We start from the raw sequence: 111,347 nt of genomic DNA, 5'->3' as shown, positions 1-111,347 counted from the left end.
TTGATTTTTAACTAAATTTATTTTTTGGTTAAAAAAAATACATAAACTTTTAAGTTTTTTAAATTTAATTTAACTCCAAAAGTTTGTTGACCAATAACTTGATTGACTGAATTCCGATGAATAATCTATAGGTGCTGCTGAAAAGTTCTTGACGTTATCTTTCTAATGATACTTATATTGTTGAATTTGGTCACAAAAGTGGTAAGAAAAATATAGAATTTCATGACATTAACATTCATGTCATTTTTTTACCATTTCCGATGATCAAAACTCAACAACATAAATATCATTAGAAACATAATATCAAAAGTTTTTTCAACGGTACCTTCAGATTGTCCATCAAAATTCAAACAAACAAGTTATTTACCATCAAACTTTAGACTCAGCTCAAATTTCAAAAAAAAATAAAAATTTATGTATTTTTTGACAAAAAAAGAATTTGGTTGAAAACCAAAATTTAGTTATAATTTGTGTATTTATAGGCGATTAACCCCTTTTTTTTATAGGGACAAAGTGATATACATATATGTATCAAAATTAAAATGTACCACAATAGATTTATTTCAGAAGCAATGAATCAAAAACACATCAAAAGCTAACATAAAAGGAAGTCAAGCAAATAATCCTCCACAAAAATCCCATTACTTCTCCAATAATCAAGATACAATAATAGCAACATCCCTACATATTATTCAGAAATCCTGCAAGTTTTTTTTTAATTTAAAAGCTACATTATCATGTTGGCAAATAGATTCAGTTGAGATACTTAGCAAACCAATCCAACATGTCTTGATGAGCCTCTTGAGCACACTTGACCTCACTTTCATCTTCATCTTTGTACCTCACAGACCATCCATGTGAAACCCCAGGAAATATCTTCACAAAGCAATCAATCTGCATCATCAAACATAACACAATGAGAGAGTGAGTGAGAGAGAGAGAGAGAGAGAGCCTATGTATGTTGTCAATGCTGGCTCCAAGTCTCATTTCATAATAAGTGGAATCCGTTACCTCGGGCTTTGCGTTTAAGGCGGCTTCAAACTGTTTGACGAGCTCCGGTGGCGACATTTTGTCAATCTCAGCTCCAAGTATAGACAAAGGAACCTTAACTCCTGAGAAATTGAGGGACTATCAGTGAAGAAACAAACCAATCTACTCATGCTTGATTTACATCAATGAAAAACAGAGTATTCAAAATGTGTTATACCTTGTATATCTTCTAAGGTCACAAATGAAGGATGTAGCATCACACCGGCATGGATATAAGCATACTTGGCCAGTTCCACAACAACCTTTGCTGAAACAGATTTTGAATTCAACTTTACTAATATGGAACTAAATGTAAGTGTTCAAAACTCGAAAAAGGGGGGGAAAAAGATTGAAGTTTTAAACCTCCCCAACAGAATCCTGCAGCTCCAATCTTGGTTATGCCTTTGCTCTTGAGAGCTTCAATAACTGGCTTTGCGTTTTCAAAAGCTTGATCCTACAAAATGGTAGTAAGTGATTTGTTTTGTTGTTGATATAATAGGTATACGAAAACGTGCACAAGAGCTTACGGGGCCATGATCTTTGATCCAATCGGTTATAGGCTTCTGCTCAGGTATGTATGGATCTCCATGGAGGAAATCTGGCACCACAGCATAGAAGCCTGCAGCTGCGACCTTGTCAGCGAGCTTCCTGTGTTGTTCGAGGAAGGGATGAATACAACGACAGAAGCAACTAAATTGGCAATATCTAATACTAATCCAAGCACAAGATAACAGACCTAAGTTGATTTTATCATCAAGATTTTTGATATGATTTCACTACATATTGGTCTAAATGTAACAACAGTGAACCAGTTGAAGCAGCAAGACTTGAAAGCCACACTTGCATACAGATCTTATATGTCAATTAGGGGCTAATAAAATCAAACTAATGTAAAACAAGACTGAATACTGAGGTAATCAATTAGCTAATTGTGTTGATTGTTACCTCAGATTTGGAGCATCAAAACCTGCATAAATCACACCAAATAAATCATTTAGAATGTGAAAATGCCAATATCTATAGAAATGCCATACTTGAAGAACTTAATCCATATATAGAATCAAATAGGTGAAATCAAAAGCATTACAACTCTACCCAAAATCGAAAATCAAATCAACTCTGAAAAGGAGAAAGAAAAGAATAAAAGTTTGTTTTCTTATTATGCAAGAAAATGCAAAACTGCATAGTGGAAAAGAAAAACAACAAGCTTGTACCTTTACCAGCTAAACAAGAATAGTAAGCACCTAAAATACACATATCACTAATCTTTTCAAACAAACTGCCATAACTCAAAACACCCATCATAAAAAAAGATTAGAACTTTGAAAAAAAAAAATTTTAAAAATCCAAGATCATCAAAATTTGGACATACCAAAAACATCAGAGATCAAAATGACAGCAGCCTTTGAATCAGAAGGGCCAGAGATATAGGAGGTAAGGCCTCCAAATTGTTGAAGCTGCCCACTTCCACAGCTTGGGTCTAGAGTTGGTGGATTCTCACAGCACTGAGGTCCAGACATTTTTGCCCTTTTCTTGATTCTTGGAAATTATGTTTCACACAGTGTGTGTGTGTGTGTGTGAGTAGGATAGTGAGCTTTAACCGACTGGGACAATGCTATTTGCAACCCACAAATTGCTAGATATACACCTCCAAAATCTTGCTAAGATCATAAGATGCTCCATTGTGGGGTGTGTGATTAGGATATCAAGGGACCTTTGACTTTAGTGTGTGTGTGTGTGTGTGGATTGAGCAAGAATGCGATGAAGATTCTAGAACATACGTGTTTCCATAGTGAACCAGAAATGATCAGAGTTGGAAAAAGTTAAAACACATTAAATACGTCTCCGGCTTTGGCGTTGAAGTTTTGGACTGCTACATTAATAATTGGATAACGGTTTCCCAGATTCTACTGCGAAGTTGGAGTATTTACTTTTTGCTTTTTGGGATTAAAAATCAATCAAATATGAGTTGACTAACTGTTGATACCTGGAAATTTCGTTCCGTTTCACTCGATACAGTTGCGTAGTTTTCTGCGAATTTTGAGCAATTTTTTTTACATAGTAATTTTTAAAAATTAATATTATTTTATGTATTAAATGTGATAGATGAAAAAAATAAAAAATTTATCATATAAAAAAATGTTCAAACTTCCCAAAACAATGTGAAAATAAATAATAAAAAATAAAGGATTTTAATAAATACTCCCTCCGTCCATGAAAGAACTTCCTAGGAGGGAGTGGCACGGGTTTTAATAAAATATTGTATAGTGTATTGAGAGTGGAGAAAAAGTTGTAAAGTGTATTGGGAATTGTGAAAAAGTATTAATAATTTATTGTGTTGTTTTAATTAATGTTATTTGAGTGGTGGGAATTGTCTTAAAATGAGAGTATTTTTTAAGTGGTGGGGTATTGTCCCAAAATAGGAAAAAGTAGGAAGTTCTTTCGTGGACGTCCCGAAATAGAAAAATAGGAAGTTCTTTCGTGGACGGAGGGAGTATATACTTCCTCCGTCCCACTGCAAATGACCCAATATTTATTTTGGATTGTCCCATTTTAAATGACCAAATTCAAATTTAGAAATAAAATCATGCATTTAACACTAATTTTTGAATTGTCTCACCATCATTTTACACCTTTATCACACATTTCTTAATCTTCGTGTCTATTTTTTTTTTGATAAATTAACAGTATTAATTAAATAAAAAAATTTAAAAGTCGTGCCACATGGAACTTGAACCCAAAACCTTTGGCCTTAGGCATTAACCCCTTTACCGCTTGACCAACACACACGCACAATTTTTTTTGGTTCATTTGAAGGGGGACGGAAAGAGTATGGTCAAATAACTTTTTATTAAAAATACTATTATATAATAAATTACTAGATATTAATTCTTAAAAACTAGATATTCAACTATAAAATAATAAACTATTAGCTTAAAATTTTAAAAAATACACCGTTCGTCCCGCTAAAAATGACTAAGTTCTTTTAGGCACGGATATAAATGTGTAAATTAAAAGTGATAGCATATAGTATAACTTTTCAAAAGTTAATTATTGTCTATTTTACGGGATGGATCAAAATGAAAAACGAGCCACTTTTTTAACGCTAAGAAGGAAAAAAAAAAAAAAAAGAATGAACACAAATAGACCACCAAAAGATGAGGTAGAAGATTTCAAGTACTTAAACATGATTAGTAAATTAAAGTCATATTACACTCGACCATCAACTTAAATTTTGTAATACATGGTTTGCATAGCATTACACAACATTAGCCATTCACAAAAACTCACATTATTTTATTTTCTCCCACAACATCAAGAATCTATTATTCCAGAAACAGTAGAGGGTGCTGCAGAGAGAGAAGCAATAAAACGGTGATGCAAATTCATTTGAGATGCTTAACAAACCACTCTAGCATGTCCTTGTGAGCCTCCTCAGCACTCTTCACCGCCTCTTCGTCTTCCTCGTCGTACCTCAAAGCCCACCCGTGTGAACACCCCGCGAATATCTTCACAAAGCTATCCACCTGCACAATCAAGATCACCATTGGAGATACAGAGAGAGAGTAGTTTATGACATTTATAATACATGAACACACATTAGCTGAAACCAGTTTGCTGATCAAGCCAGGTTAGTCTAGAGCAAACCTCAATGTTTATTTATGTCTTAAGGAGTTTGCAAGAAATAGAGAAGAGCAGTAGAAACACGAACGCAACCTCAGGCATCGCGTTTAAGGCAGCTTCAAATTGCTTGACAAGCTCAGGTGGACAACCATCATCGATCTCAGCTGCAAGTATCGATAATGGGACCTTAACTCCTGAGACAACGTAGAATTACTCGTGTTTATTTTTTCTTCATCCATTAAATCAGAGGAAAAGATTATGGATCATCATGTAAGGGATGCTACAAAATATACCAATATATAACATTTTAAGCAAATAATTTTACCCTGAATGTCTTCTACCGTGACGAAAGAAGGATGTATCAGCACCCCGGCTTGGACATAAGGATACTTGCACAGCTCCACAGCCACCTTGGCTGCAACAAAATTCCATTTAGATGGCAAGAAAGAGAATGAAATATGAAACAAACGTAACGAACCTCCCCAGCAGAAGCCGGCAGCTCCAATCTTGGTTATCCCTTTGCTTTTCAGAGCTTCAATAACTGGCTTGGCATCTTCAAATCCTTGATCCTATAAAAGTGGAAGCAATGTTATCTACATAAACTTCAATCCTACAAGAACGAAAGCTGATTGATCGATATTCTAAAGAGAAGAGGCTAACTCACAGTTCCATGATCTGTGAGCCAATCAGCCATATTCTGACCAAGTACATAGGGATCTCCGCGGAAGAAATCTGGCACCACGGCACAGAATCCAGCAGCCCCGACTTTGTCTGCAAGCTTCCTATATCATTGAAATGCCATATTAATATCATGTTAATTGATATTGTGTCTCGGCATTTCAAGTAAAAATAATGCTTATTACGCAATAGAAGCCCGAGAGAACACCGGTCCTATGCACATTACTTTCTACAAGGCGATAACCGTGTTATCGGATAAGAAGCACGAGTGCGTTAAACGTTGAAGAAATTTGCTTAGGGCAAAATCTAGAGAAGTAATTAGTGGTTCATGAGAGTACCTCAAAAGTGGAGCTTCATATCCTGCACATAACAAACCAAATGAGTAACTCAAAACACAAAAATATCAATGCTAAGTTTCCAAATGACCTTTTGAGAGAGAGAGAGAGAGCATATATATCAAGTCCAAGTATATATTGTATAGTATGAAACATCATGAATTTGTTGTGAAAACTGATGAATTCAAAAAATGAAATTTTCGAATGCTGAAAATGATTCCTATTTATGTATATCCAATAACATTTAGATGTATTCTAGGCTAAAAAAGTTCAATCTGTGCAATGATATGTATAAGCCATTATAACTAAAACATTTTCTAAATTCCTCTCACAATTTGACAAAACACCAACAACTATTCAAGAACCTGACCAATATTTAGAACCAAAGGTCAAAAATCCCATTGAACAAGGACTAATTAAAACTCAAAATGAGCCCTAAAACTAGCAAAAATAAACATGCAAACTCACCTCCAATCATAAATAACAGTAGCAGTAAATCAACACATACCCAAAAACAGAATTATAAAGAACATCTTGTTTGTTTGCAAGAAAACACGAAACTGCAGAATGGAATAGCAAAGCTCAATACATTATACAAACATGATTGAAAAAGAAGAAAAGATAGAAACTTTGCAAAATCCCAGATCAAAAATTTGAAGAAAAACAGCGGTATATTACCAAACATATCAGATATCAAAATAACAACAGCTTTGGAATGAGCAGGGTCAGACACATAGCTGCTGAGGCCTCCAATTTCTTCAACTTTCCCACTTCCACTGCCTGAGCTCAGTGTCGGTGGATTCTCACAACACTGTGATCCCGACATTTGATTTCTTCTTAATTCTTTGAATTTTCTGTTTCAGTGTGTGATCGTATCAGGACACACATTTCACTTTTAAACTACTCCATCCGTACCAGCGAGGGTGAGACGTTTCCTTTTAGCACATAATTTAATTTTAAGGAGCTAGTGTTAAATGAAAAGTGAAATAAAAACGTAAATGAAAAGGTAAATGAAAGAGAAAGTGAATGAAAAAGTAATTTTAATTTATTTCAAAAAGAGAAACGACTTAATTTCCTTAGGACGGAGGGAGTATTAGTATATTTTTTCTTATCACTACAAAAAAAATTCCCATTAGTGACATAAGGCTTGGTAGCTAATATTCGTGTCATAAAAATTAGTGGTGTTTGAAAGTGTAACTATTAGTGATTAGCCATATCATCAAATGTCACTAATTTTTATGACACACAAAATAGCTACCAAACCTCATGTCACTAATGGAACTTTTTTTTGTAGTGTATATTTAACTATAAATTATACTTTTATTTTATTTATTGATTAATTATATATCTTTATTTTAATTTTTTGTTCTAACACTATTCTTATAATTATTTCATCCGTCCAGAAAAAGAGTTCCACTTATTTATTTTTTTCACAAAAAAAAATTTCATTTAACTTTTTGAACTATCATATCATAGTATCTTTTAACATTACTTCAATAAATTGTATCTTTATTCTACTTACAATGTCTTTTACAATTTTATTAAAACTTGTGTTCATCCTTAAATAGGATTCTATTCGTGGACGAAGAGAGTATATTTTTATTCTATTTATAATATCGTTAATGATTTTATTAAAACTTATGTCTTATGTATGAAAATCATTTTCATCAATGGAGTAAGTATGATACTTCTAATATCAGAGTAAGTGGAGTATAATACTTCTCATAAAATCAAGTAGAAAAGTATACAAGAATTAGCAACGGTATGGACAAATAAGATGTGAGCAAGTCCAAATCAGAGAATAAATATAGGTTTTCTTTAAGTTGCTATCATAAATATTTTCTCTGTTCACGATAAATTTGCCATCATTTTTTTCGATTCGTTCACAAAAGGTATATCATTTTTATTTATAATAATAAATTTCATACAATTTACTCATATTTAAAGTGAAATTTTTATTTCACTTATATTTTACTAAAACTCATACTGTACGTTTATGGATGAAATTCTTATAATGGTGAACATTTCTTTTTTGTTAAATGTTGAAAAATAAATAAGATATTTAAAGTCATAAATTTTTATTATTCATTTTTTTTATGGATAAATTTATCTATCAAAGTAAATGCACCTTAGGCGGCAAATTTTTTGTGGATAAAATGGATACAAGTTTATGGACAATAATTATCGTACGTACGTTTGTTGTTTGCTGTCGACTCCATATTAATATTAATATTTTAATTGGAAAAATAGTAAAGGATGGAAGTTTCCAGATTATATATGCGTATCATCGATTGTGACTTGTGATGGATATACTTTTTACACGAAGAGGCTACATATCACAATATAATATACTCCTTATTTACTTATTTTATTATTCCATTCGTCCCACCAAAAGTGGTGCGTATTTTTTTTGGTTTGTCCCATTGAAAACGGTGCATTTTTTTTATAATAATTTTACACTATAAACAATGTGGCCCCCACACACATTTACACCGCAATCTTATTCTCCTTAAATCCCGTGTCTAAAAGAAATGCACCACTTTTGATGAGACGAAAAGAGTACATAGTACACTCTTTCTTTACCTCGAAATGTACTTAATTTTCATTATTATCAATATTATGCTGAGGTGATTTTTTTTTCATCTCATAATATATTTAATTATTTTATTAAAATTAGTGTTACTCTTTCCAATAATTATTTTCCAAAGATGAAGGGAGTATTATTTTCCTTTGCCAATAAATTATTTTAATATTGATATAAAAATATAAATTCTTTTAAATTTTGATATTATTATTATTATTATTATTATTAATTTTAAATTTAAGAAATAGTAAAATAGTTTAATATATATAGAGCGTGGTTCTAGTGAGTATAAAATAACTATATACCATTTCACAAAATTAAACTAAAACACCAAAAATTAAAATTGATACTCCATCGGTCCATGAAAAGTATGATACTTTTGCTATTTTCTGTGTCCACCAAAAAAACGTTTGGTTTGGCGGATGAGATATATGAGATTAATAAGATTTTGGGTTATTAAATAATCCACTTAATTTTGGAATGATAAATAATCACTCATTTTGATCATTTAAATGCGGGCCGAATTATCAATCACAGGTTCAATCATACAAACCAAACACTTAATTAAAATTAATTATTTTTTATAAATTATGTTTTATCACTCAAACCAAACGCCTGTCAAAAGCATGACACTTGCTTTTCTAGAACATGATCTCACATTTTTTCTTTTATCTTTTATTTTTACAAATACCTTTTATTCACTAAAAAATCAGCACCAGAAAATGAGGGAGAAGATCTGAAGTTGATTAGTAAATTAAAGTCATAAGACTCTACCATAACAACTCAAAATTTTGTAATAGATGGTTTGCATAGCATTACACAAAAATCAACATTAGCCATTCACAAATACTCACATTATTTAATTTTCCCCCACAAACATCAAGATTCTAGTGTCTACACACATATTGGTATTATTCCAGAAGCTACAACAGAAGAGAGTGCAGCAGAGAGATAGAGAGAAGCAATAAAATGGTGATGCAACATTCACTTGAGATGCTTAATAAACCAGTCGAGCATGTCCTTGTGAGCCTCCCCAGCGCTCTTCACCGCCCCTTCGTCTTCGTCTTTGTACCTCACGGACCACCCGTGCGAACACCCCGCGAATATCTTCACAAAGCTATCCACCTGCTCAATCAAGATCACCATTGGAGATACAGAGAGAGAGTAGTTTATGACATATATAATATATGAACACACATAAGCTGAAACCAGTTTGCTGATCAAGTCAGCTTAGTCTAGAGCAACCTCAATGTTTGCAAGAAAATAGATAAGAGCAGTAGAAACACGAACGAAAAGGAAGTGCAAAAGGGGTTGAGCTTTTGACCTCAGGCTTCGCGTTTAAGGCAGCTTCAAATTGTTTGACAAGCTCCGGTGGAGATATATGGTCGGTCTCAGCTCCAAGTATCGATATTGGGACCTTAACTCCTGCGACAACGTAGAATTATTGTCGGATAACAGGATTGCTCGTGTTTTTTTTTCTTCATCCATTAAATCAGAGGAAGATTATGGATCATCGTTTGAGTAATTAGTAACTCAAATGTTTAACATTTACCCTGAATATCCTCTACCGAGACGAGAGAAGGATGTATCAGCACCCCGGCTTGGACATAAGGATACTTGGACAGCTCCACAACCACCTTGGCTGAAACAAAATTCGATTCAGATGGTCATAAATTCAAGAAAGAGAGTAAAATATGAAACAAAAATAACGAACCTCCCCAGCAGAAGCCGGCAGCTCCAATCTTGGTTATCCCTTTGCTTTTCAGAGCTTCAATAATTGGCTTAGCATCTTCAAATCCTTGATCCTATAAAAGTGGAAGGAATGTTATCTATATAAACTTCAATCCTACAAGAACGAAAGTTAAATGATCGACTCTAAAGAGAAAAGGCCAACTCACAGGTCCATGATCTTTAAGCCAATCAGTGATCGGCTTCTGATCAGGTACATAGGGGTCTCCGCGGAAGAAATCTGGCACCACGGCAGAGAATCCAGCAGCCCCGACTTTGTCTGCAAGCTTCCTATATCATTGAAATGCCATATTAATATCATATTAATTGATATTGTGTCTCGGCATTTCAAGTAAAAATAATGCTTATTACGAATAGAGCAAAATCTAGAGAAGTAAATTAGTGGTTCATGAGAGTACCTCAAATTTGGAGCTTCATATCCTGCACATAACAAACCAAATGAGTAACTTAAAACACAAAAATACCAATGCTAAGCTTCCTATACATAATATCTGTCAGATAACATCAATTTCACTGCTCCAAATGACCTTTTGTGTGTGTGTGAGAGAGAGAGAGAGAGAGAGAGAGAGAGTGAGAGCATATATATCTAGGGAGTGGTTCAAACAAGTCCAAGTATAGATTGTATAATATGAATTCACTACGAAACATTATGAACTCAGTGAAAAATGATGAATTAATAAAATGAAATTTTCGCCAACTATGGGATTCGTAGGCTAAAAATGATTCATATTTTATGTATATCCAATAACATATAGGGTGTGTTTACTTTGATTGTAAAATTTTCATTGGAAAATAATGGATAAGAAAATATTGGGAAAATATTAACCTTTCTTCCTTTCTTTATCATATGTTTACTAGAGATGAAAAGATGAAAAAATGTTATAAAACATTTTCACACCCCTATCTTAGGATAATATTATCCAACATTTGAGAGAAAATGAGTGAAAAGGGGCTGCCCGAAGAAATATTCCACCGTGTCCGCAGAAAATTTTCCATCATAGTAAACATATGAAAATGGTGGAAAATGGATGAAAATATACTTTTTTCTCTCATTTTCCATCAAAGTAACGCACCCTTATATGTATTCTAGGCTAAAAAAGTTCGATCTCTTCAATGATATGTATAAACCATTATGTTGAAAAATTGAAACTAAACACTTCTTAAAATTCCTCTCACAATTTGACAAAACACCACCAACTATTCAAGAACCAAACCAATATTTAGAACCAAAGGTCAAAAATCCCATTGAACAAGGATTAATTAAAACTCAAAATCATCTCTATGATTCAATCCAATATTGAAAAATAAGCCCTAAAACACACAGTAGCTAACAGCCACAGTAAATCAACACAAAACATCTTGTTTGTATGCAAGAAAACACACAACTGCACAGTGGAATAGCAAAGCTCAATACAGACATGATTGAAAAAGAAAATTAAAAAAGATAGAAACTTTGCAAAACCCCAAATCAAATATCTGAAGAAAAGCAGCGGTATATTACCATAAACATCAGATATCAAAATAACTGCAGCTTTGGAATCAGCAGGGCCAGACACGTAGCTGCTGAGGCCTCCGATTTCTTCAACTTTCCCACTTCCACTGCCTGAGCTCAGAGTCGGTGGATTCTCGCAACACTGAGCTCCCGACATTTGATTTCTTGTTGATTCTTTGAATTTTCCGTTTCAGTGTGTGGTCTGTGTGTGATCCTATCAGGAACTTCAGAAAATAAGATTTCTTTAAAGAGTAATTATTCCTATGTATCGGTCGAAGAAATGGAAAATTGTGGCAAATATGACTATACGGGTATGAATGATTATAAATATTACTAACACTTCTAGAAAAATTAAGTAGATAAGAATACAAGAATTACCAAATGTGTGGACAAATAAGATGTGAGCAACAGAGCAAGTCCAAATCAAAGGAATAGATATAGGTTTTCTTTAAGTTGCTATTATAATGGACAGCAATTCTCTTACGTTTGTTGTTTGCTGTCGACTCCATATTAATATTATTAATATTTTATTTGGAAAAACAGTAAAGGATGGATGTTTCCAGATTATATTGTCGTGATCCGTCCCACGTTGATCAAGTATGAGCTGATTAATGTGGTTTATGGAGTAACATTTTAGGCAGTCTCTCTTTGATAGCCTGATTTTTGAAGATGAGTTCTACTTAGAATATTGTGACAAATGGTATCAGAACCAACTCTATGCTCTGGTCTACCCGAAACGTTATGGGTCGGAAAACCATGATTTGTTATAATCTGTCAACTTCATGCTCTGATCCACGGGGGACGTTATGGGCCTGAAAACCATGATTTGTTATGATTTATGAACCTTAAACTTTTCTTATTTAAGAGTTTGGGGAAAAATAGAAAACACTCCACAAATGAAGATTATAAGTCAATTCAAAATATATTTGTAATTTTTGTTACAATCATGTGCATGACATCGGATTATATTACAAACTTATTTTCACCGTTTATAAACTACTTAAGAGCTTATTTTAACAAAAACTTCTCGTAAACAACCGCGAAAACACCCTCCAAATTCCACATAAATCGATCATTCAAACTTGATGTATTTGGTAAGCCAGTTGATCAAATCCACATGAGATTCTTGAGCACTTTTCACAGCGAATTCATCGTTGTCGTCGTATCGCACGCTCCATCCATGCCCAACACCAGGAAATATCTTCACAAAGCTATCAACCTGCACAACCAAACTTCCCATTTCACAACCAAATTTCCCATCTCACACAGTAAAAGTAGTTGTCTGAATAAGAGCATTCTTGCCTCAGCTTTTGCTTCTAGAATTTCTCCTAGCTGCTTCAACATCTCAGGTGGTGCATAATTGTCAATCTCTGCTCCCAGCATTGCAATTGGACATTTCACCTCTAAAATTTCCAACCATAGGTCAAAAGCACTCTACAAGAAATTTGTTACTAGACAACCAAATATAAACAACACGTTTATCGTTGTCTATACGCTGATAGACAACGTTGCATTAGCGCCGCCGTTGTCTATGATCGAGAATTTCGACAACAACCCTCAAAAACCGTTGTCTAATCAAAAATATTGAATAGGTAAATAAAAATCAAATCTTCACCATTTATTTGTTCTTGTGTAATAGGGCCAGGATGCAGCAAAACTGCAGCATCTATGCAATCAAATTTTGCTAGCCTCACCACAACCATTCCTACAACAAAAACACCAAAAATAAGCCACCGGCTAGCTTTGTACGAGACAATGAACTCGAAGATTGTTTGCACCTCCCCAACAGAAACCGGCAGCGCCTACTTTCGCCACACCTCTGCTTCTCAGAGAAGCAACCACATTCTTGGCATCCTCACACCCTTTGTCCTAAAATGTCGACAGAATCAAGTAGATATATAGCTCGATTATTATCAAACGGGCTAAAGGGTCATGTTTCCACTTCATAGCTGGCCTAACAAGATGCTTCAACTTCGAATGTGTTGTGATATAAATGGATAAAAAAAGGAAACGAACCGGGGTATGAGCAGCCAACCAAGCTTCCCGGGGCTTCTCAAAGCTGAATGGATCGCCATTGAAGAAGTCGGGAACCACAACTAAGAAACCTAGAGCTGCAATTTTGTCAGCTAGGCTCCTACATGTTACCAAGAGGTAGAGTTGAGTTTGGACAATCTTTGTTAGGAAAATCGAAGTTAATGCAGAGGGCCATTAGCAAGCTACAATAGTACTAATTAATCTACTCCACAAAATGTGACTTATAAGGGTTCGTTTACTTTGGTTGTAAAATTTTCATTTGAAAATGATGGATAATAATAGATGAGAAAAGATTACATTTTTCTCACTTTTTATCATATGGTTACTTCAAATGAAAAGATGAGAAAATGTTGAAAAATATTTTCACACCACTACCCAAAGATAGTATTATTCAACATTGAAGAGAAAATGAAAAGGAGCTTATCGGGAAAATATTCCACCCTACCTCGAAGAAAATTTTCTATTATAGTAAACATGTGAAAATGATGGAAAAATTATGAAAATATATATTTTCTCTTCTTTTCCATCAAAGTAACCGCACCCTAAGGGGTATATGATTGGCTATCTGAACGATTTCACGATCAAACAAGCTTAAAATTATTCAATCCAACAAAATATGTGATGGATTATTATTCCAATTTATTTTTATATATCTAAGCTATCATCCAAATAAACACCCCCTAAGTCCAATGTTGTCTTCATCTTTCTGCTAAGTGCAGTTAACAAATAGAACTGAAATCAAGCAGTAGACATAACAAAAAAGCATGAGCAAATCCTTTAGGTATAAATGAAACAAAATAAAATGAGAATATTCCAAGTCAATGACCAAGAAACTTTAGAATATAAGCTATACCTCAACTTTGGAGCTTCATACCCTACACCCAAACAAAAACAGAAAAAGAAATTTACAGAAAAAGTCAAAGTCTTGATCCATGAAGAAAGTGGTTGAAAATTAATGTTGTTGTTTACCAAATGCATCAGCAGCTAGAAGAATAGCAAGCTTGGAATGTTGATCTCCTGTTACATAAGTTTGAAGGCCTCCAATTTCTTCAATATTTCCTGCTCCACTTGTTGAGCTCAGACTTGGGGGATTTTCTGTGCAGTGAGGCCCCAACATTTTGCTCTCCTTTTTTCTAATTTTAGTATGTTTTAAGATTAATAATTGGGGATTTATGAAGAATTATGCTTGAGAATGTTTCATTACATATGACTTATGTCATGGCTTACATCAGCTATTTGACCATAAATCCAACTACCCGGTTTCTGGTTTGGCCCGGCCCGGCCCGGATGTTCGAAAAAGTAACAACGGGCCGGGCCCAATCTTAGACCACATATTATTTTGGGCCTGCCTGACCAAGAAAGTAAGATCAATGGCCTACGGCTACAAACGGGCCGTGAAAGCCCGATTTTAAACTCTTTTTGCTGGCTCGGGCCTTTCTGGGCCACCGGTTGAACTCTTTTTGGGCCCATATAGACCAACTCTTTTTCTTAAATGGGCCTCCGTTGCTTGACGGGTTTGGTTGAACTTTTACTTTGAGCCCAATTCATTTATCATGACTAGTAAATTCCACTAGTTTCTTTTTTTACTTTATAGCTTATATTTATTAAAATACAAATATTAGTTTACATACTCCTTCGTTCTTGTGTGACTTGTGTCAATCACCACTTAAAATCACAACAAAAATATTTAAGGAATTTCGCTACCTTAGGACAGTTAGAGTTACTGTCGCCGTTCACCGGGGTTTCCATTCAAAGCAACTAACACTTCTCCTTCCGACCTTCCAACACCGGGCAGGTGTCAGACTCTATACATCGTATTACCACTTAGCAGAGTCCTGTGTTTTTAATAAACAGTCGCTTTCCTAATCAAAATATAGGAGAGCACCCCTTCTCCCGAAGTTACGGGGTCATTTTGCCGAGTTCCTTCGACATGGTTCTCTCAAGCGTCCTAGTATACTCTACTTGTTAAGCCCCTCATGCCCATATAGACCAACTCTTTATAATAAAACAATTTTGGGAAACAGTTATTTATTTATATATATATATAGGAGAAATAAATATTTTTCATTTTTTTTATATAGGACTAACTCACACTAGCTTATATACCATATAAGAAACTAGAAACTAATAGATATATATGTAAAACTTAAATTTCAAAAAATCCTGAGATTCTCATCTAAAAATTGCTAAAAAGTCTATGACCATTAGTGATTTCTAAAATAAAATAAAATAAAAGCCCATTAAATCCTTTCCATTTGCTCTATTTATTTCTCCTAGATTTTTGAAATAAAATAAAAAAAATTACGAAATGAGACAAAATAGATAATCACATCTGTTGATATATATTAAGCCAAACTAACGCGGAAAGAGTTAACCTTTATATAGTTATATGGAAATATTAATAATAAAAAGAAGAACAATAATTGTTGCTTGCCTTGGCATTAAGGTTAGTGTGCTTTGCTCCCATCAACCGTCACCTTTTTACATAAATTCAGATCGAAATAAAAAATTCCATTTGATCCCAGTTTGTTACAATTAATATAAGAGAGCTGTAACGCGATAGCAACACAGTCAAATCAGTTGAAACCTAAATAAAAAAAGATAAAATGTCAATTCTAAATGTTGGATTATTATACAACCCCACAAAGTCTCACCAACTTAGGCCTTTTCATGGTACAGGTTAATTAATTTGTATGTTTCTTCTAGCAGATGACCAAAATAAACATACCACCTAATTTTATTCATATTATACCTGTTTAATTACTAGTTATTACATTGGTTCTTCTTAAAAAAAAAAAATAGTTATTACATTGGTTTAAAATAAGTGATAATTGATGTGTATATATAAGTGAGCTTCAAAGCCAACACAACACTTGGACTTTGAGAGTTGAATTTTAGTTGATTTGGGCTGGGGCTTGAGTTGATTATTCGGCTATTCAGAATCAACCACGTGAATCACGTGATATAATAAGTACTTATTGTTGGAGTTATTTTTAATTCTAATAATTATTTATTCATTTTTGAATAAAATTTTAATTATATCTTCTTAATTAAATATTTTTGAGAGAATCAATATCTGTATTTATATATTTTCGGATATCTAAAAAGAAAAGATGAGGAGATTTAATTTAGACTTGGTCATGATACCTACGAATACTACAAAGAAGGAAGGAGAAGATTTAAAGCTTGCAAGACTTGGTCTTCCATGAAAGTAGGGATGTTGGTTAATTTGCTAAACCAATAAGACTACTTTGACTCCAAGTTAAACCTAGAAGACGCATCCATGTTTTTCTTGCCCATTAAGCATATACTGGATCTATAAATAGAGGCAAAGCTCACTGCGTTCGGTACATGTCCAGAAGCTAATGTTCGAAAATCGTTCATGACATCTAACTCACAGCACACCTTGAGTGGGAGACTCGTGTGTCTAACAAACCTTGGGTGGGAGACTCGTTTCTTAGGGCTAGTCGGTAGGTTTGATTCATTGATTGTTTGATATTATGGATTAGCTTCGTTCAAAGTCTAGTTGTTGCTAGCAGTAGTTGATATGATTATAAGAGATTTCTATTCTTTTCAACTTGAACTAGTTGTTGCTAGCATTAGTTGATATGATTATAAGAGATTTCTATTCTTTTCAACTCCACTCAATAAGATTGATATGATTATAAGAGATTTCATTCTTTTCAACTCCACTCAATAAGAGGGATTCTATTAAGTGGTTCATGTATCTTCATTGTCAAAAGAGATTCTTATAGTGAATTGTTGAATACTTTATTTTTCCACTGCATTTATGCTTTTCTACATATTGTTGAGTGAATTGTTCCATCATTCTATCAAATGAGTTTGCGAAAGCAACAACAACAGAACTTTCAATTATTTTTTTAGATCAACAAATAATTGTTATTTTATTCATTGTATACGTAATATCTATTTCAAAATATTATTATGATAGAATACTCTACAAATATCACCGGTCGAAAGTCGTATTGAAGCTCCATGAACTATACAATAGACAAACCTTTTGAATACTAATATGCAATGAGTTTGATATAAATGTGCATATATGTAGATGATATTACTCAATGTTAAGTTGGTCTTATGATTGCTTAGCAATATAATTGGCCAGATCTGATAAACCATCTGCCTAACTAGGCCAATAAAAAAACTTTAGTTATGTGATATAAATATTTATCATGATCTAAGAAATTTGAAATTTAAAATAATTATTTTGGCAAATGTATAATCCATGAAGTCTAGAATTTTATACAACTATATATATAAATGTACTGTTTAACAAAGCATCAAGTTTAAGTTTTATTTTAATAAGGGTAAATATCACTTTAAACTTCAAACTATTTTCGCACTATCAATTATATTCTACATCATCGAAAATATTTTTTAAACCCTGAACTATCAATTTTATATCAATTGTACCCTTCATCCATTTTTCACTCTTTGAATTTTTAATTAGTAAGACATATAATGACGTTATTTTATATGATGTAGGTTAAAAAAAGTATAATTCTAAATAAATCGTGGCATTCGACGAGTCACATCAAATTTTCGGAGCAAAAAAAAATAAATAAATGGTACTCCATCTATTCCATTGGGCATGTCCCATTTGATTTGGGCACAGTTATTAAGGAGAATTAAATTAGTGTAGTAAAAGTGTGTAAAGGTGTGGGACCCATGTTGTTTGTAGTGTAAAATTATTACCAAAAATAGAAACAGAACAAGATAAATGGGACAACCCAAAAAGGAAAACAGTTAAAGATCAATGGGACGGAGGGAGTATAATTTTGTGTGCGTGTATTGACTAAGCAGTAAGGGGTTAATGTTTAAGGCCAAAGGTATTGGGTTCGAGTCCCCTATGACACAGCTTTTTAATTTTTTTATTTAATATTGTAAATTTCTTAAATAAATAAATATATAGACAGTATAATTGATATAAAATTAATAGTTTAAAATTAAAAAAATATTTTTAATAGCTCAAAATATAATTGATAGTGTATAAATAATTTGAGGTTTAAAGTTATCTTTACTCTATTGAGTGATAAATATAACTAAGATAGGTGGATGCTCAACTTGATACTTCATAGGGTTTACTTCTATCATTCATCTTCACAACTCCCTAACCAATACAAGAAATATGATAAAATTAGGTTCTCTATTTTGTCCATAGATTTGTCATCCACGAAATTAATCCAAAAATTATACATAGAAATATTATAGTATGTGATGTGTGGACCCCATTTTTGCACTTGCTAGTAGGCATGGGCATGAACATGACCAAGTCACACTCACTTGCCCCTCACCTACCTAAATATTATCATGTGTAAGCCAAGTATAAACAATAAAAGCTGCCACACCATACAAATAATAGATAAATCCATTTGCAAAAAAAATATTTTAATATACAAAAAAGGGACCATTTTTTGTATTACTACCTAAAGCAATATCATCACGAATGCCAACTTTTGATAGGGATGTCACCCTGTCTTCATCTCCACCTACCCCTAACCACTATCAACTTTTATTCTATTTCTTGAAATCTAATAATAAACAAAGTGGTTTAATCCATGATGTGGAAGGATATTACCGGCTTCCTAGCTTCAATTTGCAATTATTTTTCTACCAAATTAGTTAATCATGACTTAGTTTAGGAATTATGTTTACTTATATAGTATGAAATAATGCTTTATTTATAGCATTATTATTATATTTTTGATAAAAATGCATAAATAAATAAATAAAGAAAATTTAAATACCGTATGACGAATGACTCGAATTCAGAACCTCAGATCTTTGACATTAACCTCATGTCACTAGACCAACACACGCACGTTTATAGCATTACTTTTGTATATGTACAAAGATGCTTATTTTATGATACTACTATATCATACAAAAATAAATAGTTCAAATTTCAAGTTGGTTATGAAGAGTAACTTATTTTGTTTTTTAGGTCTTACATATTGTTTATTATAAATTTAATTTTGAAATCTCAATTTGAATTATTAATATGAAAAATGAAGGTTGGTGGCAAAAAATTTGAGGCGAAAGGGTGGTGGCAAAAAAATTGTAGATAAGGGAGGTGGAATGAGAGATCGGTGGTTCATCAATAATTTGAGGCGAAGAGTTGGGGATGGGCTTGAGATCAGCTTCTGGGAGGATGTGTGGGTGGTAGACAAACCCCTTAGGTTTGTGTTTCCGAGATTGTATAATTTGAGCCTAAACAAGAAAAGGCTGGTTGGTGAAAGCGGGTTTTGGGAGGGAGGGTCGTGGGTATGGAGGTTGGAGTGGAGGAGGGAGTTAAGGGAGAGGGAGAAAGGGCTTGAGGAGGATCTCCGGTTGGTGATTGCTGATTCTGTTCCTTGTGTAGGTGTAACAGACGGATGGAACTGGAAGGCGACAACAGATGGATGCTTCACAATCAAGTCGGCATATGAAATTGTGGCAAAAACAAGAATGGAGCAACAAGTTTTACCTTTGGAGATGGCAAAGGTTTGGAAGGCCCCAACACCAAATAAAGCCAAGGTGACGGCATGGAGATGTCTTAGAAACAGATTGGCAACATGTGATAATTTGAGTAGAAGAAATGTCCAAATCAGCGTGGAGGAGAGATGGTGCAATGCATGTGTTTCTAGTGAGGAAACGACGGAACACCTGTTCGTCCATTGTCCGAAAGCAGCGGCGGTGTGGGACCAGATCTTTCAATGGCTCGACATCAAAACGGCAAATCCGAGAGGTATCTTTCAACACTTCATTTCTTTCATTGCGGCTGGAAAAAAGAAGAGAGAAAGAAGACTGCTTCAAGCTTTGTGGGTTGGAACAGTGTGGTTGCTCTGGGAAAGCAGGAATGGTAGTCGTTTTCAGGACAAGGCTTGGGATATTGATAGACTTGTATTACAGATTAAGGGGAGACTTTGGAGTTGGAACGAGGCCTACAAAATAGTGGAGTTAGGAATTCCTTTTACTTCTTGGTGTTCCAAAGACTTCAAACTTGTTTTATTGTTTTGATTGGCAATCCTGATGCCTTGATCCATTTTCTTTCAATAAAAGTTTTACTTTACTGATCAAAAAAAAAAATTAATATGAAAAATGAAAGTAACTTATTAACCAATGAGAAAAGGGGTTCATTATCAATTGGTGGGCCATCGGAATTGGTGCATCACAAAATGCTCAAATAAGTGGGTTTTTTCTTTTTTAAAAAATTTATATATAAAGGGAATGATTTCGCCTTTTGGCCTTCTTTAATTCTTCTTATTTAGAAACTATTCATCTATAACCTGAAAACCTTATGTTCTATTTTGTTGATTTGGTACCAATTCAATCATAGTTCATAATTCAATAGCTCTTACTATTTATAACTATTCCATGGTGCCATATTTATCTCACTAAATTTACCCTTTGTGTAATGCACGGAAAAAATATTTTATATTATATATAAAATTATATAGATGATGTACGGAAAGAATTTAAAATTATAAATTTATAAATTTCAATAGCAATTATATATATATATATATATATATATATATTAATTTGAAATCGCCCATTAAATATATTGAAAAGTTATCTATTTTTAATTTCATAAATTTTTCTTTTTATAGCATATTTAAATGGAAGTATGTAAATCGAATATTAAAAAATTAATGTCGGTTAATGAACTATTTCTTTGGACATAATTAAACGTGTTAACATTTAATTTTACAATTGTATTAATTTAAGTTTTGCAAAACTTGTGATTTTAATTTCTCTATAATATACAAAATTATCATCTAAATTAATTTGAAATCAATTTAAACTTAGGAGTTACTGTTTTAATATAGTACAAATGAGTTTCTATTAAATTAATCCAAATGTGTGGAATTATCATAGGAGTATTAATTATTACCATCATCTTAATTATTGTCATCATATTCGCTTTAAAAAAGAGTGTTGGCTCAAATTTCAACTAATCTCGTTGTCGTCATTATCATTCTAGTGAATATAAAACATACTCCCTCCGTCCGCAATATCGTTTCCACATTGTGGACGGCACGGGTTTTAAGAAAAGTGGTGGATTGTAGTGGATATGTAGTGAGTGGAGATTGGGTCCCACAATTGTTGTGAGTGGAAGTTTGTGGACCCTACTTCTATAAATGGAAGTGGAAACGATATCGCGGACGGACCGAAATGGCAAATGTGGAAACGATATTGCGGTTTATTTTATTTTATCTTCTTTTACATCTCCTAGATCAAGAGCACATAATTAAAACGAAAATACTCCAATAAACACATTGGATATTCTTTCTAATTTATTATTTATATTATACACTATTTCGAAAATCCATATACGGATTATTAATGTTTTCAAAGAAAATTGATGCAATTTATTTTATACTTAAAACATGTTTATAAACATATTTTGCAACCTTTTTTGGGGTCTAAATTTGATTTGGTTTCAATATTTTTTTCACTTTATTTTCGTAATGTGATAACGATGTGATATTACCTACACATTTGTTTCATAAAATTTATAAAAAAATGAATCATTAATACGCACACAAACACATTTCAGATACAATAACATCTAGTACATAAAATTACGTACATTGCCATTACACATAATTTACATTGGATTGTGTGTGTAGACACAATTATATTATAGAAAGTTAATAGCACATTACTTACTAGTGATAATACACCAATATATCGTGGCTTTATATATAATTACTATGTGTATGAAAATGAGTTTCCATATATAATTGGATAATCCTACTGATAAACTTGTGCAATATTTATCTAATTAAAAAAGTGGTTGGGCAAACCATATCTACTAACATTAGCCACTTGAATCCCACTTCTTTGGGTTTGACATTCACATTTGAAAAACCAACCACTTTGCACTTTGCTCCTTTCTTGAATTTCACCCTTTTCTTTAATCCCACAAACACACACTTGCTTGAATCAAAGCTGGAATCTTTTTTCTTTCTAACCAATGCCAACTTAACCTCACCAATACACCAGGCCACCACCTTTCTCTCTCCAAAATGAAGGTGATGTTGAGGTTGTGAGGAAGAAGGCAATGGAGGTGGCAACCCAGATGAGCTGCAGCATATGGGACACTATTTTGGGGCAAACTAAGGTGGCCCAAGAAAAGGGCAGTGACCCATTGCTGTGGTCAATCCAGATTTCATCCAATTTGAGCTCTGCTGGGATCACCCTACCTTGTATTGAATTAGCCAACCATTTAGTTTCACACATTTGTTGGGAAAACAATGTGCCCATTGCTTGGAAATTCTTGGAAAAGGCATTGACTCTCAAGATTGTGCCCCCCTTTCTTGTTCTTGGATTGCTATCAGAAAGGTTTCTTTGAAATCTGTGTCTACTTTTCTTCTTGAAAAATATCTTGTTTGTTCTTGGCTGGCCAGCAAAAGGTCCCTACCTTTTTTTTTTGTAATTTGTGATTTTCTGTTTATGTTCCCCACTTTTCTTTTGGTCCCATGTTGTTTGGATTTATTGTTGATTATTGTGATGTTTCATAGCATCAAATTATAGTGAATATTTGTTCTTGTTCTGATCATTAGTGATTTATGGAATAATTGTTGACTCTGTTCTTTCATTGAACTTGCTTTGTGTTGTGAAGCATAAGGTATTAATTGAGAGTACTTATGTTCTTGCAATCATATGCAGTTGCTTTCTCTTTCCCTTTCCCTTCCTCATGTTTACACATGATGATTATGATTTTTAGTATGGAATGGCAAATGAAGGGTGTGCCGATTTATGCTCTGTATCTCGTGTTCGTCTCAAGTAGTCAAGTTTACTTGCTCATTGTAAGATAGTTAAAGGGTGTTGTGCCAAAACAATATGAAGCTCATGAAGTTGCATTGCTATGCTTTATGGCAATTCCCTCATGCTGGCTTTATAAATAATTGCAGATTTTCTGTACCTCTTCTCACTTTTGCCTGCATAATGGAAATATGACATCTTTTGCTATATGTAGAGCAAAAGTGTGTCACAAAATCATCTTCTTCATTTTGCTTAGGTTCTTTATTTCTCTACCTGTTGAACAGAGTGATTCCATATCGAGGTTCTTGTCCAGCGGCGTTTAGATTATACTTGGAACTCCTCAAACGACACGCTTTCTCTCTGAAAGAGTACACAAATTTGGCAAACTATGACAAGTAAGTATCTTCATGTTCATAGGCATCATTTGCTCACTTCTATAGCATTATTCATTTGGGGCAGGTGGAAATTCTAGACAATCATTTCGTATCTTCTACTGCTGCTGAAGTTTCATGCTAGATGATTTTGTTCATAATTTAGCTGATCAATCTTGTTGCTGCAGGACCATGTTTTCACTAGATGAAATTCTTCAATTATCTAGCGTATTTGGCTTGCAAGTGAATGAAGCTAGTGCGTTGTTGGTTCTCTTCGTCTTCTGTATCGTTTGGCAGTTGGTTGACTTGGCATTGGACGATGAAGGGCTGCTTCAACTTGCAGAGATCGAGCCTCGATGGCCAGTCAAGCCTCGAGATATGGAAGTTGATGACGTTCACGACATGTTTGAAGGGAAGAGGAAAGAATATAATGAGAGATTGCGAGCTGTTAATACTGTCTTTGCCATTGAGTTATTGGGGGAGTTCTTGCAAAACAATGTAACTTCAAGGATTCTTCACTTGGCTGGCCAAAACATGTTAGAACTCAAATCCCTTTTCCTCAAAATTTTCATATGTTATTTGCTTGTTGTCTTATTCTTTGTGGGAATGAACATATTTTTGCAAAATTGATGGGAAGAGTTATGTATCACTTGCAAAATTGATGGAATGAATTGCATTGCCTTGTAGCATTATAGTACATTTTTATCACTTTGATTCTCTGTCTATACAATGAATGATGCCTCTCTCTCTCTCTCTCTCTCTCTCTCAGGTGCACACATTGGGAGAGCTTCACTCAGAGAATGCAGCTTCTTGTCGAAAACTCCTCGTCTCTGAGAAACTCGAAAGCCATTAGACCCGAAGCTCTACTGCAGTTGATATCAGATACTCAAAGAAGCAAACATCACTACTTCAAGCCAAGCTTACTGCAGGACTTCCACCCTGCATTACAATCCAGACCTCTCGTGAACTACGCTGGTCTCTGTCTTGGAATTAGCCGCTCTGCTCTCTGGCTTCCTCTCGACATGCTGCTGGAAGACGCGATGGATGGTTCACAAGTGAATGCTACAAGTGCCGTAGAAATCATCACCGGTAACAAGAATTCTGTTCGAGGCCTCAAGTTTCCATACAAATGCACCAAAGATTCTGATTCATGACTTCATATCTGCAGGTTTGGTTAAATCTCTTCAAGCAACTAATGCGGCCTCTTGGCACGAGATCTTTCTCGGACTTTGGATGGCTGCTCTTCGCCTCGTTCAGAGAGTGAGAACATAACTAAACGTAACCTTTGTTAATTAGTTATCTGCAATGGTAATGGATAAGTGAATCTGCATTGTATTTGTAGGAGAGGGATCCCATTGAGGGGCCGGTGCCTCGACTGGATACTCGTCTGAGCATGTTGCTGTCAATCACAACTCTTGTAGTTGCTGATCTTATCGTGGAAGAGGAAAGCACAGCCATGGATGAGCTCGGATATGGTTTCGGAGCCGAGCATCACGTCCCTGGGAAACGACGTATGGATTTGATATTTAGTCTTCAGGATCTACAGGATTATCAGAGCTTGCTCACACCACCACAGTCAGTCATACCTTCAGCTAATCAGGCTGCTGCTAAAGCCATGATGTTCGTTTCCGGCATCAACGTTGCTGCATACTTCGAGTGCATCAGCACGATGGATATGCCAGTTAACTGCTGTAAGTAATGCATTATCTTATTCAGTATCATTATGAAACAAAGATAGTGCAATATTACATAAGAAAACAATGAAAACCTACATTTTCTGTTGCAGCTGGAAGCCTTCATCATTTGATTGTTGAGTCGTGCATAGCCAGAAATCTCTTGGACACATCTGCCTATTTGTGGCCCGGTTATGTGAAAGGGTGCATCAACCAACTACCACGCAATGTCCCAACTCAAGTTGGGTGGTCGTCATTTATGAAAGGGGCGCCTCTCACTCCCGTGATGATCAGTGCTTTAGTCTCGACACCTGCTTCAAGGTATGCAGCGCCTTGCTTGTGCCTGTCAAGTGACAACAAGATAATCAGTTACCTGTTAAGCATACATTCTTTATTCACAAGCTGCAGAATGGCTCTTCGTCAAGTGATTTTCTTTCCTTAAGTGTTGATTCAATGATTTTTTCCGAGTGAAGTAACTGAATTTGAGCTCATGGATTTAATGGAAGCTTTGCAGAGATCGAAAAAATCTTTGAAATTGCAACCAAAGGATCAAGTGATGAAAGGATAGCTGCTGCTTCTGTTCTTTGTGGGGCCTCGTTGATTCGTGGATGGAGCATTCAGGTAACAAAGATTCGCTCATTCCTTTACTTGGATAGTTATGTATAGCTTTTCACTTTCCTAACCAAAGATAGATTCAGGGAATTCACCTGTCTCTCAAATTACAGAGTCCTCTAACTACATATTAACTCTTCCTTGTGCAGGAGCACATTCTTTATTTTATAACTAGATTACTATCTCCTCCCGTTCCTGTCGATTATTCTGGGAGTGAAAGCCACTTGATACCCTGCGCTCCCATGCTCAATGTTCTCCTTGTCGGAATCTCACCAGTAGACTGTGTTCAGATTTTCTCCATCCACGGCTTGGTATGTTATTGTAAGAACATATTTCTCTACAAATTTTTGGAAACTCAGAGCCTTGTTTTGGACCCCATTTCAAATGGACTATTAAGTTATTAACCATAAGCACTTATCTAAAATAGTAGTAATATTTTCCAAAGCACTTATCTAAAGAGGTCTTAAAATTTCCATTTCAATAACGAAATCCTATTTCAAACCAAATATGCATATGAAATAGTACAATCTGCAAATAGTATAACTAAAAAGGCATGAGTTTAGCCTTGAAATTATTGAGGAAGTGAGTGAAAGAGGATTACCTTCCTTTGACAGGTTCCAGAGCTTGCTGGTTCATTGATGACAATATGTGAGGTCTTCGGTTCATGTGTGCCGAATATCTCATGGACCCTGACCACAGGAGAAGAAATATCAGCCCACGTCGTTTTTTCAAATGCATTTGCCCTTCTTTTAAAACTATGGAGATTTAATCATCCTCCCATCGAGTATGGAGTAGGAGACGTACCTCCGGTAGGATCCCAGCTCACTCCCGAATATCTGTTACTAGTACGGAATTCTTACCTAGTTTCATCCGGTAACTTACTCAAGGATCCAAACCGGAGGAGACTTGCCCAGGTTGCAAGTTCTACATCGTCCAAACCCATCTTCGTGGACTCGTTCCCCAAACTAAAAGTGTGGTACAGACAGCATCTGTCTTGCATAGCTTCTCCTCTTACCGGCCTCATCAACGGGACTCCTGTTCATCATAACGTGGACACACTACTCAACATGATGTTCCGAAAAATAAACAGAGGAAACCAGTCCGTGACCATCGTCACGTCCGGAAGTAGCAGCTCGTCTGGACCGGGAAGCGAGGATGGTTATCTGAGACCTAAATTACCTGCTTGGGACATACTCGAAGCTGTCCCTTTCGTGGCTGATGCTGCTCTGACCGCGTGCGCTCATGGAAGATTGTCGCCTCGCGAACTCTGCACAGGTCAGAATAATACAATTCTAAGCCTAATGACAATGATACTTAAAACCTTTTCCATTTTTAAACCTTAATGCCTGGCATTCTTACAGGGCTAAAAGATTTAGCTGATTATCTTCCTGCAACTTTGGCCACCATAGTGAGTTACTTCTCAGCTGAAGTGACTCGAGGAGTATGGAAGACGGTTTTCATGAATGGAACAGATTGGCCGAGTCCTGCTGCTAATCTCTCCAATGTTGAGGAACAGATAAAGAAAATATTAGCTGCCACCGGTGTCGATATCCCCAGTCTTGCTGCAGGTTTTTTTTAAGAATTTGATTCTCATCTCATGTATTGTTCTGAGCTGAAGACTTTATAAATACGACCTCCTATTACTTCTCCTGTTCTCAATCTTCGATTCTGGCAAAACTCGTGTAGGAGGGAGTTCTCCGGCTGCACTTCCATTGCCTCTGGCGGCATTCGTGAGCCTCACCATAACCTACAAGCTCGATAAAGCCTCCCAACGTTTTCTTGATCTGGCTGGGCCAGCTCTGGAGTCCCTTGCTGCAGGCTGCCCATGGCCATGCATGCCGATAGTTGCATCTTTGTGGACCCAAAAGGCGAAGCGTTGGAGTGACTTCCTCGTCTTCTCTGCTTCTCGAACTGTCTTCCTGCACAGCAACGACGCTGTTGTTCAGCTCCTTCGAAGCTGCTTCAGTGCCATCCTTGGTTTCAACAGCAGCTGCTGCATCTCAAGCAATGGTGGGATCGGAGCTCTTCTAGGTCATGGATTCGGGTCGCATTTCAATGGCGGGATCTCTCCTGTCGCACCGGGGATTTTGTATCTGAGAGTTTATCGCTCGATCAGAGACATCATGTTCTTGAGGGAGGAGATAGTTTCGCTGCTCATGCAAACCGTACAAGACATAGTCTACGGGGGCCTCCCGAGAAGATCCAAAAACGGGAGGAACCACGCTTCTCTTGCTGCAGTTTTAACCAAGGTGAAGCTAGCAGCATCTCTCGGAGCTTCTGTCGTGTTCTTGACCGGCGGGCTGGGGCTCGTGCAGTCGCTAATCAAGGAAACTCTTCCATCTTGGTTCATGTCAATTCATCGATCCGAGAGAGAAGGGGACAGAGGTGGAATGCTCCCAATGCTCCGAGGTTACGCGCTGGCATATCTAGCAGCGCTGTCCGGGGCTTTCATATGGGGCGTCGACTCATCAACATCATCAGCAGCTTCAAAACGGCGGCCCAAGATCCTCGGTTGCCACATGGAATTCGTGGCGAGCGCCCTGGATGGGAAGATCTCACTAGGTTGTGATCCAGCTACCTGGCACGCCTACGTGTCGGGATTCCTCGGCTTGATGGTGCGATGCACGCCTACTTGGATACTGGATTTGGATGTCGAGCTGTTGAGGAGGCTGTCGAAGGGTCTGAGGCGGTGGAACGAGGCGGAGCTCTCGCTCGCCCTGCTGGGAGCCGGTGGAGTTGGTGCCATGGGCTCTGCAGCTGAACTAGTTGTAGAAAGTGAGTTATAACTTTTGTTCTCTAACTTTGGAAATTTTGTAGATCAACTAAAAGCTTTGTACAGGAGTCTTGTAGCCCACTAATTTTTTCAACAGATGCATGTGTACAAAGTAGAAATGGAAGGTTTACAATTTCATGACTACTACTAGCAACTAATGCACAGTTTTAGCAAAATAAGTGAACATCAAACTGTCAATGCAGATTCAAATCAAGAGAAAGTAAAGTATTACTCTGTTTCTGTAGGCTTATAAAATAAAAAAAATTATATTTACTAGAATTATATGTGTTCTCATAATCGGTTCCATTTTCGGTTATTCGGTATTTTTACATCTAAAGCCATAACCGAAATACCAAATCCAAATTCTGTTCATAAAAATAACCTTACCTAATCAGTAATTTCTATTTCATTTCTGCTCACTCCTCCTAGCAGCAAGCAAGGATGCTACCAAAGTAACACTATACCTCTCAATCTAGAGAGCTTTTCCCTTTGTATCGATCTGCACCCGAGAAGCATCACGCCGCCATGATCTTGATAGCTCTCTTCTTCATGTGGTTGAGCATCAAAAAAACCAGCCTACATCTGTGTAGTAAGTATTTGGATAGTAAAACTCAATGCAGTTTAGTTTCATGAACTCTCATTGTTCAAATCTGGGGATTACACGACACCACTGTAACCCGGTGATCTTGCAAGGTTATTGTTTTGCATTGCTGTCCGCACGAGGAAAGCATCGTCCCACCTGCCTGCGTCTGCATAAAGGTTAGACAGCAGCACTCTACTCGGACCGTGTGATGGTTCCACCATAGCCAGATTTCGAGCAGCTCTTTCTCCTATATCAGTATCCTCGTACATTTTACACGCTGCCAACAACGTGCCCCAAATTACAGCATCCGCCTTCATAGGCATGGTTCTCACGAGTTCTTCTGCTTCGTGCAGCCTCCCAGCTCGGCCTAACAGATCCACCATACACCCGTAATGCTTAATGTTAGGCTCCACACCATACATAGCTTTCATGCTCCTAAAATGGCCTTTCCCGGCTTCCACTAAACCAGCATGGCAACAAGCGGTCAAGACTCCGATGAATGTGATTGAATTGGGCTTTATCTTTCGACTCTGCAAGTATCCGAAGATTCTCAAGGCCGCCTCTGCATCCCCGTGCATGGCCAAGCCACAGATGATCGCATTCCAAGGAGAGACGTCTCTGGCCTTGTGTCGGATTTGATCAAACACTTCTAGAGCGGAATCAATGCGCCCACATTTGGCATACATGTCAATGATGGCTGCACCCAACTTGTCAGTGATTGGTATTGAGTTACGATGGATGAACTCGTGTGCCCATCTCCCCTCCTTCAACGAGCTCAAGCTAGAGATTGCAGAGAAAACACTGACCATCGTGATTTCATTAGGCTTAAACCCTTCGTCAACCATCTCACGAAAAACCTCAAGGGCCGAACTATGCTGCCCGTTTTGAGCATAACCAGAGATCATCGAGCTCCAAGAGAAAACATCCCGCTGTGGCATTGTCCTAAACAAACGCGCAGCATCATTCACCATGCCGTTCCTCATCAGCCCCGCAATAAGGGCATTCCAACAAGCTACATGATCCTTAGTTCCTTCCTCAAATTGCAAATAAGCAAGCTCAACTTGCTGACATGCGAAATAGAAATGAATCAACGTCGCCTGCATGAAGTCGTAGCAGTTCATCCCCATCTTCACTGCTAAAGCATGAAACTGTCGACCCTCGTGCAATCTAGCCTCCTGCCCACAAGCAGAGACAATGTCAACAGCCATAACTTCATTAGGCCTCAAGCCGGTGTGCCTCATTTCACAATAGAGCGCCAACGCCTCTCTCCACCTCCCGGCTTGTATATATCCATCAACCATCGTGCCCCAAGAGACGACGTCCTTCCCGGGAATCCATTCAAACATACCTCTAGCCAAATCAAGCAGCCCTCCTTTCACATAACCATTCAACATCACATTCCAAGACACCACAGTCCTATCCACCATGCTATCAAAGATGATTCTTGCATCATCAAGAGACGAACCAACGCTATAGAGAAGAACCAAATTCGTCGAAACAATAACACGCGTGTCAAGGCCGAGCTTCGCCACCAACCCGTGCAGAAGCATTGCATTCGTCCTAGTTCCATCGGCACGCGCGTAAGATGATAGCACACTCGACATCGTCACTTCTCCAGGCACCACTCCCAACAGTCTCATCTCCCTGAAAAGCGCAATGGCGTCGCCGTAGCACTCATTCTTAGCAAACCCCATAATCATAGTCGTATAGGAGACGCAATTTCTCAGCGGCATTTTCGCAAACAGTTTGTGGGCATCGCCCAAACGGCTGTGTTTCACATACCCGGCAAGCATTATGTTAAACGAGACGTAGTCCAGCTTCGGGGAGCTTTCGAAAATCGATCTCGCGCACGAGAACATCCCGGTTTTGGAGTACATGCTGATCAAGCTGTTTTGTATGAAGACATTGAAATTGAGCCCTGATTTTAGCACGAGGCAATGCAGTTGCTGGCCGTAGGAGATTAATGAAGGGGAAGATGAGATGGATTTGAGCGCCGAAACTAGCGAGAATTCTAAAGAAGCTGCGCGGTTCTTGAGAAGGGTTTGGATGGAATGAAGGGAAACTGTGGAGAGAGCCATTAGAAGTTTTGAAGGAAAGGTGGGATTTTGGGTGTAACGGCAAAGATCATTTTTTGATGGAATCAGCACCCACGAAGAATTTGAAGATTTGTGTGAAAAACAGCACTTTTTGTGGAGTTTCTAAATATTTAATCGAATAATTATAGTAATAGTTCCTGTATTTTTTTTAACAAACAATGACAGTAGTAGTATACTTTTTTTGATTTTGATTTTTCAAGTATAATTTATCTTCGCGTGATTTATATGTTATTGTAAAAGAACAAAAAAAGAATTATTCGGTTCACTCTAAAAATCACGAATTCCCATAAGAGTGCGTTTATTTTGATGAAAAATAAGGAAAAATATTTATTTTCATCATTTTCATATGTTTATTGTGAATCTATAATAGAACATAGAGTAAAATATTTTATGGGACAGTTCATTTTCACTCATTTTCCTTCTAATGTTGGATAATAGGGTAGTGGTGTGCAAATATTGTTTAACATTTTTTTTCATTTTTTTTATCTATAATAAGAAAAAGGGAAAAAAAATCTCATCTTTTCTTATCGATCATTTTTCGATGAAGACCGTGAAAATACGCCTAAGCATTCTCCGTTCTTTTTTTTTTTTAAGCAAAGAGAACTTGATTGTTGAGAGTCTATTATATATATTTTCTACACTAATATAGAACTCTTATAAAAGTGTCTATGAAACATTTTCTATACTATAGAACTCTGATAAAAGTGCAATTATTTCTCATAGGATTTGATTAGCCTATAATATTTCTCAGCTTTTGAGGAAATATGTTTTATTTATCTAATTGCATGTTCCTTTGCGAACATTTAAGTGATGGACCTCTCATTGTTTTCTTTGAATTAATTTGATAATAATGGTTGAATTAAGTTGATATTAGGCAATTGAACATCGAGCATTGGGCTTTTGATTTTGGGCCTTGGGCTTTGGCAGGAGTCCAATGTGTATTCTGATCCATGGTCAAAACGGGCCGATTTATATTCGCAAAACAATTCAATAAAATTTCGTTCGAGCTCATTTGTTGAAGCTTGTTAACATAAACAAATTAAACTTACACTTTGCATTACTTAATTTTTTAATTCATGAATATGCTCGTTAGAAAAGCTATGTAGAAAGATCATCTTGATGCAGCTCATATAGTTACATTTGTGTGCTTCAATAGGTGATAACATGTATATCATATTCATATTTCTGATGATATAAATATAAAATGAAAACGATAAGTATTTAAATTTAAATCTAGATTTAGAAAGTTCGAATGAAAACGATAAGTATTTAAATTTAAATCTAGATTTAGAAAGTTCGCGAAGACTCGTAAAGTTGTCTGAGATAAATATTTATATCTCAAACTCATAAACTTCACTCTTCCTGTAAAGTTATCTACTTAGATCAAACCATATTTTTCAAACCGTAAATCAAACCAAACTGCATAAATGCGATTTGGTCCGATGCTTTACGCTTTAAACAAAATTGTGAACCCCCTATTTCTCACAAAGTATTTCAAGAAATAAAGATGCATACCATGGAATGAACTGAAATTTTTTGCAGATCTTTGAACATGGCAAACCAGTAATGCAGATATAAATCTGGCAAATTATATTAACTTATTTGTCTATTTATTTTCACTTAATTTGGTATATAGAGAAAGAGAGATACTTCCCCAATAATTTGAACTAGTAACATTGAAAGGAGATGGTTCATTCTGATACAGTTCTAGAACACGAAACCAATGGCAAAAGACGAGAATGGAAGAGTTCGAGCAAGACACTCACCGTCACCTTTGATCTCCCCCAGCAGTAAGAGACAGACTCCTATCGGATCAAAGCAGAAGAACGTAAATTTTCTACTCATTGAAGGAAATGAAGAAGATTAAACGCACATATAATGGGGCCGATGTTATGTAACATGAAGATTGTTACACACAATGCAAAGGAATGAGGAGCAGAGCAATGTATAACCATATATAGAAATTGGAACTAGCTGCACAAGTAGAGCACATTCTGTCGTAAAAATAGGAGAAGCATATATACCCGAAGTTTTGGGTTGCTTCATTGATATATTCAAGGTAGAAGATGCCAATCAAATTAGCAATTGTGATAAAGAATCTCACGTACCAGTGATATGCTAAATTTTAAATGAGCAAACTCCGCCTCGTCCCAACTAGTCAATCTTGAACTACGAAAACCTTAGACACCATTCTATCTAAAACAATCAAGACGCTGCGTACGAATGATGATCTGCATCTCCTAAATACAAAACACTACCTTGGTTCGATAACTAGACTATGAGGAAAAATTAGATTTAGATGCATTAAGCACATGAAACGAGACGTTGCCAGTAAGTCTCAAGCTCCATTGTAAGACATTTGACAGTCAAGATATCTTCCATAAATCTCTTACTACCAATAAGACGTTCTCCAGATATGCAAAATCCTGATATCCTTATGAGTTATGACATTAAATCACCCTAAATTGACTACAGAATTATCACACATTTCAAAAACTTCACTAAAGCTTATCGACTGAAAACATTAGTTAGGGTTAACTAGGATTCAAATCCAAACACTGAGGAGAACAGAAAGGTACATTTCAGCAAATCAATTGCCAGAAAGCAAATTTATCGACAAACTAAAGACTACACCTCAAACAACTACTGATCACATCATATATAGAATTGGCCAATCTAGCCTTTCGATTATGTATTATCTAATCCACTTATCAACATCAATAACCAAAAGTAAGTCTCAAAAAGCCCTTAACACAGCTTGCTATCCAACCAAAGATAACTAGACATAACTTCAAAGAGAAACATATCAACTTCAACACTTTCACATTTTCCTATTGTCAAAACTCTAAACCAGAGTACAAGGTAAGGAAGAATAGTAACAATCGACGATCAACAATCAACAATCAGAAACTATTTATCAACAAACTAAAAAACTAAATCCACCTAAAACAACTATGGACATATCAATATCACACAATTCATAGAACATATAAAACTTGTTGCATTCAACTCTACATTATCTAATCAACTTATCAATATCAATAAACCAAAGATAATGCCATAAAAAATCTATCTACATAGCTTGCAATCCAAGCACAGATATACATACATATCTTCAAATAAGAAACAAATACACTTGGCGTTTCACATAGTCAATACAAGCAAAGAATCAACCATGGCAATACCAATTCAATCATATCAACTTCATCTCACAAAATGAATGAAAAATCCCTAAACCATGCTAAAATGCGCCTACCTAGCAATTACCAAATCAGCACTGAAAAAAAAGAAACTCACTTCTTGTGGCGCCGGCCGCGTTTCGGCCCCCAGCCTTCGAGCTTGGCAACGGGGCATCCACATTTGTCGCGAAACAGCAGCACGGCGCGGCCATTAGGCGGCGCCATCTTCCTCAGCTCCGCCCGCAGGCACTCGTAATCAGGGTTATCCTCGCCGCCCCCTTTCCACGGCAGCTCATTCACATCTCTCACCGCCTTATTCGCGTCGCCGGAGCGCAGCAGCTCCTCGCCCTGCAGCTGCAAATCGAACTCCATCGCCTTCTTCAGCCCCCTACACCCTTTCCTCTCGCACCTCCTCGATCTGTGCCCGCAGCAGATCTCGAAGAAGATTACAAAGCCGACGAAGGAGACCGCGAACAGCGTGAAGAAGATCAGCTGCGACTGCGGATTGGAGGCGAAATGGCGGTGGAAATGCGCGGCCACGGTGGAGAAGGGGGGCAGGATGAGAGAGAGCGACTGGAAGAGATACGAGAAGCAGGAGACGATGAGGAAGGCGCCGGAGAAGAGGACGAGGATGAAGATGAGGAGGTCCAGAGTGGCGGAGGGCGAGTGGCGGCAGAGGGAGGGGCAGTTCGGGGAATTCGGGTGGTTGGGGGCGGGGGTTTTTGGAATTGGGGTTTTTCTGAGGGAGGAGGAAGGGGCCATGGCGGTGATGGAGTGGTGGAGATGGCGCATGTTAGTGATAAAAAGGGGGGCGGCGGAAGGTATTTTTCAGGTGGAAAAGGTGGGGCGAGAGGGGGCGGTGCGCATGTTAGCGCCCGGGCCGGGAGTGCGTACGTTACTGGAGTAGTTCAAGAAGCTGCGCAGGAATTAATAATTGGCTATTTAATTTTGTTGCTTGCACTTCCCTTCTTCTCAAACTGAATATTCTTGCAGATTTTAATGCTTTTTATGTCTTCAAACTTTAATTTTTCAATATTCTTTTTTGTCAAACGTTGTTAATAATACTGCTACATAATTACATTATTTAAATTTAAATCAAACTCTCACACAATTAAAAGTATTATGTATCACAATTACAACTACTATAATTAGCTAGAGATAAAATGCAACATATAGCAATCAAAAATTGTGAAATAAAACTTGAAATTCGAGTTCTAGTGGAATTAGTCAATTGCAGTGGAAGAGAATTCGATATATATTGATCACGACGCTGCACAAAATCTTCCAAAAAAAGGGAAGGCGAAATCATGCAACCGATCAATGCGGTGGCGCTGCTGACCATTGTGTATAGAAAAGCCGCCGGCGCCGCCGCCCTACCGACGGCGGATATAGATTTCGGCACGTTTACGTGGTTCACTTACGCCGGAATATCATGCTTCCTGGTGATCTTCGCCGGAATATGCTCCGGCCTCACGCTGGCCCTCATGCCGTTGAGCCAAGTCGAGCTCGAGGTCCTCCGCCGCAGCGGCTCCCCGTCGGAGAAAAAACAGGCTGGTCGGCCGTCGTCGCCTCTCTTTTTTATTTGATTGATTTGTAGCTGGAATTAAAATTGGGGATTGAATTATTTGTCATTCTCTACTCATCATCAATTAGTAATCTTATGTTAAGGATGACACGAGGATTTGCATAAATCTTTCATTAATTCTAAATATCATAAGATTTTTTTTGGTTTAATTTCTCCATTTTCACTTTGATTTGATGTTAATTTTGTTGGCTGCAGCTGCAATAATTCCGGTTGTTCAGAAGCAGCACCAGCTTCTCGTGACATTGCTTTTATGCAATGCTGTTGCAATGGAGGTGAATTCATCTCTTTGAAAATCAATTTAACCAAATATGCTTATGAATTCATCATTTGAAAACTCTCCTTTATCTCCTCTGTTTTCTGCTCAAGTTTCTACTTTCCTGTGCAATTTTCCGGCTCGTTGCAGGCGCTGCCGTTGTACCTGGATAAGATGTTCAATCCATTTGTTGCCATTATAATGTCTGTGACTTTTGTTCTAATTTTTGGAGAGGTATTTTCTTGCATAGCTTTCGCGAAGTATTGGGCATTTTCGTGTTCGTGTTTAGTGATGTTTCGCTCCTCTTGCATCGTCTTCTCAGGTTATTCCTCAAGCCATATGTGCTAGATATGGACTTGCTGTTGGTGCCAACTTCATTTGCGTCGTTCAAGTAATGCTGGTTATATGCTACCCTATTTGTTACCCAATTGGGAAGGTAACTGTTTCATCATATCAGAAATTCATCAAGTTTCCACATATGATGGTTTTTTTGTATGACATTTGAGCTTCCTTGATGTGTTTTTAGCTGCTGGACTGGACGCTCGGGCACAGCGAGCCACTCTTCAGACGAGACCAGTTGAAGGCCTTCGTGTCTATTCACGGAGAGGAGGTATTACTAATTTTACTATAGTTGTTGATCTGATCTAGTCTTGAATGAGTTTTCATCTCTAGGCAGGGAAAGGTGGTGAACTCACACATGATGAGACCACTATTATCAGTGGAGCACTAGATTTAACAAAGAAGGTATATGCTTAGAAGCTTGATTCCCTTTTTCCTTCATCTGTTTATTTCTTCCTCTCCTTCACTTCTGCAACTGCATATAGATTGCTGAGGAGGCCATGACGCCGATTGAGTCTACATTTTCGTTGGACGTGAACTCAAACTTAGACTGGTAAGAATCACGCGTGGTGGATGCTATTTGGTCGCGGATTCTACTTGGTTTGTGGTTGTTGATTCAAGGTCTCGTTGCAGGGAAGCTGTAGGCAAGATCATAACGAGTGGCCATAGTCGAATACCTGTCTATCACGGGAGCCCAAGGAACATCATCGGAGTTCTACTGGTAATAATTTTCTTCAAAATTGTATGTCTTCTGCTGCTAAATAATTTGTTACAAACCTAAGTTTTGAAGCTATTTTTTCCATATTAGGTTAAGAGTCTGCTTACAGTTAGACCAGAAACAGCAACGCCAGTGAGCGATGTTTCCATACGCAGAATCCCTTGGTAGGCATTACTTATAGATCATATTTTCATATGTATGTACGAAGACTAAGATATATTTTCAATTATATTCAGTGTTCCAGCAGATATGCCTCTGTACGACATACTCAACGAGTTTCAGAAAGGCAGCAGTCACATGGCTGCTGTGATGAGGGCGAAGGGGAGTAGAACGAGGCCTTCGTTTTGTGAAGCTAGGGGCGAGAACTCAAGCACGGAGTCGAGCCTGACCACTCCGTTGCTGTCAAATAGAGCAGAGAAGCCGGAGAGCATAGCTATTGATATCTACCCGGACCCAATGCCGCCTCTCAAAAGTAAGACGAGTGAATTAGAAGACGGAGAAGTTGTTGGAATCATCACTTTGGAAGACGTATTTGAAGAACTTCTGCAGGAGGAAATTGTGGATGAGACCGATGAATTTGTTGATGTGCACAGAAGGTAACTAACTAACTAACTAACTGACTAAATAGCGAACTCGTGTGTGGATTGCAAAACTGAGTAACGCGACATGAAATTTTTGTGGTGCAGAATACGCGTGATGGCAGCTGCAGCAGCTTCTTCATTGGTGCAATCTCCATCATTTAGGAGGCTAGCTATGCAGAAAGGAGTTGTAAGTAACCTTTTTCTGCTAATGTTTGGATCTTTAAACCAAGTTGCATTGGTAGAGGCAATGCATTTGAGTCTACTTTTGTGAAAAAATCGCGACTTATGGATGCAATTTCGCCTCGTTGCTGCAGTATAAGCCGGGATCAACTCCCAGAAAATCGGCTGAGCTCGGCTCCCCTGCAGCGTCGTTTCTAAGAAGCTTCGGAGACACACTTTCTGCAAATATGAGATGAAGGGAGAGAGAAAGAGAGAGAAGGGCTGCTTCTGCTTGAGTTCATTTTGTTGGTTGAGACAGTAGCTGTATATTCTAATGTTTGGTACATAACAAGTACTCATGTTTGGTCTTGATTTGTAATTGAATTAATTGGAGTTTGACAAATGGTTGAATATTCTTGATTTATATCATCATACAGTAGAGAAACAGCTAGCTTATCCAATTCCAGCAAGAAACGATTGACATCATTGTGTTTTTGGTGATGATTGTATTCGATTAAAATCATTCTATTTGCAGAAAACAAGAGTGATTTTGACACATAAACGATAATATTATGCAATCTTATTCAATGTACAAAATTTTGGGTGCTATTCATTTCCTACTAGACTAATCCCATTTCACCTTTACATGATCAACATATTCTATGCATCACATCCTCAAAAACAAACAATTTTCCATCTTCTTCTTCTTCATCTTAGTCCTCGAAGCTCACGCCTTCGAGCTTCAACCGTATGAGGATGACGGAGCACCTCCACATGATGTGGAGGCGCGTCCTCTGCTCTTGGAAGTAGCGCGAGCACTTGTGCCACGTCCGGAGCTTCTCCCGAGCTAAGCCCATCGTAGTAATAATGGAACTCAGATGATGACGACGACGACGATGGTGGTGGTGGTGGTGGTGATGAATGTTGGGAATCTTGAATTCAAGAAGTTGATGAATGTGAGAGAATAATGGTGTGGAGGGGTGAGAGGAGGAAAATATATAGAGGTGAAGGCAATGTTGGTGGATAGATTTTGTGGTGGATGACAGGTGTCGGGGGGCCATTGGCCGGGAGGCGACGCCAGCTCGCCGTGGGGCCCGACGACGCAGAGTCATCAGTTTGTCCCCCCCTCCCCTCCTGCTGCCAAACTCCCATTGAAAGGGACTCATCAAATTTCATTCTTATATGTTTGTCTCAACGTGCAGTGGGGAAATGGACGTATCGGAAGCCCTCAAATTCAGGGTGGGGAGATTTGGATTTTGCTACTGCGTGTGTGTGTGTGTTTGGATGAATGGAATTTATGATGTAGGGAGTTGTTGGTGAGGCTTGAGATGGTGTTTTCCTGCATTTTGCATTCAATGATTTTTTGTCTACTCTCTCCCTCAAGAATCTTTTTAAGGGTCTACAAGTTGTTGGAGGCGTGTGTGATTAATATATATGATCGGATGTACTTATGTTGACAAGAATATTAAAACGTTCGTTTCGAGACAGTGAAACTTCCAACCGCAGTCGCACTCTTTCTGTTTTTTTTTTAATGAATTATATAAGTAAATAAAGAAATTAAAAGAAATTATACAAGTCTTCGATGTGAACTAGGTAAACACATGTCGCACGTGACAGGTTTTACAATTGAAAAATTAGACGTGAAAAAATCAGACTTGTAGAAATTTTCAACTTATAGTCTATAGCTAGAAGCTAATCTAAGTAATCTAAGTAATTATAAGAAAAATGTTGAGATAAAAGACAAGGGCTAATGATCTTGAATTGAAACTCACATAATTAAGATGCAAGAGATCAAGAATACTTGTCCCAACATAGAAGCATAGTAACACAAACCCTAATAATATATAATTTCCCTCTCATCTCTCTCACCACTCTTCTCCACTTCCTAAATCTCTTCCCCATTTTGTTGATTTGATCATAACCACTTCTTCACCACCAATCACCCAATTTATTGACATGTTTGAACAACTGTTTGAAAAGAAATACAAATGCATCTCAAATTGTAGGGACACTTTGTACCCTCACAGTACACAAACATCACGTGCACTAACCCTATCTTAAATCACATTTAAACCACTTTTCCACTCTTCTAATTTTATTTTTCTATGAGACTTTTGAATTTAATCATTTGTGATCCTTCAAAGCTGAAGCCCCACCTCATTATCTTCTCTTGGACATAGTCATTTTCACTTTGTTTCAAGATTAGATTTGTGTTGGCCCTCTTTTAATCGGACAATTAGGTTAGAGCATCTCCAGCGGGTGTGTCGAAGGAGGCGTCGATCCGGGTCGCCAGGGTGGTGGCCGCGCTGGAGATGCGGCGTGGTTCGAAGCAGCGGCGAAGCGAAGACACGAGGCGAAGGCTGAAAAATTATTTTGCGTGGAAGCCACGCGCGTGAAATAAAAAAAAAAATTGAAGAGCGATGCAGAAATTTGCAGAGCGGCTGGGTGGGAAGTTGGGGAAGAAGGAAGGGAAAAAAGGCTGGGTGGGGTGGGCTGGGGTGGGGTGGGGTCGGTCAATTTTTTTTTGCTTTTAAAATCCTATTTATTTTAGTTAATGTAATATTGAATATTTCAATTTTTAAAATCCTATATTTTCTTTATGTATTTTTTTATTATTTAAATTATGTAATATTTTTTTATTGTAATGTTTGAATTTTATTTTTAATAAAAATTTGAAATTTTAAAATTAAAGTGTAGAATTGGGGATTTTATTTTAAAATTGGACTTGAAGGAGCACATTTGGTCTCGTTTTAGTCCGATTGAGCCCTAGAAAATTATGGTAATTTTTTTTTATTATTATTGTATTTAAATTATGTCTTTAAATTATTGTAATGTAGAATTTTAATTTTAATAAAATATGAATTTTAAAAATAAAAGTGTAGAAATATGAATTTTGTGGAAATGAGGATCTAAGCACCCACCTAAGACACAATGCATTGGAGAGGGGTGTGTCTTAGGTGGGGGCCACTCCTAAGACACCACCATTGTGGATGCTCTTAGGTTCGCTTTTTTCAAACAAAATTACAAAATTCAGTTTGATTTGGTTTTAATTCAATAAAAAATTCTATTAATCGCAGTATATTAGGGTTGTTTTTAGTGCTTAATTAAGGTGATTTTATACATGATCATACCACTTTTCCATCAGTTAAATCTGCAAGCAATTGGTCTTGTATTTTTTTTTAATAAAAAATTTGTTATTAATCATTTGTGATCATTCAAAGCTGAAGCCCCACCTCATTATCTTTTATTAGACATGGTCATTTTCACTTTTTTTCAAGATTAGATGTGTGTTGGCACTCAACTTTCTTGAGGCCCTACTAGTTTGTTTTTGCCTTATTATGAGGAGCTTAACTCAGTTAGTGATGCCACCGGTTCAGGAACCGCCGGTTCCGGGCCCGAACCGCCGGTTCTGGGTCGGAAAAATGTGGAATTGGAACCGGTCTGCCAGTTCTGTTGAAGGGCCGGTTTTCGGGCCCTGAACCGCCGGTTCCGGACTGGGCCAAAAATTGGTGGTTTCCGACCGAAAACCGGCGGTTCCGGGCTTTTCATTTTTTTAAAAAAATATTTTTTTATATTCTTTTTTATGAAATTAAACGATTGGTGTTGAAATTTCAAAATTTTTTACTTTACAAGTGTTGAAAAATTTTAAAATTACTCAACTTAATAACTTATAGTCTTATAATTTTTAAATATATGTTGTGTTTTTTAAATTTTGTAATTACTCAAGTTAAATAATTTTGAAATAATTCAACTTAAAAATCTTAAATAATATAATAATTTACTCATCAAAATAATTCTTATTCTTTATGTGTGGAAATTTATAATAATTAAGTTATAAACTTGTAATATTTTTTATGTCATATTTTTAAAATTAAATGACTTGTGTTGAAAATTAAATTATTGAAATACAATAAAGGAAAAATAATTCTAACACATTGACAATCAAAATAATGCATAAAAATTGATATCTTTATTGAATTTATTCTATGTACAAAAAAATATTACAAGGATATAAATTACAATCTTCAAAATTGAATAAGTAAACTAACTAAATAACTAATTCACTATACTAATTCCAAAATAAAGTTGTCTAAAAGGGGGGAAAAAAACTAATTAAGGGTCGAACCACCGGTTCAAGGGCCGAGAATTGCTGAACCGTAACCGGCCCTTTGCTTTAGACGGTCCGGTTCCAGAACCGATCCATGGTCAACGGTCCGGGCCCTAACCGTTGACTTTTGGGCCGAACCACCGGGCCCGGTTAGCCCATGGCATCACTAAACTCACTTTTGAAATTTGTTGTTAATCTTTGTGTAATCGTGATGGATCATTGTTGATGGAGTTCGATCGAGTTTAATCTTAAGGATCAAGATGGATTCAAGTGCTCGAGTTAGACGTGTAAGCCTATTATTGGATCTCTGTGTGACCGACGAGGCATGAGACAATTATAAATACGTAATATGACACTCGTATAGAAAAAACAAACTGAAGTAATCATAATATATATATATATATATATATATATATATATATATATATAGGGTTAGGTTCCATAGAGAACTACAAATAAGTAGAGAATGGAGAACAACAAATAAATCTATAAATTTAAGGGAAAATTGCACCTAAATACACAAACTTTGCCGAAAATCCATATTTGACGCGAAGTTAGGAATTTACATTTTAATACACCAATTTAAGAAGTTGTTCAATTTTGACACATTTTTCAATTCCGGCGACCGGCATTCTGACGTGGACGCCGGAATGCCACATCATCACCACGTCACACACACACACACACTCCACTCTCTCTCTCTCTCACCCCACTCTCTCTCTCTCTATACACGTCACCTTCCCCCTTCTCTCTCATCACTCTCGCCGCCCTCCACCCTCTTTCTCCCTACCTCTCTTCCCTCTTCTCTCCTGCCGGCGCCGCCCCATCACACGTCACCTTCCCCCCGTCGGACCCTCCCCCTCCCCAGAACCGCATCGCTGCTCTCGGCGGTGCGCCCCATCACAGCCACCTTCCCATCGATGCGCCAGCCGCGCCATGACGCTGCCCGAGCACAGCAGCTCGCCGCCGCCCGAACAGAAGCCGGCGAGAGTCGGGCGAAATCGTGCAGATCCAGAGCCTCCGCGGCACGCACCACCTAGATCTGTTGCTCAGTCAAACCGCGCGACTCACCGCAGCACCCACTCACAGTTTCAGATTCGAAAACTCAGGAGCTCCCACCTCCTTCTCCGGTCACCATCCGGACTTGACGGATAAGAGTGGTCTGAAAACCGCCGCGATAGAGCCCGCCGCCGCCTCTAGCCAGCCTATCAGGCTTCGCCGTCGGATCCAGGAGAGCCTACCACCTCCTCTCTTCGATTCTCGGCGGACGTCGAGATCTGAGCCATCGCCGCCTTCATCAAGGGCCTCCCATTCCCGCTCAAAGGCTCAACTTTAGCCATCTTCTTTCAACCAAAGGCTGAACCCTAGCTGGTCAAGGGCCGCCGCCGCTCACGGCCAAGCACAGACCCTAGATCTGCAAATCTGTGGAGGTGAGGGAAAACGGTGGTGGTGGGAAATCCGGTTGGTTTGGTTGGTGGAGGTGGCGGGTGCGCCGCGGTTCTGGGGAGGGGGAAGTGGCTGACGGCGGGAGGGAGGGCTCGGCGGCGGTGGTGCGACGCGGTTCTGGGGAGGGGGAGGGGAGGGTCCGACGGGGGAGGGAGGAGGTGACGTGTAGAGAGTGAGAGAGAGTGGGTGTGTGACGTGGCTGCGACATTGGCATTCCGGCGTCCACGTCAGAATGCCGGTCGCCGGAATTGAAAAATGTGTCAAAATTGAACAACTTCTTAAATTGGTGTATTAAAATATAAATTCCTAACTTCGCGTCAAATATGGATTTTCGGCAAAGTTTGTGTATTTAGGTGCAATTTTCCCTAAATTTAACGAACATATCAACATAACTAATGAATATGTGTATTCAGTAAAAATAGTGAAAATCTTGCCCCTATCAGAATTCGAATTCAGGCCAAAATCTTATCACAAATACTCTTGTGCAATCGGTTACACTGTGCAACTGGTTTTCAGAATGACACTACTTCAACATACAAATGACACTTGAAGATCCTCAAGTGTCATTTATATGTTGAAGTAGTATCATTTAGAAACCAACCAGGGGGCTTAGCCCACTGGCCACCAGGTCCTCACTTAAGTGAAGTGACCCGGGTTCGATCCCTCTTGGGAGCGAATTGGAGATTGGAGATATAAGGTGAATTTGGTGAATGGAGAGATAAGGTGGTTCTTGGAGTGGATGGAGAACTAACTACTAACATCTAACATGACTTTGCCCGATCAAAAAAAAAAAGTATCATTTAGAAACCAGTTGCACGGGAGAGTGCCTCAAATCTTATTCATCGAAATTATAGACTTATTCGTTACTTTTTCATGAGTTCTCCGTTCTCTACTTATTTGCAGTTCTCTACGGATCTTCTCCCTATATATATATATATATATATATATATATATATATATATATATGAAAGAAAATTTGAATCCAAGTCTATATATCTAATAAATATAAAAACATGTATTTTTGGTCCCTCTAATATTTTGGGATTCGGGCCATCGGCCCCAAACTTGCCCCTTCAGGGTTGGCCCTGACGAGGCATTGCCTGCAATAATAAAATAACCTTCATGTTATTAGGGTTGTTTTTAGAGTTTAAGCTGATTAAGATTCTAGGTAAGATAGTACATTTGTGGTAATGGAAGTTGCATTAATTAGTTAACATGTCACTCATGTAGGTAAGATAGTACATTTGTGGTAATGGAAGTTGCATTAATTAGTTAACATGTCACTCATGATTGGTGTTCAAACATCAAATGAACTTAGCTAATGATCCTCAATTATGTAGATCTAATTTGGGTGTATCCTATTCATAGTCAATATCAAATTTCAGTGTCACTTGCCAAAAAAATGTGTCCCAATTTGCCTTGGAAAAAGAGAGGCACAGTAAGAAGATTAGCTTATCTCAAGTTAAAGCAAAAGAATCAAGGATAAGATCTTCAACTACTATAGGACATGATCACAGTGGACCTTATGATAAAATTAAACTTCCCATCACATTTGATCACATACATATGTCCAGCTAATATAAGCTCAAATATTGCATAGCTGAAATAATTTCAAATTTATTATATATGGACACACAAACAGGGACTAAAATGTATGGTTACTGTCCAAAAACAACAACACCTGTATTGACAACATTGGGACATTTTCCCTACACTAAATTTTGTGACCCCTCCCTCTTTTGAACTCAAGAAAAAAGATTTGGCAAAATCCAATAGTAGTGGGGGGTTGGGTGGGGTGGGGGTGGGGCTAGGGGGGGCTAGTTATCTGTTGTAATTTTCCCTACAGATCAGCTGTGGAGAAGTACAATAATGATTTAAAAAATAAGAAAAAAAAGTAGTTTAGTTTATCTGAAAAAGTATCAAGATGTGACTAACTGAAACACCTCCATCACAATATTCCCCTTCAAGTAGCACATTGTTTGAAAGGCAGACACAAAACTTTGGGGAACTGGGGGTGGGGTGGGGGGGTGGGGGTGGGGGTGGGGTGGGGTGGGGGTGGGGTTTCATTCTGTTGAAGATATTGTTTGCTGTTGCATATGATAAGAGCACAGAAGTTGCTAGGAAGCTGTATATATATATTGCATGGTAGCATTTTAGGAGAATTTTTAAAAAATTGAATAAAAATCTTTAGGTGGAAAAGAGGAAAAGTATTTGATTGAAACCTTTTTGTTTTAATCAGGTAAAAGCGCAGTCGCTATCCCAGGGTGAGATCCGAGTAAAATAAGTTTAAGAAATTGTAAAGGAAATAAATTTGGTATTTTCATTTTAGTATACATACTATATTGAAAAAAAAATCTCATTTCAACCCAACAAATCAATTTTGGTTCTCCACTTTATACACATTTCTCGACTATTTATTAAACTTGTGATGAACGAAGAGAGTATTCGTTATCTGTATTTTTTCGAATTATTGAACATATACTTATTAAATAATGTGTATAATGGGGTAGAAATATATTAATAATAAGTATATAGATAATATGAGTATTAATTATATTAATAAATATTAGAGATAGTATATTAATACTTTATAAAAATATAATAATGCTATTTTCTAAAAATGGTGAGTATATTTGAAGGATGAAAGCCATATTATATAATTAAAAAAACATTGGTATTTCTTTTTGGACTATTGAACTTCTTCCTAGTATATGGCCCTTCTTAGCCGGTCTTGGGCTTTTATGTTTGTCATATTGTTAATTGTTAGTGATCAGCCCAAACTCAATTTATACATTTAAATTAGTTGTAGGTTTAACTTAAGTTCACAAATAAATAAAAAAATGGCTTGTCCCATGAGGACTAGGGATGGCAACGGGCCGGATCTGGATCGGGTCTGGCCAATACCAGATCCAGATCCGTTTTCATATACCAGATCCAGATCCGTGGATTTGAAAATTTTGGATCCAGATTCAGATCCGCGGGTCCACGGGTCCAGATCCATGGATCTACTATTTTTAAATTAAATTAAAAAAAAATTCACAAAATCAACAACATCTAATTTTCATCATGAAAAATATAACACAAAATACTTTTATCTAATTACTTTTAGTTTTTATTCTTTTGAATATAATTTATTTATTATTTTTAATTTAGTTAATATTATTAGTAAACTAAATATAAAATATAAAAAATATATATAAAATAAAACGGATCCACGGGGTCGGATCTGGGCCGGATTCGGATCTAAAATTTTAAGATCCAGATCCAGATCCGTTTTCAAAACTGAGATCCAGATCCATCGGGTCCAAAAAATTGAGATCCAGATCCGTAACCACAGATCTGGACCGGGTCCAAGATCCACTGCCATCCCTAATGAGGACAGTTTACTTTTAATATAAAATTTACAATTGAATTTTTTATTTTTATTACTATATTTTCCTCAATCTCATTCTTTCGATAAGATATATAAATTAAATAGAATTAGCTTAAACAATATAGTAACTTATTAATCTTGGATATTTTAAAGTTTCAATTCATTTAATTAAATAATATATTAGCTCATATTATTTTTTTTAAAAAAATCTATTTACACTAATCCTAAAATAGAAACACCCTTAAAAGAATTATTTGGTTCGATCTCTAATTAAAGTTCTATAGTTAAATTTAAGTTTGGCACTACTAAAAGTATTTTTATTGTTAGGGATTCGAGCTCAATTTATATATAATTTTTTTTTAATTATAAAAAATATCTGAATATAATTAATTATATAATTCGTATGTAGGTGAGACCTCACCACCGTCCAAACGATGAGAAAACATCACCATACGCAAAAGAGAAACGTCCTTTTATGTGGAACCTCAACACCAAACAATAGAACATCGCAAGCAGTAGAAATACAATACCAGCTAAAGTAGAAAAATATCACTGAATGCAGACGGAATTGCACCCAAGAAAATGAATCGAAACTAAAATAATAATAAAATAATTCGAATTTTGGGGAAAACGATCAACACAAGAAAGCCCAGCTTTCAACTTGGGAGAATTGGGAGCTCGATAATTCACCTTCATCGTCATTTGATTTGAATTTTGATAAATCAATCATCAAATTCCCACTTCATCTGAATCGCATCCCCGATTCCTCGTGAGGGAAAGAGATGTCGTGTCTGGCATCGTGCTGCGCGTCTATGACGTGCGGGCTGTGCACATCGGTGGCCTCGGGCATCACTAAGCGCTCCGCCAGAATTGCTTACTGCGGCTTGTTTGGTGTTTCCTTAGTTATTTCTTGGATTCTCAGAGAAGTCGGTGCACCTCTCCTCAAACAATTCTCTTGTAAGTCAAGCACAAAATAAGGATCTTTTTTTATCAGATTTATCTATTCCTGATTTTCTGTAACGATTCGAGGGCTTGATGATGTGTGATTGGTGCTTCTAGGGTGTTTGTGGAATTTGGGGAAGTGGGTTTGTTTAATTTTTAATTTTTGGTTTGATTGGAAAATTTCCCCTTTAATTTCGGTTTTCATGTTAATTTGGTATTTTGCTGGATAGATTGATGAGATAAATGAGCTCACAGGTAAGGAAAATGGCTCTCTTGATGAGTAATTTTGTTGGAGATTGAATTCTTATTGTTTAGTTTTCATTGAAATTATAAGAGTCTCATGCTTGGGTAGAGAGAATTAAAGCTTGTCCTCGTAAAAGATAGGCATGTTTTGCAGAGTAGACGATTTCTTGTTCATTTAGCTGCTGAATTCATTGATATATTTCATTAGCTAGAGTTTGTGTGAACTGAAATCTGTGTCTTGCTTTGTTGCTAAGCTTATGGATTGAATTGTTAAGATAGATGGTTGTCTCCACTTCCTCTGGTCAAGCATAGCCGTAGCTGAGAATTCTGTTGCGTCGTTTGGTTTGCAGGGATAAATACTTCGGATGACCTTTCGGACCAATGGTTCCAAATACAGGCGGTTCTTCGTGTCAGCATGGGGAATTTCTTGTTTTTTGGAGTATTAGCTCTCATTATGATTGGGGTGAAGGATCAAAATGACAGGCGTGATTCCTGGCATCACGGTGGATGGATTGCTAAGATGGTTATTTGGGCTTTGCTCACCATCCTCATGTTCTTCGTTCCAAATGCTGTCATAGACGTATATGGTTAGTCTCGTGCATACTTTTAGAAATTTTCGATAACTTATTAATTGAACGGAACGGAGATTCTATATCTAGGTCGTCACCTTGTTGTTCGTTCTGGCAGAGGCGTTTCAGAAAGCATGTCTTGGTAGTTGTGAGTAGCTATGTCCGGGAAAGACAAAAACCCTTTCTCGGCCATTTCCTGGGTGCTTTCGATATCTGAGATATCAAGTTGTGTAAACTGTCTAGTGATTTGCAAAGTTTTACTCTACGGAAACTAAGAAAGACTCCTTTGTTTTTGCTTGGATTGTAAAGAATTTCAATCGTAATCATTCCTTCAATCAGATACGCTGTGTGCATAATGGGACGGCACTCCCTACTACGAAAATCTATATTGGCATTTTTCTGCTATCATGTCTATTCCAAAGAGTATAGTGTCAGCAAGACCTTGAATTCCCTACCGGCCTTTTTCTGTGTGTTGTATATCTGCGTGAAATATAACAAACTTATTTGCATATGCAGGAGTGATTTCAAAATTTGGGGCCGGGTGCTTCTTATTGGTCCAGGTTTTGATATTGCTAGACGCCACACATTCTTGGAATGATTCGTGGGTTGCTAAAGATGAGCAGAAGTGGTAAGCTTACAACTTACGAATTAATATTTCTCCCTTACTCTTCGTGTCAGTCGAGTTCTTGATCACATTGTGCATGCCATATTCAGGTACCTTGCCTTGCTTGCCGTGTCAGTGGCGTGCTATCTTGGAGCATTTACTTTTACGGGTGTTTTGTTCATCTGGTTCAATCCATCAGGGAACGACTGTGGCCTCAACGTCTTTTTCCTTGTGACGAACTTCATTCTCGCTTTTGCGTTTGCTATCATCGCGTTACATCCCAAGGTAAAAAATAATTTAAGTGATCGTTTGAAGTAGCAAATGTATCGAGTAGTTAATTTGTGCGCGTGTGTTGGCCTAGTGGTTTAGTGGTTAATGCTTGAGGCAAAGGTCTCAGGATCGAGTCCACCATCACGCCGTCTTTAAATTATTTATTTCTCCATAAAAACAAAAATAAATGTATCGATATTCCGGTGATTTGGACAGGTTAATGGCAGCCTCTTGCCCGCTTCCGTGATATCCGTCTACTGTGCTTACGTGTGCTATACCGGTCTTGCTAGTGAGCCTCGGGATTACGCCTGCAACGGTCTTCACAAGTCGGCAGCCGTGTCCATGAGCACCCTCATACTGGGGATGCTCACTACGGTGCTGTCCGTCCTATATTCTGCACTCCGTGCCGGATCATCGACCACTTTCTTGTCCCCTCCATCTTCACCTCGAGCAGGTATGTTAGCCGATGCAATACTCTAGATCCCGAGCTTTTTCCTTCGGGGTAATTTCCGACATCCCCGATTTTGACAAGGTGGTGTTGCAGGTGAGAAGAAGCCTCTCCTCGAGTCGGAAGACGTGGAGTCGGGCAAGGGGAAAGAAGCGCGGCCGGTTAGTTACTCGTACTTTTTCTTCCATCTTATATTTGCTCTGGCTAGCATGTACTCGGCCATGCTTCTGTCGGGATGGACCAGCGACTCCGAGAGCCCCGACCTCATCGATGTGGGCTGGTCCTCAGTTTGGGTCCGAATCTGCACAGAGTGGATCACCGCCGGCTTGTACGTTTGGTCCCTCGTCGCTCCTGTACTCTTTCCCGATCGTGAATTCTATTAGGCCTTCACCGACGGGCGAGCACGTGACGTGTATTGATGATGTAATTATACTACTTCGAAAGTCCGATGTGCCCTTGTGTTATAGCTACGTTTGGCTTGGGATTGATATATATTATGTTAGTATATAGAATGTTACAGATTTCGAATTTGATATAGCATAATGTGTAGTTTCTTCCCACGTTTTGAGACAAAATTGTTGCAATTTTTTTAAGTCCGATTATTGCTCGTTGTGGGACGATTCAGATTGGATTTGGGCAAAATTACCGTATTCCACCCTATTACTCAGTTTGGAGTTTGACGAAATTATTCGTTGTGGAATGATTCAGAATAATTTTAAATTCATGTAAGCTAACAATATAAATTAAAAAATTGGCAAACTTTAGATACTTTTCGTTGATATACCCCTAACCGTTACACGGTTTTGAGATTCCAATCGTGTAATCGTATAACAATATTATTAACACTGTTACACGACGACACGTTGAAACCTTCTTGTAATCGCGTAACACGAGTTCGAGCAAATCGCAGAATCGTGTAACAGTTCATTTCGAAACAGACATAGATTATCTTATAAAGTGCAAAAAAATGACAGTGCTATCTATGTACACCATAATCTATATACAAACAGCAGCAATTACTGTAGTTGCATAGCACACTCTTCTATCTCACCTTATTTGGTTGAGGTAGAATTAGCATGCCACCTAGAATTTGTAAGCGCTGGGCTTCGGACGAGTTTTGCAGGAACCGGGCTTCGCGAGGGCCACGTGTATGAATCTGCCCTCGAAGAACTAAACAGCAGACCAAAGTAGCCAATTCAGCAAGAGAGTTTCTTGACTATGAGAACTCCCTGAATCAAGGCAGACGAGGTTTACCTGGCCGTTCATATCTTCAATGGCTGTTCGTGCATGCTCCTCTCTCACGAACCAGACATAAGCAAATCCGAGGGGTTGCTTAGTTTTCTTGTCGAGTACGAGTTTCACTGCATCAATACGTGCAATCGACTGTCTGATTAGTTTTCAAGGGCATACAGATGAGATTTTCATATTGCTACAATAAGTCGCACCTCGACTGACTTCTCCAAATCGCGAAAATGCTGCCTTGAGCCCTCCCTCCCCCGTTGATAGGGCTAACCCTGTGCAACGCGATATGTATGCTCAGACAATCCAATCCATCAAAAAATGGGATAGAACAGAGAAGAATAACGATGATCGCACAAGCAATGCTCATATCCAAAAACCATATATAGCTCTTTTCGTAAGCGAATCATAAACTAAAAACATTATCTCACACATTCACATAGCAATCTAAGCCATACATTCACCTTTCACCTAGACAAAATCAATAAACTAGGCTATTTTCTTGTTTGCATATTCCACAATATGCAGCTAGAAATGGCAAATGGGATGGCTCGAAAATTAAAGGCATAAACACTTTTTTGGAGTAAGCATGGGGTAGAAACTAGATCATTATCATACATTATCATACAAACAATCGATGTATACATGTGTATTAATTATTACTACTTCAAAAATACATCGTAAAAATGAATAAATGGTTAATCTTTTTTCATAAATGGGAATAAGAAACACAGACACACACACATTGTGAATACCATTCTCTATGCCAATATAACAGCATTTCTTGTACAAAACCAGATATATATATACACACACACACACACACACTACATTTCTCTACAGTTCTAATAGGGAAAAAAAAATCTAAAACACTTTTAAGAAACTACATTTCATAAGCAGATGTTATAACAGATATTACAAACAAAATCTCAATAAAAGAAATCAAAGAAATCATGTAGAGGAAAGTACTTCAAAACTATGAGCTCGGTAGAAAGTTGCACCTTTTACGAAGATTACGACACTGGAGGGAGGATCTTCTTCCAATTCAGCGGAAGAGCTTAAATTTGAGCTACATTTAGCTTTATTGTTGAAAATTTTAGTTGGAGCAGATATTGAGATTTTGAAATAGGGGGTTTCGAGAATTGGGGTGTTGGATTTCAAGGGCCTTTGAATCGCATAATAATTTCTTGGAAATTTAGGGCACAGAATTGGTGGTTTACAGGGTGAGCAAAAGAGGGCCATTTGGAACCCTAGATTTTTTTTTATCTAATTGCAACTTTCACACATTCGTACAGTTTCTCTATTCGAATTTCGACGTATTAGAACTTTGGGCTGGTAGTCAAATGGGCTTATTTTTCATGATTAAAACCAAAATTTTAAATATGGATCTGAGATCTTAATCATTGAAGCCCACAAGCCCATGGGCATATTTTATCTTTTATTTACAATACATCTCTTTATTTACATTGTTAAAATTATATTCTATTTCCACGAATCTTGATGCATATTCCTTTTTGGGCCGTCCCACGAATTTTGATATATTTTTAAATATAGTAACAATTAGCTAAAAAATTAGGATTCTTAATTATACTTAATTATCACTTTTCTACTTTATTACCTACACACTTCTACTTTATTACCTACATACTTAAAATATTAATTTACAATTCATTAATTTTCGTGCCGAAAACAAATGCATCAAGATTCGTGGGACGGAGGGAATTTTGAATGCGTATAAATAGGTTAATTAAAATTTAAAGGTACAATAGCAGGAAAAAAAAAGTTTGTGAATTTGTTGTGTATTACCCAATTTTATTAAAATTGACAATTTAGTCGTACTATTATCACAGAGATCATGATTATAAAAAAACACAACTACATGTTCTAGACCTGAGATCTTAAGTTCGAGTCCTCCATCGCGTAATCTTTAAATTTATTTATTTAAATATGTTAAAAAAAACACAAGTAAAATTTAATTTGAGAGATCATGAGGCATCAGGAAACTCTCCTTTACGATAGGTCTTGAATTCAACCTCGCTTGTATGCAGTGTATTACTCCCTCCGTCCCGCTAATAAAGGCACGTATTCCATTTCGGGTTGTCCCACCGATAATGGCACATTTCTACTTTAAGAAATAATAAGGGATAGCTAATTGTAGTTAATTCACTAATTAAAAGCCTAATCAAAATTAAAATTAACTAATGATGCGGGGTGGAGAAGTCGAGAGGTCCGGATGTGAAATGTGAGGGAGTGAATTCTTTTCCCTTTCTCATTCTCACGTCTGCCGCTCTCACTCAAACCCTAAATCTATCTCTCCATCTCTCTTCTCCTGAAACCTCTATCTCTCTCTTCGCCGTCCGACCGTCGTTGCCTTGTTTGGGCGTAAGCTGCCGCCCCCTCTGCATTTGTCTCTCACTAATTTGGCCTCCACCATTGTCCCCGATAGAAAATTCCCTGTGATGTAAACCCTACCTGAAATCAGATCTCTCTCTCTCTTCGTCTTCCGCCTTTCATCGTCTTTCTCTGTGAGTTTGCTACTGAAATCTGAGGGATTTAATCGAAAGAATGTCGAGATACTACGACGATTCTTACGATTGGGAATGGATGGGTGCGTTACTTTCTTGTTGATGATGATTTACGACTCAAAGAACTAATAACCTCACCACGATCCTTTTGCCTTTTTGTAGCTGCCCAAAATCGACTGATGGTTCTTCGCGAGCTCTTCCACTTTTGCACCGCTGCAGTCAGCCTACCTCTGCCTGGTTTGCCATTTTTGCTACCTTCAAGCAAGAATTGGATGATGGCTGCTCTCTCAAAGGAAGAAAGATCCTTTCTTCTAGCCATATTGCTGCTGCTTTTTTGTGTTTAGGTGTTAGATTTTTTAGGTTTTGCAACTGAATGTATGCCCTATTTATAAAGGGTTTAACTTTGAAAATTTGTGGGAAATTTGAAAACTCCCAAAAATTTAATGAATTGAGCAGTTCTGCCCTTTAATTCCAAAATGTGGCGCCATTTTTTTCATTTCAGCTCTGCCCTTTCATTTCAGTTATGCCGAAATTGAGTTGTTCAAAAAATCGATTCAGTTTTTTTTTAGCTTTTAATTTTGTAAAAACAGGTTATTAAAAAATATTAATTAAAATAAAATAAAAACAGAAAATTAATAAACATAAAAATAAAGTTTATTTCATATTGATAAAAAATCACAATAACTATTAATCCCTTAATCACAAACTTAAATATGTGGACCACACTCTTATTTCTACTTACTTTCTTCTCCTTAATCTCCGTGCCGAAAAGAAACGTGCCATTATTAGCGGGACGGAGGGAATATATTTTTTACCTTTATATAATGTAGAGGTTCCGACTGTATACAATGTAGTGGCTTATTTAATGATATATACATATATACTTCATGTAATTAAAGAAAATAAGAAAAAATTGATATGCCTCAGTTTTTGTTTTTGTTTTTTTTTTTTTGGGGGGGGGGGATATTTGCCGTAAAATACATGAACTTTCAGCAAATTCTGATTTTTCCAATAATCTTTAAAATTTGAAAAAAAATACACCACCTTTCGATTTTTTCTGATTTTTCCCATCAGTATGAAATAACTCCATATAGAAGTTGATTTTAGAACTTTTGGCTTAGATTTGTTGATACCTAAGCCGATGCATCGACTTTATTATGCCACATTTATTATCCGTCATACTTAGGTATCAAAAAATCTAAGTTAAAAGTCCTAAAATCAACTTTTATTTGGGGTATTTCATATTCGTGGGAAAAATCAGAAAAAATTGAAAGATGGTGTATTTTTTTCAAATTTTAAAGGTTATGAAAAAAATCAGAATTTGCTGAAAGTTCGGATATTTTACGGCAAATATCTTTTGTTTTTTTTACATGTGCACATTTATTGAGTGAGTGGCGGTTAGTCATTAGTCAAATCAAATACATGTATGTCTTCTTTGCATGTTACTTAATTTTGACCAAACTTATAATTTAGTTTTGGTTCACTGAATTAGAAGAACATTTAAAGAATAATGATAATGATGTTCGATGCATCAAATCAAATCAAATGTTTTTTTTAGAGAAATCAAATGTACTTATTTATTATTCACTAGTTCGATGAACGACCCTGCATATAAATATAGAGAAGAGTTTTAGATTAACAAAATTGTCACAATATTCAATTAAATTATTTTGGCAATATCGACTTTATCTTTTTCTCCATTAACCACTTGTTTTTTTGTTTGTTTGTTTGTTTTTTTTTTTTTTTTTTTTGCCATTAACCACTTGTTTGTTTCATGGAGAAGACAGACAAGGAAAAGGAAATTCATTTACAACTTTTACTTTTTTTTCGCCGTTTCTCAATCAATTCGAAACATCGTAATTATGTCGCATATTAATATTTTTCTAAATACAAAATACATATTATTCTCTCCGTTCCATTACAAATATTCAATTACTTTTGAGCACGAGAATTAAAAAATGTGTAATTAATAAACAAAGTGAAATTGTGAAAATTATTTAAATATTAGGTATATAGAGAGAATATATATTACCAAAAAATGAATGAGACATTTGTAATAGGACGAAGAGAGTATATTATAAAATTAAATATATCCAATTACTTTTGAGCACGAGAATTATTAAATGTGCAATTAGTAAATAAACTGGGTTTGTGAAAATTATTTAAATATTAAGTATAAAGAGAGAATATATTACCAAAAAATGAATGAGACATTTGTAATAGGACGAAGAGAGTATATTATAAAATTAAATATATATTATAGTGAATTAAACTACTCACAAATCAACAATTACTTTTGAGCACGAGAATTAAGAAATGTGTAATTACTAATTAGTAAATAAAGTGGATTTGTGAAAATTATTTAAATATTATGTATAAAGAGAGAATATATTACCAGAAAATGAATGAGACATTTATAATAGGACGAAGAGAGTATATTATAAAATTAAATATATATTACAGTGAATTAAACTACTCACAAATCAACAACTAACATGTCAATTTTGATTAATGAATGAACATGATGGCACAATGATCCAGCTCTCTTGAATCTTGATACATACCCAATTTTGGTTGTTAAAAGAATAAACACAATATAACATTCAATAGGTGTTTCAAATATATTCCTTATTAAATGAATGTTACAAATCTGCGTTCAACTCAACTTCTTAGTCAAAAACTATAATAATTGGACATTACTTTTTCTTCACTTTTTTTAGGGAATAATAATTGGCCATTACTTGATTGTACTAACTTTGGACTATTTCTATCAATCAATATTTTTGTCATAATTTTGAAATGGTTGGGACCGGAACAAAATGCATTTGTATAATACAAAATTGAAAAGGAAAAAAAAAAGTTTCATATAAGCTGACAATATTTCGTTGCATCAATTAGTTGGGTTTCACTTCATACATGTACAAAAATATTTGACCACTAATTAAATAATATTTTTGTCGTACATTAAACATAAGCAAGGACCATATACAAGGATGAAATAAGTGGATTTAATTATGAATTTTGAAAAAAATAACTTCTTTCAATTATTAATGATAAGGACATTTTGTAGTTTAAGCTAGCAACACAACAAGTGAACTAAACATGTGTATGGAGAGGCTAACCAGGCGGCCCATAGGTTGCAGGATATTCTTGAAGTTGCTCGACATAATTTTTTGATTAGTGTTAATCATGTGTATAGAGAGATTAACCAGGCGGCTCATAGGTTAGCTCAATATACGAGAATTTGTGATACGCCTGCTTGTTGGACGAGAGAGTTCCCTACCTAGCTTAGGGCAATTGGTTTTGATGATCTTTCTTAATATAAGTGCTTAGAGCTTCCGTTTCAAAAAAAAAATAAACAAGTGATACTAAACATTAATGACAAATAATTTTTTTAAAATAATTCATGACAAATAATTCTATCACTAATTCACTTCAAATAATTTTAGGATTTTTTTTTCATTTATTTATGAAACCGGTAGTTTTTAGTTCGAACCGGTTACGTTTTTCATTCAATTTTGTCAGGTTTCAAGTTTTCATCAAAAATGGTGAATTTGGAATTTTTGTGTATGAAGAAAACACTAATGAATAATTAGTTATTCAACTTAAGATTGATTAGTAGGTTGGGCAATTTTTTTTAATATTTGTTTTATGTCGTTAGTGAGCTCTAAGAGCCATTTCAACTATTAAACAAGTATTTAAACAGCAGTAATATTCGATTTCGGTAGATTCTATTTCCCCTATATGTCCATCTAAATTTTATATCTACATTTGGTAGATAGAAATGGAATTTAGAGTAGGTACAATTTGACACAAAAAATTTGGTATTGTACGTTACGATACCATAGTGACTAGACCACTATTAGTGCCCACTGCAATATGTCCATTTTGGAAGGTAAAAATGTCGAAATAATATGCCTTATATGCTCTTACCCAATTTTAATTTTAATACTATGGAGGGTATATATGTTTTCCACTAATCAATAGTTTTTTGAGACACTCTTTCGTGCAACCGGTTGCTTCGTGCAACTGGTTTCTGAATGACACTATTTCAACATACAAATGATACTTGAAGATTGTCAACTGTCATTTGTAGAGTTCGAGGATTTTTTAGGACAGTAACTTAGATTGATTTGGAAATTAGGACAATAACTTTCGAACTTGTAAAAATAGGGCACTAATTTTTTTTAGAGTAAAATAGGACACTAATTAATAAGTATTGCATCCGCAGGACATTTTTGGGCCAATTATCGGCCGAGAAATGTCATATTTTTACGACACTTATTAATTAGTGTCATGTTTTACTCTAAAAAAAATTAGTATCCTATTTTTACAAGTCCGAGAGTTTTTGTTCTAATTTCTAAATCAACATAAGTTATTGTCCTAAAAAATCCGTTGACTCTCATTTGTATGTTGAAGTAGTGTCATTTGGAAATGTTCAAGTGTCATTTTTCGAATGAAGTAGTGTCATTTTGAAAATCAGTTGCACATGAGTATTTGTGTAGTTTTTTTTCGTTGATGAATAGTTTGTGTTTAATTCTTTAGTTTCTCGGTACGGTGCTATAATTTTTTTTTCCAAATATTAGGATGATATCATTAATATACAAACGGGGAGATGTTTTCACTCGTATCCCTAATTAAAATATAAAAAATAATTATGAAAAATTATTGATTTATTCATAACGATGAATAGGGAATTTTTCATTCAACCTAATCATGCATGTATGAATATATTAAGTTGACGGATAATGTAAAATGAAATTATATACACGTAATTGATGTGATGAATCACAGTCACACACACACATCATATACGACACAGCAACGTGCATTTTTTTGAATATATAAATATATATTCAAAAATATATAAATGACTGAATAGCATAGCATTTTTTTTGTTTGGGCCGTTTAAACATGCCACACGTGTACAATCAATTTTAGTACTAATTTGCAGTATTTTATTTTTTTTGGGAAAAATCGTAGTCTATATTTTTTACTCACTTCTGTCATATTCAATAAATATAAATATAATTCGAATATTTTATTTTTAGCCTAGTCAACTTATTATAGGGTTCTCCTTTTTTTGTTCTTTACGAAAGAAGACATTCTTGTTTGAACCGACTCAATAAATTTTTATCAAACAATATAAATAGAGATATAGTTGCCAACATTAAAATCATGCCTTTCGACATCTTTCTTTCTTCTTTTGTAAATTCACTTTGATCTGTATTTTGTCTTTTTGGCTCGAGTAATTTTGTTTCGTTCAATAATTTGATTCGTGATATGTCAAGATCAGTAGCCTTTGGAGAATGGGATGAAGACAAATTTAAATTAAATGATTGCAACATATGTATCCTTGTGGTTCCTCCATGCGCACTAGATTTTTCAATTTAATATCATATGATTCACTTTCATATTTTAGGGTAATTGATGTATTTATAAATATATGAACTTTTACTTGTTTTTTTAATATTTAATATGAATTTTAAATTTTAATTATAAATACATGAATTCACTCACTTTCTGGTATTTAATATGAACGAACTTTAAAACATATGAACTTTAAATTTATTCACTTTTTTGACTCATTTTTTATTTTTTTTTTTAAAATTAAATCTGACTTGGAATGTCTGAATCTTGACGTGGACAGTTTAGAGCTGAGTTATGACGACGTCATTTTTAATTAGAGAAAACTAATATAAAAGTGAACGATAAAAATTTATCTACAAATTTCACAAATTCAGAAAGCCAATTTCGTTTCGTCTTTAAGATTTGGGACTTAAGAAAGTTAATTTCGTCATTCAGAAAGCCAAATTCAGAATTTCGTTAATTAAGATTTGGAAATTTTACGGCCAACATCGATGGATTCATGATCGAGCGCTTCTGCAAGCTCGTTAAATGTCAATTGTCCGCGTCAAGATTTAGTCATTCCAAGTCAGCTTTAATTTGGATTAAAAAATGAGTCAAAATTGAATAAGTTAAAATTGTTCATGTATTATAAATATGTTTTAAAGTTCATGTTAAATTCTCCATCCATTTTCTTAATGGGATGTCCCAATACAAATGTTTATTCCTTTTTTTTTGGCAATATATTCTCTCTCTATATCTAATATTAAAAAAAAAATTCACCAACCCCTTTTTTATCTACTTTTCACACATTTCTTAATCTTCGTGTCCAAAAGTTATGGGAGATTTATATTGGGACGGAGGGAGTACCAAAAAATGAGTAAGTTCATGTATTTATAATTAAAATTTAAAGTTCATGTTAAATACCAAAAAATGAGTAAAGTTCATGTATTTATGTACAGCAATTACCCTATATTTTATGTTTTTAAAATACATTGTACAAGACAACACAAAAATATATTTGATGCTATCATACATTGTTTTTATGATTAATTTTAGCTCTATTGACATTTTTAGCGAGTGTTCTTTGATTCAATTTAATTATTTAAATATTGTCTAGTTTGCATTATAGTTGGATTATTGCGTGAATTATTTATTCTATCTATGATATGATAAGTATCTTATTCTCTATAAAAAAATATATATATATTTTCCTTCCCGAAATCAAATTCGTCTGAATCTTGATTTTACCTCTCTATTGATCTTGAAGGCAATCTAATAGTGAAAAATGATGGAATATATATATATATAGAAAGGTTCTATGGACAGTGAATAATTTTTTTCAAATAGGATGAAAAAAATATTATGAATAGTTCATGATAATATTATCCTGTGGTATTTATGTGATATAATTTTCCACTTTAGAGAATATAAGACAAAAACAATGCAAACCACTAAAATTAAGTGTAGAAGAGGGTCCGCCAAAATTAAGTGGATAAACGGACCCACCAAAATTTATGTGTTGTATGTTTAATTGAAATATTGAGTGTGAATGAATTTTAAAATATAAAAAAGTGAATTTCCAAAAAAGGAAAGCATACAATCTTTATGGACGGACAAATATAGTACTCCCTCCGTCTCATTATAAATGGCTCAAAACTTTTCGACACGTGAATTAAGGAGAAAGTGTAAATGTGTTAAACTTTGCCATATGGAAATAAACCACGTACTTATAGTGGGACGGCCCAAAATGGAATACATGCCACTTTTAATGAGACGGAGGGAGTAATAAATTAATATGCAATCTTTGTGGATGGATCAGAGAGTAATATTTTTCAATCTTTTCTTAACCTTATTTTTTTGTAATAAATTTATAATAAATTTACAATCCAAGATAATGTACTATAAAAAATTTAGAAAAACATATTCTTTATGATAGAACCAATAACAAAAGCACAATTATCACATATTAACCCTATGAAAAACTTTAAAGATGACAATGGAATGAGAATCCATGATTCCCACGAAAGGCTTAGAAATCATTGTCTCCTTTTTCAATAAGGGATTATTGCAAATGGAGTGCAATGAGATTAAGCCACTTTTAACAAAAGTTGATTTTGACCACTAATTAATTTTGTGAACTTCTTCGCCATATGTAAAAAAGCTAAGTATTAGTATAAGAACAAATTATGTCTTTTTATCTTATGCACCCTTTTGAGTGAGTGGGTATAATAAATAAATAAATACATATATTAATCAAAATCAAATCAAACTATTTAGTATTCAGTTTAATCTCAGTTCGAAACGTGACCGCTATTAACACGCGCGCGCTACAATTAGTTTTGATTAATTAATTAATAAATTGGACAATGAAACTTTAAGAAATCTCGTACGTCTAATACTATATATTGAAATTTGAAAGTTAAATTTATCTCAATGGAAAGCCAATATTGCAGATGCAGTAATATAATTTGAGGGGGAAAAAAAAATCAAAATTATAAGGTTAAAATATTGGGAAGGGACTAACATAGTATAAATATCAATATGTCTTTCCACTCGACTTAATTTCATATGTTATCACATATGCATGTCTTTCAATTCCACTAACTCCCTCTGTCACATTTGGCTTAGCCGTATTTTTTTTGGGTCGTTTTATTTGATTTGACAGGTTTTTTTTTTTGGAATAATTATTTTATACTATATTATATAAATAGAGGCTCACTGACTTTACACTGCAATCTTATCTTTATAAATAATCGTGCTGAAAAGAAATAGGTCAAATCGAATGAGACGAAAAAGAGAGTATATGTGTTTGTATACATATATATTGTTAGAATCATTTGGGCATTTCTTTTGTGGATGGGACATTTCAATTACAACTGTTTTGTGCCTTCCTTTGATTCCCTTGTTAATTTCACTTGAATGGACACAAAATTAATTGTTGCTAGGTACCTCACAAAATATTCCAATTTTTTCATCATTTATATCAAAGGTCCATCTATGCCCACCTTCGTCCGTACTTGTACCTTGGAGTCCTTTCATGGGGTTAAGATTATGACTCATAGAATTCCTCGAATATAGTACTTCCTTCGTCCCACTCCAAATGTCTCCTTTTTTTGGGCATTGAGATTAAAAAATGTGTATAAAGTAGATAAAGTGGGTATAAAGTGGATTGATGCAAATTGTTTAAATATTAAGTATAGAGAGAGAGTGTATTGCTAAAAAAGGAAATGAGACATTTGGAGTGGGACAACCCAAAATAAAAAATGGGACATTTGGAGTGGGAAAGAGGGAGTATATGATTTGTAGAATTATTAGGAGGGCTAAATTTGTCTTTTTATTAAATAAATACGTGGCTCCAATAAATAGTATTCATAAATGAAAAGAAGGGATATGAAATTTCGACAGTGAATAAATTTATGTTTTTTTTTTTTTTGGTAAATAGGCACATGATATCAAAATACACAGGGCCAGTTGCCTATAAGTACATGAACAATACTCAAATTTTCGTTTTTAACTCGATCTATCGTTTTGGTAAAAAAAAAATACCTAAACTTTTGATTATTTGGAATTTGACCTGAGATTAAAAGTTCGTTGTCCAATAACTTGATTGTCTGGAGTCTAATGGACAATCTGAAGATACTGTTGAAAATCTCTTAACGTTATCTTTCTAATGATGCTTATATATATAGTTGGCCTTTTGTCACTGAAAGGAATCGGAAAAAAGAAAAAATGTAAAATTTTATGACATCAACTTCAAGTCATTTTTTGACCATTTTCTGTTATCAAAACTCAACAATATAAGTATTAGAAAGATAACGTCAAGAGCTTTCTAATCGTATCTTCAAATTTTTCATCGGACTCCAGAAAATCAAGTTATTAGCCAACGAACTTTGGAATCAGGTCAAATTCTAAAAAAAAATTATGTATGTTTTAACAAAAAAAATGGTTAAAAACGAAATTTTGGGTATAATTCGTGTATTTATAGGCAATTAAGCCAAATGTATACAACACGAAAAGAAAAAAACTTATTGAAGAACTCCAATTCTTGATCGAATGTCCTAGCTAGTGAAAGGTGTTAAGAGTTTTACTCCCTCCATCCCACCAATCTTGAGTCACTTTCCTTTTTTCGGCCGTCCCACCAATCTTGAGTCATTTCCTTTTTTGGTAAAAAAAATTCATCTTTATTCACCTTTTCACTTTTTCACCTAACACACTTAACACACTAAATATCATTTTCTTAATTTTCGTGCCGAAAAGAATTGACTCAAGATTTGCGGGACAGAGGGAGTACTATACATCTATTATTATGAAATTAACAAATATTTAACTAAATATTGAAAAGTTTATGGGCCATGATAACGTCGGGACTCTATCGTTTATAGCCTTATAGGTATGGTTAGAGAGTTAATTTGGCCAACCTAAATATGGTGGTGTTATGAAACAAAATAAAATAAACTAAAAAAAAAAAAGCAAAAAATAGAGGAACTTGGTAAGCTTTGTGAAGGATTTCATAATAACTACTCCTACATATTTTTAATGCGTGTGCCCTTCGCGTTTCGGGAAAAAGAATCCAAATTATTTTTTTGTAATATTTGGCTTTCGGTGAGCGGAATTTCGAAAAGTCGAATTTTTCAAATGCCTAAAGAAGAAGGGAATATATAGTTTTTGAAAAGACATTTATTTGAGTCGCTCGAAACTTGAAAGTGGTTATAAAATAGATGCATTCTTCATTTTGGATCCACAATATTCAAGTAATTAATGCCAAATTTATCAACTAGTAGTCTAGTATATATCCCACTCAAACAAAAAAAAAAGGTTTTATTTAGTCTAATAAAAAACGTAGCATCCTCAAAATTAGAGATATTATATTCTGCGTTTGCTTTTGTCGCCAGTAACGAAAGAAGTTAGTATTGTTTTTGTGTAAAACTTACATCATTATATGTAGTTTGGATTAATAGCAGTAAATAACGCAACTTTTATTTGAATTAATTTTTAAGTTATTGCAATTGCAATATCAATTTTTTATTTTTGGACATCATAGCTTTCCTAATTTTTACAAATATTTTATTTGGGATGGATTCGCATAATTTCATAAAATTAGTGTGTATTAATTTGTCAAAGACAATACCCTAATTAAAAAAAAAATTGTCAAAGACAAAAGTTCATGGTAGAATTGAAAAAAATGATGATATTAAAATATTTAACCTCAAATATATTCACGAATTAAGTCTTGGTTAACGATATATTATTATTTATAGTCCTAAAAATGCATTTTTAGATATTTTTATCTACTTTAATCTCTAAAAGGGAAAACCATAAATACAAGAGAAATAGATTCTGAATTTGATAAGAATCTTAAATATGCATTTAAAAATCTTGGTTGCAACAAAGAGAAATTGACTTTTAAATGACAAAACACACAACACACACTTTAATAGTTGCAATTCGCATGATGCAGACGCACATACACACACTCTAATTAATGTGCGTTACAAGTATTACAACACTTTTGAATGTCTTATTAAGAGCATATACTGTTTATTAGAGAATCATATAGATTCTTATCTAAAATTGATCCCCACCTGAAGAGAGCCTCTTTCTCTCGCTTCCAGAGTAAGCTGAAAGCCAAGCCTATGAAGCGCAATATGGGGGGCTCGGCCGAGCTCGATGCGCATCGACTTGCGAGCCCCCCACTACAGATGTTCTAAGGTGTGTGTGTCCATATCAGATCGAAATTTGTATAAAATACTTTTATTTTACTGTATATTTTCTTTCAAATACACCCAAGTGGCCAAGTTTAAATACAAATTGCAGGAGAAAAGATAAAAATATCAATCCAAATATCCAAGTCTAAACCACAGTCACGATTACTTTGTCTCCTAGGGTAACCAAACTGAACCAATTGAAACCAAAATCAATTTACAAATTTCCCCTAATAAGCATCGATATTCAAAGTTAATGATAAAAATATTATTTTGGAAGGCACGAATTCCATCAATTTTCTCCTCTCGAATATATAATTGCAAGATAACAAGCCTTAAGTGGGTATTCGTCTATCATTTAAATATTCACGGATATTAATTAGAAGCATGATATTGATATTGATATATATATATATATAATGATAGCTAATATATTTCCATGATTAATTCAATCCAGAACTCTACTCTACATATTCTTTATTTTATTTTATTTTATTTTATTTTATTTTATATCGTATTTAACTTAATATATTAATTATTTATCTAATGATGTGATTGAACGAAAACACAAAGACTGAAAAAGTACCATAAAGTAAAAAGGATTTTGCGCGTGATTAACTGGGGCAAAAATCTGATTCCATGAGGAATGTGATTCCCAGAAAACTCATCAAGATCAACAAAATTCTAACCTTCACGAAAATGAAATATTCACAGAACCACTGAGTGAATATATTCAACTTATAAATATATATTTATAAAAAATATATACCACCAAGTTGTCATATCCGCGAATAATACAGCTCATTATACAAGAAGCTACATTACACAAATAGACCCCAAACATAATGGAAGAGACCCCAAATTTAAAAAAGAAAAAAAAAAAAAAAGAGGAATTAAACCAAAAAATAAATAAGTCACTCCCTCTTTCTCTGTATACTGTTTGCTCCATTCTGCACTGCTTTTATTTTATTTCATATATTTAACAAACCAAAGTGCATAAGCTCTCTTCTTCTTCTTCTTTCCTTTCTTCCTCTTTTTTCCCATTTCTGGCAAACTGAGCAGCAAATTCTTCACCAAGATTTCCCAACTGTACGGCCGACCAAGGTTCAGGTGCTCAAAACTGGCAGATAGAGACAGCAACCTTTGCAAAATGGTAGGTTACGAAATTTAAGGAAAAGAAAAAAGGTTAACCTAGATTCCACCCTCGGCGGGCCCACAACACTTCCACGTGGATCTCGGAAAAAAGATTCACCTTCCCCGTTTGTTGTAAGATCGATCGATCGAATCTCACCACACTTATTGTATTTTTTCTACTAGTAGTTCTGGTACCGCCGCCGCGCCACCACCGTCGATTTGGTCTTTTTTCTTTTTTTAAGGTGGGAGTGTCCCCACTAGTGAGTAGCGGCTGCGACAGCAGCAGTGCTGGCGGAGCCCAGGATTAATGGAGCGGCGGCGGAGGTTGACCCTGCCGCCGCGATGGTCGAGACGAAATCCATGTGGTCCTCGCACAGGAATTGGGCGAGGATCCTGGTGCTCGGCCCCGCCACCAGCCTGTCCCACGCCTCCTCCGCCTCGTCGCCGCGCTTCAGGAAGACCTCGGTCGCGTCGAGGCGGTGCATCCGCCACTCGAGGTGCTCCGCCAGCCGCATAATGTTCTGCAGCTGGCGGCACGCCAGGGTGCGGGTGTTGGATTTGATCTGATCGATCCCCGCATCCAGCAGCTTCGCCCTGGCGGCGCCGCCGCCCTGGCTGCGGAAGTACTCGTGGAGCTCCGGCACGCCAATGGCGCGGCGGATGCCGCGGGAGTAGTCGCCGGCGGGGTCGAAGAACTCGCGCGCCTCCGCCACGAGCCCCGAGTCGACCATCTGGTCGACTCGCTTCGACACGAACGAGTGGAGCAGGGGCATTGCCACGTCGACCCAGAGGAAGCAGCAGTCGTACCTCGACCGGAAATGGTGGTCGTCGTTGACGAGCGCCTTGATGAAGGAGTTGGAGCCGCCGGCGATGATGGGCATCCGGCCCCTCTTGGCGATGTCGTCCGCGGCGGCGGAGGCGTGGTAGACGAAGTCGTGGGCCCAGAAGTCGGCTTCTGGGTCCACGAACCCGAGCAGGTGATGCGGCACGCCGCCGCATTCCTCCTCGTTGACCTTGTTGGTGACGATGTCGAGCCCCTTGTAGACTTGCATTTTGTCGGAGTTGATCACCTCCGCGCCGAAGCGCGTGGCGAGCTCGATCGACAGCCGCGATTTCCCCGTCCCCGTCGCGCCCATTACCACCACCACCTTCTCCTTGCGCCGCTGCCGCGGAATGAGGTTCAGCAGGCCGCCGGGGAAGTTCACCATCGGCGGCGGCTGCGTTTGCTTGCAGGCGGCGGAGAATGAAATATTCATGCTTATATATGTCGTCAATCAATTAATCACACCTGTTTCATTACCAAAATTAATCAGCTTTTACTCTTTACAAATACACAAAAACATTAAAATTTAAGGAAATGAATAAATCTTGGACCTTTTTATATGTACGCGGCGAACCTGCAATGACGTGTGTTGATGGAGTGAAAGAGAAGCGGGGAAAGGAAGGGAGTGAAGATGAGAAGAGAGAAGTGTAGTTATGTTTTGTTGTTTGAAGCTTAGATTAAATGTGCAGAATAGGTTTGAGTGGAGATGTATTTATAGTAAGGAGAGGGGAAAGTGTTGAAGCCATGCATAGAAACGAGTCAATGCATTACACGTGTCACCGCATCTTCTTCTATTCTCTCTGTCCCATCTAGCTTCTTACATATACTTTCAAGTCGTTTGAATCCTCTTTCATTATATTTTACTTTGTCATTTCTATATATGTAGAGATTAGTGTATGGAAATTTTCTATTTCGAGTATATAGTGTTTTTATGAGGAGTTACTTGGGCATGCCACTTGTACACTCATGGACAAACTTAGGATTTAACAATAAACAGACGGAAATTATATTTTTGTTTTTAAAAATAAATTTATTTTCTCCGTCTCGTAAAAGCTAAAATATTTTTTCATTTTGGACCGTCTCACAGAAACATGAACATTTTTATTTTGGTACACTACCCCACCACTATTCATTTACTTTTCTTTTTTACTTTTTATAAAATGGGACCCTTTCTACACTCACAATATACTCTTTTATCTAAAGTAAAATTCTATTAAAAATATCTTGAAGTATATATGATCGTTAACTCAGCTTTTTAAATCTTCAAAATTAGTACTTCATATCTCAAGTGACAAAGTTGAGACAGATATAAAGACTCTTCTTTGTGATCTTGAATTCAAATCGTACGGTGTAGAGGTCCCGTCTATGTACGGTATAGTAGCTTATTTGATTATATAGTATATAGATTATCTACTTTTTGTAATATTATATAGATGTATGACCCGCTTCCAAACTAAGAAGTTCCACTCTCTCTGTATATATAAGAAAGAGTTAGCATATAAATCCCTCACTACAAAAAATATGACGGATACCGAGGGAATATTTGATTTTACCGACGGAATTTCTCTTTACCGATGGAATATTTAATTTTACCGATGGGATTTCTCTTTACCGATGGAATATTTAATTTCTTGTAGTGCCTTTTAAGTATACAAACTAAGAACTCCTAAAACCTATGTGGAATATATAAAAATTTATTATGAAAATGTATGAATTTAAAATTTAAATTTTTTTCATTTGAGATTCGAATTCGGGATCATTAATTTATCTAATAAAGTGATGAATTCACTGTAGATCTTCATAATTTAAGAGTTGAAAAAAAGTTAATATTTTATACTTTAAAATGGATTTTTAATTTAGTTAATCTATATATTATATTTATATATTGTTTTTAAATTTTCAGAATATGTATATGTTTATATTCATTAATTACTTAGCTACCATATGTGTACATCGCATATACAAGAAATTCTTTATGCGTGTGTCTATTTGAAGGAGATTGTATATTATTTTCTACATAAAATATAGGAAATGATAGAAAGGAGGAAATTAGGAAAAGAATAAAAAGAAATCCATAAATATGCGTATATATATGCAGGGATGAAACTCATGAATCGATCAAGCGAGAGCTTATTATTGCACTAATAATGAACCAATTAAAAGGTACGTAGCCGGTCGAAAAAGTAGCCTCCTCTTTCGGCATGAAATTAAATTTCATTATGAAAAATGAATTTTTAAATATTTTTTCATAAGTAACAGATTAATTCGAGACTTTAGTGAATGGTCAAATGCATTGCTTAATAATTTAAATTAAAATAATCTCATAATTAAAACAAGCATAGACTGAAAGTACAATAATCCATGATTACATATTTTTTTTACACAAATATAATCATAAAAAATGTGTAAGAAAAATGTAAGACTTCTCGCAGAAAACAAAGCCAATGGGTTGACATTATATGATCATTCACTTAAAGTTGAGCATATGAGATCAATATTTTTATAAAAGTGGACATTTTTTATTACCACTTAATAACAAAGTGGACATGTTTACCGATTAACACAATTTAAATTATATCATTTGTTTCTAAGGTCTTAAATACCTAGCTATTAAATTTTCAATCGATGAAATTTCATAAAAAGTCAATATCAAATTGAAGATTTGGAGGAAAAAAAATACGAAAACTCCACGTATATACGGTGGTGCATTTATATATCGCTAGCTAGTTGTATATATTTAAGATTAAGATAATTAGGTTTTCTTATCCTACCCTAAATCGTAATGTTTAAGTTGTCCTATCTATAGATATTGGCTACTTATATTTTATTAAAAAAATAAAAGACATCAGGTCCTAGTCTACATATATATATATATTATTCTAAAAGTAGGCGTGGCAGGTGTCACGCAATGAACTAAGATTCCCATTAATCTTTGTGGTCTAAAATAAAACGTACCTTAATGTTACCCTTATTAGAAGTTTGATTTTCAAGTGCATACATGCGCCCTCTTTCTATCTAATCAAACAAATAAATAAACAATGTATCAACATCAAATTTGTTGTATTTATCTCAATCTTGAAAGAGGTAAATTAGGTAATTTAATTTGTTTTAAATCATATTATAATTCTTGTTTCTTTATTAAAAAAAAAAGGAAAAACTTATTTACAAACACTCTTCGATCATTTATTGAAAATTCAGTGATAATAATTAATATATATGAATATGTCTCATAAAACTCATGTACGTACAAACCTGAAAACAAACCCTACTTTAAAAAAGAACAAAAATTTTAAATCAAAAATTAAAAGAATCGAAAAATTACATATAGATCTTGCAGATAATCGATCTTCGTTCCATCAAATAGATACTAGCTACTCTCTCCGTCCATGAAAGAACTTCCTAGGAGGGAGTGGTACGGGTTTTAAGAAAAAAATATTGTTGGTGTATTGAGAATGGATAAAAGGTAGTTGAGTGTATTGAGAGTTGTGAAAAGTGAAAAGTAAGAGGATTATGAGTGGTGGGGTATAGTTCAAAAATAGGTAGGAAGTTCTTTTGTGGATGTCCCAAAAAGGAAAGATAAGAAGTTCTTTCGTGGACGGAGGGAGTATTTGTTTAACATCAATTTTCTTGCCCTAACTAACTACTTCTTATTGTTTTTCATGCATAATCAATTCAGAATTTACATAAAATGATTAAAAAAAATGTACATCTCATATTGCAATCTCGACTTATAACGACTAATTAAATCAAATTAAACACTAATCATCGTAAAAATTAAACTCCAACGTGTATCAATCAAATGCAAGAATCGAGATGATAAAAAACCTAAAAATGCAAAAGAGAATTCAAATTAAAATAAAGAAAGAACACTACCACAACAAATAAATAAATAGGTAGATAATTAAACTTTGCATAATTAATTAGTTAATAACTTTTTTGCAGTTTGTTCAGGTTTGTCATTATCCTGTCATTTAACTATAAGCACTGATCACATTATCAGCAGTAGGTGGGCAAGTTGTTTTCCAAAAAGCAGCGGCGAGAATCATTTCTAGTATGCAGTGATTAGATACCATATACAATTAATTATTAATTTTGCTTAATTAATTACATCTTAATCTAGGCATCCCACCTTAATTATACTAAGCCTTAACTTTTTGCTCGACGATTACTTAATATTTAATTTCCTAATTAATAAAGTTGACTAACTTAGGTCGATCGGTTTATCGCAAAGAATTTTGGTGTCATATTCATTAGAAAGCTTAAATTGAATCGCAAATTAAAGGAGCCTAGCTAGGGTAAATTAATTAATAAATAATATTAACCCTAAGAAGATAAGAGAATGGGAATTACTACGACTTTGTAGATTCTCTGCCATGCACCAGACAATTTCATCTGTAGATGAGTATCTTAATTTATTTTATATAAAAATAAAAAAAGTTTTTGTCGTATGAAAATCCTCCACTGCAAATTAATTGTATTTCATGTTTTATTCTTGTGTCATTGATCACTTATGTCGTGCGTGACAATCTAGCTAATCATATTATATATTTTGGCACGTATTTTAATATTATTGGAATAGAAAATAACACGTAAATTAAATTTTAACCAATTAACTTGTTAATTTATGGTTTAGGCGGATGAATTGAAGTTAACGAACTATTAATTATAAAATTTCTCTTGAAAAATATGTATGATTTTTCGATGGAAATTGTTTTTATTAGAGTACGCAATTGACTACAACAAAATGGTTCCGTAGCATAATTTTAGTGATATCAAACAATACGTTACAAAAATTGTAACATTTTTAAGTGCATCAAAATTTAGCTACACCCACGCAAGTATCTATATACATTAATTACACATAAAAATGTAAGTAAATTTTGTTATATTTAACAAATTTTGTGACATCTATCCATATAAATAACAATTTTATGACATGTAAAGCTATCACAAAATATATTTATTACACATAGATGTCACAATACTGGGTGTGTGTGTGTGTGTGTGAGAGAGAGAGAGAGAGAGAGAGAGAGAGAGGTGAGGATGTGTCACACTTTCACACAATTATTATTAATAAAATTATTTTTTAAAGAATTAATTATTATATATATATATATATACTGTTATAAAAATAACTACTTATAAAAATAGTTACACCTTTAAATATAATTAAATTTACCGATATGTCTTTAATTTTGTGAGACGTATAATTGCTATCAAACTCAACATTTAACAATTTTATTTAATTAGTGGCATTTATAAGGGTCACTATTGTCAAAAATCATATCACTGCTAAAACATTTTGTTGTAGTGTATAATTATTTTTCTTAATTTCAACGTTTTCACCATAAACAAAGTGAAAAAAGGACTTTGTGAATTAAAGTCTTGTTTTCAAGATTTTCATGTTAATCTCATTTGAAAAATATATGGCCTTCATGATTATGTATGATGATGACCACGTGCATTTTTTGTACGGAAAAGATTTCATTAAAATCTATATATACATGAAAAAAATGGTTCATAATATGCTTTCACACTTAATTCTTTCCTTAATTATTTACAAAATCTTTCTATGGGTTCAATAAATAAGTGCTTAAAGTTAGCATAGATTCTTCTATCATATACAGTAGTATATTTATATAAACTTGACGGCACATCTCTTCTTTATAAGTTGGGAATAGAGTCAAAAGTTGGATTGAAGTTTCAAGATCAAAAGGGAATTTGCAATAATCCTTAATTAAGTATAATTAAGTTATTCTTTATATTAAATATTTATTGTTTAGTTAGTTAATCAATGCATAGGTGGCCTGGTAATATCATAGGATGCTAGGAGATTAAGCCCATTTACTAGGGTTTTGATTATATTTTATTACAGGCAAACCGTGATGGGATGGATGCATGCGTCCAATCATGATTTTATTATAAATAATGTTAGTAAGATATTTCAATTGGTCGAAATAGGAATCATGGTCGATTCAATTTAGGAAATGGAAATTTACTTTTTTTGGATTAATTAAGGAAGTTTGTGTACTTAATTATTTGCTTAAATATTCCGTGTTTGTGGTAGTTTAAATTTGAATTATTATTATTAGTAAATATTGTTTTTTCTTTTGTATTTGAAGTTTTAGGAAAGAATAGTCAATATAAAATACAGAGTAAAAATTTAAAATGCTCTATTTCTTAAGTTATAAATGAAAAATGCCCTATTTTATAAAGAGTAAAATTTTGAAGTAGTCAAAATAAAGCATAAAACACAATTTATGGCCACACATTGAAAAAACACAAAATTTGGCCATTTTTATTGATTTTGACGTTTTTACCTTTAATGAGGCGGACCGGGTAGGATTAGGCACGCGGGTCGCGTGCCGGGTCGGGTTAGACACTTATGGCACTATTAGTGCCATAAGTGCCAAGATTTTACTTTGATTTTACTTATGGCACTATTAGTGCCATAAGTGCCAACGGAAATCCAAAATAAAACCAAGTAAAATGGTCATTTGGGCACTTATGGTACTAATAGTGTCATACGTGCAGCACAAATACAGAAACAACAACATCATTTAAACCCTAAATGGAACATCTAAACCCCAAATGGATAATCTAAACCCTAAATGGAATATCTAAACCCTAGGGGGAAGTGTGCACGTATGGCACTTATGGCACTAATAGTGCCATACGTGCAGCACAGATCAGATCAGATCTGTCGATGGCTGAAATCGAAAGAGGCGAAAATCAGATCTGCCGAGGGAGGAGGCGGCGCAACGATCAGATCAGATCCACCGTCGCGGCCTCATCAGATCAGATCCGCCGCCGCCGCCGCCGATGGAGGAGGGAAGCACGCCGCCGAAATTAGAATCACGATCGATTTCTACCGATTTCTGCTCTTCATCGACGCGAAAGAGAGAGAGAGAGAGAGGAGAGAAGCACGCCGCCGGAATTAGAATCACGACCGATTTCTACCGTTCATCATTGACGCGGAAGAGAGAGAGAGAGCGCGAAAGAGAGAGCGCGAGAGAGAGAGAGGAAGGAAGCTTGGATCACACGTGGGTTGGAGATGGGTTGGAGATGGATTCAAGTTCAAAGGGTAAGTTAGTCATACCACCCAAAAAATGGCCAAATTTTAATTTTTTTCAATTGAGGGCTAAAAATTGAGTTTGTAAGCTCAATAAGGCCATCCGACCCTATTGTTTCTTTTATAAATACAAGCTTCATATGCCTTATTCTTTAAATATTCCTAATGTTGATGAGTTTGCTTATTTTTTGTGAAAGTCTCACACATTTGATTGATTTGACAACTATCAGTTAACAATTTGACAGTTAGCAATCAATAGTACATAAGATCATCTGTCTTTTTTCAAATTAAAAATTATGTTGAAAATCAAAATCAGGACCAGAGTTCATGAGTTTTTAACAACTAACCCTAAATCAAATAAGTAGCTGGGTTTTCAAAAAAAAAAAAAAAGTAGCTAGCTAGAAACAATAAATATCCGCGTCTATTTTCAAAAAAAAAATATAAAAGAATTAGATAGTTAGAATTGTTTGATTCAAATTTTCTAAACTATTTATTGTATCACAAACACTCATGTGCAACCGGTTGCACCGTGCAATTGATTTTCAGAATGACACTACTTCATTCAGGAAATGACACTTGAACATTTACAAATGACACTACTTCAACATACAAATGACATTGAAAAATCTTCAAGTGTCATTTATATGTTGAAGTAATGTCATTAAAAAATCAGTTACAAGTTGCAACCGGTTGCATGCGAGAATGCCTTTTATTGTATTTTCAAAGGATTGTGTATCTTTATGTTTTAGAATGCGTGGAGATAACTTTTCTTAAATACAACAAACATGTTCATCATTCTAATAAAACTATTAGTTTGAAAACACATTTATATTGCATGCACTCATGTGTATTATACCATCATATAAATCGACATTATCAACTTGTTTATCTCCACATAAAAAATAAAAATGGATTTTTACATTTACTTGTATGGCAATTGGCATATCGCTATCACTATGAAAACTCCCGTTGACATAATAAAAATCGTGTATAATTAATTAATTTTGTTACTCCATTGAAAAAGTGGAAGTTATCTCATGATTGAAATATATGAATCATAGAAGCAATTAATTAATTTTTGAAACAATTTCCTCTCAGCATATTTGACAAGACTGTTAAACCATTATACCTAACCACCATTAAAAATTGAAAAACAGGAACAAATTAATGAAATATAAAATATAAGCACAGATAAAACAAATTTAATGGCCATCCCATCACACATTATATAATTTTTGGAATGTGCAAAATAAGTCCGCACTCACAACTCACAATTTCACTAAAATTTACCCAAAAAGTTAAAATTTAACTTCTAATAATTTATTCTTACAATCATTAGGAGCTGATATTTTAACAATATCTTCAATTATCAACATGCTATACATTTTTATATCCCAAGCTTTAAAAAATAATAGGTAGCCAATTTATTATTTATTTTGGCAGTCAAACAAATATTAATTGAATTAAGGACATGATGCTCAATTATAATTTTTTGCTAGACATGGAAATCAGAGAAATCACTTTCAAAAATCTTTATGGAAGAACCACTTCAAAAATAATACACATTAGTTATAAAAAAGGTGTCTACCACTATATTATCTTGCCAATCACATGTACTCCCTCCGTCCACGAATTAAAGCCCTACTTGCACTTAAATTTTTGTCCACCAATTAAAGCCCTATTGTGCTTTATGTACCTTTTTACTCTTCTTCTTTTCCTATATTTACTACTCTTTGCCACTAATGGACCCACCTTACAACAACTTTATCATTTTTATATTCTATATTTATTACACTTTATCACTAATGGACCCACCACACAACACTTTTAACACTTTAGTCAACTACTTTATCACTTTAGTCAACTACCCTTATATTTCATCCACAACACATTTTTCAGCTTTCTTAGTCTCCGTGCCCACCCTCAAATGGGGCTTTAATTCGTGGACGGAGGGAGTACTAGTTATAATTTTCATTAATTGTTATTCAATTCCATCAGAAAATTTGATAATTAAAACTTGTCATATGTACTGATCTCCACTCTATGCCATTGAATCCTTATCATATTTATGTGATATGCTCTCAAGAATTGTAAAAAGGAGAATATGCAACATTATTGAAGATGCTACATTGGATAAATGTTCATTATATATACCTAGATAGTCAATTGTTGAAGATAGATCAATGTAGCATTATATATACCTAGATAGTCAATTGTTGAAGATAGACGTTGTATACCCATAATTGCAATTTTCACATGATTTTTAGATCATTGTAATTACAATACCATTTTATAACATTGGGAAAATTTAATGTTTTTGATTAAATTCTAAACCCCTAAATTATTTGATGGTCATATAGCTAGGTTTACAGCCCGGCCATTGGTCAACGAGCTTATTTTTCTATTCACATGTAGTCTTATTTACTCATAAGACTACTTATGAGTAAGAATGCATCAGCTAAGAGTGAAGCTAGCCGATAGAGATCAAGCTGACAACTCGCGGTCTCTGACCAAACAGTAGAATATATCCGTTACGTTGTTGTAAAATAAATATACTATATTGGAGGCTTAAAGATGAACAAAGTAGTTTTTACAAGAAGAATCTCAATGGCACGTAGGATCGAGAATTGAACGAGCTTCTCAAAAAACTTTATCATATTCTCCACCGATAAATGCCCGTCGAATATCAACACAGAAGGTTACTGAAATTGTTGAGAAAATCTCTCAAGTCTTAAAGCTCAAACTCTCATAAAGCTAACAAGTAACCAATGTGAAATCAACGCTCAAAGGGGTCTCTCTAGGTGTTATCTCAAATAAACACTTATACCTTCCATTGCGTTTCTAAGCGTTCTTATTGTAAATTCATAGCTTGAAAATCGAGCAAATTGAAATCCTATATGTTGTTCTTCATTATAAAAACTTGCTCAATTAATTGGAAACCCTTCAAAAACTTACCATTTTTAAAAAATAAAGTTAGTTATGTACGTACGAAGTAGAAGCAAATAAGAAACAACATGTTTAGTTGTCTGAAAACGAAGGTTAGAACTCCTATCCCAACGTATATTATATTGTGAATATAAGGGAGTATCATTTTAGACTTTTATTTTCTAAAAAAAATAACTAGCCTGAAATTTAACTATATATACTCAAAATTTAATACTCTACATTATAATTTTTGTTTGGAGCGGCTTTACTCCAAAGAATATTGCTTATGAAATTCAAGATTACGAAGAATTTTGGGGGAAAGATATATGCTAAAGCAATTATTTTTTTCCATTGAGAAAATTAGTCATCTCAGTTGGACTTTTTGGTCCTAAGTTGTATAACTTTTTCTTTGAGAGAATCATTGCATCAATATCTCTAAATTTGAGATTAATTAGCAATCATGAGCAAGTCAATGTTGGTAAAGAAAAAATATTTTTTTTTTCCAAAATAAATCACCTTTAAGCAAAGAAGCCCCCGTGCAGAACCGTTTCTAAGATAATGTAAAATTATTAAAAAACACATACATATATTATTCCTTAGGTTACAGATCACATATTTTTATTGGTTAAGAGTCATTTTTAGTTAACTAATTAATTTATTGAAGGGTCGTTTGGGAGTTTGGCTCCACATATTGTGATTCCAAAAAGGGCCCCACTTCACCTCAGTGCACTTATTTTTTTTAATATTTTAGTTCCAAAATCGAGCATGCTGTCTTTTCACTAGATCATCATTATTATAATAATTATGTAACTTGGCTGCTCCTATTAAATAATACTATCATCATCTCAATGCTAGTATTTTTTTTTTTGTTTTTTTCCATTTTGACTCCATATCTTATTTTAGAAATATAAATAGTCAAAGAATTTATGTTTGTTGGCCTTGAGGATTAGTGATGTCAGATTATGTAATGAGTTGCTTTCTTAAATTTCCCTAAGGTGAATGATTAGTAACAAATATGACGAAAATTGCGACGGAAATACGTGACAAACACATTTTGAAATAAATATTTAATTAAATAAATATATTAACTACATAAATATCTATCGCAAAAATTAATTTTTTTTATTGAATAGAGATACTAACCGCGGAAATATGTGTTGGAAAAAGTAATTAATTAAAAATATTTGATTAAATAATTACCTTAACTATGAAAATATCCATCGTATGAATAATTAATTTTGAAGATTGTGTAACGGTGAAATCAAAATTAATAGATTTAAGTTCAAACTTTAACCATCAGACCAACACACGCACACATAATGCTTAGAGTTATAAATTGTTAATCTTAAAGATATTTCATGTATCTTCATTGGAATTAGAGGTTCTTCGCCAACTAATAAAAGAAAAGTAGAATTTCTCAAAAACTAAATAAAAGAAAAGTAGAAAAATAAAAGAAAATTATAGTTTTCGTCAAAAATAAAAGAAAAGTAGAAAACAGAGGTTCGCACCATGGGCCCAAAATTGTTGAATTGGGTTTTGATAAATAAAGCCCAAATTGTCTACTACTATCCTAAAAATCTAGTGTGTGTGTGTGTTTTAGAAATATTAAGAGAATATGCTCCATTGCAAAATTATGTTTCTTCTAATTATTATAAATAATTAAAATTTTAATAATCTGAGGGTCCAAAAAGAAGATAAACGATAATTAGATTATATATGTAACATTTTTTTAATTTATATATAAATAACATTTAAACACGGACAATTTTTAACTTTTGTATCGTTCATTTGCAATCGTAGAAGGAATGCGATCTCTTCAACCAATAATAGAATAAAAATTGATAAAATTTAATATTGGTATAATAATACATAAATTTTCAATTTGTTATAATTTACCATGAAACTAAAACCCTCAAATTTAAATCCATTTCAAAGTTAATTAAGTTTAAAAAAATCAAGCTAAAATTCATTATTTTGAAAAAGATTGAAGAAACAAGTTAAAATACTGCACAAAGTCAAGCTAAAACGATGCTAAAAAAGTAAAATAAAAAAATTACGCACCACTCTCTTTGAAGATTTACGAAAATTGAGGATTTTAATTTGATGGTGAAATCATAATAAATTGAAAACTTATATATTATCATAGTAAATTTAACGTGTAATTTATAAGTTAACTAAAAATTTGTGTATTGAAATTACAAATCAACAACCCTTTGAATAAATAAACAAGTAGATGGGCCACGTGGCGTGTAAGAATGAAACGGATCTAGTTTGAAAACGAAATAACAGAAATAACGGAAATCTTGAACCCAAAAACAAACACTTAACTAAATGAAAGCCAACAACAATAATTGACAGATCTCCTCCCCGTTACCTCCATACCAAACGCCGCCGCCGTCCGCCGCCTCTTGTCCGCAGCAGCCATGGCGCCGAACTCCCCCACCGCCGCCGCCGCCGCCGTTAACAATAAGCAGAAGCTTCAAGGAGTCATGTTCAAGTACGGCCCAAAACCGATTCAGGCAGGTGAAAATTATAAACAACAATCTTAATATATTCTCAGCATAGGAGATTTATTTATTTTTTTTTTTCATTTTGGGTGTATGATATGTGTAGAGAAAGAGAAACTAACAAATGCAGGGATCAAGATTTCGAAAATTTGTCACTTTTCTTTTTGGTCATGTTATAAGGGATGAGATTCAGTGTCTCGTAATTCTATCATAATATTACGAATTATACTTAATTTTTATTTCAAAAAATAAAATTTTAAAAAGTTATATGCCATAACTTTGAATTTATCAACCTATATTATTAACTAATAAAGTGAGATTAAATAATAAAAAATAATTACACACCCTAATTAGATGAAATAAACCCTAGTTAATAATCAGAAAATCAAATTAGGTGCAATGTTTGTTGCAGGTTGCATTTAAGATAGGCGATTTCAAGCAACAAGTTGTTTTTATTGGTGGATTGCAAGAAGGAATTTTGGCAGCTGAGTAAGTCTTTTAAACTACTTTAATTATTTAGTGTTTCTTGTTAGTTTCCTACCATTATGTTTCTTAGGCCTTCAATCTTGAACTATATAAGGTGTGATTAAAACATCTGCAAAATCACCCTACAATTTGTTTTTTTTTAAACATTGGTAGTATCAAGTTTAATTAGTCCTAAATCATATATAAGATTCATAATTTTGCAGATACTTGGAACCTTTGGCAATTGCTTTAGAGAAGGAGCATTGGTCGTTAGTTCAATACCTTTTTTCATCTTCCTACCATGGATATGGTGTCTCGAGCTTGAAACAAGTAAATTAAATACTTCAAGTCCTTTCTCCAATACTTGTCACATTTGAGATTAATTAATTAATATGCTTAATTTATTTGTTTCCTTAACTTAATTATAATGGATGGAATTATCTTGTGGTGAAGGATGCGAGTGAGCTTGATCAACTCATTAGTTATTTGATCGACAAGGAAGATTCCCATGGTGTGATCCTACTAGGACACAGTACTGGTTGCCAGGTTCTCTTTTTCGTTGTTCAATAATGTTGTGACATAATAGGATTATAGAGTAAGACGAACATAAAACGTAAAGAAGACACAGATTTACGTGGTTCACCAATTTGGCTACATCCACGGGCATAGAGGAGAACAGATTTTATTATGCGGCTAGGGTTGCAGATTACAGATCTCAAGTCATAAAAAGCGAAAATTGTTTAAAATTAAATTAAAATTAATGAATTCTACTTAGGAAACGAATCAAAATAAGAAAGCCAAAAAGACGCGAAAACCCTAGAATTTGGGTTCGAAGTCAAGTCTAGCTAGCTCGTCTCACTGTTCTGTTTTTGAAAATATCTTACAATTACAATTTTGAGCCCGACGTCAAAAGTTACGCTAGCTAGTCTCTCACTCTCTCACTAAATCCTAGCTAGGAGGGCGTTTACTTTTGAGGATTAACCTTATTTACTTGGATTAATTAAAATTTTGGGATATCTTAATACTCTTGATTATTTCAATCATTTGAACTAGTTTTGTTTGATTTACATCTGATTGAAATGATGGAATTGAATAAAACCCTAATTTAGATGATAAAAATAATCAATCATACACATTTTATCCATTATGCAAAGTAATCGCTCCTTAAATAAACCCTACGCAGGATATTGTATTTTACCTGCGTAGTAATGCAGCATGCTCAAGAGCAGTTCGAGCAGCCATTTTGCAGGTCCAAATCTATATACACCTCATAGTTTGTGCATTAATCCAAGTTCTAATTTGTTTTATCTTAATCTCTTTATTAATTAATGATTGTTTAGGCTCCAGTTAGCGACCGTGAAAGCTTCCAAGAGGCTGGCTTCACGAATATGATTGATCTTGCTTCAAACATGATCAATCAAGGTCGACCGTATGATTTCATGCCTAGAAAAGCGCATCCACACGTTCCAATCACGGCCTATAGGTGAATAATTTTGAGTTTGTTTGGTCGTATCACTCAAAGTAAACGTCTCCTTATGATTTGCTCGCGCAGATATCACTCTCTCTGCGCGAAGAATGGTGATGATGACATGTTTAGTTCCGACTTGAGTGACGACGAGTTGAAGCAGAAGCTCGGACACATGTCCGCCACGCCTACCTTGGTAAGCAGGGACGGACCCAGGAATTTAATAATGGCGAGATTTCACCGGATGATTCTAATAAAGTTTTAGTAAAGAAAACGAGTTGAATCTTGTAATAATTGTTTGAAATTACACAATCATGACTGAACGAGATTAAGATAAAAAAAATTAAATCATATATATATATAGGTAATAAGAAAAAATTGATCGGGCGACGGCCAAGGGTGCCTGACCTTTAGATCCGTCCTTGTTGGTAAGTCATTATCGAATTTTCTTCTCGAGCATATTGTTGTGTTGTTGAGCTTGAAATGATGTAGTCACATAGTGACGAACTATATAACCAATTTTCGTGGTTTTTTTTTTTTTTTTGCCCGCCGCAGATCATCTTCTCGATGGAGGACGAGTACGTGCCGCAGCACGTGAATAAGCAAGAATTGGTTGGGAGGCAAGTTTTATTGTGTGTTTAATTATTTGGAGAAGTAGCTTTTTTAAGAAATAAAAATTTGAATAAACTTTGCGTGTGCTTTTTTGTGTAGATTGTGTAGAGCAATGGGTGGAGCAGAGAGGGTTGAGATTGAATGTGGAAACCATTCTCTCTCTAACAGGATCGAGGAAGCTGTGCAGAGTATAATGGAGTTCGTCAAAAGAGACGGGCTCAAAGGGTGCGACGACCCTTGGAGCTAATCTCTTGTGATTAGGAATGCAAACGAGTCGAATCGAATTAAGTTCATTTGGTTTTACTTCACATCTTTGGTTGTGCATTCTTTCTATATATTCTTTGTGCTATGAAATTATTTCAATTAAAACAAAAAATTCTCGTTCGTTCGTTTGCATGATGCAAACTTAATCAAATACTTGATTTACATAATTAGACACGTAATAGATAACTCGACTTCCACTCTTATAATTCAATTCAGTGATTATTTATCACCCAAAATTATATTCCAATGGTGCATGATCTTATATAATGGCCCACACGATTCGTTTATTCATACTGTTATAGTTTCAAGGCCCGTGGGCTTTATTCAGGCCCAATAAGGTGAACTTGTTCAAAAATTCTGTTGAAGGGTGTATTAATCAATTTTTATTATTTTTTTAGGGGACAACAAAATTATTTATTACTAGTACTTTTTTTTAGAAAAATTATTTATTAATTGATACAGTCTCTTAATTGGGTTTTATCGTAATAGTCTTAATTAACACACCTACATTTATGAACGACCGACCTAGTTATAAATATAACAATTTTAATGAAAATGGACATGTTTTATTTATCATGCAAAGTTCACGATTATTAAATGGATTAATTAAGCTATCACACTGAACTTATATTTTAGTTTAATAAATTAAACAAAGTCCCCTAAAAGAATTAATTAATTTAGCATAATTATACACGACTATAGCATATATTTATAGGTTATGTATTTTTAGATCAATGCACAATATAAATCTTTTTGGTGCTGGAGTTCTGCGCTGTTTAATTCCAGTTTCCAAAGGAATATTTGGAGCTGTGCGAAAAAAATTGACGATAAATATATTTTTTATGCAAAAGAGTGCGAATCAAGCATAAAATTTTACTATGTGTTTTTAAATTACGAAAGGAGTTCAAGTACAATAATAAATTGATTAAGTGCATTAATTTTAAATTGAATTGTATTTGTGGGGGGGTTATGAAATATTGTTTAAATCTTAATTATATTTTGGGCGTGTGAAAATATTGTAAAACATTTTACATTACTATCCAAAGATAATATTATTCAGCAGAGAAAATATTCTAAACAAATAAAAAATAATTAATAATGATTATTGTAATAAAAACACCCATATTTTCCAAGTCAATTTCGATTATAGACTATTTTAGTTTCTTTTTTCTTTTTAATTTTAGGCGTAACTGATTTATTACAATAATCGTTATTAATTTAATCCATCAATTCTTGTCATGTGATAGTGATACTGATATACCTTCTTATTGAAACCTTGAAATTGCTTTGAGCGACACCAGTCAAAAAATAACATTGAAAACTCAACCTCATTAAATTCTTTGTTTTAATCCATCTCTCTCTCTCTCTCTCTCGCTCTACCATATTTGATGTTTCCTGCACTCACCATCTTCAATAATGGATCACAATTAATATAGAGAATTCAATATTTTCCTTCATTTTCTTTAAAAAAGAATTTTATCATCTCATTTTGACTCACAATATGATAATCTCATCATGAAGAAAGATCCCTAATCAGTTGCACGTTGTTGTACAAATTCTGTATGTAACTTTTGATCGTGGCATGTTCTACTAAAGCACGTTTATTATATGTATTGTATATAGATAAGCTAGATCAGTAATATCCTTTAGTATAACAATATTAATTTGGCTTAGTCCATAATTACAATAAAGTACATTAAAGAAAGACTATTTTCGCAAGTACAATAATAAAAAAATCATGTTAAAGTACATTAATTAAAGAAAGACTATTATCTAAAGTTTACGTCAACAGTGATGTCTATTTTCGCAAGTGCTACCTACATGCATTAATAATGTCAACTTCTCTCTAAATATAAATAAGATAAATCAAAATTCATATAAAAGATCCTTTCCTTTTTACTTGTATTACATTTTATATTATATAGGAGTATTTTTTAATATGTTTTTGTAAATGAACATTTATAAATTTTATAAAACATCACTTGTATAACAATTTTTTCAAAAGTGTCCAAATTTTCAAGATTTTTACCATTTTACTACATGCATACAGAGTTTATTGTTAATTTGATCCAATACACCAAAAAAAATCTCCACAATGTTTGTCCAAGTGCAGGAATTGATGATCAGTGGATGTGGTGCGGAACTAAAGATGGTAGTTTCTCCACAAAAACTGCTTACATGGCGATCAAGGCTTCAAGGAATGCAACTGTTACAGCGGTCATCAATGAGAAGGAGTTGGCAATGGTGTGGGACACACCAGCTATCCACAAAGCTCAGTGAACGCGTGGAGAATTCTGAAAAATAGAATGCCGACATGCGACAATCTTGGGAAAAGAAATGTGCCGCTGACAACGGAGGAGATGACGTGCAATGCTTACTTTCATTCACCTGAATCGGCTAACCACACCTTCTTGTCTTGCTCGAAATCCGAAAGGGTGTGGGATGAAGTGCAAAGGTGGATGGGGATCACATCAGCGAGACCTAGGCTTATTGCTTCCCACTTCGTTACGTTCATTCACATGGGACGGGGGAAAAGAATTGAGAGGTTGCTCAAGGCGATTTGGATGTGTACCAACTGGATTCTGTGGAAACGGAGGAACGAAAGTCGCTTCGAGGGTAGGCCGTGGACAGTTGATAGTGTGATTTCCGAAATTAAAGCTAGGATTTGGAGTTGGAATTATGAATTTTGTATCGTAGAGAAGGGGTTGAGCTTTTCCTCTTGGAGCTCTAATGATCTCCTTCTCAAACTGATGTAGACTTTTGTGGGTACCTCTGGTACCTCTGATACCTCTGTTTTATTTTTATTTACTTTTCTTGATCAAAAAAAAAAAACACCAAAAAAAATATACATTTATTTACATGAAAAATACAGGAAAAAAATGACAAAATTTGACTGTCCACATCAATTTTACCATCTTTCTAATCATTGTCCTAAAATCTCTCTCAAGACTCCCTCTCTCTCTCTCTCTCTCGACTTCACTTATTTGTTTCCATTAATTTATCACTCTCTTCCTCTCTTATTCTCCTGACTTCCTCCATAAACAAACACCAAATACTTGTCTCTGCTGCATTTTTCCATATATTTCTTGAGAGAGAGAGAGAGGCTTTTGCTGCTGCATTGACAACATAATCTGCCAACAAATTTGAAGCAATAAGGTAAATTAGGTAATATATGTGCTGCATTACTGCCATAATATATTTTTCTATTGTGTTTCTCAGATATAATTGAAATAAAGAGTCCCCATTTTTGGCTTTTTTTTGGGTGTTTTTCCTCATTCTTTCTTGTAAATTACAGGGTTTTTTTCCCCCTTAAATAAGATGCTGGAAAAGGCTAAATCGGTGTTGCTGTCGAACTTCATGATTATACGGTGGTTCAAGATTCTGGCGATATCAACTTACCTAGGAATATTGATTGTTTGGGGAAACGATGGTCTCACCATTAACACTTTCTACAACAATCTCACTGTATCAGAGCTGCCCCAATCCCATAAAGATTCAAACTTTACCAACATTTCAGCTGATCCACACACAACCCTTCAAACTTTACCAAAACCCATCAAAAATCTTGAAACTTTCTCTTGGATTTCTGCCGAGTTTGAGGCGAACTACACATCCAACCTTCTTGCAAGGTGGTTAGCTCCCGGTGGCGAGCCTTGCAAGGATTCAAGAACTGTGGGAATCAAGATTCCTAATTTAGATGGTGATGGGGAAATCCATCTCTCGAGTGGTGATGTCCATGAGTTTGTGTTCCACACATTGGATCATCTAGGGTTGCCACATTGCTTGGGGGGTGACTATTTCGAGACCGATCTTTCGGGTGAGAGATGGAAGGCTAGGCCTCCAATCAAGGATTTGGGAAATGGTAGCTACTCATTTTCCCTTCAAGTTCACCCTGATTTTGCAGGGGACTACAATTTGACCATCATCCTCTTGTTTAGGCACTATGAGGGTTTGAAGTTCTCACCCGAGAGATTCGCGTTTGATAAGGTTCTTCGCGTGGTTCCAATCAGGTTCTTGAGCTCTGCAGCTCAGTTGCCTGAGATAGGGCAATGCAGGGGGGCTGATTATGTTAGGGGTGTGTGGTCTGGTCGTTGGATTCGACATGGTGGGAACGATAGCTGTGTGATTAGCCGGGATGGGAGGTATAGGTGCCTAGAGTCGAGTTCTTCATGCCACAGGCCATGGTGTGATGGCTCATTAGGGCTGCTAGAGAGCAATGGTTGGGTGTATTCAGCTCATTGCTCGTTTAAGTTGTTTGGTGGTGAGGATGCTTGGAGTTGTTTGAACAAGCGTTGGATCTTCTGGTGGGGGGATTCCAACCATTGTGATACGATCAGGAACATCCTCAACTTCGTGTTGGGCGTTGATGTTGCCTCCGTGGCTCGTGTGTTTGATCAGAACATCACCAATCCGAGGGATCCGTCCCAGGTGGTGAGGTTCACGAGCATCTTCAACGGGCATCACAACCACACTCAGAACTACGAGGGGTTGGGCTCGTTGATGGATGCAGGGTATAGGGAGGCGTTGGAGGGCTACTTCTCTCGAGATGTAGTCCCGGACACTGTGATCATGAACTCCGGCCTACACGATGGCGTGCACTGGCCGAACCTCAGGCAGTTTGCCCGAGGGGCAGAGTATGCTGCTCTGTTTTGGGCAGGGGTGAAGGAGGGGGTGCGGGGGAGAGGGGTGGCCCCGCCTGAGGTCGTGTATAGGACCACCGTGGCAACGGGGGGCTATGCTCGGAGGATGGCCTTCAACCCTCACAAGATGGAGGCCTTCAATGGTGTGGTGTTGGAGAAGCTGAGGCGGCACGAGGTGCTCGATAGGGTGATCGATGATTTTGACCTGACCTATCCGTGGCACTACGACAACCGGTGCAACGACGGGGTCCACTACGGCCGCGCCCCGCGCAAGGGGAGGTGGAGGGATGGCCTCATTGGGCACCAATACTTTGTTGACCTAATGCTTGGCCATGTCTTGATCAATGCACTATGTGTGAGGTGAATTTGCACATAATTTGTGCATTGTTTTGTATTTGTTCATTTTTGAATCATCAGTTATAGTGTATATCATAGAGTTGAAGGAGTGTTAGTATTTAGTAAATTTTGAATTATGTTCTATAAATTTATGAAATTCTTGACTATTTTGGGGAAGAAGATGCTTTTGTTGACCAGTTTGTGGAATTTTGATTGTGTTTGAAGGTTTTTTTTATCTAGCTTTGAAGTAAGATTAAGTAGTAGAGTAGAAATTAGTTGAAAATGTTCTACTTTATGAAGACTTCATAGAGAGAGAGAAACACAAATAGAAGGTTTTTCCTCTCAACAACGCAATATTTATCGAATTTGTAATTTTCATAGTACTTTTTATTTAGCCCAAAATTTTTTTCTTGGGCCATTAATTTATTTTTTGGGCTATTAGCCCACATATATTGGGTTTGACCCTTTTCCCTTAGCGTACATTAAAAAGAACTCGTACATGATGATGGTTATGAAAGTGAATAGTTTTTCTTTTATATCCTAATTGTTGTATGATAAAATAATTGAAGAATTTACATTGAGAAAAGGAATGAAGTAGAAACTCTGACATTATTTTTTATAAAATTATAAAATGAGACACTTATTTAAAAGATGTTTTTATTTATAAATATATTTGGGGATGATTTCAAACTTTCACAATTTATTAATTTATTTACTTTATTCATATGCAAAAAATGAGTGCATATATATATATTTTTTGCCTTTTCTTATCTTAAATTGGTAATCATTACTGGTATTTCCTTAAAACTTGTTTGCGCCATTCATTATCTGCATGGATCAAAGTGACTTCATAATTCTTATAAACAAAAATAATAGTACTAATTATTATGTGCGTGCATTGATCCAGTAGTAAAATTATTAATTACTTAAATATCAAGTCGAGTCTATCGTAAAAATATTCTGAATAAAAGTGATAATATCTATACTAAATTTTAAAGCCAAGATTTTAATTTGAAATTAATTTCAAATTGATCTTAAAATTGAGTGACTATTTTGTAGTTATAATAAAACATTAAAACTGAAGGTTTATTTGTAAACTATGTTTTCCCTTTTCATTTTTTTTAATCTTCTTATTTCTTTTTTGTTTTTATTTTTTTAATTGTAAAATTCCATTATTTATAAAATATTTAATACACATATCAAATTAAATATCACGATAAGAGCTTTAACTACTATATGTTTTAAGTAAATATTTGATTGAAAATGTAAAAGTTATATTTATTTAAAGATTAAAATTTTTAAAAATTCTCCCATCTCTCATCGTTTTTCTAAATAAGTATATTTTTTCAATTTTTAATTTTTAAATTTTTTCAATATTCATTTCAAATATTTTCAAAAATTAATATTTTATTATATTTATAAATATAATAATTTAGTCGATATCAATTTAATATAAATATAAAAAAAATTCTTGTGCAGATTACAAATGCTATAATTTTTTATAAAAATGAAAGTCATTTTTATGTGTAAAGTCGGTGCATCGTGTTTCGTATCTTAGTAGCTACATAACACAGTCAAAACAGAAAATAAAGAATTTGTTTGACGACAAAAACCATAAATTTGCCCAACTGCAAACAACCATTTTTTTCACATCACACCCACAAAGATCAAAGGATCATTCTGTGTAAAACTAAAACCTCTACAATCTTTCACACAAATGGGATAAATCCTCATCGTGTTCATCGTTTTTGAAAAGTTTGTTACTCGCTAAGTGGTCGAGAATCCTCTGATTTCTTCTCAATTTCATTCAATCCCCCCAATTCAATCAATCTGGCAAATTTAGGGGGAATAAATTTGCGGCCTCGCTTGGCATTGAAGCAAGCTCTATCGGAGGACCCAGACGACGAAGAGTGCCGGCCGTGGCGCAGAAAGATCTTATTTTTCTCGCCGCAATCGGTAACTATGGCGTTCAAATTCAGTTGGGTTTCGCTGTTGAAGATTTCGCTACTTCTCCTGCTGATTGGGGCTATTTTAGTTGCTTGCTTCACTCTCCCTGTCGATAAGGTTGACTTCCTTTTCATTTATCTATTTATTATTAATGATTTCAGTATCTTTTAGTTCGCTTGATTCCGCTTATTTAGGGGTTATGTTTGAACTGCTGTCGATGATGTGTAATGTGGGGAATCTTGATTGCCTTTAGCGTAATTCATGATGTTTGGTTTTTTTCTTGGATTGATTTTGTTGTCAAGAAATGCTAAGTAGATCAGGATCAGTGAGCCAACCATGTCAATGCCAGCTAGTTAAAAGCCTCTATATAGGTTTTCCTATGAAGTGGAAAGATTTGAGAGCTGTCTAGTTGGAATGCGGCAAATTGTTTTGTTTGTACTGATACTGTGTGCTTCCAAATGTAGCAACAACCTTTCGTTCGAACGCGCGTTGGAAGTATGAGATTTTGTCATTTATATGGTATTAATCGACACTGGTTTTACTCGTTTTGTTTCTTTACCAGATTCTAAAAGATTTCTTAGTATGGATAGAGCAAGATCTTGGTGCTTGGGGTCCCCTAGTGCTGTAAGTGCTGTTTTTTCATTTGCTCGTGTTGGTTACATTTTTTATTTATTTCGTGCCTGAATATGTATGATTAATTTCTGTAAAAATGCTTGAGAACTTTCAATCTACATGTTGATTTGGGTCGCCCGTTGGTTGTGAATTTGCATTGCAGGGCTATTGCATACATTCCTTTAACGGTGTTGGCTGTTCCAGCTTCTATACTGACGGTGAGGATTAGCATCTGTGATAGTTAGTATTTTATTCTGTTGTCCAATTATAAGCTCTTATTCACAATTGCTAGTTTTAAAGAATGAGTTTGCTGGTATGAGATAATACTAAGTAAATTTTCTTCCTGTTATCCATTTATTTGAACATTATATGAGTTGGTAGATGTTTTATGCTCAGTATCCTGAAGTACGGATTTATATTTGTTAATACTAGCCAACTTGGTTTCGTGGCACATCATTTAAAGCTTTATTACTCTCTGCCTCTTGGTTTTAATTTATTTTCGTCTTGTGCCATCCAACGTTTTAAAGAAAATTGTTTTATAATATGCTGGAATAGGCTGACCCTTCTGATCTTAGCTTTGCTGATTGAGCTGACGATTTATTATGTTTTTCAGCTTGGTGGTGGATATCTCTTTGGCTTGCCTATTGGATTTTTTGCTGATTCCATCGGTGCAACATTGGGCGCTGGGGCTGCATTTCTTCTTGGGCGAACAGTAAGTTTCTCTATTCTAATAGAATAATTTTTGTTTAGTTTATGTGTTCAACGTTCAAGCATAAGAAGCATCTTTACCTTAATAGTTGTGATGTTTTTACCTTGAGAAAGTGGAGGGAGATTTCCTACTAGATGCTCATTGCTACTTTCTGTTTGTGCCTTTCGACTGCAAACAGATAGGAAGATCCTTTGTTATTTCCAAGTTAAAAGATTATCCCAAGTTCCGAGCAGTTGCAATTGCAATCGAGAGATCAGGGTTTAAGGTTTGTGTTTATTGTCAGTTTAGAATCTTATTCTTGATTTCCTGAGCTGGTGCTGGACCTGCTTCTTATTAATAGTCGGATTTGATACTTTTGCTCGAGTAAATATCTGATAAATACAGATTCGTATTGTACTGATTCGGACTTGTACATGCAGATTGTGTTGTTGCTCCGGCTTGTTCCTCTACTTCCCTTCAACATGTTGAACTACCTCTTGTCTGTGACTCCAGTACCTATTGCTCATTACATGCTAGCGTCATGGTTGGGCATGATGGTATGTAAATCTGCATTAGCGATTCCATATTCACAGCATTAAAGACCTGAAAATTCCGTTCACTTGTATTTTTGCATGCATGATTATTTATATTCACTTGTGTCCATTCTCATCCTTTTGCAGCCGATCACTTTTGCATTGGTGTATGTGGGAACGACATTAAAGGATCTTTCGGATGTAACTCATGGATGGCATGAATTCTCGAAAACCCGATGGGTAATGCTTCAGTTCTGTCTGAAAATATTTTTGAAGATATTCTTTTGTTTGGTCTTATGTCCAAAATTGTTACTGAAGATTTGGATTGGTTTGAAATCATCATGTTAGTAGGATTAGCATCAAATCTCCTATGATGAACCCTTCACAGGTGTCGGATGAAGTAATTATGAACTAGCATCGATTTTTGATTAGGTAGTCTTTCATGTAACCCCAGCATGCTATTGCGAGCCTCTAGAAAATTAGTGTTATATGAACTGCAGTATTCAGGGGAATTATGATATAATGAATAATGCCTGATCCCTTCGTTTGCGATGGAAAAGAACATTTGGATTCTAGTCTAACTAGTAGAGATGAGCCTTAAAAGTAAAAAAATTCCTGGACATACTAGCTTGTAATATGTGGCATGATTATATATGTGTACTTATAATTCTAATCTCTAAAAACTACTCCATTACAAATTTAACTAAAACTTTTTCATAAACTATGCGTATCCTTGTAATTGTGCTTCCCATATTGTGAGAATTATTTGTTAATCTTGAATATGATATTTGAGTGTTTGCAAGTCAAATTTATTTTACATTGGGCACTAAGATCGTGTTCGCTGATGTATAGAATTCTCTTACACTTTGATGCAGGCATTTATCTTCCTGGGTCTTGTGATGTCTGGTAAGCTTCAAGTCATTTTAGTCATTTCAATTTGACATGCCGGACCAGCTCTTACGTTACAAAAATTAATTGTTTGTCACGTGTGCTTACCTTTGGATATGTTTGCTATCACATAAATTATTTGAAGCATGATGGTGTGTATGAGGCCTTTGAGTTATTGGGGCGCTTTTGAATCTTGTTATTCGTCAAGTAGAATTATGGAGTTGCAAAAGATACCTAGGCTCTTCATAAGGCAGAAAGCTCGAGTGTCATAAGCTTCTGCTTTAGATGCATAGTTATAGTTTCTCGATCATTCTAGCGAACCTTTTTTAATGCATTCTCATGACAATGTTATTATCTTTACGACACTCCATGAGAAGTAATCTTTCATCATACCAAATTCATATATCCTCGATTTGCTTTGCTTGCAGTTGTGTTGATAATATGCGTCACAAGAGTTGCAAAGGCTGCTTTAGAAAAGGCATTGGCTGAAACCGGGGAATGCCTAGACGGAGATGCCATGTCACAATCGTTGCCTGTCATGTCCAGTCCTTCCGTAAACCTCCACGAGCCACTTATAATCAAGATTGATACCGATCAAGACAACCACGAACACTAGCTCATTACGTGTAAATTCTCTCTACTCCTAGTTTTCATTTGTAATTACCCCCTCCCCTCTATGAGATGCTTCATATTCATCTGTACAGCCGGAATCTTTAATCTTAGCTACATGATATTCATTCCAAGTGTACCTTTAAGATCGTCGTAGACAAGTCCAATAAACCCTAATAATTTCACTTCCTATCATTGTTGTTCATGTCAGAAACTAGCACACGAGGTTTCTTGGTCGATGCAACATCGACTTGTTCAACACCGTTGATCGATTTTGGCCTAGTTTGATGAAATTGCTTCCAACTTTGGTTTTGATTATCAATGTGGAAGAGTATCTTGCAACACTAAAAGAAGTTTGTTTATGATCTTCTTTTTCCAACCTTTTTGCCTTTGAATTCCAATGAAAATTTGTGCTTAGCTCAAAAAGTTGCCACAAATCTTATTGCTACACTCCCACCTAATGGATGGTGGGGTTGGACCACCATTAACAAGCGCGTACACTGTGTTTCAATCTCGTATTTTATTTCATCAGATGTCTTGTTGACTTGGATAATGAATGGATCTCTCATGTAATTGGAGGTCACCAACTTAGAAAGAAAAGTAAACATAAAGGCAAGAGCACAATGATGATATCCAACCCCATCAAACAAAGCTTTTTTTTTTTTGAAAAGTAAATAAATTCATTAATAAACACAAATGTGGAAGAGTACCAGCGGTACTCATCCCCAAAAAGTAGAGTACAAATACAGTCACTAAACAACACACCAATCTCAAAACGCAAGAAAAAAAAAAAAACAAAGAATCACCAACCCGAAAACTTCACCCAACAAACGAACAAGACTCAAGCAATTTTTATCGGAAAGCAGCTAACAGGATCCATCATCCACTCAAAGGAAGAGTAATAAAAATGATTTGGATTCTTGGCTTTTAACCATCTCCACGTGCAGAAAATGATTTCATCCACCGTTCTAGAACTATTAGGGCTTTCATCTTTGAACACTTTGGCATGGACACCACTACACTCATTTCCTTCCCAATAAACAAGGACAAAGCATACCAAATTTCTTGCTTGATCAACTGTGCAAAATGGAAGTTGGTTGTCCCCACCATCAAACACATCTCTTCATTTCTTGACCTATTTAACTAGGATCCCTTGACACAAAAGTTGGATCAAAAGATGCCTAATCTGAGCTTGATTTCTTGCTTCAACGGGTGCAGGGATCACACGCGGGTATCCGGGCCCGGGACGAGGATCTGGAACTGCACGGAGAAGCCCATCGAGCTTCAAGTGAGAGTCGGGTCTATACTGAAGAAGGTTCACACGTTGAAGGCCGGGTCATCGAAGAGGTTGAAGAGCAAGAACATCTACAAGGCCTACATGCCTGCAAAGGCTAAGGGTGGTGGTGGTGGAGTCAAGAATTTACTTTACTACTATGATGAGACATGCCATCCATATATTTGGATACATGATGCAGGGTGTGATTTTTCTAGGATGCTTAAGCAGCAATATATTAGTCTCGAGGATTTGAGAGATTGCTCTGAGATCAGAGTTTGTAGGGATCATCAGAGGGGATGCATTACGGTTCGTAAGAAATCGAGGCCGGATTTCTGTTGAGGTCTTTCTTTCTTTCTTTCTGTATCGAGGGTTTATGACGTGAACCGTGGCCGGAATAATTCGAGGTCATAAGTTTGTTAGGTCTAGGTTTGAGTAATTAGTCCCTTAGGCAATGCTGATGGATTCTTGCTTCTTAGTGTGACATTATTCATGTTCATGTGAGATGGGATTTTTTTTTTTTTTTAAGTTTCTTGTTTCTTATCTTTGTAATTTGTCTGTGTTGTTTTGGGAAATCTCGTGTATTATAGGATTGAATGAAATGTGAGGGAAACAAAGGTTTTGAGATGTAAGTTCTGAATACTTTTGTTAGTGACAATTTTTTGTTTTTAACTTAGGATTTAATGTCACCTCAAAAAAAAGTAACTTAGGATTTAATGAATGTTCATGAATACTTATGTTCGGCAATTCAAGTTTGTATCTCCTATTTTTGTCTATGCCCAAATTTATGTTTACTTTTTATCAGTACTAATAGATGAATTTGGAGAGAAATACATTTTTACTATTGAAAAAAAAAAGAAGTCTAATTAATGTGTGCATTTGTCTCAACTCCAAACCTTAGGCGGAATTCCATCAATTTTATAAATTAAATTTTTTTAAATATTACAAATATGAATAATTTAGGGGGCAAAATGATGTATACTCATTTGAAAGACAAAATCTAAAAAATACCATCTTTAACAAAATATATAAATTATAATTACTTGTATTTATCCTTACGTGGGGCATTAATGCATTTTACACTAATGCTCGATTCGCAATGATTGAATATGTCAAGCATCAGTGCATTTTTAAGAATGCTCGGTCATTTATTACTCGATTGCTCGACTTTCAATGGTCCAACATGTCAAATATTGGTGTATTTAATTACCACTAATGCTCGACTCGCAGAGGTCAAGCTTGCAATTAATGTATTTATTACTAATGCTCGACTTGCAATTATCGAGCAAAGTTTGTAATTTCAATAAAATTTGCGATTCAAGTAAAAATAATTTTGTTATTTCAAGTTAAATATAGATACCAATTTTTATAATTTTCTTCTATAGTGGACTTTTTTGTTTTTTTGTCTTTTGAAAATGGGTAAATATATATCAGCTCTAAATTTTTATGGTTTTGCATTATGTATGGTTAAGAAATATGCTATACTTTTAAATTTTGACCTGAGCATAATGCCCAGCCACCAATTCTATTATTAATATTATTATTATGATTATCATTATCATTTGATTATAAATTAAATACAAGACTTAAAACTATGATAAGTTGATATGTATTTAATTACGTTGGGAATATCTCTTAGAAAGCACATTGTTAGTGATGCCTTTTGTTATGGCTTGAATAATTACTTTGGTTGTGGAAGAGAGTGTGATCTTTGACTTGGTAAAAAGATGTGTGCACTCTCTCCAATTCTCAATCGATGCACCAAATCATGGCTTCTTTTTTCATCAATTTTATAATGTTGATTCACTATAAATAAATTATTTATTTAAGAGAGAGATTATGAGATGCACAAAAGTTGCAAAAGTTAATAAGCATTATTGCGAAGCTACCATAAAATTTCGCATATATGTAAGTGTCCGTTGGGTGGGATTGAGGGGTGATTACGTTCAAATACATTTTTTTTAATAATATCAAAATTTGATTTTACACATAAATTAAATATTTTATCTCTAAATACACCTACTTTTAATTATCATACAAAGGTAGTCTCTATTTATAGTTTAGCACATAGCTATTTGAGGACACAAAAACTTTGAGTTCAACCAGGTATACTCGTACAATCGAGTTGATCCACATCCAAAATAATGTTATTTATAAGGTTCAGATCAAAATTCGAGTTCAAATCAAGATGCGAGTTGAGGTTTAAATGAGGGTGCTGCGACCCGGTTATATGGTACACCCGATTGTATTCAAAAGTACTATTCCCTCCGTCCCACGTCCCACGAATCTTGACACGTTTTTTTTTGAATCGTCCCACGAATCTTGACACATTTCTAAATGAGGTAACTTCTCTCTCCTACTTTATCACTTTTATACTTTATTAACTACACACTTATAACACTAATCTACAATTACTTAATTCCCGTGCCGAAACCAAACGTGTCAAGATTCGTGGAACGGAGGGAGTATTATCTTATTAATTTATTACTCCAAGTTTTCTTTACTTGGCAACAGCTACTCCTACTCTTAAGGGTGCGGTACAGACGGACATGAAATTTAGTATTAGATTATCGTAATCATCACAATTAAAGTCTTAATCCACTTTCCCTAAAAAAAATAAAATTCTTAATCGCACCTAGAAAAGAAAAAGCAGAGCTCCCTCTCTCAATATATAGAATTTAAAGCCCAAGCGCTGGTTTATAGATTGACACCTGTAATATTTGATTCTTTTTTTCGAATTGTAAATTTGTATTGCATAAATCTTCCCCTAAAAAGCCACAATTTTGAGGAAATGAAAGCCATGAAATTTCACATTCAATTTCAAGAATTGAGGCATCTCTCTCCCCTTTCCCCAAATCGAGCGAAATGGGCATTTCATTCAGCACCACCACCGCTCGCCGGAGAGCCCCCACCCACCCCTACCCCCCACCCCTCCACCCGGACTACTACCCCCCTTATCCTGCGCACCAACCCTCGCCTTACCCCGTGCACCAACAACCATCTTCGCCCCCCGTCTACTACCCCTACTACAATTCCAACGCCTACGCCGTCTGCAACCACGCCGCCCCTCTCGTGGGCCAGCCCTATTTCGGCCCCTTCGAGCTGCAGCCGCCGCCGCGGGTGGTGGCGCCGCCCTGCGGCGACCAGAAGCCCACCAAGGTTGTCAATAGCGATGTCAATGTGCATAAGGATACCTTGAGGCTTGAAAACGATGAGCTCAACCCGGATCGCAGCTTGGTTTCCTTCGTCTTTGATGCTTTGCTTGATGGAAGGTGAGATTTTTGGGTAATTGATACTTGTGTTTTTGTGCAAAAGTTGTGATTTTTTTTGTTGTTGTTGTTGTTTGATCGCGTAGTGTATGCTTAGTTTGCTGTGTTAGGTTAGCTGCAAGCAAAATTGAACTGATATCGATTTTGAATGCATTATGCATGTCAAATTTGGATTAAGTTCTACTGTGGATTGAATTGCATTGCTCGATATGCTTATGAGGGGATTAGGCATTTTGTTCAGCCAAGTAGCAACTAGAAAGCTTGTTGTCTGATTATTAATGTCGTCGAAGTAGTTATGCAGTTGTCTGGGAAGTCCTGCGAGGGTTATGTTTGATTCAAGGATCTTCAAGCTTGTTGAATGTTCCGATTCAGTAAATCATGCTACATATATGAGTGAAATTGACTTTTTTGGATATAAGTTACAGTTTTACATGTAACAGGAAACTTTTAGGTTTATAATAAGGGAAGTAGTGTGTGGTAGCCCACACTACTAGCGTATGTGAATGTATGTCGATGGCTGTATTATGAGTTATTTGAATATTGCCTTGAGATAGAAAAGGCGTCAAGGTGAATTTGGTGGTTATAATAGGCTTGAGCCTTCATGGGGACAGGAGAGGGAGGGAGGGTGGTCTGTGAGATTTGGCATTGGTATCTTGTTGTATACATGATCAATAATGCGTAAGTTCGAATCTTTTTTAGGATAATTGTGGCAGTGTTCCCCTTGCGAAATGCTTAACTACTCAACTTTCTAAACATCATCTATTTCTAATCACTGGGATGCGGCATTATAAGATTATCCACTTAGATGTTTGATTTAGTACTGGTGTTCAAAGGAAATTTGAGTTGCCACTGCTTCCCTCTGATCATACATATGACATAAGTGGTGGAGTTCTTTGTCCTGTTTCCATTTTGCTTTTCTTGAATACATTATATTTACTTGTTGCAAATTAAGAGATGATTTCATCTTTTACTTTTAACTACTTGAAAGTTCATTTTGTCTTTCTCTGTTATGTATAATTAGTTGTGCATTTGGCCTCAAATTGCATATTAAGCTTTGAGAAAGGTGATATGTGTGCATGTGCTGAAGTTAGAAGTTTGGTTTAGGTGAAACAAACCTTTGCAACTTAGTGGTATTTCTCACTTGTGTGTAGCTAAGAGAACAGGGTTCAATCCCCCTCCCCCAACTGACAAAAAAAGGTTCCGTTTAGGTAACAAAGTCGAACATCATAAGTTCCTCCGGAGTGTGAGTTACACCATTGTATTAGTATATTTTAGTTAGCAGAACTCGCATCATCTACATTTTTATACGAAGATAATATGTTACATTTTATGAATTTTTGTTGCCTATATAACTTTAATGTAGATTTCCCTGCTTTCTTTCCTTCGTCATGCTTTGTTTACCTTTTGATTGCATGTCTAGAGATTTGCAGAATCCAATTTATAAATTTAGGTATAGGTATAATTGGCATGAGTGCCTGAATGCACTATAATGCTTTGAAGTATGCTTCTTATAAAAAGCAGGCATGTACTGTTTCGTATTAAACTTTAGAACGAGTAGTCCTTGCATTCTGCATGCAGTTCTCGTGTGCTTATATTCCTCGACACATATTTCAAAAAATAGAGTTAGAAGGGCAGAGGACTGATTGATGTTCTCTTTTCTTTGTGGTGGCCTTTTCAGACTGGAACAGTTTATGTTGCTGCTGTTACATCATAATTGGTTTCGGGTCGAATTCTGTAAATCTGACCTGTTATAAAATACTCTGTTAGAGAACATGGTAGAATATAATTTATATGAATACTGTGTGACTGATTGTGAGCAATCCATTTGTTTCTTTATCTCGGTTAATTTTTTTTTACTGATTGTGAATCCCTATAAAAACAACCGACCCATCTCATTTCTACACTAGTTAGTCACATCTCTATTCATAAAAAAATTATCACTATCTAGAGGAGGGTCAAATAAAAACTTTCCCAACTTAGGGACTAGCAACCAATCCGAACCATTGATCTTTGTATGATCTATAAATGTCATAAGAAGAAGCATTGTTGTATTAATAAAAAAGCATTATCATAAAGAAAAACTTTGTACATCTCATAGTTCATAGTTCCCAACAGGGGAATTGCTACCTAATCTCATCCCTATATTAATATACGCAAATACATATGTGCATATGTAGTATATATATGTAAAAATACATAAGTATGTAAATTCACGAGTATACACTTGAATTTGTAGATGATTTTTTTTATATAAATTAACAGTATTAAATAAAGAAATTAGATGAGTTTTTGTTTGTATATATAGATACAACACATACTACATCACTCTCTCAATTTTCATGTCAAAAACTTCACAAGCATACCACATCAACAATAATATTTACAAGAAATTACTAAAATACATAGACACTCACATCCTATTATTCATTCAGAAGATCTCTCGTCACTATTTCTCTCTAAATTAAAGAAAATGGAAATTGGTTCACAATGAATTGCCGATGCATTTTAATCATCTGTCTAACTTGCCCGGTAAAACATACTGTATAATTTCTAACGGTGGATTGTGGTTGGAAAGAGTGATTGAACTTCCAACTTCTGCTGTTTTTTACTTCTTGAATGATCCTTTGAAAGAGTCAATTTTCTCTTTGATTGCACCATTCTGGCATGACAATTTTATAGTGTCTTTGTTCTGGTATGTTATATGAGCAACAGAGGTTTCTCATAATTTGCCGCAGGCTTCAAAGGCTAAACAATTTAGTGCAGATCGTGCATACTCTTGTACTTACGAGCCAATATTCTTACATTTTGAGCGCTTCTCTAATCGCCATGCTTTCTATAACAGCATCACGATATATTACTTCGCCAAAGAAGAGGCCGACCGCAGAGTTGTCCCCTTATTTCCAGAAACATATGTTCCCATCAAAATTCCTTTCAGGAAAGGACTTCACCAGGAATTTCGTCAGCCTTCAGGAACTGGCATCGACTTACGGTATTTTGCATTGGATGATTTGTCGAATCCGTCCTCCAGAGATGATGTGTTTCCGATTGTTATATCGGCTGATACTTGCATAACTCCTTACATAGTTGATGATAGAAGCTATCTTTTGGCACATACGTTGCCTCAGATGCAGATAACTCAAGTGGTTCTGCCCAAAAATCACGAGGGACAATTTACACCTAAGGTTGTCAGGCAGTTGCTCTGGACCGATGATACTTGCTATGAGCTGCGAGAGATATACGGGTTAGGAAAATCTGGCCCGGGTTTCAGCGACAGTGGATCAGGAAAAGAGTGTGTTGTTTGCATGACTGAACCGAAGGATATCGCATTGCTTCCCTGCAGACATATGGTGAGGAAAGATTCTAAATTATTTATTCAAAGCTCAATCATCTCCTTATCGAACCTTGCTGATGAATATTTCTATATTTCCAGAAATAACCCTGGGCGAGCTAATAATCATTTGTTCGTTTCTTCTGAAAATCCGTTTGTTTATTAAGAAAAAGGACTTGTATTCTGTGTTTGTTTGATTTTAATTGTATTGGTGCTCCCTTTCCCTTATTAATACATTTCCAATTTTTTCTTTTTTTTACTATACTCATGATAATTGATTTTTCTTTTTTCCGTATTCCAGTGTATGTGCAGCAGCTGTGCGAAGGCACTGAGACTTCAGTCGAACAAATGCCCCATTTGCCGAGAAATCATTGAGGCGCTCCTTGAAATCAGGATTGATAATATGGATCACTGAAAGGCCGCAATTGCAAGATAATGCATTCTAACGACCAAGCCATTCTATGTTAGTATATTTTAAGTTTTTGTGCAACTGTCAATATCCATCCATGGTTCATTTTTCTTTTCTGCACTCTAATCCAGGATTATTTATACTATACATATCTGAAATCTCTCCAACAGGGTCGTTGCCGTCTTGTTTGTTAGAAATATCGACATATGTGTACACTAAATAGTCATTCATATAGTTTGCCTTACACATTTTGTTATATTCTTGAATATTATCCTTCTTTTGTTTTCTGCCTGCCTCCACACACGACACGGGCAATTTATGTTCTTGATTCTGAACTATTATCATGCTCTATCTAGTTCTTCGTGTCCTGCTCTTTTCTTAGCTCTAGGATCTTTCACCTTGACGACATTCTAAGTCCGTCTACTTAAGAAGGCAAGAAACAGAGGATTTAGGGAAATCTTATGCGAGCAAGCGGCGTTAGATACCCTAATAGTCCTAGTTATTAACGATGGATACTAGGCACTGCGTCATGAACCGTACGGAAGCATCCCATGATAAGAACTTCACTGCCTTTCCACTCGTAGTCGGACAGCAATAGCTGTCAATAATGCCTCAATCACTCACCCCTTCCAAACAGCCAAAAAAAGCTGTGTTGGAAAAGAGTGTTTTGCCATAGAAGTTAGCAACCGCAGATACAAAAACTGGCCTCTGTTAAACTATGGCTGGGGGGGCCTTGAGACCCATGTTTCTTCTGAACACAAAATTACAAAATTGGTCTCAGCAATTAATACAACTTTTTGTTTTCTTGTATTCTTGTATTCTTGGGGGACCATTGAGTATTGCATGTTGTTTGTCACTACCGGTTTAGGTTCATCTCCTTCATTATTTACTGCACATTGCTTGAATTCCTCAAGTTTCTTGTATGTGTTTTGCTTCATGAGCACTGGGGCCCACGGTTTAGCGGATTCGCATGTGTATGAGCAAAAAGACAATAAATATTGCATCCGATGTATCTCACCCGAGGATGTTGACCGGGTCAACCCACTTCATCAGTTTCGAACTGTATTGACATCCCAAATATCGGTTCGGACACATAGTCGGATCGGATTCGCATGTGTATGAGCAAATGGACGAGGATGTCGACTGGGGCAACCCACTTGATATTGGGCCAATTCATCGGTTTCGAACTGTATCGACATCCCAAATATCGGTTCGGGCACATAGTTGGACCGCGCCATGATAATAAAGAAATACTACTATAGAATGAAGGGTGAAAATTCACTCATTATATCATTGTACTAAGATCTAGACAATGATACATATATCTCTGCAAAATGACTAGACAATAAAATCTTGAAATGATGCATAAAAGTTGGCATATAGCAAAATATTATTGACAAGTGACATGTACATGATGTGAGAAGAAATGTGTCATTCTCAAAAAAGGGACCATCCCACTTAGGCTGCCTATGTGCACATTTCGAATTTGACCTTTTCTGCAACATTTTCATCTATTCACAAATTTGCTTCAATAAAATCCCAATCCCAAATCTTGGGTTTCCTAGATTGAGTTTTACATTGATGGATCCTAAATTTTAGGGTTGCTTTGAGTAAGATTTGAGAGTCCTTTGATTATAGAAGAAGAGGTTTTTTTTCACCAATGCCTTTCACATGTTGTGTTAGTGCATAAATGGCAAACTACACTACTATATACACTATTTAAGATTCAATCACAAATTTTATTTTGTGTTTTTCCCCTAACCTAGTATGATTTGTTTATTTTATTTATTTATTTATTTTGGTGAGGTCTAGTTTGGACATAAATTTTCACTCTTTTGACCTATTTATTAATAGAGCAACGATAATTACTAGTAGTGGTACAAATAAAAATGAATAGTTCACATTATTGAGTGCTTGACATCTTTTTCCAAATGTGTGTTTAATTGGTGTAAAGTGAAAAATAAATGAATACAAATAGTACTTAAATACCTTAGTGTGTGACACGAGCATGATATCAACATGTAACCGACATAAAATCTAACCTAATTCAAATTATATGATGAACACTCTTCAAAAAATTCTTTTATCTGCATCCTTCTTGAAGAAAGTTGAAGATTTATTTGCATCCTTCTTTATAGTAGTAATTTTTTTTTAAGGATGCATAAATAATTCTCAAGGTTTTATTTACTCTTAATATCTTTTATTTTTACATGCACCCATTTAATATACTTTATGTTCAAAAAATATCTCCTTAATTTTTATTTTTCGTTGGTTCGCAAAACATCTTTCTACTCTTTTTTCTGGACATAATAGCATTAACTATTACCCTCAATATTTTCATATATTGGCGCTAATGAATTCACATAAATTCACAAACTATCACTATATTTTTCTAAATTGTGGCGCTTTTTCACTACTTATCAAATACACAACTAATTTTTCTTAAAACTCACGTCTAATACTTTAAAGAAGATGCTTTATGGACTGAAGTAGTACAAGTGTCCAATTATCAATAAGGATATTTTCAATATGTCATATGAATTTCCTTTAACGTGCACATCTCACATTGTTTGACGAATCAAAATTTATTAAACGCTATTCGTATCCAAATTTGATCTGTATATTACTCATTCGTCCATCAAATGAGTATTCATATTTTCTTTCTGGTCCGTCCATCAAATGAATGTTCATTTCCTTTTATGATAAATGTACCCCACACAATCCATTCACAATAAAAATGAAACTCTTATTTCACTCACACACTTAATCAATTTTCTTTCTGATCCATCCATCAAATGAATGTTCATTTCCTTTTATGATAAATGTACCCCACACAATCCATTCACAATAAAAATAAAACTCTTATTTCACTCACACACTTAATCAATTTCTTAAAATCCGTTTCCCACAAATGAATACTCATCCAGTGGACAAATGGAATAATAATTTGTTTATATTTAATTGTACTCTAATCCGAATATAAGGCATTATCTAACATATACCTCTTGAAACTAGACTCCCCCTTGGATATATATATATATAACCTTTTTTCTTCCAAATCCATGCTATATAAGTATGGTGCAAATATTTAAATCCTAAATTTAACTTAAAGGGTAAAATAGACCATACACACAAAACAAACCCAAAAAAGTGCAGATTATAATTATATGGATTTGCGTCATAAATAGAAAAGAATAGTAGTAGTAAATGTTAGAGATGAGATATTTCTTGATCCAAACACATCCGTACACCCGTGGATATGCACAATTATGCTTCCCATGACTCTTGCTCATTTTACTATGCACACTAACTTTTTTTTTTTTTTCTTTCGGAAATATGCTTTTTGGATTTACATATATACTATATTTTTATTAAATAGGGCATGTTCTCGTAGCAAAACGATAAAATCACAATTTGAAAAGACGACTTTTGCCAAAATTAAATAAACAAATATATAATCCTTGCAGATTGAAAACAATGACTACTTTTTGCGACTTTAATCAAATCAATCGTAATTCTCACGTGCTTTCGTGATCAACCAGGGGCTTAGCCCACTGGCCACCGGGTCCTTACTTAAGTGAAGTGACCCGGGTTCGATCCCTCTTGGGAGCGAATTGGAGATTGGAGATATAAGGTGGATTTGGTGAATGGAGAGATAAGGTGGTTCTTGGAGTGGATGGGGAACTAATTTCTAACATCTAACATGACTTTGTCCGACAAAAAAAAAAAAAAAAAAAAAATCGAAAGATTAGTGTATTATTATTGTTAACATGCCAAATTTAGTACAAAAAGGAATTAATATAAGATATTGATATTATATTTTAGTAATCTGAATATTATATATATATTATACTTAATTATGTTAATTATTTTATATTTATATTTTTTTGCTACTATGTAACATTTAACAGCTTTTAATATATATGTGTGAGAGAGACCGAGAGAGATATGTATTGTCTGATTATTTATTTATTTATTGTAAAAATATAAAAAAAAAATCGAAAGATTAGTGTATTATTATTGTTAACATGCCAAATTTAGTACAAAAAGGAATTAATATAAGATATTGATATTATATTTTAGTAATCTGAATATTATATATATATTATACTTAATTATGTTAATTATTTTATATTTATATTTTTTTGCTACTATGTAACATTTAACAGCTTTTAATATATATGTGTGAGAGAGACCGAGAGAGATATGTATTGTCTGATTATTTATTTATTTATTGTAAAAATATTATTATTATTATTATTATTATTATTACAAGTTAATTGAAAGTTTAAACGTAAATTAAAAGGTAAGGATATATAAATTATGTTTAAAGTATGATAATAGCACAACTGTAACAATTTGGAGACAGTGAAAAATGATTATATTCAATTCGTTCAATTAAGTATCACATGCTATCGTATCATGGCATTGATTATTCATGTACGAAATTCGTAAATTATTTTTTTCAATCTATGGCGTTTCTATGGCTTGGATTTGGTTGCTTGTTTCTGTGTTTTTTCGGCTTTTTGGTGTTTTTCTTGGCATTTGCTGTTTTCTGTTAACGAGCCGGGGTTATTTAGGGGCGATGGTTCGGGCGGAGTTTCTGAAATAGCCCCAACTCAGCTCGTTAACATTGTTCTTTAGACGAGTACTCTTTTTCCTAGCTAAGGCTTTTCCCTCCAAAGTTTTCCTTAGTGAGGTTTTAATGAGGCTCGACCCTTAGTCTGCTTCTTGTCCTTTCAAGGGTTTTTCGTTTTCCTTTTTAATAAAATTTTATTTTAATAATTTTTTTCAATCTATGAATTTGACATAAATACTAAGTGTTGCTCATAAAATTACATATACATTAATATTATTTCTTTGATTGTTGATACTTGATACACGAAATTCGTAAAATGTAATTGTCCATTTATATATAAATGACATAAATTTTTTTTTTATCAGAGAAAAGGGAGTTTTATAAAAATCAGAGGGTGGTACCAGTAGTACCAAAGTCTACAACCCAACAAACCAAAAACACCAACAACAAGCTTCAGCAAAGAAAAACCATAACAACAAACCTCAGAAGCCAAATCAAACACTCCCGTTCAGGAGCAAACAGGAGTTCACTCAATCACCTTAGGCTTAATCATCCAAGATTTTAAGTCCAAAGACTGTGGCATCTGTTTATACACTTGCGTCCAGCTCCACGTTCTTGTCTTGATCTCGGTAACCACTTTGGATATGTTCCATGACGCTTGGCTAAAGATACAATCATTCCTTGCTTTCCAAATACACCACACCACACAGATCCAAACACAAGCCATAAAATGAAAATCTACCTTGTCCCCAAGATTAGAAAAAGCAAGGAAGTTCTCCTTTGCCGTGCGTTGCATTGCCGTCTGAATACCTATCCAGGATAAAATTTCTTTCCAAAGATCACAAGTAATCTGACAGGAGAAGAAAAGATGATTCAGGTCCTCCAGCTGCGACTTACAGAGAATGCAGTCGGAGTTCGAATTAGCGGCCAAAATGTTTCTTCGGATGAGGTTATCACACGTCGCCATTCTTCCTTTAAGAATCCTCCAAGCTGTTGTTTTCATCTTGTGAGGAGCTGGAGCCTTCCACAGTTTCTTGAAATCCATTTGCTCACAATTAGTCCCATTCTCCGATCTTGCTTGTCGGAATGCTTTGTATGCTGAATTTACTGAAAACAAGCCGTTGGGAGTATGTTTCCACCTCCAACAGTCTTTCATTCCTGCATGAAGATTGATTTCCTTGATAGAGGACAACAGCTCATCGGCCTGTGCTCTTTCTCTCTCCCTCAATTCTCGATTCCACTCCAACTTCCATTCCCACACTTCCCCCAACCATTCTCCCATATTGGAAATAAACCCGTCCTGATTTTTACAAAGGCGATACAGCCTAGGAAATCTTTCGCTCAACTTTTTTCCCCCAACCCAACAGTGATCCCAAAATTTGAAGAAATCACCTTCTCCAATCTGCATATCCAAACACTCTTTGAACCATTTTCCTCCCTCCCCCCCCACACACTTCAACGATTTTCTTCCACCACCCCGTTTTTTTCTTAATAGGACTTGACATTCTGAAGCCCCCATCGTCCCACTCAATCTCCCCATAACACGCTCTAATGACTCGTGCCCACAAAGAGTTTCTGTCGGTTAGAAATCTCCACACCCACTTAACCATGAGAGCCTGATTGAAACTCCCCAAATCTTTGAACCCAAGACCTCCCTTCCGAATATCATTGCACAAAACCTCCCATCTAATCCAGTGGGTCTTTCTAGCCTCCGAATCCCCTCATCCCCAAAGAAAATTACACATCATACTTCGGAGCTCGGCCAAGACTTTCTTAGGAAGAATTGAAAACGAGAACTGGTAAATTGGGATAGCCAACATAACCGATCTGAGCATTGTAATTCTTCCGGCAAACGAGAACTTTCGATTTTTCCATCTGTAGATTTTTCTCTTCAGCTTGTCGACGAGATACCTCCAATCATTTACTCGGGTGAGGCGAGTACCGATCATAATCCCCAAGTATTTAGTTGGAAGAGCTCCAACTTTACACTTGAGAATGGATGCCAAATGATCTCCCACAGGACTTTGGATTCCAACACCAAAAATGTTGCTCTTGTCGAAATTAACTTTAAGTCCTGAGAGAGACTCAAAGAGTTTAAGAATGCTCCTCAAAGCCCATGCGTTCTCTGCATTTCCCGGAGCCAAAAAAACGGTGTCGTCAGCATATTGAAGATGAAGGGTTTGTACCTAGCTTGTTGTAAACTAAACACAACTTTAAAGTGTTTCAAATAATGTTATAATCTGTCCCCAAAGGAATATTCAAACGATGTGAACTTATGTCTATGAACACATTAAAATTCTAGTTTTTGGCACGAGTTTAAAATTAAGATTTAGATATTTATTAAAAGGTTAGATTTATTACTATTAATTGAGAATTTTTGAAGCCCACATTTTAAATTTTCCTCTCAGTTATTATTAATTTGATTGTCAAACTTTGACGGTTGAGTAATTGAATCGGCACTATCAAACCAATATATTGTTTTGATTGCAATATTTTTCAAATAAATGTGAGTTGGTTTAATTTACTATATTTTACCAAACTTCTCCAGTCAATCCTTGTACATCATTGACAGGCCCATTAATTAAGTCCATTTATAACAATTTAAATATTTGGTAGATGATCAAATGTTTTCCTTAAAGTTGATTAGAAATCAATCTTAATTATTTATTGTCATATATATAAGTTATGATCTCATTATAAAAAATTATTATTATATATAATACATAAGAAATATTAATAGAAAAAATGCATTATTATATATATAAAGAAAACTTTCTTATATGATATAATCTCATAAATAATTTCGCATTTGTTTCTTCTTTTTAATGTAGAGGAAGACAATGGCTTTAAGAAAAGGGTTAATTGCCTATAAATACACGAACTATACTTAAATTTTGATTTTTGCCTATAAATACACAAACCACACGAACTATACTCAAATTTTGGTTAAAGACAATGGCTTTAAGAAAAGGGTTAAAATCATTAATAAAAAATGAGGAAGAAGAAAAGAAGTCCCTTTAATCGTTTTCAATATTTAAAAAAAAGGGAGAAGAAAAAGGCAAAACCACATATCTTAAGGTGTGAGATGCAATCTTTTGAGTAAATAGTAAGCAAAAGAAGAAATAAAGAAAATAAATATGTAAGCATCATTTTAGCAAAATCTTTTGAAAAATAAACCATTTCCAAAATTGGAAATGCATTATTATAGAAGGTGTGAAAAAGTTGTTTTGAGTATTCTTTTCTAAGCATTTTTGCATTTCCTTCAATTGCTCATAACTCAAAAGGGTACCCTAATTTTAAACTAAGAATACACAAAGTGTAACGACAAAAACACAAACACTTTCATCATGGTTTAGGCTTTCAAGAATCACACCTACCTACTTAATGGCCTACATTTACTTTTAAAAAAGAGTTAATTGGAAATTTCACCCCTTCCACAATTCTAACATGATATTAAGAATATTAGTATAATATTATCATTACTATTCAATTGATTGCAGAATTAACATTAGTAATTTTTTCTTGATGTGACATGCTTCATTGGAACAAGCATCGCCGAAGTGTGGTTGCACAATTATTATAAAAAATTGAGGACCTGTTTGATATGGGTTTATAGGTAGGATAAATAAAATTAATACAGAGAGGGTGCTAATTGTGCAACAAATTAAAAGGAGGTAATGTTATTGTAACGTTTAAATTTTATATATATACTAAAAAATTGATTTTAAAATTGAGTGATAATTTTGTAGTTATAATACAAATGAAGGTTTATTTGTAAATTATAATTTTTTTTACCCTTTTTTTATATCTTATTATTCCCTCCGTCCCAATTCAATATGTCATGTTTCATTATTTGGACGTCTCATTTTAATAGGTCACTTCCCAAAATGGAAAGTTAATATATAACAAATATCCTCACATAATTTATTATTTACATTAAATGTCTTTGTGCTCCACACCTTATTATCTCTGCTTTATTTTTCTCTCCTACTTTTTGGAGAAAAATATCATCAAAAAGTTACTACTATATCTCTTATTTTATTATAAATTTTTCGTTCCTTACATCCGTGCTCAAGCCTTGTGACCTATTGAATTGGGACGGAGAGAGTATTATTTTTGTTTTATTTCTCTCTAAATTGCAAAATTCAACTAATTATAAAACGTTTAATATGCATATCAAATTAAAGATCACGATAAGAGCTTTAAATTGATATATTTTATGTAAATATTTAATTTAGAGATTTTTTTTAAAAAAATTCTCTCCTCTCTCATATTTTTTTAATAAATATATTTTTTATTTCTTTTTTTATTTTCATAATGTCGGATTTTATTATTGCAAAATTTTCTTTATTTTTTTTAATATTCAGCTCAAATATATTCAGTTAAAATTAATTTTTTATTATATTTATAAATATGATAATTGAGTTGGTGTCTATTTTATAGAAATATAAAATTATTTCTCATGCATTGCACGGGGTGCAAATGCCGGTATCACATCAAAATACAGTCGATTCTAATAAATAGGTGCTGGAGAAATTAAGCCAATTAGTTGTAAATAAAATCAAGTTTTATCGAAAATTAATCAGTCCAATGGCTCAAATTAATGACAGAATTTATTATACTAGTTGATAAACTTGATGAATTGTTTCTCGTAATTAGTTGGAATACAGTTTATGAATTGTTTAGAAATACAAAATGTAGGTAAATTATTTGGTTGTATTTTGGTAGATTGTAGGTATAATGTCATGCAAAAAGAGGCAATCTTAAATGCTTTTTTCCATTTCGCATAAGAGGTAAATAAACTTTTCAGGATAAACCGGAAAAGCTGTTCAATTCAGTCAAAAGAGGCTCACTCAAAAATATGCATTTACTTGAGTCCATCAATTTTCAAATGTAGCAAATAATCAAAACCAATTTATCAATCCTCAAATTGAATGTCCAAATTTTATCAGAGAAAAAATGTTCACAATATCTAGTTCGGTGCATCACAGTATCAGAGAAAAGTGTTGCACCCGCAGGACAATTCTCGGCCAATTATCGGCCGAGAAATATTCTATTTTTACGACGCTTAGTAATTAGTGTCCTATTTTACTCTAAAAAAAATTAGTACCCTATTTTTACAAGTCCGAAATTTTTTATCCTAATTTCCAAATCAACATAATTTACTGTCCTAAAAAAATCCTCAGACTCTAATAAATTGCACCAATCCATAGTAACTACTTGGTAAAAGGAAATAAAGTTATATAGACATTTTACACTAATTTGAAGTATTTAGTATAAATTTGCTCCAATCCCAAACTAGTATAGTACAAGAAAAAAAGAATAAATTTGCTCACGACGTTAAGAATATTAGACTTTTCTTCACTACTTTATGAAGTGAACTTGGAATCCTAGGCAGATTTTAGAGTGATTATTTGGAGTCATATATATATATACACTGTCCAAGTTGTTTATTAGTCAATAGTCATCATAGTTGTGTCCCACAAAAATAAATTGGGCTGCAAGCAAACATTCCCTATAAATTAATTTAAGAAATTTCGATAAATAATTATTTTAAATGATCGTATAGTGATAGATTCGAATTTGATTTGATTTTTTTACTTCAATTATTGATCATATTACTATTAGATTGACGGCTGGATTTTTATTTAGTTTTTTTTTTTTGAAAAAAAAAGTTAAAACTAAAGTAAATTTTAGGATAATTTGGGGAAAGAAAAGTAATTATAAAGATCAATTAAATTTAAATTAAAGTAATATTCCATTTAGAAATATACAACTCACACACATTAAGTGACTCGAATTTCTGACTTACTGATTAGAAGTGTCCTACCTATTGAGCAACACTTCATCGTCAAATTATAACAATATTTGTGAGGGAAATAATTTAAAGGGTAAAGTTATCGTTTTGCATATTCAATCATTTGTATGAA

The 111,347-nt window shown here is 35.0% G+C and overlaps 17 protein-coding genes across 23 annotated transcripts; 8 read left to right on the top strand and 9 right to left on the bottom strand.

Annotated features, from left to right (window-relative positions):
• Positions 1-620: 620 nt before the first annotated feature.
• On the bottom strand, positions 621-2,877 carry LOC130991568 (endo-1,3;1,4-beta-D-glucanase-like). Of its 2 annotated transcripts, XM_057915857.1 has the most exons (7): positions 2,402-2,877; positions 1,975-1,996; positions 1,557-1,677; positions 1,393-1,483; positions 1,208-1,297; positions 1,012-1,112; positions 621-894 (listed from the first exon to the last, which is right to left on the bottom strand). In XM_057915857.1, exons 1-7 carry the CDS (start codon positions 2,547-2,549, stop codon positions 754-756), a joined length of 714 nt encoding a protein of 237 aa, XP_057771840.1. In that variant the 5' UTR covers positions 2,550-2,877; the 3' UTR covers positions 621-753. The 2 variants fall into 2 exon arrangements, with proteins under 2 accessions (XP_057771840.1, XP_057771839.1); XM_057915856.1 differs by having other exon boundaries at positions 621-1,112; positions 2,402-2,833.
• Positions 2,878-4,188: 1,311 nt separating this feature from the next.
• LOC130991567 (endo-1,3;1,4-beta-D-glucanase-like) lies at positions 4,189-6,604 on the bottom strand. Its single transcript, XM_057915855.1, has 7 exons — positions 6,345-6,604; positions 5,670-5,691; positions 5,318-5,435; positions 5,132-5,222; positions 4,979-5,068; positions 4,747-4,847; positions 4,189-4,556 (listed from the first exon to the last, which is right to left on the bottom strand). The coding sequence occupies exons 1-7, from the start codon at positions 6,490-6,492 to the stop codon at positions 4,416-4,418; spliced, it is 711 nt and encodes a 236-aa protein (XP_057771838.1). The 5' UTR covers positions 6,493-6,604; the 3' UTR covers positions 4,189-4,415.
• Positions 6,605-9,039: 2,435 nt separating this feature from the next.
• Positions 9,040-12,018, bottom strand: LOC130991566 (endo-1,3;1,4-beta-D-glucanase-like). The gene is made up of 8 exons (XM_057915854.1): positions 11,870-12,018; positions 11,501-11,705; positions 10,398-10,419; positions 10,149-10,269; positions 9,965-10,055; positions 9,803-9,892; positions 9,575-9,675; positions 9,040-9,375 (listed from the first exon to the last, which is right to left on the bottom strand). The coding sequence occupies exons 2-8, from the start codon at positions 11,646-11,648 to the stop codon at positions 9,235-9,237; spliced, it is 714 nt and encodes a 237-aa protein (XP_057771837.1). The 5' UTR covers positions 11,649-11,705; positions 11,870-12,018; the 3' UTR covers positions 9,040-9,234.
• Positions 12,019-12,390: 372 nt separating this feature from the next.
• On the bottom strand, positions 12,391-14,705 carry LOC130991565 (endo-1,3;1,4-beta-D-glucanase-like). The gene is made up of 7 exons (XM_057915853.1): positions 14,495-14,705; positions 14,379-14,400; positions 13,508-13,625; positions 13,270-13,360; positions 13,107-13,196; positions 12,794-12,894; positions 12,391-12,710 (listed from the first exon to the last, which is right to left on the bottom strand). The coding sequence occupies exons 1-7, from the start codon at positions 14,640-14,642 to the stop codon at positions 12,564-12,566; spliced, it is 717 nt and encodes a 238-aa protein (XP_057771836.1). The 5' UTR covers positions 14,643-14,705; the 3' UTR covers positions 12,391-12,563.
• A 7,600-nt stretch (positions 14,706-22,305) lies between these two features.
• On the top strand, positions 22,306-28,872 carry LOC130991563 (mediator of RNA polymerase II transcription subunit 33A-like). Of its 2 annotated transcripts, XM_057915849.1 has the most exons (13): positions 22,348-22,876; positions 23,584-23,694; positions 23,859-24,206; positions 24,440-24,759; positions 24,839-24,930; positions 25,013-25,361; positions 25,457-25,664; positions 25,850-25,964; positions 26,105-26,266; positions 26,570-26,764; positions 26,843-27,230; positions 27,317-27,523; positions 27,642-28,872. In XM_057915849.1, the coding sequence occupies exons 1-13, from the start codon at positions 22,596-22,598 to the stop codon at positions 28,739-28,741; spliced, it is 3,876 nt and encodes a 1,291-aa protein (XP_057771832.1). In that variant the 5' UTR covers positions 22,348-22,595; the 3' UTR covers positions 28,742-28,872. The 2 variants fall into 2 exon arrangements, with proteins under 2 accessions (XP_057771831.1, XP_057771832.1); XM_057915848.1 differs by having other exon boundaries at positions 22,306-22,876; positions 26,570-27,230.
• A 105-nt stretch (positions 28,873-28,977) lies between these two features.
• LOC130991564 (pentatricopeptide repeat-containing protein At5g19020, mitochondrial) lies at positions 28,978-31,538 on the bottom strand. The gene has a single exon (XM_057915852.1). It carries the CDS (start codon positions 31,387-31,389, stop codon positions 29,386-29,388), a length of 2,004 nt encoding a protein of 667 aa, XP_057771835.1. The 5' UTR covers positions 31,390-31,538; the 3' UTR covers positions 28,978-29,385.
• Positions 31,539-32,974: 1,436 nt separating this feature from the next.
• Positions 32,975-35,606, bottom strand: LOC130991562 (uncharacterized protein At5g19025). Its single transcript, XM_057915847.1, has 2 exons — positions 34,705-35,606; positions 32,975-33,212 (listed from the first exon to the last, which is right to left on the bottom strand). Exons 1-2 carry the CDS (start codon positions 35,376-35,378, stop codon positions 33,176-33,178), a joined length of 711 nt encoding a protein of 236 aa, XP_057771830.1. The 5' UTR covers positions 35,379-35,606; the 3' UTR covers positions 32,975-33,175.
• Positions 35,607-35,774: 168 nt separating this feature from the next.
• Positions 35,775-39,184, top strand: LOC130991560 (DUF21 domain-containing protein At4g14240-like). The gene is made up of 12 exons (XM_057915846.1): positions 35,775-36,140; positions 36,367-36,443; positions 36,575-36,658; positions 36,747-36,860; positions 36,951-37,034; positions 37,097-37,168; positions 37,249-37,316; positions 37,397-37,484; positions 37,572-37,645; positions 37,718-38,077; positions 38,168-38,249; positions 38,377-39,184. Exons 1-12 carry the CDS (start codon positions 35,894-35,896, stop codon positions 38,476-38,478), a joined length of 1,452 nt encoding a protein of 483 aa, XP_057771829.1. The 5' UTR covers positions 35,775-35,893; the 3' UTR covers positions 38,479-39,184.
• Positions 39,185-47,757: 8,573 nt separating this feature from the next.
• LOC130991558 (uncharacterized) lies at positions 47,758-50,799 on the top strand. 2 transcript variants are annotated; one of them, XM_057915844.1, is made up of 6 exons: positions 47,758-48,105; positions 48,684-48,920; positions 49,419-49,530; positions 49,617-49,791; positions 49,993-50,230; positions 50,321-50,799. In XM_057915844.1, the coding sequence occupies exons 1-6, from the start codon at positions 47,931-47,933 to the stop codon at positions 50,605-50,607; spliced, it is 1,224 nt and encodes a 407-aa protein (XP_057771827.1). In that variant the 5' UTR covers positions 47,758-47,930; the 3' UTR covers positions 50,608-50,799. The 2 variants fall into 2 exon arrangements, with proteins under 2 accessions (XP_057771827.1, XP_057771826.1); XM_057915843.1 differs by having other exon boundaries at positions 50,309-50,799.
• Positions 50,800-50,967: 168 nt separating this feature from the next.
• Positions 50,968-52,843, bottom strand: LOC130991559 (organelle RRM domain-containing protein 6, chloroplastic-like). Its single transcript, XM_057915845.1, has 4 exons — positions 52,465-52,843; positions 51,670-51,738; positions 51,479-51,585; positions 50,968-51,394 (listed from the first exon to the last, which is right to left on the bottom strand). Exons 1-4 carry the CDS (start codon positions 52,703-52,705, stop codon positions 51,308-51,310), a joined length of 504 nt encoding a protein of 167 aa, XP_057771828.1. The 5' UTR covers positions 52,706-52,843; the 3' UTR covers positions 50,968-51,307.
• A 12,924-nt stretch (positions 52,844-65,767) lies between these two features.
• LOC130991557 (adenylate isopentenyltransferase 5, chloroplastic-like) lies at positions 65,768-67,757 on the bottom strand. The gene is made up of 2 exons (XM_057915842.1): positions 67,548-67,757; positions 65,768-67,461 (listed from the first exon to the last, which is right to left on the bottom strand). Exon 2 carries the CDS (start codon positions 67,427-67,429, stop codon positions 66,431-66,433), a length of 999 nt encoding a protein of 332 aa, XP_057771825.1. The 5' UTR covers positions 67,430-67,461; positions 67,548-67,757; the 3' UTR covers positions 65,768-66,430.
• An 11,439-nt stretch (positions 67,758-79,196) lies between these two features.
• Positions 79,197-82,385, top strand: LOC130991556 (UPF0613 protein PB24D3.06c-like). The gene is made up of 9 exons (XM_057915841.1): positions 79,197-79,512; positions 79,913-79,989; positions 80,190-80,295; positions 80,419-80,511; positions 81,149-81,214; positions 81,306-81,448; positions 81,518-81,626; positions 81,986-82,050; positions 82,142-82,385. The coding sequence occupies exons 1-9, from the start codon at positions 79,417-79,419 to the stop codon at positions 82,287-82,289; spliced, it is 903 nt and encodes a 300-aa protein (XP_057771824.1). The 5' UTR covers positions 79,197-79,416; the 3' UTR covers positions 82,290-82,385.
• Positions 82,386-85,283: 2,898 nt separating this feature from the next.
• Positions 85,284-87,514, top strand: LOC130991555 (uncharacterized). Of its 2 annotated transcripts, none has more exons than XM_057915840.1 (2): positions 85,284-85,462; positions 85,602-87,514. In XM_057915840.1, exon 2 carries the CDS (start codon positions 85,625-85,627, stop codon positions 87,308-87,310), a length of 1,686 nt encoding a protein of 561 aa, XP_057771823.1. In that variant the 5' UTR covers positions 85,284-85,462; positions 85,602-85,624; the 3' UTR covers positions 87,311-87,514. The 2 variants fall into 2 exon arrangements, with proteins under 2 accessions (XP_057771823.1, XP_057771822.1); XM_057915839.1 differs by having other exon boundaries at positions 85,284-85,471.
• A 1,347-nt stretch (positions 87,515-88,861) lies between these two features.
• LOC130991553 (uncharacterized) lies at positions 88,862-94,464 on the top strand. 2 transcript variants are annotated; one of them, XM_057915836.1, is made up of 10 exons: positions 88,862-89,346; positions 89,792-89,853; positions 90,005-90,059; positions 90,455-90,553; positions 90,729-90,815; positions 90,970-91,086; positions 91,210-91,302; positions 91,938-91,968; positions 92,379-92,576; positions 93,778-94,464. In XM_057915836.1, the coding sequence occupies exons 1-9, from the start codon at positions 89,245-89,247 to the stop codon at positions 92,564-92,566; spliced, it is 834 nt and encodes a 277-aa protein (XP_057771819.1). In that variant the 5' UTR covers positions 88,862-89,244; the 3' UTR covers positions 92,567-92,576; positions 93,778-94,464. The 2 variants fall into 2 exon arrangements, with proteins under 2 accessions (XP_057771819.1, XP_057771818.1); XM_057915835.1 differs by lacking the exon at positions 93,778-94,464 and having other exon boundaries at positions 88,863-89,346; positions 92,379-92,751.
• On the top strand, positions 93,569-94,464 carry LOC130991554 (uncharacterized). The gene has a single exon (XM_057915837.1). The coding sequence runs from the start codon at positions 93,737-93,739 to the stop codon at positions 94,172-94,174; it is 438 nt and encodes a 145-aa protein (XP_057771820.1). The 5' UTR covers positions 93,569-93,736; the 3' UTR covers positions 94,175-94,464.
• Positions 94,465-96,436: 1,972 nt separating this feature from the next.
• Positions 96,437-101,125, top strand: LOC130991552 (probable E3 ubiquitin-protein ligase LUL4). Of its 2 annotated transcripts, XM_057915834.1 has the most exons (3): positions 96,437-97,104; positions 99,944-100,448; positions 100,731-101,125. In XM_057915834.1, exons 1-3 carry the CDS (start codon positions 96,698-96,700, stop codon positions 100,842-100,844), a joined length of 1,026 nt encoding a protein of 341 aa, XP_057771817.1. In that variant the 5' UTR covers positions 96,437-96,697; the 3' UTR covers positions 100,845-101,125. The 2 variants fall into 2 exon arrangements, with proteins under 2 accessions (XP_057771817.1, XP_057771816.1); XM_057915833.1 differs by having other exon boundaries at positions 96,536-97,104; positions 99,944-101,125.
• Positions 101,126-105,943: 4,818 nt separating this feature from the next.
• Positions 105,944-106,957, bottom strand: LOC130993032 (uncharacterized). Its single transcript, XM_057917752.1, has one exon. The coding sequence runs from the start codon at positions 106,955-106,957 to the stop codon at positions 105,944-105,946; it is 1,014 nt and encodes a 337-aa protein (XP_057773735.1).
• Positions 106,958-111,347: the final 4,390 nt, after the last annotated feature.

The sequence above is a fragment of the Salvia miltiorrhiza genome, chromosome 7, assembly GCF_028751815.1.
Source record: "Salvia miltiorrhiza cultivar Shanhuang (shh) chromosome 7, IMPLAD_Smil_shh, whole genome shotgun sequence".
Classification (NCBI taxonomy): Eukaryota; Viridiplantae; Streptophyta; class Magnoliopsida; order Lamiales; family Lamiaceae; genus Salvia; species Salvia miltiorrhiza.
The sequence above is the reverse complement of the archived record's forward strand: the minus strand, read 5'-3'. Positions and strand labels throughout refer to the sequence as shown.

Excerpts from the sequence above, each read along its gene's own strand:
- LOC130991565 (XM_057915853.1), bottom strand. The coding sequence starts at position 14,642 with ATGTTGGGGCCTCACTGCACAGAAAATCCCCCAAGTCTGAGCTCAACA. Across the intron at positions 14,401-14,494 it reads TCTAGCTGCTGATGCATTTG|GGTATGAAGCTCCAAAGTTG; the intron begins GTAAACAACAAC and ends GTTTGGGTGTAG. Across the intron at positions 12,895-13,106 it reads TACACAAGAACAAATAAATG|AGGTGAAATGTCCAATTGCA; the intron begins GTGAAGATTTGA and ends TGGAAATTTTAG.
- LOC130993032 (XM_057917752.1), bottom strand. The coding sequence starts at position 106,957 with ATGGGGAGATTGAGTGGGACGATGGGGGCTTCAGAATGTCAAGTCCTA.
- LOC130991552 (XM_057915833.1), top strand. The coding sequence starts at position 96,698 with ATGGGCATTTCATTCAGCACCACCACCGCTCGCCGGAGAGCCCCCACC. Across the intron at positions 97,105-99,943 it reads GATGCTTTGCTTGATGGAAG|CATCACGATATATTACTTCG; the intron begins GTGAGATTTTTG and ends TTTCTATAACAG.
- LOC130991554 (XM_057915837.1), top strand. The coding sequence starts at position 93,737 with ATGCCTAATCTGAGCTTGATTTCTTGCTTCAACGGGTGCAGGGATCAC.
- LOC130991553 (XM_057915836.1), top strand. The coding sequence starts at position 89,245 with ATGGCGTTCAAATTCAGTTGGGTTTCGCTGTTGAAGATTTCGCTACTT. Across the intron at positions 89,347-89,791 it reads TCACTCTCCCTGTCGATAAG|ATTCTAAAAGATTTCTTAGT; the intron begins GTTGACTTCCTT and ends TTTCTTTACCAG. Across the intron at positions 90,554-90,728 it reads CATTTCTTCTTGGGCGAACA|ATAGGAAGATCCTTTGTTAT; the intron begins GTAAGTTTCTCT and ends GACTGCAAACAG.
- LOC130991567 (XM_057915855.1), bottom strand. The coding sequence starts at position 6,492 with ATGTCGGGATCACAGTGTTGTGAGAATCCACCGACACTGAGCTCAGGC. Across the intron at positions 5,692-6,344 it reads TTTGATATCTGATATGTTTG|GATATGAAGCTCCACTTTTG; the intron begins GTAATATACCGC and ends TGTTATGTGCAG. Across the intron at positions 4,848-4,978 it reads CACGGTAGAAGACATTCAGG|GAGTTAAGGTCCCATTATCG; the intron begins GTAAAATTATTT and ends ACGTTGTCTCAG.
- LOC130991558 (XM_057915843.1), top strand. The coding sequence starts at position 47,931 with ATGTCGTGTCTGGCATCGTGCTGCGCGTCTATGACGTGCGGGCTGTGC. Across the intron at positions 48,106-48,683 it reads TCTCCTCAAACAATTCTCTT|GGATAAATACTTCGGATGAC; the intron begins GTAAGTCAAGCA and ends TTTGGTTTGCAG. Across the intron at positions 48,921-49,418 it reads TGCTGTCATAGACGTATATG|GAGTGATTTCAAAATTTGGG; the intron begins GTTAGTCTCGTG and ends TTGCATATGCAG.
- LOC130991568 (XM_057915856.1), bottom strand. The coding sequence starts at position 2,549 with ATGTCTGGACCTCAGTGCTGTGAGAATCCACCAACTCTAGACCCAAGC. Across the intron at positions 1,997-2,401 it reads TTTGATCTCTGATGTTTTTG|GTTTTGATGCTCCAAATCTG; the intron begins GTATGTCCAAAT and ends TGATTTATGCAG. Across the intron at positions 1,484-1,556 it reads GGATCAAAGATCATGGCCCC|GATCAAGCTTTTGAAAACGC; the intron begins GTAAGCTCTTGT and ends ACCATTTTGTAG.
- LOC130991555 (XM_057915840.1), top strand. The coding sequence starts at position 85,625 with ATGCTGGAAAAGGCTAAATCGGTGTTGCTGTCGAACTTCATGATTATA.
- LOC130991556 (XM_057915841.1), top strand. The coding sequence starts at position 79,417 with ATGGCGCCGAACTCCCCCACCGCCGCCGCCGCCGCCGTTAACAATAAG. Across the intron at positions 79,990-80,189 it reads GAAGGAATTTTGGCAGCTGA|ATACTTGGAACCTTTGGCAA; the intron begins GTAAGTCTTTTA and ends ATAATTTTGCAG. Across the intron at positions 81,627-81,985 it reads TGTCCGCCACGCCTACCTTG|ATCATCTTCTCGATGGAGGA; the intron begins GTAAGCAGGGAC and ends TGCCCGCCGCAG.
- LOC130991557 (XM_057915842.1), bottom strand. The coding sequence starts at position 67,429 with ATGAATATTTCATTCTCCGCCGCCTGCAAGCAAACGCAGCCGCCGCCG.
- LOC130991566 (XM_057915854.1), bottom strand. The coding sequence starts at position 11,648 with ATGTCGGGAGCTCAGTGTTGCGAGAATCCACCGACTCTGAGCTCAGGC. Across the intron at positions 10,420-11,500 it reads TTTGATATCTGATGTTTATG|GATATGAAGCTCCAAATTTG; the intron begins GTAATATACCGC and ends TGTTATGTGCAG. Across the intron at positions 10,056-10,148 it reads GGCTTAAAGATCATGGACCT|GATCAAGGATTTGAAGATGC; the intron begins GTGAGTTGGCCT and ends CCACTTTTATAG.
- LOC130991564 (XM_057915852.1), bottom strand. The coding sequence starts at position 31,389 with ATGGCTCTCTCCACAGTTTCCCTTCATTCCATCCAAACCCTTCTCAAG.
- LOC130991562 (XM_057915847.1), bottom strand. The coding sequence starts at position 35,378 with ATGCGCCATCTCCACCACTCCATCACCGCCATGGCCCCTTCCTCCTCC. Across the intron at positions 33,213-34,704 it reads CGCGGCCGGCGCCACAAGAA|GAGTCTGTCTCTTACTGCTG; the intron begins GTGAGTTTCTTT and ends TTGATCCGATAG.
- LOC130991559 (XM_057915845.1), bottom strand. The coding sequence starts at position 52,705 with ATGGCCCTCTTTTGCTCACCCTGTAAACCACCAATTCTGTGCCCTAAA. Across the intron at positions 51,739-52,464 it reads TGTCGTAATCTTCGTAAAAG|GGTTAGCCCTATCAACGGGG; the intron begins GTGCAACTTTCT and ends CGCGTTGCACAG. Across the intron at positions 51,586-51,669 it reads ATTTGGAGAAGTCAGTCGAG|TGAAACTCGTACTCGACAAG; the intron begins GTGCGACTTATT and ends GTATTGATGCAG.
- LOC130991563 (XM_057915848.1), top strand. The coding sequence starts at position 22,596 with ATGGAGGTGGCAACCCAGATGAGCTGCAGCATATGGGACACTATTTTG. Across the intron at positions 22,877-23,583 it reads CTTGGATTGCTATCAGAAAG|AGTGATTCCATATCGAGGTT; the intron begins GTTTCTTTGAAA and ends CCTGTTGAACAG. Across the intron at positions 27,524-27,641 it reads TATCCCCAGTCTTGCTGCAG|GAGGGAGTTCTCCGGCTGCA; the intron begins GTTTTTTTTAAG and ends AAACTCGTGTAG.
- LOC130991560 (XM_057915846.1), top strand. The coding sequence starts at position 35,894 with ATGCAACCGATCAATGCGGTGGCGCTGCTGACCATTGTGTATAGAAAA. Across the intron at positions 37,035-37,096 it reads TGTCTATTCACGGAGAGGAG|GCAGGGAAAGGTGGTGAACT; the intron begins GTATTACTAATT and ends TTTCATCTCTAG. Across the intron at positions 38,078-38,167 it reads TTTGTTGATGTGCACAGAAG|AATACGCGTGATGGCAGCTG; the intron begins GTAACTAACTAA and ends TTTGTGGTGCAG.